Raw genomic sequence first — 144,179 nt, 5'->3', positions numbered from 1 at the left:
TGTTAATCTATTCCTAAGTTTCATTTATGTAATTAAAATTGTTTAAGAAAACTATTCAAAAATGTAAATTATATAACGGAAAGGTAAGTATCAAGAAAAAGATTTACGTGATACTTTTTGATTTAGTAATAAAAAGAAACATATAGTGCGTGTTTAGTATATATTTTATAGTATTTCGTAAGGGAGAAAAATAAAATGATTTTCAATGTATGTTATGTCTCCTTTAAATTATACCAAATTTAATGTCAACTTATCATATTATTTAAAAAATGTCTCAATTATTTATCAATATGAAGATTTGAAATACTTTTCACTTTAACTTGAAATTTTTAATGTCTTTATTCCTGTGTAAATATTTTCCAAAATGTACTCCATATCACACATACGATTTGACTCGGAGAGCTCTGATGAATTCTTTCTAACTTCAGATATAGTTATGGAATGATGATGAACGAGTTAAATAGATTTACGAAGTATATTGCTTTCATTGCTGTTATCTAATATTTGAAAATCTTAATACACGAATTGGTCCACACTGTTAAATGTTTTCCTTTACTAGCCTTTTATCAGAATATGGATTAAAAAATAACAAGATGATATATTTTATCACCTTAGTTCCTTCGTTCGAAAGATTTTTAATTGACACGACACATTAAATGAAAAATTTAAGGAAGTACAAACACAGAATGTTCTGTTTTTATTGAGTCTTAGTTCCTGTTTCTGTTTTAATATTCACTTTTGAGAATTCGATGCGTTATTTCTTCTCAGTATATGATTGAACGAACTTTCAGTTTCTGGAAATTATGAGCTTCTGAATTCCCTTTTATAAAACTAGTGATCCTGGATTCTGGGCTCTAACTTTTTTTAATAGCATTTTATAACGCCGTCAAGCTTGCCATATATGATTCTAATGTATACGATCTATTTATTTATGATATTTTTTGTTGATCAATTTTAAATGTTAATAAAAGAATTTTGGAAAGTGCCCGAGGATATTAATTTCAGTGAATCCCTTCAGAGAATACAGATATATCACCTTATCATTTTCGTCTAGAAAATCTTGTATAAAAATTTATCTAATAGTTATATCAAAGAAACGATTATATAACGGTATATATTATTGGTTTTTATAGGAAGATATCAGTTCTGATGTCTCTTTATATGACATGCTCCAACATTGTACTATTGATATCGGTAAATACTTCAATTTTCCTCATAAACTGTTGTAGTTTAATAACAAAGAATAAGAAACATTAGAATATCTGATAGCTTTCATTTTTCAGCAATGAATGTACTCGTACTATAGGCTCTGTCATCACGTTTTGATTATAAAAAGTTTTCTTGTGATAAATATTTTTATATAACATTATATGAGTTTGAATAATATAATAAGCATATCAGAAATAGATGATACAAATATAGTATCCACCTACATCAAATCAAATGTAACTCGAGCGAGGACTGTGTGAAAGACCTCTTCCACTAATTAAATAGCAACGATCCCTGAACTTACTTGACATACAAAATCAGAGCGTAAGTAATAACTTACGCTTGGTGAAAATTCATAAATGGTTGATGCGTTGATTTGCTACAAGATGTTTGTACAATTTAATTACATTAGACTCAAATTTTTCAGAAAATAAATTAATTTTCATCAAGAAATAATTAAGCACAGATGTGATTTGGTTAAGGTGCTATGTTGACTATTCATGAAAAAATATAATTTTAAACAAAAGTCTCACTTGCCGTGATAAGAAGCATCGATTACTGCTCGAAAAGTTTTATTTTATGATTTTTTTATTCGATAAGATTTTATGGAATAGGTTCTCAATTATTCTTATATAAAAATTACATTGTTCTGATACATTTTCCTATAATATTATATGAAGACCTAAATCAATTTTATTTCTAATTTATATGATGTAAAGCGCTTTATTAAACTATATCCAAATATTCGACGGTTTAATTAAAATATTCTAACAAGTCGCGAAATTTTGGATCGGTTTCCGGAAAGTTTCAGTCAAATCGTTTAGATTGTTTTTGGATATAAAATCTCTGATTTATAATTTAAAAAAAATTAGGATTTATAGACTATTTGGTGTTGATTTTTGAAGGATATACCCTTTTCACTTCCCTCAATATGGCACCCTGGGAAAATTATATAGAAATTTCCTTGAAATACGATGTAGAAAAATACTTGTTAAGAAAGGGTTACTCAAACAATGTTTAAGGTTATATATTTTTGTACAAATTTTTATGACAAAACATGTCATTTAAGTATTTCAAACATATCTTTTCAAATAACCACGTGTCAGTTATTTTAATGATTATTTGGTGGCAAAGAATTTCAAACACTATGTATTTAAATCTACGATAAACCATCTATTTTCTTCTTCTTTACATAACTTTCTTCTCTTATAAGGGTAAGAAAATTCTTTTTAATCTAATAATAATAATATGTACATTTGTTATACAAGTATACGATTACTTCATATAGCGGTATATTTTTAATACATATAATCTATATATATATATATATATATATATATATATATATATAATAAATATATAAGAATATATATATAAGAATAACATTTCAAAACTCCCCCTAATTTTCATTCAGATATAACTCTGAAAATATCTTTTGTATCTAAAATATGTTTATCGTTTTAAAATGAATCACATAAATAAACAGCGTAGATTTACACAGAACGGTCGAATTTATTATCATATTTCATTATTAAAACCTGTCAGTATAATTAATCATAAATAATACGGTAAGCAAAATTCTGTTAAATAATTAAACAGGTTGTTATCTAAATTGAAATGAAAATAATTTCATCGAACTGGAATTATAATAATATCTGATAATAACTAACAGTGAAATAGAAATTTCTACGTTATAATTAAAATTGATTTTATGATATAGATTAAAGCACTGATGTTATTTATACAACTATAGTGGTATGAAACATAGGTTATAGGTAATATCTAGAAATGAAAATAATGTTCAACCTTTAGCTTTTACAAAATTTTGATTAGCATAAGGAAGTAATACAACAATTTATCTGATATCAGAGTTCGAGACTAGTATAACATTACAATAAATTTGCATTAAAACAATGTATATAAAAAAAAATATAAATAAATTTGAATATTTTTTTTTTTGAGTATAAAAAATTTTTTATACCCAATTTTATCTAAAATTGTAACATAATAATAAAGAAGTTATTCGAATTGTACTTTAAAAACACTTTTGTATTTTAGTATGAAATTAATTTACGGAATCACTTTACTAGTTCAGATATATGAACCTAAAATGTTATAACTATGTAAATAGCACGACCAGTGTAAGATGAGCTTAGTAAATAGTTTGCTATTCTAATCTAATCTTCAAAACATAAGAATATAGAAATATTTTTTCAAAGTATTCCACTTCTACTTACTTAGCACATATTGACCGGAAAAAGTAGAAGAATATGGTAATATTCGTATGGTAATATGGTAATATTATATTGTAATATAGTAATATATATATGGTAATCAAGTGGCATTGTGAAGTTGAAGAATTATTCCACCATAAAAAGTCTAATGGCATCTTTTACCACACTATTAATATAAATGACTTAATATTTAGTGATACATAAAAATTAAAATATAGTTCTTATTCCACACAATTTTATCCGAGCTCCCCGTCTCAATCAACGTCACAACTACATTGTAGGGTAATCTGTTGTATGTCTTCAGTGTATCAAAGAGCTTACTCGTTAGTTATGACCATAATTTTAAATTTATGAAGTTTAACATCAAACCAGAAGTTTAATTCAAACTAATCGTCTCTAAATTATATGTCATTATATTAAGCACTTAAAATATATATGTATATATAAATCAAGACATCTCTATGGATATTCTGAACCTACGAAATAAACAAATAAAGGGATATCTAAGATTTTCACGTGAACTCATTTAAATGGAACAAAGGTTTTCAAATAGTATTACGCATTTTTTATGTTGACTCGACTAATAATGACTCACTCACAAACACTTTCATCTCTTCGCCCGTGATCACGGTTGCTGCAAAGGAACCGAAACTTGGGGACTCATAAAATCATAAAAATGTCTAGTTTTAGCCGAAAATTTTAGTTTAATTTATATGAATATAAAAAGCTTAAAGTATTTATCATAAGGAGGTTATCTTTAGTATTGAAGAGCGTGATGGAGTAGATACAATTTTATCAAGTTATGAATTGAGTATAGTTAATAAGTCCTATGGGCTGATCCTTTATCAAAGTTTGACTTAGACCCGTGCATAATTCTAAAATCTAGAATTAAGCAATCATAATCTAAGTGTACGTTGCAGAAACAGTTGTTCAGACACATAATTTTATATATTAATTAGTGTTTAAATCCCTAAAAAGCATGCAGTTATTATGTTTGACTAAATGATGTAACATTTAGTGCAACAGACAGGTGGTGCTTCAATTTGAAAAAAAAAAAACTGTAAAAAACATCACACAGCTACTTACTTATCTACAGTAACATATAAAGAAAATATAGAAAACGTATGTTAATGAAACTGATATAGCCTTTGTCTAGTTAAAATTGAAAAGTGATTTAATTTATTTGTAAAATGGGAAGAAAGTGTCGTAATCTTTCTTGGAAATCTTAAATAATAATTCATTGATAATAAAAAAGTATAGGTTTTTTAATGCTGTTCCATTATTATGTAACGGAGATTGAAAGTTTCATCATTTGATTGGAAATAAACAAGAAATGATTTTTTACGCCAAATAAAAGCAGTGGACAGGAAAATTAACAACGTTCCACAAAATTTATAAATAATGTACAACAAATCCCCTGTTTATTTATAGGATTTAATTGTTATTATAAATAAATATTATGTAACTTGTCAGGAGTGACCGAATAAATGATCATATAATTTTCGTATACAAATCTTCACAGCGACGGAAAGTTTAAATTAGCTGTGTCATTTCATTGTTCTTAGCTTGATGATGTATAAAAGGTATCTAAAAAAATTGGCAATGAAGATATGAAGGACATTTTTCGAATACAAAAGCATTAACTTCCAATAATTTGAACAGGAGTAGGTATAAAAGGGGGTATGTAGCTGGGTAGATAACTGATAACTAGGAAGACATACAAAAAATTATGCTATATGACATACATGAAATGAAACAACGTATTTTAAGAGTGTATTATGAAATAATAACAGACAAGTATTATATTAATCTTATTTTTTTATAATATATACATACGACAATCCATAATTTTTGTTAATTACACCTTAGACGATGATTAAAATTCAAAAATGTTCACGAACTATTTTTTATCAGGACTGAGTCATCAAGTCAGATATTGTAAGACACCCTTCAAATTTAAATGAAACTAGTATTATTCGGATTTACTACGCGGATTTTATTATTTAAAAACTACATAATCCCGACGTTTCGGTTACTTTGCAGCAACCGTGATCACGGGCAGACGAGGCACACCTCGAGGATATAGTTTTTAAATAATAAAATTCGCGTAGTAAATCCGAATAATACTAGTTTCATTTAAATGAATACTCGCGAACATCTTAGATCTCATTACCCTTCAAATTTATTAGACGTGATCTCAGAACTGTTCGTTTCTCAAGATTTGAGATTTCTACTAAAGCTTCATTTCAATATTCCTAAGATACATTGTGCTAATAATTTTAAATTTGCAATAAGTCTGATTGTCATAAAATTAATCAACACTAAATCTATTTTCTTCGTCATTAAAAATTTTGTAATATCCAGAATAGCCATCGAAATTTATTTTTTTTGAAAATAATAATACTTGATACCAATACATTCAATATTTCTTAAACCATAAGTCACGAATACGAATAAGGGTGTTTTTCTTTTATGATAATTGATATAGTAAAATGAAGAAAGTGTCTTGTGAAGACTTGACAAACGATGACAAGGTTTATTCCTCCCTTGAATTTATAACCTTAATAATGTCTCGAACCAACAAGAGGGCAAAGAATTGCTTTTATTATATAAATGCGAAAGCATTTTATGGAACTATTTATTTGTCTCATAATCAAAATAACATGATATCGGTTTTAAAACTCTCTTAATCTTGCAACGTCCTCAAATATTTTAAATTTCGCTTCACCGTTATTTTCATTTGACTTGAATATGAATTTAACTCGTCATAGTTTTGTTATTCACTGCATAATAATGATAGGAAATTAAAATAACAGTACAAAAAAAACAATAGGTAAGGTAAGGAACGCATAATAAATCTCATAAATCGACTAACATTTATAACAGCGAAACAAACAATACTGTAGATCAGTCTTAGTCGAGTGATATACAACAAGCTCTACTTAAACATTTAATATATGTACGATTAAATTGTTTTTTTGTTCACAAATATATGGTCATGATATCTTAGGTCTTCGGATACAAAAAGCCCATTTCAATAAAAACTATGTCTTTCGGATTAAACTGGCTATTTTGTTATTATGATATACTATTGCTCTTCTTTTACTTCTTTTATCTTGACCATGAAATAACACTATGAACGTGTGAGTCAGTAAGCCTTGCTTTTTATAACTTGTACCGAACAATATTTAATTTTTTTTTGGGTACTGCCCTGTCGAGGTACGAATCAGTTGAATGATGGTGAGAACATACCTTAAACCATTTGCAGCCATCTCTGCTTCCAAACTTTCAGCATCGCCATAATAGAGAACCTCTGAAATAAAAATTTTCCAACAGTAACTTTCTGGCAAAGGGATGTTCGTTAAAATCAATTAACGTTATATCCCAGAAGTATTGTAGGAAAAGTGTGGTTATGGTCGCTGTAGAGTCGTCAGCTTATTAATAAAGTGTAGTAAATGTATATTGACTTGTATTAAGTACTATATAGTTTTTCAAGTAATTCATTATTAAATATATTAATGTATTTAATATTTTTCACCCACATACTTTTTAAATTATTTTTTATTAAATCGTTTATTAGTGTAATGTACAATTATATATCAATCTAGAATCAATACTAAAGGGTTATGGACTAAAACATTGCACTAATCAAATGATCGTTAGTCATTTATGAACGAGTTCCATTGTATTAATTTCGAAGTGCCATGGGAGTAGTTCTAATCTTGATAAATTATAGTACAATAGGCAGAATTCCTTGTAATGCCGAAAGAGGAGAACAATTTTTATAAACAGAAATTATCTAAATCTAATGTTTCAGGAATTTAAGAGTCAAAGGGGAATTGTGATTAATGAATAATCGTTTCGCAAAAAGGCCAACGTAAATTAATTAATCTACGTTTACTTTAAAAGCCTTTTAACATTTGGACTGTTTTCTCAATATTTCAGTTACATATATATGTAGTGTAGTTAATTACATATATATATATATATGTAGTAAATTGTAAAATTTAATATACTTAGTCTTCTCTTTGTAACAACACTTTTCATTACGTTTGTATCAAATATGTGATTTTCATTGATATTTTGTTGAACATTAGATTAGACAATTGCTTAAAATTAAATCCATTTTTATGAAATTGTAAGAATAAATTCAGAAGTTCTGCTGTATTCAATTTGGACTCGTCAAATTTAAAACTTGTTTATTGCCTGCTGTTTACTTTTAATTAAATATTTTTTTACATATAACTTCGCTTCCTTTTTCTATACATTTATATCTATAAACATATATTTTCCTTTATTTGTAATATATTAAATATTTTGTAATAAAAATATTTCCATCCAAAACCTCATATATATATATAAAAGAATAAAATTCGATAAGATATCACTTGCATAAGATTTATGTAAAGGATTGTACGTATTTTCGTTCTTCCTTTTGAAATGTTACTTCCTTTTTTACATCGATCTCAAGTCACGTCGAGGAGAATTTCCTATTCATTTTCAGTTTGAAAAATACGAAACACAAATCTTCTAGGGATTGTGTTGAATATTAACAATATTCTGTTTATTATTCAATATTATAGAGTGAAAATAAAACACTTATATGAATAAAATTGTACCCGACTTTTCACTACAAAAGTTATTGAAGTGTTTTATTTAACAAAACGATAAGTTATAGCAAATTAATATCTTTTTTTATGCTCACTGTACAATGATGACAGTATTTTTAAGGCGTTTGTTAACACTATAATATAAGAAATATTTTTTTTTCTGTGCTTTTTAATTTTTATTCTATTAAGATTTCGTTTGACTTTTAAAACTGAGTCATATCATTTTGATCTTTTTATCGATTCCTTTGTCTACTTAAGGAGAATTATTCTCAAGTGTAAGTCGAATTTAATAAAATATCGTTTTCATTTTTAAGAAAATAATTTAAGAATATGGAGATGAAAGAACAATAAATAAATTTACCTATCCTTGTAAAACCGATGGTAAATCTAATTCAACTTAAGGTTATAATTTTACATTTCTTATTAAAAATAAGTCGTGGTGGCCTCTAGGTTAAAGGCCCGCCTCTCATACGTGAGTACGCGGGTTCGAAACCTGGCAAGTACAGATGTGATCTGTTCCGAGTCATATGTATTTTCTAAGAGTATTAAGACACCTTTGACAGACCGTGAAGGAAAACATCGTGAGGAAACCTGGTCTTATAGTTTCAAATTGTAAGACTGAAATCGCCAACCCATCTTGAGCAAGCGTTGTGATTAATGCTCTAAACTTCTCCTGTGAGAAGAGGCCTTTGCTCAGCAGTGGGTTCCTATAGGCTGATGATGATGATAATATGGTAAAAAATATTTTAATATCTTACCTCACGCAGACATGAAACATTTTATATCATCCTCATTAAATTACTTCAAAGTAAAAAATGGATATTTAGCTGCCAATTACATTATGATAAAAATGTGTCATCTCAGAATTAAAGTTCATTATTATGTTAAACGACTATTTGGACTATTTTTATTATATTTATTGTTAGCATTTACAACGATTATACAACTTTTATATATTTTTTATTGTAACTGGGTAGTGCTCGAATACAATTCCTCCTCGTGCTTGGTGAAAATGCACTATCTACTAAGGCTGCTAAATGCACTATCTCAGTAACAGTCTATTCAATCTTTCTTTGATATAAATAAATACCCATATTTTAGAAGGAAACACAGACGCAGGCACAATGTTTCAATAATTGGATGCGTCAATGAGAAAGAAAACAGAAAGTAACACTTGCATGGCACTGGTAATCATAAAATTATTAGAAAATTAATTACAAAGTAATATAAGTATAGAAACTGAATAAAAATTAAATCCAAGATAGAAAATAGAGCTAGTATCTCTAAAATAGTATGAGTCAACATATTTTATGGTAAAACATTTTGGACTTTTAAGCTACAAAAATTGTAGGTTGGCTTCATTGTATAGTAAGTCTTATGTGCATATTATTATAGTACATCCACAAAAGTTACACGTCATTTAAAAATAAATAATAAATGTCACTAAAGTATCTTCCTATAGAAGCTTCACGGTTCAAAGAAGACCCTGTAGTGCACATTGTATCAGTACAAATAAAAAAAACATTAATATTCATCAATTTAACATAAAATTACAAAAGATCTTCATAAAAGGGCTCTTTACGTAAAATACTTCTATAGGAAATTAGAATATATTGTCAGTAAATATATATTTTTTATATTCTTGAAAAAACTTTTTGAGTATTATTTTAGACAGCTATAAAAAAAAGTGCTTTTAAAAGTGTATCATCATCAAATTCCCAAACTTTTTCTGCTACCTACTTATTCTACTTTATTAAAAGTCTTTTTTATGAAATCTTATTTTAAGAAAAACAAAAATGAAATATGCTTACTGTATAAATAGAAGTTTTACACGTACATACATCCATAAGCTCATGGTATACCTCACTTAAATAATTACCTCCGAATTATCAAAGGTACTCTCCATTTTAATTTTACTTTGTTTAATAAACAACAACAAAAAAAAAAAATTGTAATTGTTAATGTCAGTTCACAACTTCTATTACACATCCCTTTTGATAGTTTAAGTTTTGAAGATAAAATGTTTTAAAAAATTACCACTTACAAATATCCAAACATAATTAATAAAAGAATAACAATATAGTGTGAACTTATTTCACTTTTAAAACATCTTTTAACATTGATTTTCAAAGGAATGTTAACGAAATTTCTTTACGTAAAATCTAACTTGCGAACTAAGTAAAGATTGAATCTTTTTTATTTGTATGTTCCTATGACTTTTAAATGTTATTTGCTTTAGCTACTACGATAAAAAAGAAATAATAATTAAATATCAGATTTAAAATAATTCAACATTATTTATTTTAGTTTGTCAGTAACTGATAAAATCACTTAAGCATTATGGTAAGTTAAAAACAAGTTAAAGAGTATGGATAAGCTAAATTAACAAATTTAGCACATTTATACATATATAGACAAAAAGTTTTAATAAACCGCTTTGGACACTTTGTTAGCATAAGACAAATAACTTACTAGATTTTTTGAAAACCTTCATTAGGTTTTAAATTGACTTGCTTTTTAAAAAATATCTGAAAACTAAATCTAGGGCTTCATTTGTTTGTTTTATGTTCGTAAAACTCAGTTGTTTACAATATAGAAAAAACGCGTGAAAAATGTTTTGAAATGTTTTTTAAATAATAGTTAAAAAACTTTGATATTAAACATTGTTTAAAAGTCGATGATTAAAAAACTTGTTTTTCAGTGTCTCGATTTTGATTTACAGCAAATTCGGCATTTAAAAAAATATTGGGAGACAATAAAGACACAAAAATGGTATATTTTTTTAAATTTCGACTTGATGCTTGACTGTCTTTTCACCGGATGGTTGAAGGAAATCAAGTCGTAGGTATCACAGTAACTTCCTTTTCAAAATTTTCTTGAAGACACCTAAATCATAATTCGAAGGAAATACATACAGTCGCAGGCAAATTATTCAACCTCTTCACTTAGCGCATTAGGCAGGAGGAAGCATACCGCTTGGCGCTGATGAGATGGAGGTCTACAACGAAATGATGGAGGCCCACTGTGCGTCTGGTTATACAATGATAGAAAAGTGATGCGCTAACTAATTCTTGTAATTCCCGTGTAGTCTCTCCAGAGTATATCATGTAAATTACCAAGAAGCTCTCTATTTTTCACCTGTGCTCTAGGCTGACGAGATTGGATTTAACCTTTTTTGCACGTTTCTCTACTAAGTCCAAGCAAGTCAAGTGACATTTGGCAGCGCCTCCCCAGGTGTGACAGAGGTTCACGGTCCCCCAGAAAGCCTGAAATCGAGGTAAATAGACCAGAGAATATGCCATATATGCTTACCAATATAGCAATCATGGCAGACCCTATTGAAAGCCTTCGACACGTCGAATTATTCTCTAGAACTCTTCTCCTGTGTGACATATACTAGAAGATTTCGTGAAACCTATTTTTTTGACCTCTGAAGAGATCTTTATCTTCCAGGTATGCCATGAGGCGTTCATTCACTATACGTTCCATAATCGGGTAAGATTATGAAAATAATTGAAATCGGATGAAAATTAGCAATTTCACAAAAATAAAAAAATATGTATATAAAAAATAGTATTGCGGTGGAATTCATAATCAAATATGGACAAAAACATTGCTAAAACTTTAAGAGTTTAGGAATCAACAATCTAGAAAAAATAATATAATACATAATTCCTTATATTAACAGCGTAATGAGAGACTCAAACCAGCACTTGTCACACCGTAGTAGCTTGAGTAGAACTGGGTGACCTTGTTCTTAAAAAAATTAAAAGAAACCAATCTTAATTCCGTAAACGCGACACTTTTTGACACCGAAAGTAACATTTGAAATCAACTTGTTGGTCTAAAAAACTATGATATCCTGAGCAGTTTCGTGTTCTTAACATTCCTGTTAAAGATATTATTACACTTATAATTTTGAACCTATCTCAAAACCATGTATTTTCGTGTGATTATTTGTCCCATTCTTAATTTGATATGTTTTTGACCTTTGATTTCACTTACCTTGATTGAATCAATAGAATAAGGTTACGACAATAACAAAAAAGTTTTCGGTAAAAGGTAATCAGTTTATTGCAATAACAAATAGAAATTGTTCATTTGTATCCTTTTATATGTTTTATTAATTTTCAAATATGTTTAAAACTGACCTAACCTAATTATAATGATATGGCCGAATTTCTCTTTTACTTTAATAACTTAGTTAGTTCACCATAAGCATTTACAATTAATATTTATTATATCACCTTATATTTTATTGAAAGTCTTGCAAATTAAACCATCTTAGACTATGCTAGCAATTTTTGAAAGGGAATGTATAAAGTAAGCATAGATTGAGATTTTAGGTGTACACAAAATATTTACATACTAGAAAAACATTGGAAAAATTTTATGTTGATACTTTGAAACTTGATGACAGTTAAGGCATCGTAATGCTTATTCCTCGTTAGGAAAAATAGTATGTATAATACTGTTGCTTTTCTCGTGATGACGGTTGCAAAAGATACAAATAAATGATAATTACTGTATTCTCGTGTAATAAAAATATTATCGTAGATTTTCTTTTATGATTGTTAAATAAACTACAGGAACGTAAACCATGGGCTTTTTTAAGATGAGGATTTAAATTACTCAAACTATAAATAAGAGAAAGTCGTGGTAGCCTGGAGGTTAAAGGCACGTCTCTCACACGTGAGGGCGCGGGTTCTAAACCTGGCAAGCACCAATGTGATCTTTCATATGTACTTTCGAGGAGTATTTAGACACCACTCACAGACGGTGAAGGAAAACATCGTGAGGAAACCTGGTCTTATAGTTTGAAATAGTAAGACTAAAATCACCAACCCAACCTTCTCCATGCGAGAAAGAAGCCTTTGCTCAGCAGTGGGCTCCGGTGGGCTGATGATGATGATGATGATGAAATAAGACATAGGTAAGGTTAAAATTACCCCTTGAAACTATAATTATCAAAAGCAACTACTATAACTTAGTATACTATAAAATGTATAAACGTGAAACCAAACAAACTTAAGATGATATGTGCTTCATTATCATCAAAAGGATAATACTAAAACAAATAATCATGAGTAGTTTATATAACTTGGTCTATGAGATTGCCTCATCAATGGGCTAGAGCCGAATTACAAAATATATCAAGAAAAACATGTTACCAAGTTGTTCAATAGAGGACCTTTTTAAAAAAATCGAATTTACATGCGAGGGAACCAGTAAAATAGCGCTCATCCAATTATTAAAATAATTGAATTTTGTTATTTTAAAGTTGTATATCTTATCTAAATTATATATTATTGGGTTCTTTTCTTGATGATACAAAGCTAACTGATTTCAGAAGCCTGAACTGAGAGAAACAAAATTTTCAGTTTTATAAACTCCCTAAACCACATTTTTTATTTTGAGTAATTGGCAAGTATCCATTTCTAAACATATATAATATGACAAAATTAAGAGATATTTCAAATGATTTATATATATATATATATATATAGAGAGAGAGAGAGAGAGAGAGAGAGAGCTGCAAGAGAATTAGTGTGGTGTAAAATTCGCAAATTATGCCACCAAATGTGAATTTTAACGATTTTTTCCATTATTCAGTAGTTAAAATAACAAGGGTATTTTAAATAGTACTCTTGTTATTTAGGACATACAAATTTACACATTTCTATTAGCTTTTATAAATTAATTTCAATTTTCATATACTTAAATAGAGTTTCATTTAAAAACCAAATTATTCGTTTTTAAAATATTTTAATATAAATATTTTTCTGTGGACGTTACATGTAATAAAGATTAACATCAAACATACGGAGAAATATACTGAATCGTCGCATGGTTTAAAGCTTTGAATTAATTAATAATAGTGGAAACAACTTCTTTTAAAATCTTTCAAGTTAAAATTAAAGCTTTGGTCCGTTTCAAATAAATTGTATTTATCTTTAAATTTTAATTTTATTTTAATATTAACTTTAAATATAACAAACAATGAATGAAAACGGAATAAGCAAAATGTTTTTGAATGATTTTTCTACACGATACTTATTCAAAACGTTTATAACTTTATTGTTAATTTGCTTTACAAAAATATCTTAATTTATAAAACTATATAAATAATAATTCCAATAAAATATGTTATTAATATACATATAATTGAAATAAATATTCCCGTTATGTTTAAATACAGTAAAACAAATACTTTATTCGTTATACATGAACAGATACTTACATTTTTTAATGAAAAAATAGTTTAGATCTTCCACTTAAATTTCAACACATTTTTGTAGAAGTAGAACATACTTTTTACTGTCGCAAATTCAAGATAGTATTTGTCGAACGTGAGAAACGTAGATGAAATATAAAAACCACGAATGAAAGTAGATCATAAGTACAAAGAAATAGCAAAGCAGGATTTATAAGAAATGAAATGCAATATTTTTAAAATAATTTTAAACCGCAAACATTGAAAAGCGGGCAGTGGTATTGATATCATGAAATATTACCTTTCCTTGCTCCTTTTCCAGTCATATAGGTCATATAGATAAAAGGTACCTAGCTATATACATGTATACTTCACCTACATAATATATAATACCTTTAAAACTTTAAAATATACTTATTTATTTTTGTATAACTCCTAGAAACTGAAGTGAATGAAATATAACTACATCGAAATATTATCGTATAAAAGCCAACAAAAACTGAATAACAACAAAGGATTATGTAGATGAGCACACTCAACGTACATTTTCGATTCCTGCGAATTTAAAATTGTATAAACTGAAACAAGAGAGATGTTTTGTTCCATTAATGAACGAACACGTTGTATCCATGTCCACCAATCATAAAAATTTGTGACTGTTTTTTCTTTCCTCTTGATAAAAGAAAACACAATCTTAGTACAAAGTATGTTATTATGAATACACGAGCATTCTTTTGTAATACAAGCGGCCTGATTTTACTTTATATGTGTCTTACCAAAAACAATGTTGATAGAAAATAAATTATAAGACACTTTTATCTTATCTCTATATTCATGACTCTAAAATATTCAACAGATATAACGATTTTAAGAACAGATTCTAATTAACAATATAATTTGTATAACATACTGATGTTCCATTTAATTTTATTAATTATCTTTTCACATCTTTATTAATGTGTCTAAGTAATGCGAGCCTTCAAAAATAATAAAATTGGTGTTTAACAAATATAAACATTAAAGGCCATATTTAATTAATAAAGAAAAATAAGGTAAAGAATTATTATTTAACATTATATCTCTCTTAAGATTTAAGTATTTAACCTTGTCCAGTGTATTATGAATCAGGTGTAATTGACTAAAAAATTAATTTTTCCTAGCTTTATCCTTGATACGTGTATAACACAGGGAAAATTGTGTGTAAAATACTTAATAAAACTAAATAGCTTATTTCTCAGCAGATATTTTTATAGTAACGTTATATTATATATCAGCTTCATCTGCGGTAACAATGATTTTAAATTTAAACATACTTGTATAAGTACATAATATATTCACATAGTAATATAAAATAATTGCTATTATGTTAACTACATAGTATCAATTAGAAACACGACTATGAAAAATGACCCTTCATCCCAGCCGATTACTACTTTGCAGCCATTAGTCTCGTTTGAGCTTGCTTTATGTCTTCTCCAACGTACTGAGAACCCTAACTTAAGTCGTTACAAGAAAAAGGTGACTAAGTTCTAGATCATTTTATTTGAGACAAAAAAAAATCAGTAGGATGTATTAGATAAGTAATTTAATGAAAAGAAATGTAATGCTATTGAAAAATACTTGGTAATATCAGTTTCTTTAGGAATGTTGATGCGTAGATCGATCCTCATATTTAAATTAAATTTAATGCTGAAATATAATATTCCCACTGGTTGAGTATTGATTTATCAGACGTATTATTTTAGCAAAGCAGTTATAAGGATTTCAAAATTATCAACAAATATTACAAGTTTTATGGTTACCAATAACGAGGAACAAGTGAAACAGATTCTGAGGGAGAACACCAAAACTACAATAAAATATTTCATATTCTAGTGGAAAATTAGACCACAACGACGCTTTGAAGTCAAATAAGTTCACCAGACAACAAAGCAAAGTTAATTAATTTCACACGGCCATTAAATTCTAAAAGATAGAAGACACCCTCACTAACAATGCTGCTATACTGAATAGTGATAAAAAAATTATATATAAAGTAAGAATATCCTATTATAAAGTAAGAATAAAGAATCAATGCCACAGAAGAAATGCTCAGGGAATTAGTGTAGCAAAAGCGCTGGTTATAAATTGTTATGATTATAATTATAATTGGTACTATCATAAAAGAATTGTGTTATGTGTTGTATTAAAGAATTGTGTTATGTGTGTTATGTGTTATGTATTGTATTGAATTAAACGAAATTTACACTTCTGCGACAATTTCAACGAATTATTGTATGACATCAAAATTATATTTATAAGGCAATTTCAATATTCAATTTTTAATCTAATTTGAATGAACATTTAAGTAAATGTTATTGTTTTATATCTTATTAAGAAAAACTGTTTTTTATCATATTGAATATTTATTTCATTATTATTGTGACTTTATTCATATTCCACAATTATTTCCATTCTTAATAAGGAAGTGAACCTCACATACTAATTTTCCTACTTATCTCTTCCTTGTATCTAAAGTAACGAAAACTATCCGATAAGAAAATTGCCGCATACTTACCGATGGAGAAAAGTTTTCCTACATCGACGGCGATAGAGCTTTACATGCAGGACTTAATAATCTTCGATCATTCCGCTCGCTTTTTCAAACACCCACTTTAGACGAGAGGTCTAAGTTACAGCACATTTCATAACTACGGTCCGACTGAGATATGAAGAAGAGGTCACAGGTTTCCTATTTTTGGCATATCTTATGACTCTACTCTAGCCCGGTAATAGTAAAAAAATTAAGCCTTTCCATCTTTGCAAGAATATTCTGGTCGAACTATTCTTCATTATATTATGAATTGACTTCAACTTTAGATTCACCTTAACCTTAACCTTAGCACCAAATTATTACCGGATATTAAAATTGTTAACTTAATTAACTTGAAACATCATAAACATTGTGTATTAAATCCAATGTTTTTGATAAGCAGTGTAAAAATTAATTTGCATGTGCAGATCTTATTAGTGAGTAAAATATAACTCTTGGTACACGAATTGATAGCATCTTGTTGTAAGAAAATTCGTAAAGAAGTTAAATAAGATAAATTTCCTAAATTGCTTTGGAGAGCCGTAATTTTAGTATAAGATAATAATATTAATTCAGTCTCGGTGGTATAATGTTAGTACCTACTTACATTCTTCCCCGGTAAGTTTAATTCAATAAGAAGAAAACCTTTAAGTTTCACGTAGTTTTGTTGTAAGTTGTGAGCAAAATCTATTTTAACTTTTTAAAAACACATAAGAAGTATTAAAACCAATACTTGGTGGTTTTATGAAAATTTATAGTATATAGTATAATTTTTTTTTAAAGGACACTATAAAATTTAATATAAACTCGTATAATATATCTTCATTATAATGTATACTATACCTTTTTTGAGGTTACATTCGACTGATATTATATTACTTCTTGTTTGTTCTTCGTAAATGATTGTAAAACAATTTATTAATGACAAACGCATCATCGTCGTCATTAATGATGGGTGGCCTGGAGGTTATGGGACCGCCTGTCATGCGTGAAGGCGCGGATTCGAAACCCGACAAATATCAATGTGGTTTTTTTTAGTCATATGTACTTTCTAACAGTATTTAGACAGCACTGACAGACGGTGAAGGAAAACATCGTGAGGAAACCTGGACTTATAATTTCGAATTATAAGTTTGAAATCGCCAACCCGTCTTGAGCAAGCGTGGTGATTAATTCTCAAACCTCCTCTGTGTGAGAAGAGGCCTTTGCTCAGCAGTGAGCTTCCTTCCGATAGGCTGATGATGATGATATTGATGATGCATCATCACAGAATATTTCATTCCATTCAAATTATCAACTTTGATGTTTTAGTAATTTAAAACGAATTATAAACAAGAGGTAATAAAATTTATAGCTGTATATGTATAAGTACAAGGTTAGATTAAGTTACTGTATTTAATTTGAACATTTTGTAACATATTTTGATTTAACTAAAATGAAAGGGTGAAAACTATCAAGGATATTTTATATCTAATGTTATCCTACACTCATACTGAGTTTCTCACGACATTTACATTATTACAGATGAAGAAATTTTAAATTTAAATAAAGCATTTGTGAACTCCAGATCCTCGTTATTTTATAAAACCTAAAACCGCATCCTCCCAACACAGGTATGAACGATGCTCCATTTTGAAGTTTACAAAATAGACATGTATTTTATAATATATATTAGATGTTAAGTTGGTAGAGCCTAGATGTGGTTCATTTACTACAGCTTGAAAATGGACTGGCTCGACTGAGGAAGTACCACCGTCTCATGGAAGATATTCAGTAGTCTTTAAAGGCTACGTATTGTCCAATAAGTGAGAAATCCGGTTGCCTTTTTCCTGTTCCCACCTTTTCCTGTCCTCTCCTCTCCTTATTCCCTCCCTCTTAACAACTATGTGGTTATTACTTTCAACAATATAAATAAAGCTCTTTGTCACTTTATTACAATTTGAAATTAAAATCAAAAATTCGTATCAACGGAATTTTATTTATAAAATCTGGCTCATTCACGACATGTTGTTTGAAAATAGTTTATTAAGAGAAAATTATTAACATCAATGACGTAATAAAGTATAACGTTTTACATAAAAAAATGTAAATTTTAATTTACTTCTATGAAATAAATTCATAATGAACGTTTATCAAAAATTTATAAAAATAAATTAAGCATTGTTACACCCTTGAAAATAAAAAACGTGACTTCACTTTAATTTATGGGATGATGTTGATATAATCACTTCAACGACGATTTATTTCACACTCACTTAAAACAACATACGCTTCTTACCATTTCTCCATTTATATATAAGCATTTTATCTAAACTTACCACATGAAACAAAATTCTTTCTGAGCAAGTGGATAAGGATAAACAACTTAACGAATGCTAAATTATTGTGTAGGTGAAGAAAATAAAATCATACTTAGACATTATAGGAACTTCGAGTAACAGATCAAGTTCCTTAGATAACTTTATTATATATGATCATTATTTTTACTAATGCAAGAGACAATATTTGATTGATGCTTAAATGTTTTACATTCTCTGCTTATGATGGAATTTTTTATGCAAAATTACGTAAGTAAGCAAGCTGTTCTTACTTTACTTAAACCTTAACCTAAAAGTAACTAGACTTACCTTTGATGGGTGTCATTAGAGACTGTGGATAATCAATCAAATGAACTGTTACACATCAATCTACGTCAAGGCAATATGGCTTTAGATGATTCTAAGACAAAAATATGCATGAAAAATAACTGAGTTCCCTTCTTATTTATTAAAATAGACTTTTTATTGAAAAACAATCTGTATTTCATGAAAGCATAAAAGGTTCAACGTGGACTACGCTAATGTATTTGTTTTTTATCAAAAAACTCCTGGCAGAAAAATAAGTGTTTAAATTTCTAGATTTTTTTAATTTAGTGACTTACAAATTCAGTGCTATAGCGGAGTTTTTTTATTTTAAACATTTATTCTTTATAATAATTGACCGATGCAAATTAAAAAATTACCTGTTAATGAAATCATAGTTTAAATATTCACACAATATATTTAAGAAATATATTAGTAAGTTTATTTCATGATGCTTAGCTTCTTATTCTAACAATCTTATTGACGTTCTGCTATATCATATTCAAATGGCGCAATAAACCGACGAACAAAGTCTCTAAAATAATTTTTGAAATTCTTCATTATATGGCAAATTAATTTATGCAATCTGTAAGGTCCAACCAAAATAGCCCGCAAAAAACAGTACAATGTATTTTAATAACCTAAAGGACAATATTAATTCTTTCACAAACAAAATTCCATAAATCAATTCCACATAATTTATTCAATAGGAGTTTTTGATTCCCACAATATAGGAAAACTATTGTATGTTATTAAATTTTGCTTTAATATTCTATTTAAAACTTAAATTGCACTCTTGGAAGACAAAAACTAATACAAAAACTCTTTTTTCTTTACTTAATGTGTTGTGTGAGTGCACAACTGATGCAATTACTAATAATAAATAATATGTAACAATATATACACGGGTAGGGTCTGTATTCACCAAAACAGTAACCACAGCTTACAGCTGCTTCCACCAATACTTTTCTTGCAAATTTCATAAAAATGTATTTTTTTTTTGGGGCTGGCTTCAAATCATTTGAGAATAACCCAAATGCCTAAGGTAAAGGCCCACAGCATCTAACCGCTGAAACTTAATAATATATAATTACTATCTGTTACCAGCGACTCCGTCTGAGTAAGAAAAATAATAAGAAACTATGACAAAACTTTAAAGCCCCGTAAGCGTCCTGCCTCCCTAACTTACTTTTTATTACATCAGCTACCTGCCACTAAGATCCGTTAAACGCGGTTCAGCCATTTTGGGTTGTATGTATTTTTTGATGCCATATTATAAAAAAAATTAAAAAATTTCGTTCAAAAATTTTAAGGGTGAACAACCCTTATCACTAAGGGGTATGAAAAATAGATGTTGGCCGTTTCTCAGACCTACTCAATATGCATACAAAATTCCATGAGAATCGGTCAAGCCGTTTCGGAGGAGTACGGGAACGAACATTGTGACATGAGAATTGTATATATAAGATTTAGCAATAATTTATAATTAGCGGCACTTTATGAAACAAGTATAGTATTTTTTTATTGCAATAGAATCAAAACAATAATATAGTCATAGATAAAAGTGATAAAAGTGTCAATAGATTGAAACAGAAGAGCAGAACGTATGTATAGAAGTACATTTTTACTGTATAATCAGTAGGAATTAAGTATTAAGTAGGTTAATATTAATGTGTCGTGAAACAAAAAGAGTTTCCTCGTAATCTGACAATTAAAATACAATAATCATCTGGTACGAATAAAATTATGAATAGTTAAAAATTATTCTACAATGACAGATTTGTTTATAGAAACAGATTTAATTTCGTATTGTAAAATACATTTATACATTATTATACATTTTCTTTACTTTTTGTTTAATATTATTACTCACGAAGATAATTAAATTTATGATTTTGAGTACCAAAGTTCACAATAATAATTTTTATTTATATATATTGTTATATAAAGAAGCCTCTGACATGTATCCGTTTGATATTGCAAAATATTTATGCCTATAAACTCTCTTCTGTCTGCCCATTTTTTTCATTAAGTATAATTAACTTAAGTAAAATCTTTTGAATGATACTTCAGAATTCAATATAAGGCGATAGAATATTCATTATCTTCACATCGGATCAATAGTAGGTTTGAATTAAAGGTCATCTTTTTCATATTAAAATATTCAATACTTATACGTAGACTTTAAACGTTCCTTACAAAGACTCCCTTTCCAAATCTTATTTGGAATACTTAAAGAAATATATCTTTATTACTTTACGTTACTTTTTGAGTTACCAAAGTTACCTTTTAAATTTTGCCAATGTCATGTTATGTGAATTTTAAATTGAGATACAGATCAATGAACAAGATTGTGACTGGATACTGAAAACTTTGTGTTGCATTAGCTTTCAAAATAGGATACCTTTTGACACAAAAAAATCCTCATCTATTCTCAAGTTTCTAGATATTTATCAGGAAAAAGGAGCTTTCCATTCCGAACGTTAAAAAATTAAAAATTTTGCTTTGAAATTACAAAGACGCCCTCAACGTTAGCTGTTAAGTAAAAAAATATTTTTATCTGTTTGATTTTTACATTACAGTACAGTAAAATTGATTTAATTTTTGTAATTACAATTGAATGTAGCTTACTTAATAAGCAGTGAAAATTTATTATTATTTTAAATGAATTTTCAGTTCGCCAGTTAATTCAAGTCAATTTTAGTCTTTATGGTTGACGTTAAGTACAATGGAAAAAATAAATTAATCTCATGGAAATATAAATATTTAATTTCTATCAAACCGTTCAACAACATCAGGAGCTTGTTGTTGATCATAGAAAATGTTATATTTACCATTGAAATTAGTTTCTTTAAAGTTTTTTTCTTTGTTTCCATCTGTGTATTTAATAGAACGAACCTTGCTATGCTTATTATTTTTTTTTGTTCTTGACTGTCATTGTATAAATACACTTTATTTTTTCATATAACTTTGATACTATACTTTCAAAGACTTACGTGGGTTCTTTAAATAGGAAACAAATCCATTAGTGTCCATTTAATTAGAAGCTCTTTTTTATTTAAAAAAAAATATTATATATAGGAAAACAAACGATAGATCTTATGTTTTAAGTCCGTCATGGGTTGATAAATATCATGAAAGCTTCATATATATACATTGACATCTAACGTAATTTTAACATCTTATTAATTAGACCTTCAAAATATATAAATATTCCTATTTACATAAAGTTATATCCAATTATCTACGTTGCTCCCATATATGCCTTATATGCCTTACATATTATAGTTTCTGAAAACAAATGATTTAAATCTAAAATATTAGAAAGTCTACTAATGTATACGTCATGACTTAATTAGAAAGTAATACAAAAGATTTTCTATTGAAATGTTATTAGGGAATGTCAATTAAAAATAAAAGTAAAATATAAGATTAAGGATTTCTGATTTTTAAGTTGGAATGTTTTCATCTTTTAACAATGAATCCTATTAATGAAACTTGTTAGATCGTTAATACTCATAAGTATTGAAAAAAATAAGAATTTTTGACTGCTTTTTTTTGCTCTCCAACAGTCCATAGTATTATAGATTTATTTTTTATTTCCTCCATAACATTATAGGTTAAGAATCATAGGCTTAGTATATTAACCCATTTTAAAATTTCAAATGACAATACAAGCTCTCAGCACTTTAACAATATGCTAAAATACTGTAATTATATACACATGTAAGTATATTTATGTCATTCTTAATCCATCTTCGTTTTAAGACAAACACCCTTTTTGATATTTCTATTCACATATATATTTTAAACAATACTCGTGTTAGCTTATTTATTTTAAATGATTTTTAAATTAATAAATAAGAAAATTTATATAATTACTTTAGCAAAGTGAACGATACAAGAAAAAAAACTAACGCAATAAATATAATTATTAAAAACGATTTAATAATAAGATATATTCCAAATATATATTTTTTTGTAAGATCTAAGTGATTAATGTGGAATAAATTACTCAAAGCTTATGAAAAATTAATTTTTCACGTTCATTTACACGTATAAACTCGCAGTGAGGATATAATCTTCTAACTTTTAAAATGCTAGATGTAAAGCTGGTAGATTTAAACTAAAGTATACTATATTCAGTTCGTTGATCCGGAAAAATAAAACATGGAATCGCAGGATTCTCATTTCTCTGACATGAACATTTAATATAAAAAAAATATAAACCGGTGATTGCAGGTAAAAATAAAATATAGTATTCTTTGAAATTCCTACTTGGGAAACATTTAATAGTAATGTTTTACAGATTTGTATAATTCTTTCTTTTTTAAGACTTCAATAAATAATTAATAAAATATTTATTTTATTTAATGCTACCATAAAAATCGATTGCGAATTCAAAAGTGATTAATGATAACAAAAGCGAATAAAAGAATATAAAAACAAAAATAAAAACAACATGCCTCACATTAATCCAATAGTGAAATAAAAGAACTGAAAAAATAAACCGGGGGAAATGAACTACAGCGACCAATGAATGGTAACGAAAAAAAACATGAAAAAGGATTACGTGAAGTACGGCATCAATATTTTTTGACTTATTTATATGAACAGATATGTATAATAGATAACTGACTGTTACGATTAATAAAAAGTATTAAATATTTCTTTTCATTTTGTTATTCCTGTAGACGAAACAGGACGAGAATTCTTGCAGCTTAACTTAAATTCAAGTAAAACATTGAATGGATTTGTCACGGAGTAAACTTAATTGAAAATTTAATGTAAAAGGTCTTAAATTTTTTGCTTCTGAGAAAGCGGTTCTTTGGAACGCGGTAATATCGCTGTTCTTCTTGCAACAAATTAAATAGATTCGTTTATTACGAGAGTAGACCGTTTTATCCTTTTTTATATTTTTTTCTTATTTCATTATATTCAACTTATCAACTTAGAATATTATTTCAAAAATTCACTATTGTCTTTCTAATAACTTAAATAGGTTTTTATCTAATCCGTTCAGCAGACATATAATATTTTAACAATGTAATGCATTTATTTTTATAAGAAATCCATTCAGTAGTGTCTATTGGGTAAGTAGCTTATTTTCTAACCCCCGACTATATAAGTCTCAAATAAGAAGAGTGAGTGCGTTTTTGTGTGAATGTGCCTGAGTCTGTATGTAGCATTGTAGGTCTAAATTGGATTACAAGTTCCAATGCGACTATTTCATTTCAAAGCCATTTTCCATGCACTGGTTCTTAGCCATATCTGGTTATTTCCCAAATTGAGGTAATCACTGGATTAAGTGCGTCATGCTTGCCATTATAATATTGTATTGACAATGAATAGGGTTCTAAAATTTAATGACAATTAGTTTTTTATTGTCTTCCAGCTTTCAGTATTCAATTGATACTAAACACGAAACATTAAAATTTATCTGTGAGTCACTTTCAGAAAAGCTTTAGGGTAAGAAAATACAGAAACAATTTTACTAACACAAAAGCGACTTAACTAAAACGATGTTGCCTAAAGTGTATTTTTATTTGAAGCCGATAATCATTTGAATAAAATATGCAGTAAAAGCTTTAGGTAAATTCTTATGACAGAAATTTGGTACACAACATTATGGTGCTGGTTTAAAAATAGTGTAGCATAATTATGGTTAGTGTAGAATATATTACAATATTTTACCCATACTCATACAAGGAATAGGAATACAATAGTTCAACAGACTTCAAAAACGGAAGACGTTATCAATTCGTCTGTACTTTTTTTTAATATTTAGATATTTCGCTGATAACATTACAGTCAGTTAAGATCCGCTAAGAAATTCATGTTATAATTTACGTCATAGTCTGCTTGCTTTTAAACTAACGTATCTGATGTCGAATATCGCACAGTATATAATTTGAGCTCAATTGATAAATGAGCAGCCTTAAATCAAGTTGTCTGCATTGAGTAGAATGTGTAATATTATATTCTCGATGATTAACACAGTGTATAAGCTGTTAAAATTTTTGAAATGACGCCTCTGCATTGTTTATTAACATAACATTTCTGTTTACAAAAAGGCTATGATATTTCTTGACTGGTTATTGTAATTGGAATTAATTCTCAAATCCTACAACAGAATATCTGTTTGTGAAATTTATTAAACAAAAACTTTTATATAAAAATGTTCGTGGTGTTTGGCGTTATTTAGTTACCCCTGAAGTTTAATATATCCTGTCTTTCTATTACTTACCACCAAAGTCAGATCAGGATCATTAATAAAATATTTTGTTAACTAAAAATACTTGAGAATGAAATTTTAGTCGGTGAAAATATGTAGGTTGTTCTTACAATAATTAATTAGAATTTAATTCAAAGTATTAAATTACTATGAATAGAGAATATATTAGTGTTCTGCTTATGTCATCATATTGTTATATGTATATAGATTTCATATTTATAAACAAGAAGATTTAGGACCTTGTTTTTGTTAAGTGTTATCATAATAAAGCAATGTTTCCTTTGACAAAAATAGTTATTTTTCTATATGTAGTTTATATCGCTGGTTTTACAATTGTAGACATATTTGGATTACAATTTTTTTAATTCAGTTTTATAGTTATAGCAGAATTTTTTCTTATATTTCCATGAAAACTGTACTTGGACATGAATAACTTTTATTCTCTATACATTTCGCCATATTTTAATTAAGATGACATCACAAATCATTCAAATAATCTTAGTTATAGTACCATCAATTAAATATTTTTGGCATTGGTGACTAACATGAAAAAAAAATTAAACTTATAAAGAAGAAATACCAGTAAGTGCTGAACCTTATATTTTGTTTTATCTTAATAGATAGGTATAGACACAAGTAATTTGGTATCCATTTTCCGATTTAATTTTCTTCAAGTTGTCGTGACAGGCCTAAAAAGAAAAGTAAGTAACTTCTTTCTTTGGTTTTAAGTTTATTTATTTCAATATCAATAAAAAATTTAAATAAAATAATTGATTTTATTTGAAATAAATTAAATAATAATTGATGTTTCATTTAAAAAGATTTTGATCTTATTACTAAAAAAAAATACTTCTAAACTAATACCAAAATGAATAAAACAGTTTTTTCAGTTTAAAGTAAAAAAGTTTCTGGTTTCGCGGAAGTCTATTAAGAAAAAAAGGTAACGTTGTAATACAATGTTGAGCTTCTTAGCGCGGTGATTCTGTAGCGATAATATATCAAATTGAAATTTATGTATCAGAAGAACTTGGAAAAAAGTATTAACGATGTTAGTATCGAGCTTTTATCAACTCATAAATATATATATCTGAAAAAATCTTTTTCTTTTTCTTATTTTGTCAAAGGCTACTGAATTAATGTATGAATTTTCTTGTACAGTACCTTGTTCTAAACATTCATTAAAGATGACAAAAGAGTTGCGTCTTTATAATAATTATCATCTCGATTTTTTAAAACGTCATAACACTTACAAGAATAACCAAACTTTCAGTTAACAGCTGCTATTTAATAAAAATCATAATGTATATATAATTTTTTAATTTTTTATTTCATTGAGAGTAAAATGATATACAAATAATCGCCTTTTTGTATATAAAAAAAACTCTAGTCCGAAATTAATCCTTTAAAATTTTCATTATGTTCATTAATATTTCCAATATTCTCATTTCATTATATTATTAAAATAATATTTTAAGCCGCTTTGTTAATTGACGGAAAAAGAAGGCTTGAGATGTGAGTATCCAAGGAGACTAAAATGAAATAAGAATATTTTGTATTATATTTCTCGTTTTCTTATAAGGCTCAAGAATTTGGTTGGCAAATTTGCTCTCAACAATACAGTTCTTGCTGTTATATCGTATAAATAAATAATTTTATGTGTGCCAATTCGTCTGACATATTTGAAGTAGAGATCCCTTGAGAAAATTCAATATTCAACTCATCATTAAACAGGGCATCAAAATATGACGACAGCCTTTTTAACCTTAGAATTATGCCAAAAGTTAATATAGCCAGAACTTTAAACATAAGTAACTTTTTCAATTTTAATCATTGTAAATAGCTTTTGATAAGTTTATAAAGATAAAAAAACGAATTAAGTATAAAAAATATGATATGATGAACATGCTATGCCCCTTTTTTACTACGTTCTTGTTATCCGTAGTCTAGTAGAGTTATCTTAAGACTTTATCAGGAATTATAATGGATTGGACTGACCTTCGATTTATGTTCCAAGGAATAAATGTTAAACGAAGTTGGTTTATCTTATATTACATACTTTACACATTAGTATGTGTTTCTTACTGAGGATTATAAATTCGCTGATTAAAGTTTTTGTACCCTTGTTTTTTTTGCATGTTCGTCTTATACTTATCAAGTTTAAACTAAGCAGAAATGCTGTGAGATTTTATATAAACGATGTTAATATTTTTTTTGGAATATTGAAGAAACGAGCTGCTATAATAATTCAATAAAACCATAAATTATCCTTATATAAATGTAAAGTTAATTTGTCGATAGAAATATAATATTACAATAAACTAAAAGGATATAAAATAAATCTTAAAAATTATATTACTCGTAACTTTATCACCGCAAATAGAACTCAAAACAATATTGTTAGAATTATCGTCGGTTTTTCAGTACGATTATGCACGCTAGTCAAGAACGGCTCATTCGATTCAGGTGTGGTTTTATATAGTGTTTTAAGTTTCGCTAAATATTTAAAGTTAGCCTGTCAATAATATTATTATGCCAATCAGCACATAAAAATAGGTACATCAATGTTAAGAAGGACGTCGAATAATTCATTAATTATTTTAATGTACTCTCGATATATCTATTATTTATCTATTCATGTAAGATTGTGACTGTAATTTATAAATAATTATAATAAAAGTTATGATAAAATATTCTAACTTTCGGAAATTTTTTATATCCCATCCAAGCTGACCTGAGATCAATATATTCATCACACAAAATAGACTCAGTTTGGGCGGGACAACTTTTGATAGTACACAAAGAGTTGTGTACAAAGCGAGGTCAGAGTCACACTGCTGCCCACTAGCTTTCAACTAGTCCAATATTGTATGTATATAGTCTATGTTAATTTGCTTTGAAGTTATTTAAGCCCGTATGAGTTGGATTTATAATTTTATTAATTTAGTAATATGTTATTAGCTTGGGTGAGTGATAAATAAAAAATGAATGGTTGTTTTCAAGTTATATTAAAAGTGTCATAAGGTAAACTTTTAATTTGTATGAAACGTGAAAAAACTGCAAACTAACGCCGATAAAAACTATTTGGTGATCGGTTTTAGCTTATACTTGATATAATGTTACCAAGTTGGATACAACACCCAGGAAGAAGAGGGGAAAATGACATGATTCTATGGGTGTCTAAAAAGATAACAGGTAATTTGTATTCTCCCGGAATTCATTACTCTAAATTCGAATCTATAAGAGATAAGGTAGTATGTCAGTGTTTCCTATTTTATTATGCTCTAAAATGAAGAAAAGAACCAAATGGAATATGCTGTTGATGTACAAAAGTGCTGGTTGAAAATTTCCATGAGACCGCTAACTTTATAAAAGCCTCATAAAAGCTTTATTGAATTTTGATTACTGTCAGTCTAAGTAATTTAACTGTTTGTTAAACGATTTGCTGTATTATATACAAAAGTGCACTCCAGATGACATCTTTTGATGCCAAACAAAATATTTAGAAATCAATCATGATAACTTTCAAAGTTTATTACCTCAATGGACCTAACTAAAGAAAAAAAGCTAAATCTTCAAACGAATTTTTTTATTAATTCACATTGGACAGGCTTATATGCGACATCATATAGAAAAGTACATCAGAAATTTCACAACCACAATAGATTCCATTACACAAGACTAAAATGACTATTATAAAGTTATAATTGAGGCTGACAGGCGTTCTGCGGAAAACGTCGTGGAAGGCACAATGCTGGCGTTGTAGATGAAATCACAGTAATATAACTAGATCACGAATGAATAGATGTGACATCGCGCTAAGCATTCATTATGATCGCTCAAAAGGTATTTGTTAAACTTACCAAGCCTATCATGCCCCGCGGTATCCTTTGATTTACTCGTATTTGGATAATGAACCTGGCTACAATTAAAAGCACAGGCTTTAAATACAAGCCTTATAGAAGCTACAATTCAAATGCATGAGCGTGCACAAAACTTTACTAAAACTGATAATTGCTTTAATTACAAAATATTTTCGGAACATTTATTTTTTAATGTGGATAGAAGAAATAGATTAAAAAATCAACATCAAACTAAGTGAAATTTCTTTATATTTGTTAACCAGCACTTCAGTCTCCCGTAATTGGAAACTAAGTTTTAATTATTATTAAAAACTATTCTTTAGTGTTTATAACTATGTAAGTGAAAAAATCAGTCACCGAACAAGTGTTATATTTTTCACACCTACCTACAAAACAATCATCTGAGAATATTCAAGTAAAAATGTTTCATATTATTAGACGAAATCCAGGACAAGGTTAATCAAATCACGAGTCGGATGTAATTACGAGCGGGGAAACTCGCTGATAAAAGGAGTTTCAAATCAAAAAGCGTTATCCAGTGCAAATTACAAACCTTTGGCATTTATCCTAGATGATTGGGACTCGTTAAATAAAGTAAAATGGAGAACTGTTATAATTTCATACTAATTCCAGAGAAGTAAATTAACAGAGAAGTTCTTTAAATGAAAAATACTACAGACGTACATACTCAAGTTAACTAATTCACTTAGAACTCTATTGAGATAATATTTATTTTAAGAGCTTTCAATACATACTGCGACTTATTAATAAAAATGTAATCATGGAAAGTCATAACTCATAAGGAAACTTTGAATTGAACCCGAGACATTTATCTCTCTCTCTTTATATAATATAATATAACTTTTTTAAATCAGTTACGATTAAATTAAATAAACAAATTATTATTATTTAACCAACTTAATAAGTAAAATTAGCTCTTTTATAGAAACTGAAACAAGACCTCATTTTTAATAAATCTATTATACTCAGTTTTCAGATTGTCAAAAGTTTTTGTTTCAAAATAACTTTTATCAAGTCACTCATAAATGTGACTCAATTAATAGATACTATTTTCATCCTTTATGCCAGAAACAGAGTTGAAATGAAAACAATGATGTGGGATATCAAAAAAAGGTTTAATATAGAAGTACATACATACATAAAAGCTGTTTGACCTAGCACGTTTTGCAATTTTTATTACTCCCTCATTGTTAAAGCTATTATCTGACAGACGAAACAGGATGATTAAAATTAGGGCTAGAATTAAAATTAAGTAACAATTTAAAACCAATACAATTACAATTAAAAAAATAATTCTAAGTGTTTAGCAAAAAAAACTTTCTGGGAGAAAAATTTTAGGCCATGATATTAGTGAAGCCAGAAATTTATGTTGGCAGAAGAATTTTTATGAACAAACAACAAGAGAGAACAAAATAAATTAAAGCGCATGTTTCTTATTATGTTATTAACACACTCATAATAAAGTTCTCTAGAGAAATTAATGTATCCGAGTAAATCGGTAATTCTATTAACAACAAAAATATGCAGTACTTAAAATAATTCCATGCCATTATTGTTAATGAATAAATAGATTATTAATTACAAAGTGTCAGTCCTGGATATTTACGTTTGTTAAAAGTTGAGAGCTCCGTAATGAAATTAATATGAACTGACATCAAAGTGAATAATCTCTTTTCAATTTATTGACAGAGAATCAAATTATCATTAATTAAATGTTTTGATTAAAAGTCCGCTGAAATTACGAGAAAGCAATAAAAGGTGCTAACAAAATTAAAAACATCAAAGCAAAAAACACGTTACAGGTAATTGTTTTTTATCTATTACATGTAGTCAAGTTGCAATTTATGTAAATGATAGGCGTTTGATAGCTTCAAACACGAATATGTATGGCCACGCCTAACACGGTAGACGCTTATTTAAATATTATATATATATATATATATATATATGTATATATATATATATATATATATATATATATATATATATATATATATATATATATATATATTATATAGTTAGTCAGTCATATATATATATATATATGACTGACTGACTTTTATTCAATCTAAGGTATCATTTTGTAATATATAGAAAATAAAGCACCTGACTCACAATACTTTAAAACACAAATAAAATTTCTTGTTGATATGAAACATATAACAGCTAAGTATCTTAATGTGACTGAGCAATAAAAAAAAAGTTGAGTCCACAATCATGACTATTATTTGACAGTAAATTAGAAAAGATATAATATTTCTTTCATCATCATCAGCCTATCGGAGCCCACTGCTGAGTAAAGGCCTCTTCTCACATGGAGAAGGTTAGAGCATTAATCACCACGCTTGCTCAAGACGGGTCGGCAATATCAATCTTATAATTTGAATTTATAAGGTTTAAATTACCAGGTTTCCTCACGATATTTTCCTTCACCGTCTGTTAGTGGTGTCTAAATACTCTTAGAGAGTACATATGACTCGGAAGAGATCTCATTGGTACTTGCCAGGTTTCGAACCCGCGTCCTCACGTGTGAGAGGCGGGCCTTTAACCTCCAGGCCACCACAACTTCCTAAACAACTTTACAAATATTTCTTTGCTGATTTATTTCTCTTGCACCCAAAAGAGAAGTACACAAAAAATTACATCCTTGATAAAATTAAGTTTGTCGCCATTCAAAAAAGAAAATCATTTAATTATTTCCATTAAGCTAAAAATGTATTTTTGCGGTTTATATAGTCCCATTTGGTTTTATTTACCCTTGATTACTTAAAAGATAAATTAAAAAAATATATAATTAAATGAATTCAAATAATATTATTTATAATGTTAGAATAATTATTTATTAAAAACTAAAAACAACGTTGCTGCTATTTGTGATATATTATTTAATGCAAAATAAATAAGCATTTTTTTCTACTTTTTCCTTCATGCTGACTTGTGTTACTCAGAGATGCTTTATAAAAACTCACTATAACTATAGACGGAAGTGAAAACTGTTAGAATAATAATGAAATATAGACAAGAATTTTGATTACATGTTTTAATTGTCTGTGAATCATATAAAGAATTATGTCAATAATATTATATTTTTTTAATGAAAATACGAAACCTATTTAAAAACAAATTTGGTACAAAAAAATATTTCGTGACAAAATATTATAAAGATGATGGAAATTCTAACCTCGTTACCTCGAGAAGTATTTACTAAAGGATCCCTTTGATGATGAAACCTTTGTAATTTTATGTTACTTTGATGAGTATTCAGATAAAATATTATTATAAAAGATATGATGTGCACTGAAGGGCCTTCTTTGAACCCTAAAGATTAAGAGAAAGATATTTTACCCACATCTTATTTGGTATAATCAAATTATGTCAACAGTCAAAAAATATATCATTGTATTTACATACATCACACAGGACATCACACAGGGACGACGCGAACAAGTTTTAAATGTTTACTACGCATTTAAACTTCAGAGATTTTTAGAAGAAAAGGAACGTTCGTGATAAATTTTTATGTACCATATAAATTAAATAATTATAACAAAACTCATTCAATTAGAGATTGGACATTTTTTTCAATGAACTAAAAGAAATATTTTTCTTTTTTTATTATTATTATACGTCTCATAATGCATGCATGCAAGTGTTAGGTGTTAGTTTCATATTATTTAGTAAAGTGAAATATTAATAATATTACTTCTTTGACCCATTCAAGGTCATAATGTGTGTTTTGAATAAATGAAGAGATATAAAGGAATATATAATCAGCTCCTTAGGGTGACATATATGTACTATGTGTATCAAAAGGTTCACAGGTACCGCCTTCAAACGTTATGTAGGTTAGTTAGGGTGATCGAGCATAGGATTAACAACGTGTGTACAACAATCTCGTTTAATAGAGAGCATTCAACCAGAACTAGCACTAAGAATAATAATAAGTTGCCAGTGAATTCAAACAGAGTGAGTAACAGATTCTAGACAAGAGTCCAAACCAAAAGGCTATCACAGGATAAAATGATCGCCTTATGTCACAGTTTTCATAATCTACCCTCTGTCGTTGATCGTAATTTTCCTGAATGTCAGCGTTTCTCTCTCATAGCTAACATAAAACTGGTCACGTATATCGTTTTTGCCTCTGTTATAATGTCCACCTAATATATAATATATAGCTGATTAAATAAATTTGTTAATAAATTTCTATGTATTTATTGCAGTTACACCTTACAACAGCAAGTTGTATGATTATAGAACGTAATAACTATTTGTATATAAAATTATAGTGTAATATTTGACTATATAAAAATTGTGACGCTATAGAAAAAAGTCAGAAAGAGACGAGACGAAACCTCTCAGCATTCTATGGATTCACCGTGCGGGTGCCGGGTCCATCACGTTGCAGGGAGAGGAGCTTCAACAGTGCCTGGGACTTGCGACCCAGGTGTAGGTTTAAGAGGTCCCTATCTAACGCGCGTTAAACGCTAACCTCCACTGTCCAAGCTCCTCTCTACCTAACCAAATATGAAACGAACCTGCTAGGGCTGCCTTCGACGCACGTTCCAAGAATGAACTGATGTTAGTTCTTGACAGACCTAAGTCTTTTAGCAGGTTGTAGAGAGATTTTGCTATTATACCTTTCGCTCCTACGTCTACCACGTACAAATTTACAACGAACATATTCTCAGTGAGTTCGTTAGTGAGCTCGAAATACTTGTTGATCTCGATGACATGGTCTTTGGGGGTGTTGGTTTCAAAAAGAAGCGTGAGCGCATGATTTCTAAAACCCTTTCGGGACGACGCGAGTATTGATTGCTATTTAGAAGTACCCTACATCCTACCAGCAAATGCTTAGCAGTTCCAACGGCCTCTCCGCAGATGTAGCAAGTTATTGCCCCATCTTATTAAATTACTTTGACCTGGGAGAGTCATCTGGAACGCATTGAGGTAAAATTTTAGATAGTATGAAAATATATATGAAATATTTTATAATTTTTGACAGAAATTATATAATTTTTATATTGATTATAAATTTGAGCTAATCTTAATATGATTGTCTCAGATAATACGATAACGTTGACATTTTGTTGTTAGAATTAAGTACATTGTAAATAATTATCATTCTTATAGGAAAGATATGTACTTGTACTTAATGTAAGGAGATATTAGGGAGAAATCGTTCTTATTTTTCTTGGTAAAAGTATTTATCAATAATTAGTTATTATACTGAAAGCATTGTTAAAATTAAAAAAATCATTTAAGTATATATTTTTATAAAATAAATTAATAAATATAATTTTTTTAATAATTTTGTATTTCTAATTTTGTGTAGGACATTTCAATGACCAACGTAAGAAACATCACGTCTTTTTATTAAATTTTCTTAATTTACATTATTGTAATAAGATAAAAGCTAAACCTCGTTATGGTAATAATTGTGGAATTAAAAAAAAATAATATAAGTAATCTTAATTCAAACTGTAAAGTAATAAATTCTAAACAAAACCAGATTTAAATTATCATATTATGAGTGTTTTAATAAACTAGTAAATAGATTGTAATTAACCTCTTAATATCCCCTGATAATAATAATTGTGTTAACGGTAAATGTAATATACTTTTTCCAATCATTTGTATTATAAGATAATAAGATCTTAACCAAAGTAGTAAAGTAGCCTTTTCCTGAAATAAATTTAAAACATATCTCACTTAAAACGTTCATGTTTAGTTAGCAGTTACATTGGATTTGCAAAAACAACAGCTGAAGCCGATATAACCTATATATGAAATAGAGATAAAAGTAGGATCCAGTACCATAAGTCACTTTATTTATTGCATTAATCATGGGTTTAAAACATATAATATCACAAACAACGTAATTTGCAAAGTAAGATTATTTAAATTGTATCTTTTATGAATGCATGTGAAAAATTTACCCTTTTTATAAAAAAAAAAAAACCTTAAGAACCAAGACTGGAAAGTTTGGAATGAACACAATCTCGTAAACGTATGGAGAAGTCTAGAGTAAAAGTTTTTCAATCTCAAATTTTGAAGTTTATAAGAAATATTCTTGTTATTCTCTACACAGCAAGGCGCACGTGATCGTATACTTTTATCTCTTTTTAATATGACGGAAACTTTATTTTGAAATATCTTTTTGTAACTTTATTAAATTACTATGAGATATTTTTAAAGCAAAAGTCTAAAGCTTAAGTTTTACTGACTCGGATGGCGTGATGCTCTAACAGTAAAAAAAAATAAGATAAGTGCTTAAGTGTTCCTAAGAAATGGAATCAATTTGATATTTTTTGTCTTTTATTTAGGTGGTAGAGCCTAGCTGTGATCAAGTTACTACAGATCGAAAATGGGTCAGCTCGACCGGGGAAGTGCCTCTCTCACAGAAGATCGGGCCCAAGTAGTCTTTAGTGGCTGCTTTTCGTCCGATGAGTGAGAGAGCGAGTTGGCCTTTCCCTGTTCCCACCCTTTACTGCCATATTTTTATTCCCACCCCTTTCTTTTCCTCAACAATCAAGGTATCCGCGTAATCAACGCATCCGCAACATCTATGTTGCGGATGTCCATGGGTGACGGTCACTACTGTCCATTAAGTAGGTCGTCTGCTCGTTTGCCACCTTTGATGTAAAAAAAATCTTATACACACAAAAAATGTGTAATACAATTTATGCTTAAGTGGTGGTAGAGCATAACTGTGGTCAAATTACTGCAGCTCGAAACTGGGCTGGCGCGACCGGAGAAGAACCACCCTCTCACAGAAGATCGGCGTGAAGTAGTCTTATACCACTGTGTTTCGTTCGATGAGTGAGAGAGGCGGTTGCCCTTTCCCTTTTCCCACCATTTCTTGCCCTTTCCCATTTCCTTTCCCTCTTCCCCAATCAAGAGTAGCAACACATCCGCAAAAACTATGTTGCGGATGTCCATGGGCTACCTCCATCAAGTAGGCCGTTTGCTCGTTTGCCCCCATTGTCATAAAAAAACAGTATTATATAAGATTAAGTAGGAAGGCCAAAGATATGGATATATAAAAGAACTTTATTCGGCAAGACGAGAATTCTAAATATAAGATCCATGCAATGAGCTTAGAAATGCAGAATCAGTAACGACACATCCCATTAGCACTAAAATGGCGCACTTCAATTCTTGATTGGTCACCAGCACTGCTAAAATTTTATCTCAATGCGTTCCAGATGACTCTCCCAGATCAGAGTAATTTAATAAGATGGGGCAAAGGTACCCAAAAAACTTGCTACATCTGCGGGGAGGAAGTTGGAACTGCTAAGTATTTGCTGGTGGGATGTAGGGTACTCGTAGATAGCAGTCAGTACTCGTGTCGTCATGATAGGGTTTTAGAAATCATACGTAAAGCGGTTATTCTTTCTGTGGCCAGAGCGCAAAAAGAAATAACCACAAACGTGTTATTAATAGGTTTTGTGAGAGAAGGCATTAGAGCTACAAAATCAAACGTCAAGCCTTACTCTATTATTAAAGCGGCTTCGAATCGGACTATCATTATGGATACGTATGAGAAGCAATATAAAATCCCAAAGGATATTTGTGCGTCGGCCTCCAGATCGGACATAGTTTTATATTCGCGAATTTTAAAGCGCGTTGTACTAATAGAGCTCACGGTTCCTTCGGAAACCAACATCCCTAAAGACCATGCCATCAAGGTCAACAAGTATTACGAGCTCACTAACGAACACACTAAGAATATGTTCGTTGTAAATTTATACTCGGTAGAAGTATGACGAAAGTATAACAGGCAAATCTCTCTATAACCTGCTAAAAGACTTAGGTCTGTCAAGAACTAACGTCAGTTCATTCTTGGAACGTGCGTCGAAGGCAGCCCTTGGTTCGTTTCAAATTTGATTAGGTAAAGAGAAGAGCTAGGTCAGTGGAGGTGAGCGTTAAACGCGCGATAGAGAGGGGTCCCTGAAACCTACATCTGGGTCGCAAGTCCCAGGCACTGTTGAAGCTCCTCTCCCTGCAACGCGATGGACCCGGCACCCACACGGTGAATCCATGGAATGCTGAGAGGTTTCGTCTCACATGTGTTGATGTATGATTCTGTAATATATGTTTAAAAAAGTAATACGAATTTCAAAGTCAAATGTTTTTTAACCCTTTCTTAAACAAATAAAGACTCGTATTAAGGAAGAGAGCTTTACAAAACAATGAATTCTTTTATTGGTTTTCTTTGGAGTAATATATTTAGAGACATTAGGGAATAAAATTCGACGAAAGAGACTTCCATAAAAACGGCAAAAGTTATTCAATTTGTCAAAGGAAATAACAGTTTTGCTATAAAATTGCTATTTGTCAGTAAATTAGTAATTTTAGACAACTCAAAACCTAAAAAGTATGAAGTTAACGCCTTAGACCAAAATATAAAATATAAGTCATAGACCATAAATATGTTATTAAGAGTACTTTTCTTATTTCATTTATATTACATTCTGTCTATCATTGCAGAGATATCACATCGATTTTCATTCATTCAGGTGAAAAGATTCAAATACTTCATCGTTGAAATTAAACTCATGATTAAAATCTGTTTTAAAAATTTGTATTTGTACATTGCCTTATCTTTCTTATATATCCTCAACGTAAATTTAACTACAAATTTGAATCAAGCAACAAATTATTTATTTACATGGGACTAGCAACTTTTTTGGGTCTATTCACACTTGTACATATAATGAAAATTACTATTTATGGTAAATATTTAATAGTATTTTCATGAGCATAACCACGAAGAGGTCCTAAGTCCGGACCTTAAGCGATGATCATTGAAAAATTTATATTTATTTAAATATAAATAAATATACATATATATATATATATTGATCACTATTTTAGTGAATTTAAAGTATTTCATAGAAATTTTATAAGCATTCTTCAATTAGAAGAAACAAGCGAGAGATAAACTTGATTAATTAACGTCTGCGAGGATTTATTAAAAGATATAACAATTCTCGTTCAAACAGAGAGAACTAGTAAATACAAATAAACATTTAAATTTTATTTTAATATCTAGTTCTTATACATTCAATTTCATTAAACGAGTTTCAAAAAAGGTTATTACCCCCATTGTAGGTATGTGGTTTCTTGGAAGCCTTTACTGAAGTTATATATTCTGATGTTTTGAGAATTTATATAAATGAAATGATTACCGTAATAAAATACTTCACATTTACACTTACACAATTATAAATCGGTATTTATAGCAATAAATACGTACGTGTATGTGATATAAGATAGAAGAAAATTACGACGTTAATTTTGTTCATCCAATATACGCGTATAATATAAATATATAAAAATCTATTTTAATTTAACTTAAATCGTTCTATAATATAAAAGATTTTTGTTATGTTCATACATACATTAAGGACGACCAAATGATTTTCATTTTGGTTTATTATACATGACATATTTACACATTATAGGTAAATACGATATATCCACACACATATATATATATATATATATATATATATGATGAAAGATTTCAAATACATAGTTCGACTGTAAACTGAATGTAATAATGGCTATCTGTTAAATTTACTTTTTTATGATATTCGTATATATTTTTAAAATTGATTACTTTCATATTATTTAACATATGTTTCTAATAATAATTTACTATTAAGAATCATTACTTTAAATTGATTTACTTATATTTATATGAATCGTGAAGAGATTGGTGTGAACTTGTCATTTAATTAAAACTAATATTTTTCGGATTTTACTACGCGAATTTTGTTACTTTAAAAACTACATAATCCCGACGTTTCGGTTACTTTTCAGCAACCGTGATCACGGGCAGGCGAAATGCGTAGTAAAATACGAAAAATATTCGTTTTATTTAAATGACTCGCGAAAGTCTTAGATCTCATTAGGTTGTCATTAGTATTTGTGGGATTATGAACGGGTTTTTTATGTTTAATATACAATAATCGTTCTGAACCTTGCACAGGATAATCATATTCGGAGCTCTCTAACGAATACTATTTCCTTTAAACATAACTCTGTAGTCGATAAAAACAAAACAAGTTAAGTAGGTTTACGAATTAAGTTATTAATTTCATGGCTCTACTATTTCTTCTTTTTGTCTTGATGAAGAGTAAATTTTAGTTAGTGAATACTATTAGTATACTATGACTTGAGCACTGAAATTTTTGAACAGGACCTACCTATAACTGCCAAGGTGATCTAGATATTTATATAAAAAAAACTATTATTAACAAATATCCTTTTCAAGAACACGTACCAAATATTATGACTGTTAAAATTTTATTGTTATATGTGAAAATTTTAAGGATTTTTTTTTTAAATTGAAACGAATATTCAACAACTAAATGTTATATTAAGAATATTAATATTAAAAACTTTTGACTTAAATATTTTTGAATCTTCTTGATATGTATTTGCGTACAAATAACTGCGTGTGGTATGATACTTCCAATGTTATATTCGGGAGAGCTTATTAAATATTTGTCTTTATGTCTATACCGTAGGTTTTTGTCGAAAATATTTTTTTTTTAATTATACACATTTTTATGACGATTACTTTGCATATTTTTACAATTTTAAAGGTATTTATTAGTTTCTTTAACTTAATTATGAAATTAATGAATAAAAAATTAATAAAAAAAAAAATATATCATATTTAAGTGCTTGTGCAGAGCTCACTATAAAATATTTAATAATTGATTAAAACAACTACCATTTCCAATTACCAACTCAGTTAATCCATAATTTATTCCAGTGTAATTGAGATCAATGAGTAGAATAAAATTATAATTGCTTCATCAATTATAAAAAGGTATTTTTTTACAAACGATCATTTTTATTTCGTCTGTTTGTTTAAAACATAAATCATATTTATAGTTTAAATTGTGTTACAACTTCGTGCATTACCTTCAAGTAATCTTCTACTAAAGGAAATTAAAGGCAACAATTCACAACTGTTAATAAACACACTTAAAATAATATAACAAGAACTCTTTAACATATTTATCTTGTATTTTTTTTTGTATTGAATATTAAGCATAAAACAAGTCTTCACAAATACAACGCTCAAAAACTTAAAATGAAATTAAAAAAATAAAACGAGTAAAATTGTAGAAATAATGTCAGGGACAAAAAAAAATATAAAAGCTGAACAAATGTGATTATATATTCAAACGGTTCAGTGTATTTACTCCCCACAACCTAGAATTGTTGAATTTCAATAAATTGCCTTTAAAAGCCACGCTTTTCTACAGCAATCATGTTGTTTAACTCTTTGTCATCTTTAGAAGATCCTGCACATCCCTTGCTTGGTCCAAACTTTTGGGGCCTCCGAAAGTTAGGGATGTGTCTATCCGATAGGAAAAGTGTTCGAGCAATTTATTCCATTGTTTTATGGTTATCCATTATGTTTGTTATAACTGAATACATTGAGCTCTATTGCATCAGATCAAACTTGACGGCAGCTCTTAAAAATTTATCTAACACCACCCTTACCCACGTCACTGTTATCAAAGTTATTACCTTTATAATATGGCAGAAAGATTGGATGAGCGTTATGAATCATGTATCGACTTTAGAATTATGTCAACTGAATGAAAAAAATGAAGACACTATAAATATTATTCGAAAATATACGAAGTATTCGAGAAACCTGTCGTATTGTTATTGGGCCTTAGTTCTTATTTCAGTGTTAATATTCGGTTTTGGGCCGCTGGCACATTATTTCTTCTTGGTATATATGAATGAATGGGATACTCCATTCCCGGAAATTGTTAGTTCCTGGGTCCCTTTTGATAAAACCAGTGATCCTGGACGCTGGGTCCTAACTGTCACACAAATTATGATGGCCTTCTATAACGGAGCCACTCTTGGGATATATGATTCTAATGTATTTGTATTGATGACATTTTTTTCTGCACAATTTGAAATTTTGCGGTTAAATTGCGAAAGAATTTTCGACAGCGGCCACGAGGGAATTACTTATAGTGAAACTGTTCAGAGAATACAAAAATGTCACTATCACCATGTCTATCTAGTAAAGTAGTGTATAATCTCAATTTTAATAAGAGAAAAATCCCACCAACCAAAAAAGGCTGCTTATTTATATTTTAACATGACCTTTTTCAGGAATTTTAAAGTTTTGAACTCTGTTATATCGCCTGTGATGTTCTTTTATGTGATAATTTGCTCCATCATGATGTGCTCCAGCTTGGTGCAATTAACTGGGGTAAATAATTGAATTATCTAAGTTCAGTGTTATAGTTTCGTTATAATTTATATAGCTATTAAAACATATGGATATATTTCGAATATATCCATTTATAATATATATTATAATGTTTGAAATTGACCGCTAAGATCTTCTTTAGGAAGGTTTTAAAAAAATATGTATTATTGGTTTTTATAAGTTATTAATATGATATATATCATTTTCACCTCTACTGTTGATGATCTGAATAGTAAGATTACTATTTTAAACTTTATCCTTTCGAAGAGCGTTCCGATAATAGATTTATTCAAGAAGTTATTAAACACTCCACAACAATTCCAAGCTCTCTGTATTACTATTTTTTTCTTATATTAAATTTTAACGTTTCCTAGTGTCTGATTTGCATCTTTCAAAGCCTTCTTTAGATATTTATAGGAACTGTATCGCGGACATAAGTTGTTGCTAATACACATTATGTTTTGCAGTCAATGCAGATATTGATTAAATTTTTTAACAATTTTTTTTAAAGGAAGGTGCGACAACTATAGATAAAATTTGGATATCAGAGTATCTTATAGCACAGGTTTTTCAACTATTTTTGTACTGTTGGCACAGTCATAACGTTTTGGTTACGGTACGTAACTTTATAAATAAAAACGCATTATATTTGTAAAAAGTCTGAATATGATAATGGGTATAATTTTTTTATAAAACCAAGTCTCAATAAAGCAGAGTCCTTTTGTTAAATAGTTGCTAATAACATATCAATAGTCACTTAAGTATTCACTGGACATATAAATATTATATACCAAATACATTCCGATTAATCACACAGTGTTTTTAGAGTGTTAAGGTGGATAACGCCGTATATTCAAGTGGTTGGTGGTCACAAGACCTGAGTATGCGCCGTAATGTTTTACTACTTGGTGGACAGTTAAATAAAAGTATCGTATTCACCGCTGGGCCATTTGCTAATCTCAGTATTGTAACATTCGTTGCTGTAAGTAATACAATTTTTTTCTTAATTATAAAGTAAAATTTTAATTAATTACTCCGAAGAGACCGATATAATTATAATAATTTGAATCAATTTATACACTTTATTTAAAAACGTAGTTCTTATTAAATTTGTTTGATTTTACAGATTATAAAAGCTGCCTACAGTTATTATACACTTTTAAACAGTTTAGATTAATTGACAATGGAAAGCAAAATGTTGAATAAGAAATATTTATATGTATGGTTGTACAACATTTTGTCAATTAAATTACATTCGTAATTGAGAGGCCCACAAAAAACTAACAATATAGAAGTGTTTTGAAGAAACAATATGAAAATCATATCCTTTATTTTTGTAAAGCAATTATTGAATAGATACTAAAGAACAAGTAACACAAAATTTATACTTCCTGATTTATTCATCTTATAGCAAAATTTTAAATCCCTTAAACTTTTTGAGAGACGTCGAAAAAGAAACAATTTTGTGGTACCTTTTATCAAATCAGAAGATAATGAGTGATCTTAATGTATAAACACGTACTTGTGAAATTTGGTATGATGCTGTAAACAAGGAAGGTGTTTTGATATTAAAGAATTAAATTTACGAAAAATAAAAATTTTGCTTGTATGAAAACAAACATTTGGTCATAATACATATATTATGGACTATTTAATATTCCACATTAAGAATATATAATAATTTCATTAAGAAAATTTTTGCTTTAATTTTACTATAAAGCTAAAATTTGATATCATCCTATTTTATTGAACCTGTTTGAATAATGTTTAATAAGATAGAAGAAATTATTTATTATCATCTCAACGTGATGACGTATTGATAATAAACAAAAAAATATTTAAAAAAAACTAAATATTATTTCAAACTCACGATATTTCTACAACCGTTTTATATGGAGGCAAAACTCGAATACATTTCTTATTTTATGACCACTCCGCTTAAAATCACTAAGACTAAACTCTATCAATTTTTTTTGCTCGTTTATTTAAATATTTACAAACAAGCTCATTAATTTTAATAAGCATTTTAGTTATTCCGGTTCAAAAATTTTAGATTGTTTTAGATTTTTATTAGAACTCATAAATTAATTATTTTAATTTACAAAAATCACTTGTTTTACCGTTATTATTTTTTTTGTAACAAGATACATAAATAACAATAAATGCATAATGATATCAAACATTTTTGTCTGTGTTCTTTTAAATAAAACTAATATTTTTCGGATGTACTATCGTCTTTTTTACTATATGAAACTACATACTCCCGACGCGACGTTTCGGTTACTTTGCAGCAACCGTGATCGCCGAGATCTCTGATGAGATGAAAAATGAAAAGGCATTTTTCATTTATCACCGATAGTACTTCCAAAAATATAATTGCATTTATTAGTCTAGTAATAAATGCAATTATATTTTCACACAAGTAAAAATTCAAATATATATTTCGGTCGACTACTTTTTGAGATTGCATATATTTTTTTTACATTTCATTTATCATTCTTTTTCTTTTTCTTTAAGAGTACTTCAGAGATATCATTTTTATATATAAATGAATGCTTAAAAATTGACAAACATTTTTAGAAACTATTGACACCCGACTTACTTCTTTAGAAAGAATTGTAAAAATATATTGAACAGTAGATATATACACCATAATAAATAACAACATTAAACAAGGCGGAATCAAATAATGTACGCAAATTAATTACCATATGTCGTATTTAATTCAGTCAGTTTAATTATTTAATAAAAATTATAATGTCATCAAAATTAAGATATGTAAGTAATTCAACGGGTTTTTTTCTTAATCAAAAATAATCTTTTCGAAATTACTCTAATTAATTAACCATACTTGGAAATTAATTGGACTGAAAAATAAATTTCAGTATAATTTAAATTAAAAATTATTTTTTTTAGATTGAGCCGAGGTCTAAATTTATAAAATTAAATATATGTATCTAAATATCTCTCCTATTTTGTTAGAAAATCAATGTACATGACGTCTATAGATAATAATTTGAAAGTTACCTTCCATAATCTATTAAGAACATTTTAAAATATTTGTGGACATGAAAAAAAACGAATGTTTAAATAAATTTTCATTTTATCGATTAAAATAAAAATAAAATGGATATTAACAATAATTAATTATTATTATTATAACCTCGTAATTTTATTCAATATTATATCAAACTCAACTCCAAATGTATTTTTCTCAGTAATTTAATCAAATCATGGATGTTACTACAACCTTTGAATTATAAGTCAAATGAAATAAATTTATGTCAGAGCAAAAATGACACGTACACATTACGCCACCTGGTCGCTTCGAAAGCAACATAGCTTATTTCTTTAGCTTTTAGGCTCAACTATCGAAAGTATACGTAGAGAGTTCTGAGCCATAATTGTCAATATGAACGAGGTAAGCTTTTTTTAGCTGTATAGTATTTCACACTCGACAACCATTTCGTATCTTTTACCAGATGGGAAAAACTTAGCGACAAGGCGAAATCCGTCGCTCACCCTGCTTGCTTGGACATATTATATGGAAATAGCCACTCTTGATGGTGGGCATTAAAGTCTCCCATAAAGACCAGCTGCACGGAAAGTCATTAAAGTTAAACTCCGTCAGCAATTCTCTGCGATTTTCAAGAAAACGAGTCGTCTCCTGGTTACCGCTGTGTGATCGGTGAGCGCCGGCATAAACTAGTCTGTCTACACCATTGTCCACTTTATTTATAAAAACTTTATTATTTTATTATGAAACATAAAACGGATGCTTATTTCTATAATATCTAATAAATAATTGCTCCACACAATCGCATCTGAGCTCCGCAGTTCAATCAACGTCACTACTAAGTTGTAGGGTAATCTTACATGCCTTAATAATGTCAAAGAGCGTCTTGTTTGTCATACGCGTAACATAGTGTATGAACTGGAAGATTAATGAACTTGTTTAATGTAATAATTTCAAAAAAAAATAAGAGGTCTCTCAATAACTAAACATTGACTGCTGCTAAGGATGGAGGCCTCAGATTTGAGATGCTCTGACTTAAAAAAAAGATCGCTGTAAAAAACAATTTCCACCTACTTCTTACTTTTTTTATTTATTATATATATTTATTAAAGAAGTCCTTATTTTTTTTTACTACAATATTGATAGCTCAAGTACACACACATATATATATATATACATTTTTTTTTAATGAAGGTAGATAGTGGTTTGTAATTAGTTTTCCATGAATTAGTATGGAAAATATAAAAATTATTTTGGAATCAAAATATTAATTACTTATATCGTTTTGGCAAAACTGATTGGGTGCGAATTATTCTGGTGCTTAAACATCAAGTGTTATTTAATTTTTGGGAAAAAATCTGACAAAATCATTATCCTAATTTTGAAAGTTGAACATTTATAATACTAAGACTTTTATAACACATAAACATTGGTAATATAGTTATGTAATATAGTTTTTTAAAAGTTTCTTACATTGAATTTACCCTGAAGTTAAATTGTCAGAGTAACGAAGGAATTGCAATCTTCTAAAGAGGATCTAAATCACAATAGAAAGTAAATTATTTTCAAAATAAACGATAAAAGAAAGTGGAAAGTTTGAAAAAGATGTGATGCGAGAGCAATTTGCTGGGAAATTAACAGCAAACGTTCGTTTCCACGAAAAATTCACCGAATCAAAAAATTTACAACATTATTATTTTAACTAATCGCTTCTTCTATAGATAATATATTAATTGTAAAATGTGATTAAATAAAAGAATATATGTATAGACTTTTTATACAGAAATATTTTATGCTGTAGAAGTAAAATGCCTTCGTTATTTTTCTCATTTCTTTCTCTAAACGGCATTAATAAAATCAAAGCAAATTTGCTATGAATGAAGCGTCGTAAAAGCAGTAAAAATATTATGAGTATAATATAAATAGTAATAAAATAAAATTAACATATATAGGTGCACTTTACAGAGAGTTAGAGGTTTCAGGAAGACAACGATGATTTTTAGATTTTTATGTAATTAAGTTATAACCTCTACTTTAACTTACTTTACAGTTACGATGTTCGGATAGCCACAATTTTTTGTTCCAATAAATGGTATCTGAAATCTTTTGATTTCCACAACCAGTTTATTATACAGCCTCAGCAATGTGACACATTATTATGATAGGTTCGTGAAAAATTGTTGTCGTGGCAATGCGTTTTTTTAATTTATATCTATATCCAATGTCTATTATATATCTCTATAATTTAGAATAACCAATAATAGTCTTTTTTTAAAAAAATATAATATCTAGTTTGAAATTAGTTGTACAGGAATTAATTGGCTACAGATGACGAATAATAAGACTTACTGACGAATTTGTAACTCTTACAATTAACATAGTCACAATTCCTTACAAAATATTTAAAAAAAACTTTAATTTAATAGCTTGACTGACTCCATTTAGGAATTTAAAGTTTCAGTAGCATTTTTCATTTCTTATTGTATATGCAATCCAAATATGCAAAATATTGTTGACGAGACGAAAACTTCTCAGCATTCCCTGGATTCACCGTGCGGATACCGGGTCCATCGTCTTGCAGGGATCTTCAATAGTGCTTCAATAGTGTAAGGGACTTGCAACCCAGGTCTAAAACGTACGTCTCTTTCTACCTAAAAGAATTTGAAACGAACCTACTAGAGCATTACTTAATATATCTTTCTGAATCTAAACATTATTGAATAAAAACAAATTTAATACTTTTATAAAGTAACTTATTACTTGTCTTTACAAGTAATAAGTTACTTTTCAACTATGTATATATAAATAATCATATGTTCTACTATAACACATGATACATCTATAGATAGTCATTAATTTAATCAAAACAATTTAATTTACTTTACAACGTAATAATGTTATTAAAATTTAGAAATAATTTTCTTGTCGATTAAGACATTACCTGTTTAACGAGCTGTCTAAAATCGCTTTCACTAATGAATTTTGATTTATTGAATTACTGATTGAATTTTATATTGAAAAGTTATGTAAAAAATTATGTCCATTTATAAGGAATAGATGCTAAGTGTACGAAGTCAAATTTGTATTTAAGAGTTTTATTTCTTAAAAATTATCAGCTCAGCAGTTTTTTGAAAGTAATACGTTAACATTTAGATTTGACTTACAAAATTATTTTATTTGTTATAATTGAAAAATTAAAAAAAAACAGATTCTTTTTTAGAATTATAATACAACAATACGAAGCACATGATCGATTTCTCGTTTGAGTCAAAATTACTTACCATATTTACATCACGGTACAACGGCTATTGAAAAACAGCTAAGCAGTCAAAAACTTCCGCACACACTGCAATTCTGGACATTTTAATTTTATCGGGGAATTAAACCTTCTAAAATTTTTAAAAAATTTATACGTAAAAAATGCTTGCTATTTCAATGACATCATTGACCACATGTATGGATCTTTTAGATTCTTGGCCCATCTTATTTACAGAAAGGTTTATTGATAATAATGTTTATTGATAATAAAATAATATAATATGATATTAAAAGAAGTACATATAATATTTCTATTATTATGTTTAATATTTTTCATTGCGTTCTATTAAAAGATAACTGTTTTAAACAATAGAAAAAATTTCAGTTGTCACTTTGAATAGTCGTTATACATTTTCTTATATGAAAACTTTGTTATAATCAGTTGAAAAGTTTAAGCTCTGAAATGTAAGAAAGACTTATAAATTTTCAATAAACTAAATAACTAAACTAAAATATGGAGCCATATACCGACGAATTTACTTATTAGTGTAAACTGTGCCATTCCCTTTTACGGAAATATTTTTTAGTCCAGTCATTTGGTAGATTTACCTGAAAAGTTTTCCGGGAGTTTTGAAAATTGGTTAATTTATAAATTTCGGTATGCTCTTTTCGAATTTCAACTTTGCCACCTCGTTCCCCCGCCTCTTGCGCCTTTTTCATAAAATCAATAATTTTTGGCGTACGAGCGCAACAAAGTACATTTCAATAGACGTTTTAAAAAAAAAACTCATTTCCACAACACCTGGAGGTAGAGTAGGCGGCGCGTTTTTTTTATTGTGGTTTCCCCTGTAGGCCTAATCCACTTGTGATAAATTTTATTTCGAAATTTAGCGCAATCTCCTTCTCTTTGTTGTTCCTGATGGACCAGGTGTAAAGACTTCGTCCTGAGCATCGATCGAAACATTTAGGACCGAGATTTCGTCCGCATCATCTGCTATGTGACTATCAGATTCATGACAAGTCTCTTCATTTTCAATTTCATCCAAAGCTTTTTCAAAAAAAGTCGGCGTTTCTTACTCTTCATCAGAATTATATGACGGAATTGGCGAATTATTACAACTACCACTACAATTTGCGCATATAATGGAGCATTTTAATCCAGCTTTTCTGCATCCACAGGCTTTCTGACATCCTTTTTTACACTTGCAGGAAATAAGTTTCAATAACGATTCTGGAGCGAGGGTTTGGAGCATCGTAACAGGAATTAGTCCATGTTTGTTTCTATTCCATCGCCATTCTTCTGCATTTTTTTCATTCCCGCACCACTGTTGAACCTGGTGATAGGCTCGGAATGAATGTTGTAGTGCTGCTGCTTCTATTGGTGGTAGTGATGCAATATTAAATTTACTTTTATATGCTGATTTTGTGAAGCATACATATCTCTATTCATTTAAAGATATTTTTTTTTACTTTTCACGTCATTGTAAAAATATAGTTGAGGGAGGAAACGTTCTCCTGCTTTAGCAGTGATCTCTGGATCAACGTTCGGATTTTTAAATACGAGTACCTTAATGACCTCGTTCAAATCAGTATTTTTTCGGAGGACGTTAATAAATTTCATCTTTCCTTGATTAAGAGTGCACATGTGGTATCACAGCCACTGAAGGCATGCAAAAATAAAATATGATCTGCAGCTGTTTTAATAGATAAAACTTATACTTTCAGTGGAATATATTTGTTTCGTGGCATCACTTCCTCTACGCAATGATGCAGCGATTAACTTCTCATTATTGTATCGTTTTCGACACACATCATGAACCACTATCGATTAGAGTCCCGCCAAAAGTTTAACTTTATTATCATTTCTTTTAACACTTGACTTACGAAAAGTCTAATCCTTTTTTTTTTCACTTCAATTGTTTCATTTTCTAAGAGTGAATTGTCACAAATAAAACAATTTTCTGTATTAGAAGCCATGGCTCTAGGAACACTGTACGACGATAAACGTATACTCATGACTCAGCCTAAACTAAATATTTTTCGTAATATGGATTCTACCGACAGATGTTTCGTTGAAGGTCGAGAGTATGGAGATTATATACACTGTGTATATGTCTGTGTGCAGGTACTGTGTGTATAGTCTCCATAGTCGAGAGAAAGGGACCCAATACAAGAGATAAAGGGACCCAATACAAAGGCGACATATTACCCTTATACCTGCTTCTTCAAAACCGGCGATAGTAGTAGAATATTTTAAAAAATACACGAAATACACGTGGTGGTGCAGCTGAATAGGTGGCGCTCGTACGCCAAAAACTATTGATTTTATGAAAAAAAATATTAGCACATAAATTGTAGGAAATTTTTTCTTGTTTAATTTTGTATGAAAATATTTTTTTCGTAAAATGCGCCGGAAAGGAGATATTCCCAAAAAAACGGTTTTAGTCGCCATTTCTTTAATATGGTGACGCGAGCGGCGGGGGTACGAGGTGGCAAAGTTGAAATTCAAAAAGAGCATGCCAAAATCTATAAATTGACCAAATTTCAAAACTCCCGGAAAACTTTCCAGGTAACCCCCTTTTTTTCACCAAAAGACTGGACTAATAGTTTGCATATTACAACATTCTGTTGAATTCATGTTCCACTATTGCTCTTAAATTAAATTAATTACTTTGCCGTTGTCTTAATAGGCCAATTCATTAATTTCTTTGACATTTGAAATGTTTTCTCAATATTTATTTTTAAAATAAAAGCAGATATAATACATCGTTTTTATTCAAATATTTTCAAAATCTACACCATTTATAACACAGTATCAAACAGAAGTATGATTTATGCCATATATCAGAATATATTACTAAACTGAATCAACCCGATATTTTTCAAACTAAAGAAGTCTTTAAAAATAGCTTCCCTACAATTTTTTCACTGATATTGTTTGGAAAAGTTGTAAATTTGTTATAAACGATTAGTTCGAACATATTTTATTTATAAGCACTTTAATTTCGTTTGTTTTAAATCTCTATATTTTTAAACTAAATTTTCATTTTTTATCTATAAGTCTTGAAAAAGATTCAATGAATAAAATTCATACAAGACCTGCATTATATGTAATATTTATTTTAAAAAATAGGATTTATTTTACAAACGAAAATACGAATATCCGTTTTGTCATTGAAATGTTTATTGCTTTTTCATATCAATTTCAAGTCACGTGCAGGGAGAAGTCCCTTTTAGTTTTGGGGTTGAAGATAGGCAACACAAATCTATTACGGATTGTATGGAATGATAACAATATTCTATTTATATTTCAACATAATTATGACATTGTAATCACCTTCTAGCCGACATTAAACTAAAAAGGTCTATAGTTTTCTTCTACTGAAAAGGAAAAAATATTTTTCTCTGTCCTCATATAATATATGTTTATATTACAACTTTTTTTTATTTCTTAAGGAGCCGCAATCTTTATTCGAGAAACATACTTACTAATTTGTAAGACAGTACTTTGGTTACTAATATTTTAAAAGTGAACAGATACATATATTTTTCTAATACTGTTATTTGTCTGTGATGGTCATATATATATATATATATATATATATATATATATATATATATATATATGTGTGTGTATGTCACAGATATAGTTAAATAAATCATAACTTTATACTATTCTTTTAAATGAAACTAATATTTTTCGGATATACTACGCGTGCTTTATTTTTGTGATGTGATTATGTAATGATTATGTGATTCACATCTCGTCTGCCCGTGATCACGGTTGCTGAAAAGTAACCGAACGCGCTGCCCAAAAGAATGTAGTATTTACTTGTAGTAAAGGATCGGCTTTTAAATCGAAGAGCGGCAGACGGAAACCGGCGTCTGCCTGTAAATACATGGGACTCATTCGGACGAAAGTAGTTTTGGTGGGCCAAAATCAAGAAGTGCACAATTCTCTAGAACCTCTAATACAGATGAGGGAAACCCTGTGAGTGTATATGTGACAGCATTTGATTTCCGGGGTTTTCGACGTGATAGATACAATCTCTAAGAAATGAAAAACCTTTTCTTTGTTTTCTTAATCTTTTGCTAATTCTTTAATTGATTTCAAACTGATTATCACATATAATTAATTGATTCTCTATAATTTTCTCTCCTTTCTCACTCGGTGTTTCAAATATTTTAGTTATAATTATCAACCAGCTACCACAAAATTAATAACTATAAATTTATTCATATAACTAAAGATGATGTGACTATTTGTAGTTCCAAAATAGGTGGGTGACGCAAATTATTTGTAGCTTAGCTTGTAAACTAGCTTGACTGACTTGTAACAACTGTGACAAATATAAAGAAGATCATCATTAAATTATTGGAACAAAGATTATATTAGCGACATAAAAGTTTAAAATAGTTTTCAAATAATGTGGAGCAAACCTTTGGGTAAAAGATAGTAAATATTAAGGAAACAGATGATAAAAGAAAACTATTGTAAACTAAAGTATGCAAACAATTGCTTTTGATACTTGTGTGTCACATAATATATTAGATGAAAATATGGTTATTACATTCAAATAATATTAGCATATAAATGGATTTCACTATACATTTAAATTTAGTCACATAATCATTTTATTTATTAGATTTCGGTAAATTATGTTCAGTAATGTTTCAGTTATGTGTATCATTTAATTAATTCTATGTTATGTAATTGTCTCAATAACTTATTTATAGAATTAATGATATTATAGAATAGAACGTAATAAGAATGTGTAAAAAAAACCGAGGCTTTAGTAGTTTTATGACAAAAAAAGGTAATTAAGGTAATGTTGCACTACTAACATATAATTACTATATACGATTAATAATAATTTGTTGAAATTTTGAAACCAGTTTAAATAAAACTCTTTTTTGCGGAGTTAATTCACATATTATATTTTTCCACTTCTTTCATTTTCTTTTCTAACAACCGTCGTAACTGAAAGAAGAGATAATAGTATGTCACATTTTTACTGTTAATATTGATTCAATTCACTGTGAGAAGCAAATAATTCTTTGCTTTTCTTGATATATTAATCGAAAGTAATCCTGATAATACTTTGGGACGTATTTTCTAAAGAATACCCATACATACAGATAGGTATCTCAATAAAAAATCATTCTGGCCTTGCGAATTAGGTGCCATTGGTAGATCTTTGTATCAAGGGATCTCATTACCTTTCGACACTGAAAATCAAGATACTAAACAACAGCATGTAAGCTATGCTCTCCGCCAAAATGTGCGTGATAGAATTTGTCATTGAAAAAATATTTTAAAGCCACAAAATTAGTCAAATCTTACCACCAATTAATAATATATCCCTTAGCAAATGTGACTCTGGCTTATCATATATTATATAAACATAAAGTTATAAGTAAATATTTCAAGGTTTAAAGAAGACATCTCAGACGTTAAAATTGACCTCCTTCGGAGTCAGTAAAGTGTAAATATGTAATGAACAAGTCCGAACATTACATCCAATTTGTCAAACTATAGATCTTCGCTATTGAAGAAAAATATACATTTAGAGTAATCCGTGACGTTATTTCAGTTTAAAAACATCCTAATTTGATGAACGAAGACAATAGTCAATTATTTCACACCTGAAAATTTCTCATTAAAAGTATAAAGTTCCAAGTCCCTGACCACAGTATAAACTTCAAGTTAAAGTTACCGCCTTTTGCATGCACTATGCAGAAATCTCTTTGCTACTGTTGACGATAGAGGTTTTAAAACAAAACTAACTTTAAAACACTTTCTCAACTTTATTTAAAGTACGCTTAATACATATTTAAACATAATTATTAGTCTAGTTTCGAAATAGATTTTATAATGCTATTGCAAGGAATATTTTATTTATTATAGTTGGGACTAAATGTTCACTAAAATGATTCAGTCTTTCATGAAAGCACAAAGCCTTCATGCCATTATATTGCGGAGCACTCTAATGTATTGAAATTAAATCAGTCGAACCCAAAGTAGGAAAGTGAAGGGAATATTTCAAAATCTCTTCCTTCTCGGTTTTCTCAATAAAGAATAAGACGCTAAGTTTAAAAATGAGCTATAAATCATTCTTAAATGTTGTATTTTGTTAGTGAAGATATCATTGAAAGCACATACTTTCGGACATATTTTCATAAAAGTGTATACATTGAATGTTTTAAATAAACTACGTATTCTTATGAAACGCTCAATATTATATTGCTTAGAACTTTATTTTAAAGTCAAAGTTTCATTAATCGAGTGAAAGAAATCAAAGCCTGTTCTTTTTGACCCCTTTAGTTTCTGTCTTTATAACTAAATACCAAAATAATCCGGTTTACATAGTTTGTATTCTTTATTCTAATAGGCATTTTTAATCACAATTGCATTATTAAATTATATGTACATGCCCTTATTCTCAGTTAACAGGAAAACATAAGGAAAAGGATTCTAGTTTTAGTGATCCATATATCAACTTAACAGTTATAATTTTCTGACGTATTAATAGGAAGTTGACAATATTATCCTCAGAAATATATACTAGGCGAATTTATATATATATTATGAATTTTCTTTACACAAATTATTATCTTGTATATCTCGTAGGTTCTGATAACATATTTGTATGTATAAACCATTTGTTAACGACTGGGTCACCTCTGAAATACAAAAACAAACTTATACTATTGTTGGTATTTAGGGGTATGATACTGTTTAAATTATAAAGAGAAAATAATATCTTGCAATATTTATAAAATACTTCACAAAACAAATATATTAATATATAAAAGTTTTGATTACATAATACGAGCGGGTTGTTGTAAAACCAAAATTTTATTCCGCAGTTATAGATAATATGAATGTTAATTAAAATTTCACTTTCTTTACAAATAAATATTGATGAAATGAAAAAGGTAAATTTTAGTAAATGAAATATAAATGATCTCATACAAATACATATAAAGATAAACTATAATCTCATCATCAGCCTATCAGAGCCCACTGCTGAGCAAAGGCCCCTTCTCACATAGAGAAGGTAAGAGCATTAATCACCACGCTTTCTCAAGGCGGGTTGGAGATTTCAATCTGATAATTTGAAATTATAAGATGAGGTTTCCTCACGATGTTTTCCTTCACCCTCTGTCAGTGGTGTCTTAATACTCTTAGAAACTAAATATGACTCAGAAAAGATCACGTTGGTACTTGCCAGGTTTCGAACCCACGCCCTCATGTATGAGGGGCGGGCCTTTATCCTCCAGGCCACCACGACGTTAAAGTTCAATCCATGTATTAATATTGCTTAGACAATTTTCGAAGAACTAAGTAATTTAGTTCAAACTAATATTGATTTATTATATGTTTATTTTTATTATATACATTGAGTTTTATTGCAAATTATAAAAGGTGGCAACCGGAGGTTCCAGGAAAACTACGAAACATACTTATATGTATATTATAATAAAAAATTACACATTAAAACTTATAACCTATTCCTAGGACTACATGATTGCCCCGATGTTAGGATAGCAATCACATTCCATAGCTTGTGTGGTATCAGGAATCTTCTGGTTCACACGGCTGGGTGTTCGTTCCGCGGAGTCAGCGGCGTCACGCGTTATATGATATTTTATCCATACAACGATGTTGCCCCGGCGATGTTCATTTATTTTATAATATGTAGCGCGTTACGTAACATGCAAGTAAATATTTAGAGATATTATCGTTAACGACAGCTATTATTTTTCAGTTATTACAACAGATAATAAAATTTGTTTAATACAATTGTGTTCATAAATTTATTATTATCGAAGAAGCTAAATCAACGTTGATGGCCTTTACACCCGTTGGCAATTTTCCCTTTACATAGAAAAGGTGTTCCAATAACCATTTTCCTGACAGAAAAATCATTAATTATTTTGGAAGAAGAGCCTACTTCACTTGAGAAACGTGAAGACCAACAAACGAGCACATTATATCTCACTGTCAAGAGCTACACTACACATTAGCATTGTCACCCTCATTATTTTACATCATATATAAAATTAATTTATTCAAAATTATGTTATGTATAATGGTATTAAACTAGATGTATGTACGTATGTGTGTATGTATGTTTGTATGTTTTTATGTATGTGTAATTTTAAAGCCTTGTTCTAAAACTTTTTTCCCTTAAAAATATGTTAAACCAAATTATCATTATAAAAAAATTTGTTAACTCATATTTCGAAAAAAAAAAAATATAACTTTGTGTAGATTTATGTTGTTCTGTCCTATGAAGACACCTATAAGCTTATATGCTTAAGTGCCCAAGTACATACATAGGTCCTTCAATGTGTATGGGTAAAGATTATTGTAAAGTATTCTTTAACAACAAAAGAACGGTTTTTGTCATCGAAAATAAACTAAAAGATATATAAATTTAATGCTGCTCGCTATATGTGGACAAATCGCAAGTACAAGTTAGATCAGTATATTAAAAAAAAACAATTTGCTATTTACTGCCTTAAACATTACCTATTAATAGAAAAAACTCACCCAACATTATAGCTCTTCAACTTTTAAAATAGGTATGATTTCATTTATTAAAACGACCTTTCCGAAGTAAAACTCGGATTTTTGTCATTCCTTTTTCATTACATTTATATATATATATATATATATATATATATATATATATAATCAGCCTACTTCAGTCCACTCCTAAGCAAAAGCCTCTTCTCACATGGAGAAGATTAGACCATAAATCACCACGCTCGCTCAAACCGGATTGGTGATTGCAAACTTATAATTTGAAATAATAAATTCAGTTTACCTCACGAAATTTTCTTTCACCGTCTATTAGTGGTATCTAATTACTCTTAGTAGATATGACTCGGAAAAATCCCATTGGTAATTGCCAGGTTTCGAATCTGCACCCTCATGAACGAGAGGCAGGCTTTTGACCTCTAGGACAGCACTATTGAGTATATAAATATAATTCCATATTTATTGACAAATTAAGAACGAGTAAGAAAAAATAAGTAGCCATGATCATTACCAAATTCATTTCTAGGTTTAATGTTATATCAAACACAGATAATGTATAAGGAAGATTGGATACACTACAGATGCATGTACAAGTAATTTAATTTTTATATAAGTTTAAATTCATGTAATGTAAAAAAATTAAAGCAATAATTTAAATAAATATTATGATAATATATACGATGTAAATGTTATTGGAGATATAAAAATAAAATATAAACAAATTTGAAATGCTGGTGGTCGTAATCTTGCGTCAGACGTTAAGTTTGTCGAGTGTGTGCCTTTGGTTCACTTAGCATCAAAATTAATCATCTATACGTCTCCTCTTTACCTTAGTTCGTTGATCTTTAAAATGTGTCGAATCAGAACTTAGAAATACAAATTTGTTGCAAGTATGTAAATATTTCGACTTTGTGTATATTTCGAATAAATAAGGTTCGGGTCTCGAATCAATATTAAAAATGCTATTTTAGTATTAATAAGTAACAAAATAGAATTTTTATGTTTACTTTATTAATTAGTGCTTTGATAATTCATTGTTTACATTTATTTTTGGCAGTAAAGTCTTTAATTATGAGCTTAAGGAGACACGCTTGTACTACTCGTACGTATTAAACGCTTGCTAACCACAGTGTAATATCAAATAAAGTAATGAAGTCCTAATAATATCAAAATAATACTAATTTATAAAAACAATTGACTATTAATTTTTACTTTATATACGAGAGGAGTTTTATGCTGACTGAACTTACATACTTATACCAGTAATATATATATGTATATATATATATATATATATATATGTTACTGGTATATAAATGTCTCTTCACATTCAAGTTCGCTAAAAACTTTTAACATGAATGGGTTTTGCATTAACTTGGGCGTTGAGCTGAATTGAAAACGAGTACTTTAAATAACAATGAATCACTTGAATTGCGTGTAGACACTTATATTTGTCCCTACAAATACGGTTTAAGTTCTGATAAAGTGAATACATTTTCTAGTAACTCAATTACAAGCTGCAAATTCAATAATGTATTTTTGGATTCATTGAAATATAGACTGCAACCAGAGGAATTCCGTCTACAACTTTTATCATCAATAAATGCTCATTACAATCTGAGGTTTTTCACGAAATTATCAATCTCATCCTCTTGGAAAGCCTTTCCAGCTAGCTTCCATAATATTAATTTAAATTAATAAAAGTATAGAGGCTCTTGACAGGTATGTTGCTATACAATTTCAAGTTCTAAAAACAACATTATGGTTCGACATATAAATTATACAGCACTATTATAAGTTCTAAAATATTAGTAAAAGTTAGGAACACATTACCGGTGTTTATATATGGCATAAAGAGCTTTGGGATAAAGGATAAAAATAAATCCAGTATCATAAAAACTGTTATCTTAGTTGCAAACTATAAGTTATTTTGAACTTAATAAATTTCATCATTTATCATATATATGGTGATATTTTATGGTGCGAAATAGCAGAAATATTTATAGATATGACTGTAGCAGCGCGATCTGATAAAAAGACGTTGCATAAATAAACATATTAAAATTGAAAAAAATGTGCTAAAAGCGCTTTTTTGTAACATGATTTTGATATATAATCTGTTTTAATCTGTTGTTATAAACATTTTGTTATTATTCCCAGTCCAGTCCATCCCATGAATAAAAATGAAACTACATATAATTTAATTTTCATTTATATTTCGTAAACATTTATTCTCGTCGACCACATTTTAACCACAATTACATTATTCTAGAGCCACGATTAAGTGTCCAAGAAAAATATGTACAGTATTTTATGTTTTTTGAAATATAATAAATACGTATCAATTGGTCGTGAGGCCTAAATAAAGATAGTGTTTTTTAAATCATTTAAAATGAAACAATAATTTAATTTAAAAAATAACAAATTAATTAATTGGTTCTGACTTTAATAGCGGTAACTTAAACGTGTTAAATATCACAAAACTAACATAATTACCTTTCTTTATATTATTATGTACAATTATATTATACATAAATGTTTTAAGTACGTGTCACATTGATAAAAATTATTTACAATTAATTTACTTAAAATATACATATATATTGAATTTCGTTATTATGGCGTCACTAATAATAAGCATCAGGAATTCATGCTAAAAGACAGGATATCACAACATTTATAACATCCTAAAGTCACATTCACATAGTTTTTTGTCATTAGGTGGCTATAAAAGTTCAACTTACTTAAAATAGTTGTCTGGCTATAATGACTTAAAATGTATTTATTTTATGCTCATACAATGGAATCATTAGGTTTATCAACTTTTGACAACAGAGGTACACTGCTGTAGTCTTTAAGTCTTTCACTAACTTTTTTAGCTCCGTTGTCAAAGGAACTTGCTGTAGGTAGCTTCGCCAGCCAGTTGTTATTGCCTATTTTGTTCGTTTTATGATTTCCAATCAAGTTAATCTGACTATCTTTCAATTTAACTTTTGGCTGCCCTGTCTGATTAAAATTATTATGAAGGGAGTTCACATTAAGTGGTATAGCATTATTAACACTTAGTTTGTCTATGTCGTCAGTATCTGCTACGCCATTAGAGATCGGTTCAGTAGGATCTGAATGCTGTTTTTGCAGGATACTTATAGTTTGTAAAATGGGTTGGACCTCTTTATCCAATTTGCTTAGATCTACTTGTTTTTGAACCAGAATACCGGAACCTCTTCTACTAGACGATCTAGATCCTTGGTCTAATCGATTTCTAAATTGTGTAAGATGAGATAGAGATCCACTTTCCGTAAGTTGATTTTGCAATTTTGGAAGTTGATTTTTTTCTTTTGTCTCCTTAGGTGCACTCATATCCACTTTTTCTCCTAATAACCAATATGTGACTAGAACTCCTTTTCCCTAAAATAAAACAATATTGTCATAGTATATAAAATCTGTTAACTTGGTGGACAATCTTAGATTTTTTTTCTCTAGAACTATTCTTTTTCAATAACCTAAATAAACTCATTTATTAAATTCTTGATAATATCTTACCTTCATTGCAACTTCTCCTCTGCACTCCAAACGGAATGTTCCGAATGTATCTAACAATGCTTTAGTAGTTGGAGACACGTGAATTTTAAGAGCCTCACCATTCGACTCCATTCTAGACGCCGTATTTACCGTATCTCCAAATAGACAGTATCGGGGCATTTTTAGACCAACCACCCCGGCAACACAGGGACCTAAGAATAAAAATTATTTCACTATTTACTTATAATTTGGCGATCATTTTTTTTATTTAATAAAATACCACCTCAAGGGCCCCTGAAATTTTTGCGGCATATAGATTATTACTTAAATTATTAACTATAGATTCCAGCAAAATGCCTAAAAATATATTTTACCCCTTGTAATAAAAACAAATGAGAAAAATATTTTAAAAAAGACGGTATAAAATCCCGTTAGAAGATCATTTATACTGAAAATGGGTATCTGAAATTTTTGCATGCAATTTAAATGCGAATGATCCACAAAGCTCCTCTGCAATAACGCCTCGCTTCAAGATATATTATTTATGAGGAGTAAACTTTTATGTTATATATTTACACCACGTGCCGTTTTCCTTGTCTAAATTTGCATATTATTAGGGGAATAATAATTATAAAACCATTGTGCATATAAAGTATCATAAAAATACTTCGACTCTGCTGATTTATTCATACATAAATAAATTTCAAACATCTTGACATATCTAGTTTTAAATTTATAGTACTTGTGAAAAATCGTATTGGACATACCAAAAGGCTTACCATATCTAGATGTTATATTTTTAATGAGTTAGATGTTAGAAAAATTATTAAGCTCTTTTAATTTAATATATATACAAAAAATCATAATATCAAAGATGTTCTTTCTAAATAATTTATCCTCTTATTTTACAAATTCTATAAAAAATATTTCTTACTACAAAATTACTTTCAGAAATAAACAAATTCTGTCAACAGGGATTAAGTAAAAAGTAACATAACTTTTGTTTTTGTCGTAATTTTGGTATCTAATTCGAAATTACTTTGATACAACCTCTTGAGATAAAATTGGTGTTTGAATAAAGTAATGCAATAGAAACAAGAAAAATAAGTTATATATAAAATTAAGCAGTCATGAAATTAATTTCAAATGATCATTCAAATTAAAAAAAAAATGTAATAAATCTACTGCGATAAAGCAAGCCTATTTTACATAACACAACACAACTACACAAAATTAAATATAGTCTCATTGCTTTACTATATGGAATTCGTTAAATAACATAGATATATCTTAATAATATCATTTGATAAACAAAATATTTAATGGTTACTAACTAGTAAAATAGAATGACTAGAAAATGGGGAATCAAATAGTCCTTCAATTTTCAATGAAATTAGAGTAAATCAGGCAAATAATCCACTAACCAGAATGCAATCCGATCCTCAGCTTGAGCTGGTCGGTTGGTCTGTGTCGTATTCGGAATCTTCTGACTGCATCAAGTAAAGCGAGCGCCATCCGTGCGACTTCACAAGCGTGGCGCGTGCCATTCCGCTCAGGCAGACCGGATACTACCATATACGCGTCACCTATTGTTTCTACCTGTCATGTACATACAAAGAGTTAACTATTTTAAACTCTAAAAATTAACTTCCGTGTTAGCCTTAAGTTCATCACAAAAAAAACTTTGTTCTCTTCTAATTCATATAAATATACTCAATATATCGAGTATTACCACATATACGCCGTTCTAGAAATCTACGTTGGAATGTTATATATTAATCGCAATTATGCTACTGGCACGTGTAAATGCAGGTACTGATTAAGAGTGTGGCTTATGTTATGTATACTTATAAAACATTTTAATGACATGATGACATAGTTCTAGATACGATCTGGTGGATTCTGTGTCCTGTGTCATGATTTACTATAGATAAGACTTCACTAACAGTACAAATCGAATGTGTAAGCAATATTATTTAACCATGTATTAATAAAAAATTAGTACACTTACTTTATAAACGTCGTAATTCTCAACGATGGAGTCGAAACACGTATACAGATCATTAAGCAGGTCCACAACCTGCATTGGTGTGGAGGAGGCAGAGAGAGCGGTGAAACCAACAATATCAGAGAAATATATAGTGACCTGTTCGAAGGTTTCCGCCACTACTGATTGTCCGTTGATGAGTTGAGAGGCTACCGACCTGATAGATAAATATTTTGTAAAGAAAAATGCATACACAACTCATCAACTCAATTATTATAGTTTCTATTTAGGAAAAATGTTTTCATTAATTCATTCTTATGATGATAATAACTTATGATGCCTGTTACTGATAATGTGATTATGGCGTTTCTGTTTGAGGAAATAATTGGATTTTAAGCGTAATTCAATACTAACTTTGGCAAAAGTTGATACAATAATTCCTCGCACTTCTTCTTTTCTTCCAAATAGTCCTGTGTACGTTCACTAACTAATGTTTCTAAGTTATTAGCGTATTGTTCCATACGTGACAGCAAATTATCTAAAATATTACTACTTTCTTGAGTTCTGTAAAGAATAAGCATATTATAATTACCTTTTTTTTAAACATACACATTCACTAGATAACAGCAATCATAATGGCAAAAGATAGGTTTTATAAAATTAGTTGTTAATATAAATATTATAAATGAAAGCATAAATAATAAAAGAAAATAGAATATTAGAAGTATTAGTGTTTATATGTACATAATCATTACTTATTAAGCCGTCGTATAGCTCCTTTCAAATGTCCAAAATCTGGTCTTTCGACAGGGTCTTCCGTCCAACAGCGCTTCATAAGTTCAGTAGCATCATCCGCCTCGCAAGACCGGTTATACGTTGTGTTCGGACGTAAGTTACTACCTTTCACTGCGTCTATTATTTCTGTCAGAGAATTTTAACCATATTTATAACCGGAGTAATATAGATAACAATTAATTTTGTGAACCTTATCGTGCTAGTCTCTAAAAATTAAATTGTATGGCTATCGTTATTTAACCGACGTAATAAATAATGACTTAAAATTTACCTTTGGGTGATAAATCTATATCTGGTCCTATCCAAAACACGCCCTGTCGATTAACTATTTCATGCATGATAATACCGTATGAATAGACATCTCCTTTCTGACTCCCCTCAGGAGGCGGATCAGCCATTCGTAGTAATTCGGGAGCCGTCCATAGCAAACCTGATTATAATAGATTTACTAATTATAACTATAAAAATGTCTTAAACAAAAAATATAAACTATCATTAACATTTACAAAAACATTTCTATCTCTATTGACATGTTTTTAAATTCTAATAAATTTAATTATATGATAAATGAATAAAATAAGAATAAAAATTTTAATTATTCAACGATTCCATTTGTTTTGTTATAGGAAAAAAACAAGAAATCTAAATTGCATAAATTAAATTTTTGAATTTTGAATTTGAGGCCATTATTTAAAATTTTTTCGTCTCTAAGATCATCTAAAGTAAAATTTGTCGCCAACGACTATTTAAATAAATTTAAATGAATAATACTACGAGTATTTTATTATTTTAGAGACTACGTACTGCCGACGTTTCGGTTACCTTGCAGCAAACAATAACATTTAGATATTATACCAACTTATATTATTATAATATCTATTACGATAATGTTTAAACAGATCAAGATTTAAACAATATTTAAATTAGAATAGGAGAATTCTTTCTGTTGTTTTTTCAAAATCTTTATCCATAATATTTTTCTAATTTTCTCACTTATTTATGTCCGGTATATAAATTATAAATAACTTACGAGTCCAATAGCTATGTGCTTTAGCATCTTTCTCAGATGTCCTTAGGGCGTTCAGTCCAAAATCAGTTATTTTGAGTACAAAACGGGAATCCACAACACAATTACTAGATTTCAAAGCCCCGTGAGATTTTATGTCACTACTGTGGAGATAGTGCATTCCCTACAAAACATGCATAGTCATAATTAATACAATAATTTTAAAAAGTTTTAAAAGTTTTATGTGAACCAAAAAAAACTGCTACGAGACAAGAAGTCAACGCACTTAAGAGACAACGTATAATTATATTTCTGAATATGTAAATTTAATAAATAAATAAACAGTGAAATAAATCATTGCAATATGTTACTTATATATTTAGATAAGATACAAAAGTTATTAATAGTCATATATTACCTTGACGATGTCATGCATCAGGCTGACCTTGAACATCCAATCCAACTTGATAGTGTCATTCTCCAAAATATCCTGTAAAGAACCTTTTGGGCAGTATTCAGTGAGAAGACAGCAATGTGGAGGGTCGACGCATGCACCATAAAACCTTGCAAGATGATCGTGTTCTAGGTCTTTCATCTTCTTAAGTTCTAATAATAACGGTCTGGTCAGATCAATTCTCTGTTTGTCAACCTTTTTTACAGCAACACGACAGCCTTTGTAAAAGCCACAAGGAGCGTACACTTGACGGTCTCCAGGAAGGGAGGTTGCTTCATCAGAATATGCGGTCTGAAAATTGTCTTTGTTAAGTTTAGTGTTTAATTGCAATAATATTAATGTTAAATAAAAGAGTTACATTTTAAGATGACTTAATAATAGGAAGTAAAATTAGTGAAAACTAAACACACTGGAAGATGCATGAAATTTAAAAGTAGTTGCCTGATTTTCAAAAAATTTCTATTTATATGAAACTATTTTTCGGATATATCACGCGATTTTATTATTATTATTTTTATATATCCCCGATATATCGATTACTTTACAGCAACCATGATCATTGGCGGACGGGAAGAAAGTGTCTGTCAGTTAGTCTTGTTGATAAACAAATTTATCTCTGTTTATTTCAACTGACATGAGATGTTCAATATCTAACCAGTATGTAATTTAATAATAACCAATAACCACGGTATTCTTATCAATTCAAAAGGAAATTACAATAGTGTTCAAATCTATATCAATAAAATTCACCCTTTGTGTTCAAGAAAATTCTTCGCATTTGAATGGGTGTAAATGTTACTATAGAAATAGAAAATATCTTTTGTAAGGAAAATATTTACTAGGGTTCCGTGACTATTGTTAAATATTACTATCATATCAATACTCACCCCCGAGCTGTATCTTCTAGCTAATGAGTGAATACTGCCACGGAAACGTCCCGGTAACAATACATCTGACCAGCTTACTCGCCACGTCATCATAGCTATCTCAGCTTCTAATTTGTAGTGTCTAAATAAGAAAATTTGTCTTTAAATTTGGTACAGTTTCATTAATATCTACTTTATTAACAAAAAAATATTGGAGGCACGGACGATCGATTTTACTCACGAGACAATAATGAAAATTGTTCAAAATAAGATAATTTTTGTCAAATCTGATTTGCACACACAATGATCCAAGACTAAAAAACGTCAAGGTCTGTACATGATAATTAATTTTCATTTGTCTTTTTTATTCTAACAATTCATTTTAAAATTATTAAACTTAAAAAACTATTCGATCATGTTTATTAACATACCTATTTTATTTTGTAAGGAACGCACAATGTAAATTCGAGTTACATAACAAAGTGTTTTAAAATAGTTATTTGTATTTATAAGTCGCAAACTGTTAAGTGTTATAGTAATTAATAAATAGAAACGTAGTAAAATTCTTAAATATCTCTCAAATAACATCAGAAAAATATATTTATGAGAATAAAATTATTTGTTACTTTATAAATCAAGTAAAGTATCTGAAATGAAGTAAAGACAAAATATTCAAAGGTAACGTTTAAACACTTAACATAATAAAATCGACATATAAATGGTTTTTACTTTAAAATGCAAAATTTATAACTAGAATAACATTATAAGACACAAATTTTATCATGCAATACGTAATTAAAAATTTATTTTCCTTCCAAGTCCTATAAAATGAAACCAATGTTTAAAATCCTAACAACATAATAGCTGCTTTTTTTTATAGTTATGGACGTCTAAAAGCTAATGCTTGGCATGCTAAGGTTATTAAAGGTCATAAAATATATTAGTTGAGTAAAAAAAAAAATTACTAACAGTTATGAATATATTATTATTCAAAATAAAAAGAGTATAAATATATATCATTTATAGTACTAAACTAATGTAGCAATTACAAAATTGATGAATCATATTTTAATCTCATATAATTTTTCGTTCAAAATCATGTTATTGGTAATAATTTCGAAAAATATAAAAATCCGAAAATATTCATCATCATCATCATCATCAGCCTATCGGAGCCCACTGCTAAGTGAAGGCCTCTTCTCACATAGAAAAGGTTCGAGCATTAATCACCATGCTTGCTTCAGGCGGTTTGGCGATTTCAACCTTATAATTTGAAATTATAAGACCAGGTTTCCTCACGATGTTTTCCTTCACTGTCTGTCAGTGGTGTCTAAACACTCTTAGAAAGTACATATGCCTCGGAAAAGATCACATTGGTACTTACAAAGTTTCGAATCCGCGCCCTCACGTATGAGAGGCGGGCCTTTAATATCCAGGCCACCACGACAATTAGTTTTATTTAAATATCATTTATTTTAAGGGACGTGAAGCTTTAAAAAAACATTTAAAAAACTGTTTAATATAATGTTAGTCGTTTATTTAGAAATCATAATATGGAGGTCTAAATAACGATAAGATATGACTAGAGTACAGCCTTATGAAAAAAACGTAATTAGAAAGTCAAATTAAGTTTTCTAAATTCACCTTAAAGGGTATTGTAAGATTATTTTTCAAATTTCAAATGTCAGCAATTGATTATTAGTTACGAAAATAATTCAAAAGTGAATTTGCAAATAAATATATTTAACAAAAGACCTCAGTAGTTATTCTGAAGGAATTGAGCACTAGACTTATACGATATTTTATCAAACCTCTCAGCCCTTACATTAGTTACAAATTTTTATTGATGGCTTCTCGTAGAAATGGTTTATTTGACATAATGAGAGCAAAAAAAAAAATTAAAAGCGTTTCTTTGTATTATGCAAATGGCAAGTATAAAAGCATTCATTTTGAAATATTTTATTTATTTGTATAAATTTTACTGTTATCAGACAATGATTAATGTTTATTAATAGTCTCACATTTGTCATACATTCTATCGAAGTTAAAAACATGCTAATGATTTTATTTGATGTGTAGGAATTTTATACGAATTTAACTTTTATATAAAAATGTTCTCATCACTTCTTTAAATGTAATTTTATTTTAAACGAAATACTTACTTCTGTAATTCGGTAAGAACATTACAGTACGTAATTATTACACAATAGAAAAAAATACAGTAGTCGTATGTGAAAATACACTTTTATAATGATTCGATGTTAATGCTTAAAAAAGCTCTTAACAAAAGGAGGATTTTTTTTTGCATTATTCTCTTTCATAGGTAATGAAGATTCTGCATTCACTTCGTTTCAAGCCTAAAATTGGTCATCAATACCGAGTCACAACAAAATCGCAAAGACATTGTGTAATTTTAAGCATGTACAATTTCAGGGACACATATACCTGTGTGATAGAGTTTTTGTTGCCCACGCAATACCTTTGTGTGTAACAGATCCTTAAGTTAGTAGAAGTTTAAGAGAAAGAAATTACTTCATTCCAGAAAAACCTACTTTTGCTATACAAAAAATAGATTGAATCCAACTTGGAATACCGTTCTTATTAGTTATCAGATGACCCATAGAGTTATGTTCTTTCACTAGTTTGCAACAACAACAGAATTTTATACTGTGGGAGACAGTCAACATTGTTTAAACCCATATGTTGTAAATATTTAAAATTTACTATCAATGCGCTATCGTAATCGTGCTCTTTTTTCCTTTTAAAGCACATCGATTCCGTTCTCATGTTCGTTTACTTGCATCTTTCCACTGCGACGTGAAGATTTCTTAACGTAATGTGTTGTTTTAGGATACGGTAAATAAAATAGTATAAAGAACAACTAACCTGTAAATAAACACAGACAGGATGGCCAGGATAACCACTACCGAGCTCAAGATAATACTCAGAATAGCATACACCGGTAAAGCTGTAACAAAAATAAAAAACGTAAGTATTTTGTCCCCATTCACTTGTATAGTTTCTTTTCAAATGATTATAATTTAAACGTATGACGATATGTTTATTATAATTTCTGTCGAGAGATTCTGCGATTCAATACCGAATAAAAAATGCATCTTATCTTAGCCTAAACATACATTTATGCATAATCCTAAAACTTAATCTACTATATATGTATATGTCAAATACATTAACATACTATCCCTAAAATATAATTACACCGATAAGTGCGTTAGTAGGGGGTAAGTTGAGGTTTAAGAACCGCAGGGAACCCGGATATCAATCTATTCTATGGAGAATGACGTTTGTGAATCACAGCACTGGGGCCTATTTTACAAATTCATAAATTAAGAAAGATATCACAAAACCTTTATTAGATATTAGATGTAATATGATTTTATATTGCAAGAGCTTTTTATTTAAAACATTAATTGAATTCTTATGTGTAATTTCAGTTTTCTTTTAGCAAAACAAACAAAGTAATCAGGAAAATTTCTTATAAGCGACTTAACTCTTGACTTGACGATAAAACGAGACAATGGTGTCGTCCGATTCACCCTGTGTGGATTAATAAATATTTATCTACAATGGTGAAAAAAAGATGTGAAAAATATTTTTATTCGTATTATCAAAGATTTTCAAGTGCACATCTAAATAGAACTATATGTTAGTATGCTATAACTATTTTATCTTATCTGCCCGTGATTATGATGCTGAAAAGTAACCGAGACATCAGGTTAATAAAAATTTAGTCAAAATGCCAGTCATGTCCTAAAATAATATATTTTTTTATTATTTATTATCTTTATGTCTGTCTTCGTCTTTATGTTTTTATTATTTAATTGGGCCAGAAATTATATACACACATATATAATATGTGTATAGCTTATTTTTTAAATGATTATCGAATTCTTTTTCATAGACCATTAGGAACAGTACAAATATCCCTTCTATCAGTATTAAATATATAATTTAATACGGATTTAAAACTAATTAATAAACAAGTATACATTAGAACGGGTGACATTACTTTGCTTGATGGACGTTGAAAAGTTATACGGTGTTCACCTACAACAATTTCCCAAATATCGACATCTTTCACATGGTAGTTGTTTGACAATAAACTAAGCTATTTACCAAAAAAAAACGTCACTTCATTTAAGCATAAAAAAAAATTTTCATCATGTCAGCACAACTCAGATATTCAATAATATGATAATACACTTTTTCCTCCATTTCATACAATGCAATCTAATTTTCTACTCCGAGAATTCTGTTCTTGATAGGTGTAGTTATGGACATAATCTGATACGTACATCCTGCTATAAATTATTGCTTTTTCAAATATAATACCTAAAAAGGACAAGTACGTAATTAAGCATAGGCAAACTACAAAGTACTCACAGGTGTCAGGGCAAAGGGAGCCGTCGAAACCGCAGCGGGGGGTGTCGGGAGGTGGAGTATCACGGCCGCCAGCCCAATGAATAGGGCGATTCTCTATAAACTGTAGGGAAGAGTTTGCCGCCACATATGTCGCCACTACCTACGAGATAAACTTAATATTACTTTACATCAGCACTTTATATGTCACTATTTTTTGCTCATAAACATAGCAGGTGCTGCAGTTAGACGAAACACAAATTAAATAATATTCAGTATTGACGGTAAAAATTTAAAAACATACAAATTTTCGAATTGTAACTATTACAATTTCAAAATGTCTTAGTTTGTGATTTTAAAATTTATGAAAATACAAGATAGTTTCATCTCTTATGCAATATCTAAAGCAAATTTATTATATTGTACCGTTTTATATATTTATAGATAGTGAAGTGAAAACTGGGCATGCAATTCAATCCTTAATTCAAATGAGCATCAGAGGCTTCGAGTGATGTATTGCAATACTCAATATGACGAAATTCAATCGACTAAATACTCTTCAAACAGTTAGAAGCAATTTCAAAATACATTCTTGTTTCGAATTTCAGTAAATTTAATCTCTTAAATGCTGTAAAGTTTCAATGGAAATAGACATAACATATTTTATTTCAATTTCTTTTCCTTAATGATATTAATGTACATAAAAAAGTTTTATACGATTATACTGTCAAGAATAAATATTTAATAGAATGTCACAGATAAATACTACGAACATTTTTTTTTAAACAAATATATATTTGCAAGTTTTCCATTTTAGATTCCTCGGAAAATAAATACTTATAATTTAATTTGCATTTTACTTAACAACATCCACATAGAAATATATGAAATGTATGCAAATAAATAAAATGTAAATAAATATAGAAAGCAAATTATCAAGCAAAGTTCTTGACATTGATTTTAACTTAAAATATTTGTAGGACAGACGGCTGATAGTCAGGACATTTCCTTAAAAGAAAGAAAAAGAAATAAAAGGATTTTTCCCCATGTACGAAAACTTAAAAAATTATAAGCATCAAAATCTTTTACGTCAATCACAATAGCAAGATATGAAAATAGAAAAAAAAAGTGATCCAAAATTCTGACATTATTTTATGTTTCTATCTTAAAATAAATAAAAGGCTATCAGCCTTATTTTAATTAAATTTTGAGATTATTCTTCATATAATAAGTCTGTCTCATTGCTTTCAATGTTTATTTAATCGACTGAGCTTTTTCTATTTTCATTTTATTTTTATTTACAGTAAAGTATGAATGAAAATATATACTACATGTACATTTAGATATTTTAAATGTATAAATTTAAATGAAATATTTTTAAGTTCTTTTTTATTGTTTAAAATTTGATATTATAATAATTTTTATCATTACACTTTTATACAAAGGCGTAATTTGATTTGAAGTCTATGAAGAAGTGTATACAGCTATATATTAAATAATGAATAGTTTGAATCAATGATTCAGAAAATAGATATGACATACAGGATGTTTTAGAAGTTTCTTGAACTGAGAAATGCTCAAAGATTGTATTATTTATTCAACAGCCCCCAAAACTTTCGAAAAATTTCACGAAAAAGCCTTGCTTAACAAAATTGAAAGAGCCTTATTGGTAGCAACCATTTTTTAAATCTCGCAATCCTGAATTTAAGCAATAAACAGTTATTCATTGCTGCTTTTATTTCTAAATTTACTAATATATTTTCCAACTATCTTATCTATAGGCTTGACATGAACTAATTTTTCATTGAGTTCGTTTTAAAAACAAACAAACAACCGATTACCATCCGTATGCGTCCCCTCATTTAAGCTGCTTCGTAGGTTTTTTATAAAAACAGTGATTTCCTGTCTTGACCACGAATATTGATCATTAAAATTCTAATGATGTTTCTATTCGTTTTATTAAAATAAAAGTGCCGTCACCTTATTATTCCGTAAGGTCTTCCGTTGTTTGATATATTATTCAACGTGTTAGAAACTCTTGAATTGTAGCATGTAGCTGACGACTCTATAAATTCTTCACATATTACAAGTGAGCGAATGCCATCCGCTAAGTGGATATATAAATTAGTTGGGATCACGGGTATCCTGTGACGTGTCTTCCATAATCTTTTATAAATCTTACCCATGTGTTCAGTAATGGATTTTATTACTATAGTTTAAAAAGCCATATCGACTATCAATAATTTTCATATCCTGTTTAAAAGTTACTTTGAGCTATAGTATCTAGGACATAAAAGAATCATGCCAAGGCTTGACAATATGAGTCATACAAAAAATTCCTCCTGCGAAGTTTCAATGCCTCCACATAACGACTTACGTACTTTATGTCAATATTGCCAAACTGTGACACTGCGAAAGTATATATCATGTGCTCATAAAAATGCGAACACGTTACACGAAATCTCACATGTGTAGCTAAGCTTCACGCTTCAACTCAGAAATGAAAGCAGGAGTGATCAAATTTCCATTCTTTCACTTTTTCACACAAGATAAGATGATAATAAATATTAAAACTTTCTATGTCATATAATTAAAGTTAAAGATATTAAAAAATAATGACTGAGTTTGTCACTGTCTCTTAATCTTGCTGTATCTGTCGCGACGTATTATTTTAAATTACAGTGAAATTAATAAAAATAATTTGAAAACCTTAAAAAATTTCGCTTTAACAAAAATAAATAAACGTTGTATTTAGAAAAGAACTGCACAATATTCCTTTTATATATTACTAGTGCGTGATACCTTAGTTCTGAAGAGACATAAGGAGAGTACGGTAACTAAATTAGACCCTCCGAAGAGCATAAATAACCCTTTTATCTCAGGGATGATCACGTGCTATCTAAATAACCCTTCATTCATTTTTGTTTTATAAATAAGTACTTTTATTTTTCAAATGTTCTATCTTCGTTTTTTATTTTATCATTTAAATAGAACCCCATTGACATTTTTAAATGAAATTTAAATTAACGTAACATTTTGCTTATATTTTATATTTATATTAGCTTAAGTGGCACATTTGCCCTTAAGTTTCCCATACAACCTTATAATCACAGTAATTTTGGAGATTGATATAAATGACAACAAATTATTGGCACAAAAAATTACTTAGCTATGAGAATTTAACATACATATTTAAAATATTGACCTCTTATTATTTTTAATAAATATATCCATCATTATCACAATATAATAATTACTGAATTTTTATAATAATTTTAAAAAGTAAACAAAATTATGTAAAAAGTAATGAAACACAAAACTCTATCTGTGTACATACATGTATGTATATTTATTTATTCTTATTATTAAAAAAAAATCAAAAAAATATATTTATATAGATATAAAATTTTATATGTCAAATAATGTTTGAAAAAAGTTATTTCGTATAGTTAAGGAATAAAAACAAAAACTTGAATTTAGAATGTATAAGCTTGACTCTACGGGTTTTGTTGAACCTAATTACTGGTTGTTGTTCCTCACCCAAAACTGTATCTGTCAACGTTTTTTAGTGAAATAATGTATTTGAAACCGACGTTAAGATAATGACACAAACTCACACTAAGTTAATTGCCGTAATAGATACAGAAACTTTAAAGTTTATTGGGTGAAAGCATCAGCACTTGGTATTATTATTTTCTGTGCTAATATCAGGAGACAGTGTCAAACAGTATTTGTGTTAAAATCTCTCAGGCCTCTTAGATTATGTGTTACCTGTATTACTTATTAGATTAGACTTGATATAATTAACGTAATAACAAAAGGAAATATATAATATATTAATGTACTGATTTGAATTTGATTGTTCAAATAAGGTATTAAATATTATTAGATTTTTAAATGCCCGTGAATGGTAAAAATGAACGTCTACATAAATTTATTTTGTTTAAAAATTTATATACACATAATTTCACACAATTTTGGAGCAAATTATAGCAGTGACTGACATAATTTATAATGAATAAGAATTAAAACACGTTCAATAATATTTTTACACGGACTATAAGACAGAGATAAAACGGTTATTGTATGTTTTAAATTGCAAATAAATTCTGTAATATAAGTCTGTTTTTTTTTTGTTGTAAATATTAACAATTTTTTTCTGTTTATTCAAGCAATGCTTACACCTACCTCAAATTTGCTTGTATTTGGGTTCATATCCAGTAGGGAGTAAGACGCCACACGGTCGCCGTTTCCATTGATAATGACCTCTCCAGTTATTCCTAAAAAGAGGTCGAGAATTACTTTGGGGAAAGTGATGAAGCTTAAATCTTAGAGCACAGTCTTGGTAAGATAACATTTATTTGAATTCTCAAACAATCTTTTCCACTTACTATCAATCATAATTCCTTTATAAAAATAGGATAAACCTAGTTTTTTTTCTTGTCCCAAACAAATGTCGATTAATTCGAACATGGCTATTCTATATCACAATAACACCACAAAACACCTGTATCGATTTTAATAAACTGTGTTACGGAGACAAATAGAGTCTCGAAAATGTATGTCATTAAAAAAAATCTCATAATTCGTCCGGAAAAAGATTTATGTTATTTCTTAAATGTCCCACTTAATATAAATATATATTTTTTTTACATTTAAATGACTTTGTTAAGGAATTTCTGTTCTGATTCACGACGACTTTATTCATATTAATATAGAATTTTATATGACTACAACTACGATATATATTCAGCACACCTTGAAAAGTCCTATTCCACATGTTCTTGATAACAGCTGCTCCATCAAGTTGTCCTCTAGGATTTGTCGCTTGTCGTAAAGTATCGTTTAGGGCCAAGGCGTAAAGAAGAACCGCATCGTAAAATGCTGCCACGAATGTAGAAACCACTTCACCTTTCCCGAATGTGTAATTATATTTTGTGGCAGCTAATTCTTTGACCTTAAACAATATTTAATACAATTGAATTTTGGAGGGTTAAAAAAAATAGGCCGATTATTCAATAAAAATACAATATTTATAACCAACATGGCCATGACTTATGTCTGCTTAAACAAAAGATCTCCATTGCTTTACTATTTAGTTATCGTATATATTATACGCTACTTATTATTTAAACTATTAAAGTCCTTCTTATTGTAATACCTGATCGGAAAATTCTAAATATTCTTTCTTTTCTGGTGCCGGACTTGTGACTGTCAGAACAGCACTATACGCTCTTCGAGCTCTCTCATTCCTTTCTTCACTATCACCTTCCACTTTCCAGGGTTCTTTAGATGAAGCGGATGCTAAACTATTTAATAAAATTCCTTTATTACTTTCATATTATGTACAAAGTCAGCTTAAATTTATCAAGTCCTTTCTACATTGTATAATATACTTGACACCAGCAATGGTGTATAAAACTGAAGGGATTACAGCGTTATATATTTTAAGATTTATTGGATAACTTCAACGAAATATTCTGCTCATTATTACTAAATTGATGTATATATTATTATAAAGATCAATTTAAAAATATGTAAAAGACAAATCCCTTGAGACAAATCGATACTAATGGCAATAATTTCATTATAAAATAATCTGTGTAATATATCATTTTATACATTTATAAATGTAATACATGGAGGCATACATATATACCTATTATTTAAAAAACATAATAATGAAAAATTTACTGCTACATTTAGAATAATATAGTTCTATTAATCATATTAAAATAATTGAGCAATAAATAATAATGAAATGGTGCAATTATATTGAATAAAGATGGATTATTACTAAAGCAAACTTGATGGAAATTAGTCCTATCTAGTTTGTGATTAATAGTTAGTCATTACAATTTTCTCATTTTAAAAATAGCTACATGACATGTAATTCATAATTTTTTTATATGCGTTTGTAACACTAAATATTTAGTATTACAAATATATGAAAAAAAAAATATAGAAATATATTGTTTCAGTGAAATCTCTGTTATAGCGATGTGATATTAAGAAAAACTTTTTTTTTAATATAAGTATAAACTAACTTGGAAAAAAGTTCGATATTGAAGAACACGTATTCACCAGATGACACCATGTTGAGATCATCTGCCGCCAACATTATCTCTCTCACTGTACTCGGGTTAGCACAAACTACGACAACTAAAAACAAAATACAATTAGTAAATTTTCCAATAGAAATTTTAAATCCTGTAAAACAAATGATCAATCACCAACAATAACAACTTAGACAAAAATCATTTAATGGAAATACTTAAATATCTCCATTGTGAGAATATAATTAAAAAGTGCATAAATAGAAAAAATAATGTGCAAACAAACAGCACTTACTCACACCCAAAATTTTACTATCAGATAACTCCAAACTGAACATTCAGTAAAATACGTCGCCAGACATTGACATACAATCAGATTTCTTTGCAGAAAGCGATTCAGATTTATTCCAAGAACGAAAACTTAATACCGAATAAAAGTTGCCAATATGTTAGAACGAACTAGAAAGGTCTCCTTCAAATGTAAAATTTAAAAATTATAATTTTGAGTATAAAATATACGAAGTAACAAAAGAAAATTTATTCACCTTAAACAATAACAGCTATTAAAACGAATTGAATCATTGGTAGACAAAAGACAGCTGACAATGATTATGTCCTTTGTCTGTGTGAAATTAAGAATGATTCTAAGTGCTTCAAGGGTAATTCCCGCAATTTTACTTATTGTGTCTAACCTATATCTTGGATATAAATTTAAAGTGGTGATTATTTTATAACGTTAAAAACTTACATCGAGATTATCTTTAACAAAAAAAATATGCAAAAGAAAGATATATAATTTTGTTCTTTAACTTTAATTGTTATGTAGTCACACTAGACTAGACTAGACTAGACTAGACTTTAACTTCAAGGTTTATTATAAAAAATCGAACTAACTATGTACTTACAACGAAGTGGTATTAAATTGAAATGTCAGTACCTATTTCTGTACTACGACAACCAACACGTGCCGCTACGTAACATGTTACCAATGTATGTATGTCAAAAACTTCAAACAAATATGTAAGAAAATCACCGTGGTATACTTAAGATATAAAGGAAAATAAAACTCAAAGAAATACGTAATCACGTCGTAGTTTTAAATAGTTCATATAATCTATTTTACATCTTGTATTGCCCCAGTCAAGATTTCTATCAAGTTTAGACATGTTTATATCTAAAATCTTAGAAAATGACAAACACACATTGAATGGACCAATATTTTTAATTACATTACCAAAAACATTTTTCAACTTCTTCAAGACGAGGATCTAAATTTTGCAAATACTCACTTCTCGTAGAAAGAGAAAGTTTCATTAGCAATTCTTTTATTTTAGTTGTGGTTGTATTTGTTTCGTCGAAGGGAATATTTGATATATTCCCAGTGCCTTTCTTCTGGAGAACTGAGAATATGGCGCTGAGTGTCATGAAGCAAGGGCTGTTGCCTTTTCCGGTAGATGGATTGTTGTTATGATAAAGCATCCCAAGCTTACGCCAATTGAACTCCTGTAACAAATCATAAAACTCCTTTGAATCCTTTAAAAAAATGTTATTGGACCTCATACATGAGATTAAAAAATGTTATTGGACCTAATACAATAAAATCTACGTTAGTCACAAGAAACAAATGGATTGGCCTTATAGGTTCACTTGTAAATGAGTAGATTGCTTAAAAACTCGTATTTGTATGTTTTAAGTAGCAATTAAGAAAAAAATTTTTTACAGTAATTAAGAGCAACTCTACTTGTTTACTCGAAATCTTTCACCAGCTTTCTTTGGTAATGCTAATATTAGAAATTACAGATGAATATGTTATTTTAACTAAAGTTACAACAACAAAATCATAATATTGTAAATAATTTTAATTTCAGTTATTCTTTATCATTTGCGAAATATTTCAATATTTTCATATTTTTCAAGATTTCTATACATGAACTACATAAATAAATATACCTAACCAAATCCTTATTAATACCTTATTTATAAATTAAATTATTTAAGTAGTTAGTCTTTAAGCATGAATAATGGAAATTAATCAACCATTCATAAAAAACACAAAAATAAGGAAACCAAAAAAAACTATCCTAAAGCCTGAAAATAAAGTAAATCTAACAAAAAGACCCAAATAAAACGAAGGAACGAACACTGTTCTACAAATAAATAACAGTGACAATAAAAAAAAACAAAATGTTAGACAAACAAATATTATAACAAAGGAATGATATCAAAAAACAGGAAAACTAAAAAATCTTTTAAAATACGATGAAAAAGTGGCGCCGATGACTTTGCTAAATATTTATTATTTGTCATGATTGCATTTCATGACTATATCTTTCTTTTCTATAATAAATAGTAGTTAGTTATTTAAAGAAGTAAAATTATGACAAAATGGAATAAATAATTTGAATATATAAAAATTACAATTTGGATATCTTCGTTATATTTATTATAACAAACAATTTCCAAAGGATTATTTCATGAAACTACGATTTATTCTTTTCAGTAAGTACCAAAATTGTCAGACACAAAAATATACGCTTTCCAGAAAAAAAAACTAGTAATTTATTTTATGCAAAATAAACATACATTCATAGTCATAATCAAAAATATCTCATATTTCACAAGACCTTTTTATAAATATGATCGTTAAAGTAAAAGAGACTTCTTTTTCTTTTAAATCTCATGAAATTTTCATCAGTAACTCAATAAGCGCATCAAATTATACATATATTATCAATATTATTCAGACTATTATTTCTATTTAATCAAACTGACAAGAATGTGATCGCAACTAGTGTCGTTATAAATAACTATAGCGCGTTTGAATTAGCATATGTAACCCTCGGAACCAAGTTCGTATGGAATTACCATATAACTTTAATAAAATTATTTAATGCATTGATACACATCTTTATAAATAATGGAAAAATACACAAAAATAAATAAAAGCTAGTTATGTAAAAAATAATAATAAACATAATATATGGATAACAAACAAAAAAATCTTAAATAATACAACACCCGATACAGCTAAATTTTTTACAACATTCAAGTAATTACAGGTAATTTGACTTCCAAATTATGGCTGAATTATAAAGTAATAACCAAAAATCCTTTATTTCGACAACAAATAATCTTCGCAAAGGATATCACAAGCTCCATAGTCCATAGTTTTTTTTAAATCAATTTTATAAATAGTTATAATGCAATATATCTTGATTTTATTGGTAATAAAACTAGTAAACCAGAAAGCAAATTAAAATCACAAATAAATATAAAACATAATATGTAATAGTACTAACACAGCACGATCACAACATCAAAACATCACATTTGGTACCAAGGTTTACCTCAAAGACTTTTCGTATCGCAACGCCCGCCTGAGTGTAGCTTCCCATCATTCTAGTTAATGTCATATAACTTGGATGCTTGTAACCGAACGCCTCAGCCTGAGCTCCAGCAGTGATAACTGGAATACCCCAGGAACCAGCATATCTCGCAACAGGAGCAATAACGTATTCACATCCAGGACCTATAAAAGCATCTGTAAAGTTTTGTTTTTATCAATTTTGTTACTTGTCAGAAATATGTTCAATAGCAATTAGATTTAAAAATATGCTTTATTTTTTAGTAACAAGTTTAGATAACTTACCCGCTGAGCCATTCACATAGAATTCAAAAGCAGCAAGTGGTCCTTCAACAGACGAACACCTCGTATCTCTATAATCGACTAATATTTTCCATCCTGGTAATGGTCCATCGGGCTTAGTCATAGCAGGTATTGCCATTTCAACGATAGGCAAAACTTTAGCCAACGAAAATACCTGAGTTGAATCCGCTGGTAATAGTACTCCCAACTTTAATATTTTCTCATTAAATTGAGGTACCTCAGGTCTGAGATTGAAATTCGTCTTTTTAATATAAAAAGGATTTGTAGCTAAGTCGTGGGGATATCCCACGGCTCGTGTATCATCGTATATATCTCTCTCAACATAAATATCATTTTCTTCTGTGTCATTATTTGTATCTTCTTTATTTTTGTAATAAGTATAATATTTACTTAATTCTTGAACTTCGGAGGAGTATTTATCTGATGTTTCGTCTTCCTTTTCCAGAACTTTCTGAGTACTTCTCACAACATTATTGTCACCATGTATAACACTAGTATTATGCTGCAAAGCTTTCATAATGTCCACATTCAAATCTTCCTTAGAATTATTGAAATTGTCTTTTACAATATTAACTTTATTAACACTACCACCGCACACACTTATCATATTAAATAAACAGATGTTAAATACGAGGAATGAAAGTAGAATATTAAATAACTTATGATCTATTCGATTTCGCTTCATTTTAATCGTCTGTGTTTCAACATGGTCCACAAATTCACTTGATTGAAGAGATCGGTTATCACACCCATTTTTTCGTCTCTCTCTGAAGTTGGTTTTACTTGCATACAAATTTTTTATTCTTTCTTTTCCACTATTCCTGAATAGGTTTGAAAGGAGAATCGTATGAACGATCTCTTTTACCATTTTATTTCTATTTATGTCATTTTGTCCGTCTATTTTTCTTCTTGCTTCAGTATTGTATACGAATCTGTAGTATTTCATAAAGCACCTCTAAGCGAAGATTGTTAAAATATTCAAAAACGAACAGATAATAGTAATCAATTAAGACTTTGAAAACAAAAAATAAAAAAAGAGATCATGTTTTAAAAAATATAATTAATAAGTTGTTTAAAGTTTGAAGAGTTTAAATCGTTATTTATTAAACTAACGTAAATATACAGCAACTCATAGTAGCTGCAGTAGTATTTGAAATCGTTAATTGTTATAGACTTATTGGGTGTCGCCGCGGCTACGATGGAATTTACATGATTTTGAAGATGAAAAGGACTTTTTACACGAAAATAAATGCCATGTTATATTAATATATTCAGAATGTTTATTGTATTTTGTTGATTTTTCATCGTATTTATGAATCATATGTATATCCTTTTGTAATTTTTTGCAAACAGTTTTATAGGTAGTTTGAAATGGTTGTAGTTTTACAAATTTTTTACAATAATTTTTAAGAAACAAAAAATCAAGGATATTACTGCCAACTATCATATTATCAGTGCATTTGTGAAATAAATATCAAACCTTCATGAACACAACTAGCATCTCACAATTATTTTTTCCTTACTAAATTGTAGTCTTCAAAATTTGCAATTCTATGAGATCGTACGTCAGCTATAAATTGGTCAGCTTTTTTTAACACCATATCATTTATCTTACATATATTTCCTATCGTACAATTAACTATTATCGAAGCATATTGAAAAGGTTCAAAATAAGGTTATAATGATTTTAATGTTCTAAATATAGCTCACAGTTCACCATTTTAAAACGTTAATATTTTATTGCTATGAAATGTAAAAAACAATTTATTTATTCTAACAAACCCAAATCGTTATCATCGAAATTAAAGTCTTAGATCTCATTACGATTGAGTTCCACGATAACTGTAATTAGCAGTTTACAACACGGCTTTTAACAATTGATTTCGATTGCTATTGCAATTACTAATTCCGTAATCAACTAGCAAATATATACATCTCATATTTTAATATGATCAATTTCCAACCACTATTATCTCAGACATTTCGAACTTCTGTCAATTTAAAATTCATAAAAGGTAAAAATGGGTAATGGTTTTAATTCGTTGTTTATTAATTACATAATAGAAAAAAAACTATACGTTTATTTCATATTAATTGTTTTAATATTTTCAAAAGTTCATACTTTATGCGTCCGTCTATAACGTTGTAATTTTTCAAGGATAGTAAGAACAAGTTTTTTTTTTTTATAACAATCTCTATAATTCTTTAGTTTTTTTTGCTGCCACTAACAAACTTGACAAAAATATTTGCATGTCTGTCATGTATTAACATTATAAAGTCACATAATGCAAACGCTTTTTGATATAAGCTAAGATCGCAGAAATATATGACTTGTTCTTTTTTAATTACTCACTTGACACTTATATTTTGACAATAATTTCATGACATTTTCGGAATTATATGATATTAAAATGTATTTTGCATATCTAATGAGAATAATTAAATTAAATTTTCATTTTTTTTTAATTACTGTATTGATTATGATTATATTTTTTTGTATGAAAAACTTGTTTACAATATCGTTGGAGGAAAATAATAGAATTTAACGTTATGGCATATTATTACTATTTAGACCACTCCAAATGTTTATTCTTTCAACGATTTTACACAAAACACTTCTTATATTTAAGTGAATACACCCACACAAGTCGTTTCAGAGCCGAGGCTTTTTTAAGTTACACAAAGAAAATGCCGTCTAAATCTCTTCTTTATATTAAGCATTAACAAAAGCGTTATGCAATAGTGGAAGACTTGTCATCTTCTCTGTCTTGGTTAAAGATAAGTTTAAATAGCCTTTACAAATCGTGCTAAGTATTGGAGTAAATAATAACTAGTTTCTGATTCAGTTATATTTCAGGTCTTTTTCTATGACGCCTTTTCTGGCATTTCTGGCCTTTGCACAAATTAATCTAAAATATAAAACTGTACAGAACCGAGCTTTTAATGTAGGGGAGAGCAATTAACTGCCACTTATCAAACACTTTACTGCCGCTATGATTCGTAGCTAAAATATCAGACGCCTCAGTGAACATTCAAATATAATCATTTTTATTTATTTTTACATACATAAATAATTGGTTACTACCCTCATGGTAACTTCACATTTTATATGGTAATTAAATTTTTGCCTAATGTCTTATATAATCAATTACATAAATAAATTCTTCTTATAAAATTATTATCTGTTTTAATACTTGATAATAATGAAAACAATCAAATTATTTTCTTTTATTACGTAAAAGGAGTCTTTTATGTCTCACGCCGTTACTTCTAACCCGTGACTGAGTAAAAATTTTGTACAAAAATATTCTATGACACTATTATATGCCAAGTTTTACATATTAAAGCCGGAACATTTGTTTTTATGGTGACTATGCAATTTTGAGATGGGGGTAAAGAATGCAATTACATAAAACGCCCTTATGCATACGTAACAAAAACTTCTCGGAGGCGATATAAGAATATTTTATCATAGAAAAACAGATTTTTTAAAAAATAAGAATACTGAATATCAGAAATGTCATATGTATGCTAATAAATTATCGTATTGTTAAAGTTTTTAAAACATACAAATAAAAGTAGACTAAAGGTAAAACATAATAGCCTAAACGGATAAGCAACTAGAATGTAATATTTCGGAAGTGCAAAGTTCGATTCCTGGTCGTTAAATTTTAGTCAATTTTATTTACTATAGTGATGCTTTGATATTAAAAACTACTGGAATATTATTTACTCTCACATTGTCACTTACTTACGAGTATATTAAAAGGTTTTGTTTAGAGATTAAACAACAAACATGAGATCCACAGCATCAGTTTGAATTTATTAAAAAATATATATTTATAGTTCCCGTAACACGTATATAAATTAAACCCTGGTTAATCAGCGTTCTTATCTTGTAGATGGAATTGAAAGATGACTGATTGTATGTAGGATTATATTGATAACAATAACCACTCCTTTTATTTTCCTTTACCGTTATTTAGTTTATATTTGCATGTGTCGAGTGAAAATAGTTAAACGAGTAATAGTTTATGTTTCTATGAGATCTGCGGTAATTGAGAAAATGCGAATTAATGATATCTAAGATTTTCGTATGTATCTGTCCATGTACAGGGCTGCTGAAAAGTAATCGAAACGTAGGGAACATGTAGAAATATAATAATAAGAAAAATTTAGTTAAATTTAAAAGTCGGATTTTTTGCATGAATCAGGGTTTGAATAAAAAACTGTGTATTGCTTTTAATATTAGATTTTTGTTATTGAAATTGAGCTGTAGGATTTCATCGGAATAATTAGATCAGATAAGATTTTATCTTACAGAATTGATTAATTGATATGATCAAAGTCGTTCTAATGTTTTAATTTAATTTTTTTTACTCCCCCACTTGCTTTTTTTGCGTACAAACTATTTCATTGACAAGCATCACTCTTTGTTATGACACTTATATATATCAAGATAAGATAATAATGTTGTATACGGATTTCGAATAAAATTTTACGCCATTTAATTCTACATTCTTTTTTTATATTGCAGAGTTTATGTGTAAGAATTCTTTCGTTAAATGTTATTTCATATTTTATAAACGATCCGTTAATAAAACCTTGAATGTATAAAAAATCAGACAGGACGAATGTTTCATAAAAATATATTATAACACCTTATTTGGTTAGTGACGTTGTGATTTATTAAAATTTATATTCAAGCATCACATAAAAAATTGAATTTCTGAATTAATTCAAATATCATACGGAACCAAACCATTAAGGGCACACGACTAATAGTTCTTTTAATAACCTGGCCAGTCGAGGTCATGGCGGCTATAAATAGTAAATGGCATTGTGTTCTAAGTATTTTTAGGAACTGGTTTTTCTATTAAACCTATCAGAATATTCGCTATTATTACTGCAGCATATATTTTAGAATATCAAATTCTATAATAGAAATTATACTATAATTTATGACTCTGATATATTTAATATATTTCTCATTGTACATTCTTTTATTATACATATATATTGTAGTTCTCATTCCACATGTTTATGATCTTAGACTAAATATTACTATTTATAACATTATTTGTTCGGATAAAATCTAGATTCAATTTGTTATAATCATTTACCTTTGTTCTCACAGCTCGCTATTTCTGACGCAATTGACTAACAATGTTCAGCACTGAGTAATATTTGTCCTCGCAACGAGAATAATAATTCCTATAACTCAAACTGTAATCGTCTCCATTACATATATATCATAAATTTCTCAGGTGATATTCACGCTAGCATACATAAAGTTATACCAGCAGTAAATCTTATTACACCAACAACATTAAAGCTTTCGACGCTGAGTACAAGAGCGTTATATTTTACGAAGGAGCCGAACTTTTTAATTTAACTTAATACGAAACGTATCGTGTTTGTTTGACTTATCAAAATGTCCATTGACATGATTTCTATATAAATAGACATTTAAAAATATATATATAATTTTTTTTTTAATCAAAAGTAATTAATATTTCGTACCGTTTACTCTTTTACTACTAAAAATCATAAATTATTTTTTAATAGAATCGTATATAAAATTATAATATAATATTTAATTCAGCAACCCTTTATCCTTTTCGTCCCATCAAAAGGCCCAGAAAAATTGAATTTGTGATATGAATATTTATGTGCCATTATCTGGTATTATACGAGTGTTAATATAAAAGTCTGTATAAAAATAAATGTTGGATAACATATATGGCTGTTTCAACTATCACATTACTGCTTAATATTTTAGTTAAGCCATAGTCCAAGGGAACTTGAATGATTGTTAATTTTGAGTCCATTTGAAAATAACAGAACGGTCTCAATTAAATTGCATATGTTATGATTAATTGTTCGCTTATATACAACACATTTAATTAGCAATTTAGCTTTATATAAGGAACATATGTCTCTAGTTTATATTCGATACAACGTAGTTCTAATAAAATTGAAAGAATATTATCTGTATTTAGGCAATTCCTTATAATAAGCAATACTTATAATTTATATTATGCTTATTACAAAAACCTCAGCCTTCCAACGCGTGTATATTTTTATAGCTTTTAAATAAATATAAAAAACAACTAGGCATTTATGTTTTAATTAACGAGCTACAAATCGTCATAAATTATGATAGACAAAAGTAGTCTTTGTTAAACAAAGGTCTGTTCATATTTTTAATAATTATCGGATTTTGATCTCTTTTTTATAGGAGAAAATTGAAAATATATAAAAATACATTAAAAATTATTCTGTTCGTCAAGAAAAACGTTGTTTTTTCTTCTTATTAATTTTTATTTATTACTAGTTATTTTAAACAAACATATCTTGCCCTAACCACTCTCTTTTAAACAACTTCTTGAAATTAACAATCCGAACAAGGAAGTTAAAAAAATAGTCCTAACAATAAAATTTTGGTTATAAAAAGTAAGTAATCTGAAATCGTATGTTATGTTATAATGTATGGAGAACGACTTCATTTATCTTATAAATTATAAAAAAATCAATGGCTCTTATGTTTATAATGATTTTTAATAAATAGCGATATTATAAGATTAGTCCTTTTTTATAATAATATTTAGAATTTGTATAGGAAGATAATATAAAATATTGAATTGCATACATTTTAGTTTGAAATTGAATTCATACATATTAAGTATACCTTATATTATGATCTCATATATTTTAAGCACTCTTTCATCTATAATTAATCCAATACAAAGTTACCAGAAGAAATTTAAGTTAAATAATTTATTTCTAGAAAGGGAAAGCTTGGTTGAGTTGTTTAAATTAACGGTACTGTCTCATGTTAGGACACACGATTAACAATCTTTTATTGCACAATGATAAGTGTCTCAATAGAATTTATAAATACACAACAAATAAAATGTCTCACATTTTAAACCTTATCATATCAGGTATGTACATTGAAATGTCTTCATAAATATATAAAACTATGTTTTATAAATAAAAAAGTAGTGTCAGAACGTAATGTTATAATTAAATTTCTAGAATTAGGTTATATAGCTTATACTAGAATCAACGAATTCATTAAATTGTTTCTGAGTTTAAATTCCTAACAAATGTTGGAAAAAAAAACATAGATGAAACAAAGGAGAATTTTTGACTAATTTAATTAAAGTGACTCATGATGAGTTAAACATTTATTCAAATTGCTGTTTAATGTGATTATAAAATTTTGTCTCGCAAAAAGGGAAGTAGGTAAATTTTTTTACTAGGTACATTTATTTATTAGGTACATATAGGAAAGTAGATACATTTTGTTTGTTCTGTTATATTTGATTTACGAGAATTCTAATCCTCTAATTCTCTACATTTTGAAATGTTATACGTAGGACGTAAGTCAAGATAATATATTGCCCTTACAGAAATATTGAAAATATTCCAACCTAGTATTGTGAACTTCATAAAATATAAACCCACATCTTTCTGCATGTGCATTATATAATAATCTCAAACGTACTTTTGACATCGAAAATCATTACACATTTCAATACACAATAAGGTGTAGAAAATAGAATTATTTTGCATCATCAAATTAACAGCTACAGATACTGTAAAAAATACCGTTTTTATTCAATTAGGAAGAAAATTATGATAATTTTCAAAGGTGCTAAAAGAAGTCATCAATATTGATTAAAATATAATTAAGGATTAAGCAAATCCTATTGTATATTATAATACTTGCTGGTCAAGTTTAGAGATTATAAATATGACAACTATTAATATAACGTACGTATTACGATTATATAAAATTAAATCAAGCTCATATAAAATTTATTCTCATACAAAGAATTTTTGAATACTGTCGTTATTTCAAAGACAAACCTACTGTCTCGGTAAAGTACCTACTCGTGGAGGATACGACTTGATAGTAATTTAAAAAACAATGTTAAAAACATAGTAATTTAAACATTTTTTTTTTCTGTTTTAATTTTATATAGGTAAGTATATATATTGTTTAAAGAAAAATAATATATAACTAGATATGTAACCTTAATGTCACTCAACATTATCAGGAATATTTTTTTAATATTATTTTACTTTCAAAACACCTTACGTTTACAATAACGAAATACCCTTATTTTAATACATAATATTAGCATAAGTAACACAGCTCGCATAACAATTATGTCTTGATTTATCTTAGACCAGCCTGTATACCTAAAATACTTTAAGACACTAATAGCTTTGAATTTTCTTGGAAAATATCAGCGTTTTCTGAATAAAAATGTCCTACTTTATATAATTCTGAAAAAGTATATAAATATAAATTCCAGCTAAGAATCGTGAAGAAAGGATTTCAAAGAAAGAAAAGTACATTCACAATTGAATTAAGGGCCATCCCTTGCGAGATTTGACAACAAAGACATTATAAAATATCATGCAAGATTATATATAATTGTAACAAGAATTCGTTTCATAATTAGATTGTATAATTATTCACTATACTTATCACTGAGCATTACGCATTTAAATCAACCTAATTTTCAACCTTGAAGTTAATTACGGTTATTTTTGTAACTGTTACGTAGCGTAACTCCAAACTGACCCCAACTTAATTTGGCAACCCGATATATTGGTTTTGTAAAAAAAATATGTAATATTTTTTTTAAACCGCGCAACTTACTTTCACTTTTGGTTTTTTATTTCCAGGTTGTAACAAATATTTCAGCTTTTTGATTTCAATCATTAATTATAATATATAACAACAGATAAGTGGAATAGCTCAATTAACATTTATAGTGGAACTTCATAAAGAAAAATTATTACGTAAATTTTGCTTAGATCTTAATCTTCTACACCTAATATACTTTTTTAACTCGCTTTTATTAGCTTCACCTGTATGTTTGTATGTTTGTAACCGACTCCTTTGAGCTCGATTTTGCCATACTTTGACCGATCAGATTTTATTTAAAACTTTGCACACCTGTCAAAGACCGATGACAATGCAATAATTCGATTAAAAAATCCGATTATCCCAATTAGATTCGCCAGGATTAATTAATTCCTATCCGCATCCTTTGCATGCGAGTAAGAGAGATAGAGCTAGTGTGCGAACTACGCATGCGTAGTTAATAACTACATATTAATGTCTGGCCCGGTTCATGTTCTTAAAAATAATAGTTTAAAAAACTAAAAAAATCACGCTTTTATGGAAAACCCAACGAAAAAATTCAACTAAAAAATGAAAAATAAATAATAGTTTAAAAAAACTAAAAAAACACGCTTTTATAAAAAATCCAACTAAAAAACAGAAAATAAAATTAAATAAATTTAGATTAAGAATAAAGTAAATAAAAAATAAATGTACATTATTGTAAAAAAGCGTGGGGTACATAGTGTCAATAGTTATAAACATTTAATTGACAGATGAGTAGAATGATCTTTACTTTGATAATATCATAAATTGTAAATAAAACTGTAAATGCACCCCACGCTTTTTTACAATAATGTACATTTATTTTTTATTTACTTTATTCTTAATCTAAATTTATTTAATTTTATTTTCTGTTTTTTAGTTGGATTTTTTATAAAAGCGTGTTTTTTTAGTTTTTTTAAACTATTATTTATTAATTTGTTAGGCAAATAATTTTCTATTAACTTCAGCTAAATCATATGTGATGTCGTTGTGGCGTTGACTGGAACTACTTCATTTTTTATAATTTTTCCAATAATAAGGAAACAAGTAACAAAAAATGGGGGAATTTTTTTTTTTATTAAAATTAATTTTAGACGTCCTAACAATAGTATAAAAGCTAGAACATTTTAGTTGCCAGGTATAGAAAATTATAATGTCTATATATTAATAGAGAAGCAACACATCACTGGTTGGACTTTAATTAAACGTTTTTTTTTACAAACAAAAGAACAAGAAAATGAAATAAATAGCAACTCGAATGATTTTACATGATCTTAATAGTTTCAAAACAACTATCCATACACTTGGAAATTATGATTATAATAAACCAATATCTCATACGTTATCAGTAATTGGGGTTATTGATCTTCCATTAATTAATATTATTGGTTCCTTATCTCTTTCACATTAGATAGATTAGCACCTACAGCGTTTTATTAAAACTATTTTCTTTCATTTACCCATCACAAAATATACTGGTATAACTCAGATTTTGATATTAATAACATGCTATTTCATATAAATATCTTTCTAATGTTATAATTTTTAATTATATGTGTTATATTTTATGTGGTATGACAAAAAATGTATTAGTAACACGTGTCTTTTTTAGCATAAAATGACTGACAGCTCAGAGTCAATTCTATTTTTAATCTCACTTGCTAGTTTTGGAAATTTACAAACAAAATTCAACCTAAACACTTAGGTAATAAAAACTACTTATGACGTAATGTATGGTGGAAGGTCAAGTCGGTAATAAACAAAGCGATTAGATGTTTTTTAACCGAAATAATAAGAGAGTTGATATCATAATGAGGAATTGAACTGAAAATTTACTGGTTTAAAAAAAAAATAACTTAGACTTATTATGTTTTTGAGTTATTGGCAAATACTCATTATTTTAACAAAAAACACAAGAGCACGTCCATGCAAAATTGATCTTGTTGTTTAAAAGGAAAAACGTTTTACTTCGAATTTTATCACAATTCACATCTTATAGAAAAGATATATATCACTAAATTATATTGTAGTCGAGAGACTTAATACCTTAACAAAAAGTCCTTAACAAAAAAATACTTAAAACTTAGCAATTGAACCTGAGCCTCAAATTTTTATATGTACTATGTTTTTCAAACAAGTCTACTGACAAAATAAAAGTCTCGAGAAAAACTACAAATTTATTAATTGTTCAGAATAAAATTATATATATACTGTAATGTAAAAGTTATAATAATATAAAAAAGAAACACCCACCTAGTCTGAGTTTATTCACGGTCATTGAATAACAAAAACCATAGAATTCATGACAAAAACCTTGCATCATCATTGCTATGAGACATAACACAATAAGGTGTAAGAACGCGTATGGCAGAGTGTGATAAAAAAATCGTTAAGGCATCTGCCTCGGAACGACTTTCCTCTTATCGTTTAACTAAACTCATATTTACAATGCTGTTGAATTGATTATATTTTCACTATTTTATATATTTTTTTAATTCGTCTATTAAAAATGGCTACTCGTTAAAACGCTGGAATCATTTATTTTCAACATTTGTCACAAATCCCGCTTTTATGACAATAATTAAAGACCGGGCTTTAAGCACGTTCTTATAACAAAAAAAAAAAAACAGACGACAGATTAATAATTTATAAATGCAAAATTTAAAACAAACGATTGGTCTCATTAACATACACGCGAAGGTTATAACGCCTGTTCCCCAGCACAAATATATTATAATAAATTTTCCTATCTCGTCTGTAAAATTTTTCAAATGAGATCTCTTGAGCCATTCAAACGCGTATCTTTTATATGAAATCGTCAGGCAAAATTAATGTTTCCCTAAGTCTTCGTTCGTAAACATATCTAATGCAAATTTTTACGGCTGTGACCAGTAAATTTCAATTATCGTATACCTTATGTAGAATAAATGGAATTATATTAAGTTAAGCAAAACAATTAATTTACAAAGATAACGTTACTGTTGAAAAATAATCACTGGGTAAAAAACGGTCAGAGGTCTGTTAAATTATACTTATTAAAGTTCTTGGACTGTATTTGTTTTCAATTAATATTGATATACCAATAAAAAATAATAATATTCAGTAATAAAATTTTATTTAGACTATTTTATTAATATATTTCAATTGAATTTATCAATCAAATTTAAATATTTAATGAACTTTATTAATATTCATTAACATGTTAAATTTCTTTAACTCAATTACTAATACACGTTTAATGTTAATTTAATAAAATCATAAAAGTTTTCTTTTCTCACAGGAATAATATATGTTACAATACTTTTTTTGATGTGTCAATCTTGATATAAATATTTCTCTAAAGAACTATCACTTTACCTAATCTATATTTTGATTCATATTTATGGGGTCTTATGTGGTGTTATGTCAGCAAAATAAAATCTATTTCGAAGACAATATATTTACATTACCATATTATTTCTTGACTTTAACATCGTCAGTAAAGAAATAATTAATTTTTTTAATATATATAAAAAAAAAGTTTTGAAATATCTGAAAAAATAAATAAATTGAGTTAACCTTTAAAAAGTTATGGATTTTCAAACCCACGTCACAAGGATTTGGGCGTCAGAACTCATGAACAGGGACCCTTGTCAAGCGTATTTACGTAAACAACTTATACTTATCTAGCTTTGTAAATAAAATTGAGATGATACATTATTATGGATAATAATATAAAACAAAAAAAAATGTATTAATAAAAAAGGTTTTGAGTTATAACGTATTGAAATGTCATTGAGGAATTTATCAAAGTTCCTTCTCCTTAATAGTCCGTATCCTTAATAGTCCTACTCCTTAATAGTCCTACTCCTTAATAGACTGTTCATTCATTATATTTGATCGTTAGAAAATTTATATTCAAAATTCACATCAAAGATCGAGTTTAACGATCCAATTTTATAATTATTATGTAAATAAAGAAACGCTAAGGAAATCATTATATTTTAAGTTAAAATTTATACGATATTTAATTTCAATATAGCTTCGAAGGTTTTCTTTTAAACTTGTTCTTGATATATTTATATAATATATTTTTTACCATTTTGTTCTTGTTGCATTCATAAAAGTATAAAAACAATCCAAAAACAAATATGAATTGTCCGTCAATGTCGTTGAATGTTACTTTACCCAAACGTACGTATGTATTTAATACAACATTTATTCCCATACAACAAGATATAATTTTTGCTGAAATCAAAATATTCTTATTTATATTTAAAAACATCACTTTCAGAAATTTAAATAACCATTCTTATCATTCATACTATTTCTAAGCCCAAAAATTATCAACTAAGGTTCATGACAAAAACCTTGTAATTCCATACATTTATCACAAATAAGTTTAAAAAAGAAGAATAATAATATATTGATATGTTACGGTCTGAAATAAATAAATTAACATAAAAGCACTTTAAGTATTAAAACCTAACAAAATAAGACATAAAAGTGTTCTAAAATACTTAAAATAAAATGCTTGTTTTAATAGTAAACAAAAAATGATTACCATGATGCTCAAGAGTGTGTTTTACTTAACGATAATACTCGGATTGGTTTGAATTTTTTATAGAAATATGAAGGTACGTTAGCCACTAACAGTAAGTCCTCTTTGGTCGAAAAATGCATCACAGGAATAAGTTCAAAAGCATATCAAATATTCACTAACAAGACATTATTAAGTAAGACATGTATGAATATAGCTCTTCTGTTTTATATGAAGTTAAATTGACATCATATATTCTTATTTCAGGAAGTTGATATCCACATTTTTTGTATACATACTATAATCCGTATATATAACGTCTACGTACAGAGGATAACAGAAAAAACGTTGCCCGTCTTATAAATCAAGCGTTGTCAAACTTGGAATTGAGGATTTATGACCAACGTTTTCCAATTTCATCAGATGAAATGGAAAATATTTGTGAAATTTTAATAAACAGGAAATGGCGTTTATAATTTGTTTAAACAAAAATGTTTTTTCGTTTTTTTTAATAATAAAATCGTTACCGTAAAACGTGAATCATTAAGAATGATCTACTTAATGACTCATTATGGACAACTTATAGCTGTGTCGGTCTCTACAAGATAAAATTCCTTTTTCTGCACCGACACTAAAATATCGTAATGGCGACGCGTCAACTTCTTTGTATTCAAATATATTCTCATATGTTTCACCTAGCACCATTCATTCTATTTTTGTCCTTGATCCGCAACGATTCTTATACTTGAGAAATAAATAAAAAAATAAAACATTAACTTTTATAATGTTACTAGTTATACAACGCCGTTTTGGCTGACAGTTTTCATCAAGATAGATTGTGTTTTTGCAAAGAGCGTAATATAAAAAATAATTTTAATATTTTTCATTACATATCACGATCAAGCCGTTTGTATCGCAAGACCTGTCTTGTATTTTAACAAGGAAGGATGCATGTCAATACATACATATATATGAATAATTAATACGCGTTGAACGTTACATATTATATATATATTAAAAGTGTTGATAATTAAAACATGTATTTGACATTTTTACTGCGCTTTAATGTCAGTATAATTTTCAATCTATAATCAGTATGCACAACTGTTTATCATAACAGATATAACTATTCAATGTATATATGTATACATACATAGGCAATAATTAAATAATTGTCAACAAATAGACTTTACTCGGTTGCATAATGTGTAGATTTCTTATCTGCTTAACGTATTCCGAACTAAATATTCATATATAATTTCATCATAATCTACTCTCTGCTTTTTATATGACGGACTAACGTAAACTCATTCGAATTTATCAGATCAATGCGATACTAAACAACTTAAAATAATCTATAGTTTATAGAAAAATTACCATCGTCGAGGAAAATATTCACGATAGTTCACTTGAAGGTATATGTAACGTAGTAGATATAGTTTATAAATATTCGCATATTGAATTACATTTAATGTCCTTCTGTATATAACGATGAAGTTTAGTCGCACTTAGCACGCATCGACTTAAATTATTCTAATTCCCTGATTTTTTTATTGAACAAACACTGATTTTTATAGTTAATTTTTAAATTAACTTGTTTTTTCTCCAAGCTTACAGAAAATATACTTTTACATAACGAACTCGTGAAGTTTGAAGGCTAAAGAGGAGATTTTTTTATAAATTATATTTATGTATAAAGAAAAATATTTAACAGTGACTGTTTAAGAATTCCAAAACAAATCATACAAATCGGACTCAAAAGATATATTGACTTGTTTATATTTTCACTGTATTTTATGCTTCTTATTGCAATCAGAATACAAGCTCATTAACATTTTTATTGTCATTGAATCTTCATGTCAAAAAGACTAGATATATCTATTTTAAAAGCAATATCAGTTTAATGAACGATACATTACACACAGCAATGTTGGCTCATACTGTACATAAAACATCCAACAGTCAAATATAGACTCATTAAAGCATTTGTCAGCCAAAGTCGTTATCTGAGTAATAGAACACTCGATCTATAACGGAATCGGTCCTTCTAGACACCGAAGTATCTTAGTGTTCGCATAAGACCAATCTATAAAAGTAATATGATTTCAATATTCGATTACATCACTAGATACATAACTGCAATTCAATAAACCAATATAAATCGAGGTCAGACGGATTCAGATCATCCATTTGCTATTAAAATTTATTTATTATAATATATAAAAACATTTATATATAAATAAATTTACATATAACGTTTCGTCATAAACATATAACCGTTAATGCTATGACAAATACATTGAAGTGCGCGTCTGTGATGATCGCGTGATACATGAACTCTTACAGAAATAGCGTAAATAGAATGTGTTGTGTAATTGTAAAAAGTATTTTTTATATTCATCAAAATGTTTCACGGTTGAAGTAAAGAATTTTAAAGTTTAAATCTTTGCCAAAATTTCTGATAGCTGCATCTAATTTGTAACATTTCTTAAACTTGAAATTATTTGATATACAAACCTTGACCCGATGATAATTTTAAATTCAAATATCCAATACATATATCTGGCTAGCTTTATTTTTGTGTTGCTTTTATTAATTGTAATATATTTCTTATATATATTTTATTATCAAAAAATTACGAGAATTGACACAAAGATCGAAAGTCAATTTGTTTGATAAAATTTCCATGTTACAAACTTCTAACATTACGTGACCTTTTTTCTCGAACGGCGATATAAAAAACTTTTATACAAATTTCCTTTCTATATGAAAACTTACTGAAATCACTTACAATCAGTAACGGAATTTTAAATATCTGGAGCCAAATTTAACCTCTATCGTTACAAATCAATAAGTACTCGACGTGATTATGATAGTTTTTTTTTTTTTCAATAATATTTTTTCTGTTTTACATTTATAAAGTAAATAATAAATTATATTGAAAATTAAAAATTATATTTTATAAAACGTGAAAGTACTCGTCTATTTAATGGTCACTTCAAAAATCGTCTGAAATTGTCTTCACCTTCTTCATTACGAAAGAAGTTAAAATTCAGAAAGCGAAGAGCTTTGTATCTCTTCAGAAGTTTTTCATACTTTCACACCGAACCTCGTGACTTACATAATGTCTAAGAAGTAATTACTATTTGAATCCTTAGTAGAAGTATTCATCGTCTACAGGAAAACTGATAGTGTTAAAGATTATTTTCACCTATTTAGGAAGGAAAATCTTTGAATTTTACATATATGTACATACACATATGCATAATGGTTTCAATTTCTTAAGTATCATTGATATACTTTGAAAAATGACGCTTTTATTCACAAAATAGCATTGAAGTTTGTAAAAAAATACTGAGAAAAACATTTTTCGTCCACCAAACGACTTTCGCACTTGAGTAAAATATAATTTTCACTATAATGTTCCTAGAAGTATTAAAGCCTTGTCAAACAGGCGTATCTGTATCGTGTATTCCTGCAATCTGATGTCTCATTAAATTTATCCATTTGGTATAAAATTTATGTAATCATATATATGTTTTTAATGTTTATAGCAAAACTATTTTCTTCATTATCTCTAAGACTACACTTCGAAACGCATAGCAAACAGTAACAAAAGCAAAATATACGGTTACATACAATTTTTTTAATAAAAAAAACTACGTTTATTACCTACAATCAAAGTTAGTAACTATTTTAATTTTTGCTTAAAATATGTTACAGCAAACAAAAAATTACGAAATGTACGAATAATAAAAAAAAAAAAACAAAAAAAACTTTTTGAATGTTTCTAAAAAATGTATCATTCAATGATTATCTTCCGATATTTTTTTTCTAAAAAGTTAATTTTATTCAAAGCAGCCTACTTCATAATTGCTGTTTCTTAGTATGTACATAGTTAATTTGAATAATATTTTAAATATCGACTTTTCAAATTGTTTTGGAATTAACTGCTATATATATATATATATATATATGTGTGTGTGTGTGTGTGTGTGTGTGTGTGTGTGTATGTGTATTCTATATATCATTGCTTTACGTGTAAGCGATGTGTTACAATAAATGAAAATTGCGAACATGATGAGGGACGAAACGGAATGTAATAAGGCCTTAGTTGCCGAATTATTACTCGATAAGGTTTCTTTCTGTATCGATAAGTACGAGATTTATATCCCTTTGTCTTTGGGAGAACGCCAAAAATGAGAACAATGTATCCATTTGTCTGGAATAGTTTCGGCTTTGTTTTATAGTTATATTACAGTTACAACAAACAAAGACCAAATAAATTGTAGGGACGAAATATATTATTTTTGAAACATCTCTCACATTTTAAAATTTTTAACAAAGACATTATTTATGAAAAAAAAATTAAAATATTTAAAATTTATATATTAATAAAAAATAATATCTGTTATTAATAAAAATAATATCTGAATAGTTATTTCTTTTAGTCCTTATATTATTAAAATTTATAAAACAAAAGTAGCTTAAATTACTCCTTGTTAAATGTACTATATAACAGAAAAAGTCCCGATAAAATCACTTTCTTAGATCACTCGTAACAAACAGATAAACAAACTTAATAAAAAATTATATTTTGGTATATACACCAAATTGGTGTGTAACCCATTGATATGAATTTAAACCTATTGATTTAAACTATAATATGAAATACTTTTTTGTATCAATTACACAAAAAACATATGCTTCGACCTAACTAGCTTGTGAAATAAACTGGTTTTCTTGATATGCTATTAATACCGAACATATTTTTAATAATGACGACATACATTTTAAAGTATACAAGATATGCCTTACCAGAAAAACTGTGGCGTAACGATCCGGAAAAAAACTCTTTCGTACTAAACTCACTATTATTTGATACTGTACAATTTTAATTTATACTCTTTAGGGACAAAACTTCTCAGGATTCCATGGATTCATTGTGTGGGTACTGGGTCCATAGCGTTGAAGAGAAAGGAGCTTCAACAGTGCCTGGCACTTGTGACCCAGGTGTAATTTTAGGGGCCCCTATCTAACGCGCGTCAACCGCTCACGCATATTAAATACTATAATTGACGTATTTTTAGCTACAATCAAAAATTTTCGTTCCTTATATATATATTTATTTCAAATTAATTTTTATTTTACAATTTCACTTACTTGAAGGTACTGTTATATTTAAAGTTTGTTAGAGTTATTGTTACATTTTTAGTAAATAAAAAATAGGGACGAAATATATGTATCAAAGACTCTTGATAAAGTTCTTGTTAGTTACACGTATATATAATGACAAAGGTTTTTCTTAATAACTTCCAAATATCAGGAATCGCTGCGTTTTTTATTATATTACATTATTTTTCATTATTGTCATAAAAAACGCCATAACACGTTGGGACAATAAAACAACAAACTCTACATTACATTGCTTTCTTCCTCTTTTACAATATACTGTTCTCCCTTTTTACAATACTATTGTTTGCTGTAATATTACTTCTCCGATTCGTAAACATATTTATAGTTATATGTGTATATATTTAAATTTATGATGCATAAAAAATTCACACATTATAACGCGGATTTCAAAGTCAGTTTGAGAACAGGAAGTGCAGTGACATTGAAAAAACTTACCTTATTACACTATTTATATTGAATAATAGAATTTGTATTTACTAATAACATTCTAGATCAATATTGTTTATATTTTGAAATATTTATTTCAATTAAACTAATATTATTCGGATATACTATTCGTGCTTTATTTTTGGTTAAAACTACCTAATCCCGACGTTTCGGTTACTTTTCAGCAACCGTGATCACGGGCAGACGAGGTAAATCTGAATAATACTAGCTTCATTTAAATGAATACTCGCGAAAATCTTAGATCTCATGTTTTGAAATACTTTAAATTATTAATTGTGTCTTACTAAAAATAACTTATACATATTCAGTGTTTATTAAAAATTGTTATCATATCCTCCAAAAATTGTTGTTAGACTTCTGGCCATTCTAATATTTCACGCGAATATATTTTTTACATACAATTTAAAGATCACTTCCCCTTTTGATGATGATTATATTAAATTAATGTTCTGTATTCAAAGGTTAAAATTGTTTATTAGTGTTATGTCATAAAATATTTTTTAAAGACAAGAGACTGAGAAGGCATTTATGAAAGTAAGCCTTTGGACTCTAAATTAGTGATTAAGATATCATGTGGTCCGTGTTCTAAAAATATCAGCCAACATTCAAAAACAATCTGACGAGAACAAATATACCAAAAAGATTTATCTGACTTGAAGCAGAATTTTAACCGATTTAAAAAATAATAATTATGCCCATATCAATAATCCTAGTTTCATTGTAATATAAATACTAACATTTACATCCTTGAGGTGACCTTGAGACTTGAATGGAAATCCAAATCCGAAAAAGTACGTTATCCTATCGAAAACAAATCACAAACTATTTTGAGGACTATTTGGAGAACACAATGATCCCAAATAACTCTCTTTACAAAACATAGATTGAGTTACGCCGGGTTTTAAAAGTTTGGTTTGAGACATAAAGAATTATTTTGTACAAGGAGGACTCAAAATATATATTTATTATATACATATGTTTGGGAAATATATATGCATCTGTGTGTGTGATACCAACTCAAACCCATATCTTATAAGTAAAGTAAGATACCCCATGTAAGCATTTTTAATACCAAAACCAGAGCTGATCTTTTTAAAATTAAATTCATATGCTGAATTCTCACAACCAGCTCGTGCGGATATTCAAGATAGGAAAACTTGGCAAACGGCGGCTCTACAACACCAAACATTCGGGAAATGTTCAGTTAAACAATTAAACCATAGCTAGTCGACTTTTTGAAATTAAAAATACTTCCTTACTTTTCCCTGTGTATTCTCAATGTAGATTCTGCAAATATTAAAATGTTTCTATGCTATTGTCTAGCTGTCATTTTCTATGGTGTCAAATTTTCATTCATCAACTAGTACAATATAAATCTTCTACTACACAAAATGTTTAAATGAAGAATTAAATATGTGTAAAATATATGTCACTATATACTTAATAAATGTGTGAAGTCAAATAGATAAAATAAACGTAGCTTTTGTTGTATTAGTGGTTTCTTAACTCATCTAACTAGATGTATAAATAAAGCTATCAAGTTGTAACTTGAACATAAAATTAATCGTAAGAAAACATGTATTTATTATTGCTGCTTTATTTAATGTATAATTTTTCTAACAATTATATATTAAATTATGATATGAGTCCGAAATATTTTCTAAGGGGACATCCTCATAATTAACCTTAGCCTATAAAACGTATGTCAAGATTTATTTGACGTGATATAAGAAGACTACTGTATTTACCAAGGCTTTGTGTAAAATTACAACAACTTTATTTGGATATATATATATATATGTATATAGACTATTAATGAACATTAAGTGTTGAACCATATCTGAGACATTTCTCATTCCTCGTTCCTATTATTAATAGGTAAGAGGCTAGACATTGTATTTTTATTTATTATTAATAAAATATCGTTTTTATGAGCATTTTTACTAATAATAAAGTTAATATGTCAAAATTCTTTATAGTATAATTTAAAAATAGCTTCTATATTGTCAATCCTACAAATACTACAAATAATATGATGGTATTATTAAATTAAATGTTTAAAATAAAATAAAAAAAATCCTCAAAAACTAATTGTTTAACTATATAAAACAGTGAACAGTGAACATTTTAAGGAATTTTGTATATTTTCATTGTCTTCTAATTTCCATACTAATTCAAATTATATATTTTTACAAAATCCATTATTGGTAGATCATATTAATTGTCACAATCGTATCGTCAACCTCGTTTAGAACCGAATCGATAAAAATATTACATAGGAATAATCTTTACATATAAAAACCTATGTAAACCGTTTTGAAAATACAAATTCTTATCGAAGATATTATCAAAAGTAAACTTTTCAAGGTAAATATTTTTTCAATATTTATAGCGTCCCTTTACAACACATGTTTGTTCAAAACGTGTAAAGCGCATATTATTATGAAATGAAATATCATTAATGTAAAATAAATTTTATTTTACTCTACCATTTAAATGCTTGTGATTTAATGCAAAAATTATGTGTATTACATCATGTTTAAAAAATGTATTCTTTGAAATCAATTCAAAAAATAAAATCGTTAAACATTCCGCCGTGTCCAAGTTCGCAAACCTATTGAAATCCAGTTATACTTTTTTCCTGGCAATGAACTTTCAAATTTTTGACAATTTTTGGCTAGAACAAAAATATGTAAAATGTAAATACATTAATAAGAAGTAATACATAAAATATTAATTAAGTTGTGCTTGTGGTCATCTATATTGATTTTTTAAACATTTCGTTGTCTTAAACTTCGGTATTCAACTATGAGAAAGCTTTGATTTTTTTTGATAGTCTGTGTGATCTTTCGTTTTTGTATAACATTGAAACCAAACACTTTTTTTCCACACTCATGATCAGTCAAAGATTCTGTTTTATTTCAATAGTAATCAAATATCTAAAGCTAATGATCCCAAAAATTTTGTAGAGACAAGTGAATTCTATGAAAAGCGAAAATCAAAATTCATATTTCAATGAAAATCTGCTTTATAGAGTAGTATAGAATAGGGTTAATTGGTCACTCAAATCAGCGATGATTTATCGTCCAAGGGATTAAAAATTACCACAATTCAAATAATCCTCAACGAGTAACCTTTTTTGTTGCATTATTTTTTGAAACGTTGCTATAGCGAATGCTAATCACAAGTCCAGTGTTCTTTAGAATTGCTATTCGGTATTAAGCTGTTAATGTCAGAAGTACGACGTAAATAATATGTAAGATTAATGTTTTAGTACTTGTTTTTTATCACACACAGTATTACATGGAAAAAAAATTATTCAATTTATTATCGATTGTTCAAGATTTTTTTTTTTTTAATAAAAGTTACTTAGCATGTGCAATTTAATAGATGCAATTTAGATTCGAGATAAAAAAATATGCAACAAGCGGTATATCTTAGAAATGTTAAGCATATTGTGAAATTAAAGTTACTCTTATGATGTTCGTTGAAATTGTCACACACGTCACAAAAGATAATTAGGAATATTAATACAGTTGGTTAATGTAAGTCTTTTGTAAAAACTACTCAAGGTAATTTGTAGGCATATTTATTTAAACAATATACATATTTAATTCATTACTTGTTAACTATATCTACTTTTGTGAAAAAAAAATATTTCTTCCATAATACTATTTCACGTTTGTCTTTAAATTAAAATTCGTTTTTAAATTAAAAACATTTTCAAGGTGCCGTTTAAAAATAGATATAAATTTAAATAAAGTGTATACGAATTTACATAATAATGTGCGATTTGAACAGCTGAATATTTACAAACCAGATATTAACAAACAACGCTTAGAGGTTTCCAGATATTTCCTACATTAATCACAGAAACTCACTAACACTGAACATAACAATTCGTAAAAAATACGACTGAATTACATTACGGCTTCTGAACGGAACCGACACGTGCCGTCCCTCCGCCGGTGTAATTGTAACTGACTGGATTTTAAGTTCAAAAACGTTCATTGAAATTTAAAAAAAAAAAAAAAAAAAACGTTTACGTATTTTGATACAACCGGTTAATGTATTTAATTTTATATGTCCGATGGAAATAATTACGTGTGACGGTTGAAATGGTAACTTATTTACTGTTGGCCAAAATAAATAATATGTATGAATCATTATACGTGACGTGATCAACACTGACATAACTATACTATTGAAATAACTAAAAGAAAATTGTTAATCAGATAAGTGTTAGCAATAAAATATTTATTGCTATAATAATGCTCTTTTTTAATCTCTTGTTTTCGTATTATTTATTGTGTACATAATAAATAAATGACATAACCCATACGATCCCACCTTATTGGATATTATATTATATATTTTTTATTTTTACCCGAATTGCAATTGCTCTTTTCTCTGTTTATGATTCTTACAAACAAAACAAAATGATATAGAAACTAAATAATTCTCACTTTATTTCAAATGACAGCACAAGATAAAACGCCTCTCACATTTGGAAGAAAATAAGACATTTCCTATACGAACACGAATGTATAAGGAAAAAAATTACGCTCGCCCCTTTTTACGATACTATTTGTTACAAGATTCTACAATGAACAAGGGCCTTGAAACGAAGCACATCTACATCCGGCTTAGGATCCACTTTTTCATATATAAATTATGTATTCGATTACAAACAGTAGATTTTTAAAACGCATGCATATTTTTGTAATCGCAGTCGCAATTCTCAATGTTTTCGAAAAGCGTACATCAAACATAATGTTTCTAGATTTTCAATATTTATATTAAGTAGCAAATACAAGATAACGATGTTTATTACGATCGCTCTGATATCAAACATACGATTGGTTAGAGAGTTTATCATGCTATACATTGAGAAACATTCTCAGAGAGCAATGAAATTATAACGTGAATTTCACCATAGTTAAGAACAATTTCAAATTTCAACTGTGCTATTAATTAAACAATTATCAAGCAACATCCCTTTCGGACAATTAATGGCTTGTTTGAATCAATTAAAACAAGCAACCCTATTTCGCTTCCGAAAAATCGGATCAGTATTGTTGACGCCATGAGAGATGAAAATTATTGGATCTGTGTCAGCTATGAAAAAGCCAACTTACACTTATTCTAGGTACATATATGCACATATAACAGACTCTTTGGACTTTTTTTATCTATTTAAATATAAGTAACTTACAAATATTTTCATAAATTCTATCAGATTTGCCGAAAAATACGATAAAATTTTATGGTATCGAAATAAAAGTATACACTAATGCTCGATTTGCAAGTATTTTTATGTTTAATGTTATTCAATATAAAATAATTAGAAACAAAACAGACTTTAGTTGTCTGAACTCGTTAATGTGATCTCGCGTCCTTTGCCCTTTGATTTTACACAGTGACTATATTAGCTAGGTGAGTTGATTAGACAATAAAATATAGCTGACTCGTTTTCATGGCCATTTTTTTTTTACTTACGGAATAAATATTATATTTATAATACGTAATAGCTTAAATCAAAATATAATTGTTGCTCTTAATAATGTATTATCATTTCTATTATAAGTAAAGTGAGAGCAGAATAAAATAATATGATTGTTTATATATATATATATTTGTTCCTAAAATAATATCATTAGCATTTATATGCAGTTATTTAAATTATTATATATATATATATTATTTTACTTTTTATCTGTTACAAGAATACCATGACATTTAAAGTTTTCTTAATCTAACATTAAAATTATGTAATAATTTAATTTGTGTTTGTTTTTTTTTTTTGCTTCTATTTTATTTAAATTGAAATAAAATAAAAGGGTTTCGGAAAAATTTTAATTAATTTCATAGATGACAAAAAATAAGATTGCTAATTAAAGATACATATGTTAATTTCCGAAAGTCAAATCAAGTAAATGTTTCGTTAAAATTTCCTTTCGTATTCCTTGAAAAAATATAGGCACATGAAAGTATAATAAATTGAAAAAAATATTCTACATAATTAATATATTTTTAATACGGTCGCGATAGCAAAATATTTTTATTAAATTGTTTTAACTATTAATTTTATTATAATATTAAATTAAAAATATAGGAAAGATGTATATAATTATTACAGGTACATCCGTATAAAAAAAATATATATTTTCGTTTCTTGATTGTTATTATTCCACGTCAGTAAATACTGTGAACACGAGGTTAAAATGTAAGTGTAATCTATGAACTGTCGGCGCTGATCAAAGGTATAAGTGTCTTCATAGGAAAATTTGAAAACAATCAGTGTCTATTGTGAACGTTGCATGATATAAAAATGTACTTATTCAAAAAGACTTTCATAAAGATATACAGAAATTCATATGTGTATTCATTATAAAACAAGAACGGTAATGTTGTCATTACGTTTCCGTTTCCTGTTTCTAAGAAAGCCTCCGATGATATCTTTTACATTGTAATAAATAAGTGTCGTATTGAATTAATAAAGTTTGCTCATTTCAATGTTCCGATACTAGCCTTATGGTGCGGGTTTGTCTGAATATTTAAAGTTACTAAGTGACTTGCAAATAATTTGCCACAGTTTAATAACAAAAAAAGTACTTAGATTCATTTTTAATTTGATTTACATTGATAATTAAACAAACAAATATGACGACATTTTTTTAAATTATATTAGATTTTATGTATTTTGAGAACCTTTTTTAAAATAAAACCAGAAAACTACAAACTACCACATACAAACATCTTTAAATAATAATCATTTAATTTGCAGCTAATATTATATATTTTTTAATCTACCCATTTAAATTATTCTCAATCCAAGTTCGCCCAAAATCAATTTTTCTTACTATACACACTAGTATTACTATATTGTAATTAGCACGGATAATTACATTAATATATTTTTTATTATTCCATATTAAATATATTTAGGTTTTAAGTAACATATGATATTGTTTTAAAATTAAAAATTTTGTACTAATTAGAGAAACCAAATAAAAACTTTTTGTCGGAAAACGATACAATTAATCAGATGATTAGTTTATCAAAACTTAAATAAAATTACTATAAGAGCATATTATAAAAGAAAAAGTACTAAAAATAGAAATACACCAATAATTAATTCCAATATTTTAATAGAAAATCAAAACGAATGTTATTTTAAAATAATTTGGCTGACAAGACAGACTTTCCGACTTCGCTGGCATTTAACGTGTAATCCTCAAAGTTAAGCTAATATTGCGATTAATTGCAAAATTTATAGACGTTACTCGCAGGAGTTATAAGGATTCGGAGACATTAGGAGAAGGAATGTTTAAAACACATCTCAGTGAGATCTCTGTCCCATCTCGTGTTTAACGATTATAGCTAGTAAACAGAATCAGCTTTACAATTTTATGGCTTTTGAGCGTTTATTAAAGAAAACATAGCATACGATATTATCTAATAATTATTATTTAGAACTTAATGAACAGACAAAAAAAACTTAATAAAAAAAATGATTTTAATATTACATACATGTCTTTTAAAAGAAATTCATTGCACCTAATATGAAGATTGTAATATTGTAACTCAAAATATAAAACATAAATCCTCTTGAGATCACTAGCATCATAGCGTACTTCCTAATTTATTATCATTAATGGAAATATATCTAACGATTACAGAACAAGTAAACTTAATTTGATCGTATATAGATCAAACGCAGTTCAACACTTGCTCCAAACATTAATTTCACAAGGTTTATGTCTGCCAACATAAAAAACTTATTTATTTTTCTGTCATATCTAGTACAGAAATGTTACAAATAAATTCAAAGTCATCGATTACTATTAAAAAATTACGTGATTAAAACTCCCGCCGGAACTAGTTAAAATAAACGAATAAAACTTTTATTATTTCATATTTAAATGAAAAAGCTTTTAAGCTACGTTTAACACAATAATTCTCTCTGCTGAATTTCATACCACACTTGATCGCTGCGAGAGCCATTCGAGACTCCAAAGCGAACACCGGCTTCAGAATATTAAATTTAAATTCAACTCTACATATTCTAGTCCCATATAAAATTTACTGTCCCTAAGCGCAAGGCAAATCATTTTATATACGTAATTGTGAAGGGTCCTCTGACATGTCAAAAGCATTTTCAAAATACGCCTCTAATAAATTAACTTTACACACTTGTAAAGTGCTCTCAGTGCTGTCAACGCCAACAGCATTTGAATGAAACCCTTGTTTCAAACGATGTTACGGAAGACATGCGACAGAGAGACTAACCTATAATTGTTTCTTAACGAGCTGAATGACGTCATTTGGCTGATATATAAATTTTGGCTTGGCAGAAACGTCAAGTTTCTTGAAATTTTTTTCCCATTTTATCTTTCTTCTCGATATTTTAAATCTATAATACTGTCTCGTAAGTGTGTTATCATAATTCCTCATCGTTCTGAAAGCTTTTAAACTATCCGACTATATCTCAACGTTAATTTTTTTGTAACTATTGTAATATTTTAATAATTTGAATCATTGCTATTGATTAAATAGAAATATTTTTATACAAATATATGTGACCAAATAACAAGATGTGTGGCTGTGTATGTAACTCAATTAGGCATTTACTGATATAAGTGACATATTACTTTGCTGAAACTTAATGATAATATGGAATATATATATATATATATATATATTCCTTAAATCTACAAAACGAAAGTACTTCGGTAAATGATGACAATATTAAATAATTTTCAAGACAATAGCCACCATTACCCTTCCCATTTTTCTATAAATGATTTCGTTATCAAACCGACACGTTTTTTCACTTTCAATTCTTCAGCGATCCATATAACAAAAAGTAAAACTAAAATTTAGTTTTTAAACATTAGCCTTTAAATTTTTATTTTGTATGATATTATTAATTTATATTTTAAAAGATCTTAAACATCAATTTACAAGGCCTTACTTATTTTAATAATTTTACAGAAATTAATAAACTTGGAAATATATGTAGTTATAAATAAAACAGTTAAATTTTTTTTTTTTTGAGGGTGCTATAAATAAAGCAGTTAAAAAACTCTTCCAAAATCAAATTGTTGATTTGGCAATAACTCAACTATTTCTGCTTTCTTATTTAAGTCTGCACATCTCTTAAGTGTTAAGACACTTGGTTGATAAGCAAATAAATTATGGTCCGGTGAAAGATTTGTTTTAGAAATTGTTCAGATTAAAAGCTTTCTAAACATAAATAAAAAGAAGCAGTCCGCAAACTGTGGAAATAGAATGTTTATTTTCGAATTAAATTTCAAAGATCTGAACTAAACACTAAATAATAAAATCTCAATTTATTATATTTTGTAAATAAAACGGTTGGTGATACTCTGTCGTGTTCCAAATATATATGTACAATTGCACAAAATTATAGAAATACAAATAATAATAATAATAAAAATTATTTTTATGTCATAATATGGCGCCATTTTATGATTTAATTGACAGAAAACGAGTTGCTGTTGTTTTATAAAAAAAAATATCAGTTTCCCATTCAAAATAAGAAATACCATTCTCTATATTTAACACAGCACTACGAAGCCAAACCGGTCGATAAGTCTGCCTATTTTAATTTCGAAAATCAAAATCAAAATCCAGTTTATAAAGACACTTTCACGTGCAAATCAGATCCAGTCCGTTTGTCCTTTCACGAGAATTTTGTTATTAATATTTTAACTACTCAGCTCTTATTAAATAACATTGAACGAATACTCGTATTATTTTAAGAGTAAAAACAGCTAATATTGCATTGTGACAACATAATTAAATGCATATTCAATAAAAATACAGTCTGCAATTCAAAAAATATAAAGACTCTTTTAATTTAGACTCGTTTAGTAACATGTTATTCACAAATATTGTGTAAAAAAATTAAAAGATTTTATAAATGACTAAAAATGTAGACAAAAAAAATATGAAACAGCATCGTATAATTTTTGATAAATCTGAAACTTTAACGAGAAATAAGGCTTCCCAGAATAATTCACACCCAATGGGATTTCCCAATACGTGGTCATACTACGAGATTTCAAAGATATATTAAGATATCTATGTGCGTAATATGTCATAGCAAAAGTTTAAGAAATAACTAAGAGCAACTTATTCGATTCTGATAGATAAATACAAAAAAAATCATTACATTGATCTGAACCAAAATAAAAAACATATATAAAACTGATAAAAGTTGCGGTTTCCTAAAAGATATGAAGATTTGCTTTCGAAGCAAATTATTTGTTAATGACAAAGAAATTTATTAGATTATAACTCGATTGTAATTTTTTTTTTTTTTTGAAATTATGATTTTAATTCTAAAATTAATTCACATCGCTCATCGTTCACTCTTACATAGAACAAGTTTTTTATGTACAAGAGAAATATTAGATAATAACTGAATGATATGGCAATCAGAAATCGTATCAAAATCAATGTAGAGAATAGAAAAGAGAAGGATTCTTTGATTTGCCCAAGTTAAACGGCTCGATTAATAGTAATATAATTTTAATCAATTTATCAGTTAAAAATCACTTTGACTTGTAGATTAACCCTTCGTCAATTCGTTATTTCGAATTTATTAAAAAAAGCTCGTGCATCAAACCAAGTGAAAAAACATCAAAAGGTGCTGTGCTCAAATCCTAAATTTAATCCCGAATCCCATTAGAAAGCCTGAATTAAATTATCCCCAAACGGACTCACTGGCGTAATTATTCCCAACATTTTGGAGTAATAGGTCCTCGTAAGTCTGCTGAGGCTGGATTTCCCGACCGAAAACATCAATTCCTTCAAATATCATGTAATCATGGATCGTACTCGCTAGAAGAAAACCTCCCCTCCAACCTACTAGAGTTGTATAACTATGTGTATCGTATAAAAGTATTGTTCGACCCCAATCATATCTGTTGAAACGAAATTATGCTTAGCCACATCTAGTACTAAATAGTAGGGATGAACCTAAGAACGACCAGTGCCATCTTTTGTAGTATTTATTGAGTAACGAAACATGAAACAGAGACATCTATCGTCACAACTACCAACTAAGAGCGACATCTCGTGGCGAAAAGATCAAACATGCAGATGAAAGTTAATAATGAATTGTTAGGTATTTGCCATTTTTAATAATATTATAAGTTATACATTTATAATAATTTAATATAAATAATAAAATAATAATCGACAACCACTTACCTTGTTCTTAACTCTATTGAACATCAAACTAAAACTTACTTGGTTTTAAAACTTACTTGAATATTTAAATCCAACGTATAACTTCAAATTTTCAGTGTAATTTAGGCCGCCATCTGACGTGGTGTCCCAGGGAATGTAAATTATATCTTCTATTTTTAAAAAATTGGCGAATGTCTTCATCATGAGGTGGCAAGTTGATTTGCCAGCGACGTCCATTTGTGCGTCAGGTTCGTTTATAAGCACCAGTTGCCGCCAAGCGTAACTAGATGGCGTAAAAATCAACAGCGTTAGTGCCAAGCCACAACGTGCAAAAAACTGTGCAAAAAAACCTCACTATACTAATGACGTTGTATATTATATCATTTATTATATATTACTAATTAATTTTTTTTTATGTGGTTAGAACACACCAAAGGTATTTTTCGTATAATTTCATATTAATCGTTAAATTTTAAACTGCAGTAACAATTACAAAATAATATATTTTTACAAACAGGCTTATGGATTGATAGCATTAATACTGAAATCTTTTAAGTGGCCAATATTATGTATATGAATTAAATTAATAAGATGAATAATATCAATTTTTATACTACACTGAAAGATTTAAAAAAAAAATACTACACCGAAAGATTGAACCTGAAGAAACTTAGTTTAGCCTCAAAAGACTTCTTAAAATAATATACCACAATAAATTAATGTAATATAACGTCTTTTACACGTATATTTAAATAACTTTACTAATTACTATAAAGTTTTGTCAGTATGTTTTATTGAGATTTATTGCGAATAGAATATTATTAGCTTTTTATTTAATGATTGTTTTATTAATAAATCTCTCAGTATTTTCATTTAGACAAATAACATAATTATTAACACAAATATATATGTTAACATTAATGAACTCTACAAATAACAATTAGTGTTGGTTGAAATAGTTGTCTATAGTGAATTTAAATTAATTAAACTTTTCAATATTTAAACACAGAGTTAATTAATTAATTTTGTAAAACTGATAAATAAAAAAATAATTTGAAACGCTGACTAAAATACAAATATTATATTATTATCATTCATTTTTATTGATGCATATATTATAAACTAAATAGCATTATTTTATCGTAAATATTTTGAATGCCAATCATTAAGCCGTCAGTCAAAACCAAAAACAAGTCATAATGAATATAAGTACAGTTACATTTATTACCAAAAGCTACAAATATCCAATTTAAATCAAAATCTTGTTATGATTGATTGTGTTATTAAAATGGCCATGAACCATGAAGCGACATCTATGTTATTATAATTAAAACTAATTGGAAAAGTCCTTAATCGTGAATTTCCTCAACCGTGATTGGCGTGCCAGTGCCCAGAAGCTGTAGTAAAACGATTCACATATACTCACTGTCTCATGATATCAATGAGGAAGTAAGCCAAGTCTTTGAAGCCCAACGGTCCAGCTCTCACCATCATATAGAACTCATCTTGGCAAGTCTGCTTCGGTTTTACAAAATCGAATGTAAATCCGCCAGTCGTTACGATTGGTGTGCCAGTGTTGCCGAGGAACTTAGCTATCCTTGCCACAGATGCTGGAACAAGTAAAAAATATTTCTGCATAAAATTTAATGTTAACCAATTCTATAATATAATTTTTTTTTACAATATTTACACTGTATGTCGCATTTTAGCAAAATGCTACATTTTAAACTATTGTTTGATAACGGCGTCGCTTTTTTTAATCATTTGTTAATTTTAAGTCACGCTATATGTCCACTTTCAAACTCTAAATATTATTTATTTTTGTAATGCAACCCGTAATATATGCCATAGAATATATCCTGTTAAAACTTGGCTGTCATTTGATGGAATTGCCGTTAAAATTAATTTTGCGACTTAAATAATTACTTTAAACACAGAGAATAAACGTAACGAGTTTGTTGTTTTGGTATATTTGTAAGAAAAATATCAAAAGATTTTAACATCTAACACATGGTTAATCTACCTAAATACTGTAATCTTTATAATAGTATCGTTGCTCCTTTCAAAATAAGGTTAAAATCCGGCTAATTAGAAACATAATACCATCGGTAGTGGAAATTTGATTGCAAAGTAAACTCAATTAAGATAGGAAGCCGTGCCCAACAAAATTACCGGATAATTTAATTATATTTTGAAAGAACAATGAAAAATTGAGAGTTTTCTTTACCCTTCCGATATACCTGTAGTAAAAGATAAAAATCCCTTTCTTAAAGTGAAAATAGGAATAAAATATTGTACAGAAATATAACAGCGGAGTTTAAGTAGCCCTATTTATTATGAGATATATAATTGTTTTTATAGCAACAAAATAACATACTTTTGTGTCTAAAACTTAAATATCCAGCACTATTGTATGTATAATAAAGTGACAGTTTTAATGAAGAAATAAGGAGAAGACATAAAGTAGCAATTTTAAATAAACTTCCATTGAAATACCTTTAAGTTTATTATAATTATATATCATATTCTTAATTCGTATTTTTCTCATTGTCGCCAAACGTCGCTAGATGGCGGGGTTGATAAACGCAAATTCTGAATCGCGGTACAGTCTTCTTTTAGGTGAATATAATTTACTCGTACATAATATAAGCAACGCTTTTGAACAATTAGAAAGATACGTTCAGATGTAATTGAAATTCTAATCATATTAGTGGATAAACGAATATGTTACGTACGGGCAACATATTAAAAAATAAATCAACATCGCCGGGGCAACATCGTTGTATGGATAAGATATAATTTTACGAGCAACGTTGCTGACTCAGCGGAATGAACGCCCAGCCGTGTGAACCACAAGATTCCTTATGGAATTATACCACAAAAGCAATCGAATGGCATTGCTATCCTAACATCGTGGCAAAATGAAGTCTTAGGTATAGGTTATAAGTTTTAATATGTAATTTTTATTATAATATACACATAAGTAATTTTATAGTTTTCCTGGAACCTCCGGTTGCCACCTTATATAATTTATATTAATGTGTTTGTTTTTTTCTTATTGCTAAAACGTTAATAGTTAGTACCAGTGCTGCCGCTTGGTGTTCAAAACTTAAACTCGTGTAAAAGAGTCAGCTCTCGCAAATGAAACTATATTTAATTGTAATTGTATACTGAATTCAAAGATTTTTTGCAAGTAAATGATTTATACGCAATGTAAAATTAAAATGGAAAGCACGGATGATAAATCGGATGTCCGTTTTTCTTATTGTTGTTGGAAAAAAATCTGTGAAAATTACTAATGCTATCGCAGGTTCCGTTGAAAAGTTGAACATAGAAAATATTTGCAAAACATTTTGATAGTTGTAGAAACTATTAGAGATTCAATTATGTTTTATATTTAAAGAATGGGATTGCTGCATCAAGTAATTTTATTTGTTTTTAAAACGTTCTGATATTTTGTTTTGTTACTAAAATAAGCTAAAATTATCACTTTGTTAGATTATCTAGGTTCCAAAGGTTCCACTAAAGCAAAATGCTATTCTTTAGAACAATTTACCCCGCACAAGCAAAACCCTTCTGAGGCGGTTTTCCTTAACCATTCCCACATAATCAACATCCTGTCCCCGCAGGGTTTGATATGTGTTGAGCACACTCCTCGGTATACAAAAAAAGGCTTGTCTTCATGGTATTAAGCATTATAACACAAAACTTGTCGTTGAACGTTGAAGAAAGAACAGCTTTCTGGTCTCTCTACAGAGCAGTCGAGACAAAGTTCTGTAAATTTTTAATATTTCCTCTTACTGAACCTGAAGGGACAATATACTCATACGTTAAAGGAGAAAGCAATAATGGTCTCTTTTATTTTCGCCAAAAATCAACCCCGTCTTGACAACATCAATTTAGTACCGCCTCGCTTACATGACTTGTAAAATTCAACACCACAAAATGAAAGCGTTTCTTTTCACAGCTAAGAGCAGTCCGTTCATCTTAGTTAAAACTTTTCATTATCTTTCCTTGAAATACTCCAACCACTATTAATTATAAAGTTTTGATTCAGGTAAACGTTGAATTTAGACGGTTCATTGGGTCCAAAGCTAAGGCAGCTGCGAGTAAACTCGGCGGCCTTGTAAAAGTGCGACTGTACTTTTTTGTTTACACAAAGCACAGGTCATTTCGGGTTTTGAATATTGCTATCACATCTGGACAGGAGCTGCCAAATGTCACCTTACTGTCTTGGACTACGTTAAGAGACATGACCAGCCCTCATAGATGACCACAATTTGGGTAAATATAATACATTCAGCCTAAAGCACAGTTAAGTTACGCTTTGGAGAGTGTGCGCAATAATTGCACTCTTAATTCTTGTATCATCGGACAACTAGACGCACGGTGGACCCCCATATTTTCGTTGTATAACTTCATCGCATCCGAAAAACGCTATACGCCTCCTCCTTCCTAAGGCGCACAGAATAGGTTTGTGATAGTTTGCCTGCGTTTGTGTTTTCTTTGAGTTGTAATTTGGATTTCTTCATGCAAATGGTAAATAAGTTGTTACTGAGATAGTACGTTCATCATGTATTTCATTTCCGCCTACCAGGTGGAATGATAGGCAAGCACTATCAAGTCGAAATTTAAAAAAAAGTGTTACACATAGAAATTCATTATTTACGTGCGTATATATATTTAGGTAATCATTACTTTTTAAGTATACACTTTACACATACAATTCCAATATTACTATTAAATAAATTATATTTGTGAAAAGAATGGACTTAATAACAAAACTTTGTTATTTTAAATCATTTTTAAGAAATGAAAAGATTAAAAGTATTCAAATTTAAGTTAAAATTAACTTTCTCGTTACTTTCCAAGTCTTGGGTAAATTGAGTATCAAATTGTTTTGCGTTGTTAATAAAATGAAAGGGCTATTTTCTGATTTGTGTATTGCTTTCTTCTTTTCCAGTTACAGTTAAATACGTTATCTCGAAAGAAAATAATCATAAGGTTTTTATAATACTTCCACAGTTCATTCATTTTCTTTTTCAAGAAGTAATAACGGTAATAACCATACCTATGTAACAAAGTTTCGAAGATGCACGAATTTTACACGTCAATAAAAATATTTATTGAAGAGTTACGATACGCATGTACAAAAAAATAATAATCTTCTATCAAACGTACGTAAAACATTATCAATAAATTAAGGGGGAAAAAATGTGAAAAAAGTAAATGAAAGTCTGCAAAAAAATTATCATCATATGTATCGTATGAAAGGGTGAGATTAATTAAACTCAGTAAACGATGACAAAATATAATGACATTTTTTAAGTTCCCTCCCTTTCATCAAAAAAAATTGTATATGGTACTCAAAGGTACAAAATAATACGGGAGGTAACTGTCAGTGTTATGACACTCCTTTTCTTATGAGCCTAGTATAATTAACCTATAAAAAGTTGTGGAGCGCCCTTCATCTTTAATTATCTTTTTTTAATGAATACTTAAAAAAATATTTTTTTACTAATTTTTAATACAGAAGTACTTTTATTGATGCTATTACTGCTAGAATTCTGAAAGAGGAGCAGCAGAAAGGTATCCGATTTCTGTATAACGGTAGTGATTTAATTTCAAAGATATTATGACTGCTTCTCGTTTGATAATCAATTTCCGTGGCCATCTCGATTCTCGCCCACTCATCCGGTGAAACTTGCAAAGCCGCAGGGCTAACACGAAAGCATAAAAAATAATAATATCATGATACCTCTAGAAAAACGCTCGTTAGGTTTGCTTGATAAAAATACCTGAATTTATAGAAGTTAAGATTAATAGTCGAAAAATATATATGATTCTAAATGATTTTACATCCCATTGAAGAAGTCGATATTTATGAAAATATTTATAAAAAGGCAACGGTTATGAGAAAATAATAAATAATATAATATCTAGAGTTTTGACTTTGTCGGAATATTATAAAAATTTACAAATTAATATTAGGTCCAAACTAGCGTTTTGTTGCACTCAAATATCCCCCCTTTGTTTAGGAATTTCTATTTCCAATTCCATTTGTATTTCTACACCCGTAATCCCTATATTTTTTCCATCTTTGTTTTTTTCGTTGCCTTCAGTCAGTTCACAAAATCGAAATTAAAAAACTTAAATTGTTAGATTTTTAATGTAACTCAGTAGTCTAATCTCGTTTGTGGATTTGATCCATTCAATTCATGAGGGGCCCACCTTTCAAGCTTTTACCTTCCCAATTTGCATGAAGTGGATTGATACAGTTTTGTCACTAACCCCGCAGCCTGCAAATAACTCGGACGTGGTTTGCGATGCATCCGATGGATTTATATAAACAACATGTAACAAATGGAAGTACTTCCTTCTCCATTGAGGCCTCATAGTTCACTCGTCACAACGTTTTATTTTAAATTTTAAAATATTGAAACTTTGGTTCACAACAAATTATGATCAATCCCAAGAACATTCGTAGAATTAAATTGGCATACACACAATTCCAACTATTTTATAGTCTTATTAGAAGTGGGGCTATCTTATACTTAATGATATCTACATGAGACTTTCGCGAGTATTCATTTTAATATAACTAATATTTTTCTGATTACTTCGCGTATTTTATAATTTCAAAAACAACATACCCCCGACGACGTTAATATGCCTCAATAATAGAAAAAAAAATTACATCTCTTACAACAATCAGTTTAGTATGCTAACTACAAGTTTGTACCCTCACACTGCATACGAAGCGTTAGCGGTTTTCCACTCATCTATCTCACATTACAGTATTTACGTACGTTATTTAAATATGAAATTAGATACCCTGCATATATAACATTAAGATGTAATACTATAGTTAACATACAAGTGTGATTCCAATATATTTAAGTGTTAGATAAGGGCCCATTAAACCTATACTTGGGTAGCAAGTCCCTGGCACTGTTAAAGCTCTTCTCCCTGCAAGGCTATGGACCCGGCACCCGCGCGATTAATACATGGAATGCTGAAAGGTTTTGTCTCATTTATAACTGTTTTAAAATCCAGTTATTTTAGTTGACTTTTCTAACCTTACATAAAGTCTATGCATAATAAAGCATTATCAATTAGTAGGCTAACTAAATTATTTTGAAATGTCTTAATGAATTCAGGAGAAAACTGATGATCCCACTTTGTAGGTCTATATTAATCTCTTACAATATCGTTGCCGTCAAAAATAGGTAAACACTAGTTTAAGGACTAGGATAAGGACTCTACATCACCACTACACCATTAGGATAAGGACTCTACATCACCACTACACCATTAGGATAAGGACTCTACATCAAAACTGACCATAGGGTCATTGTTTGTCAATTTTACAGGTTACTATATCATTATTAAAATGGTAGGAATCCCTCACAAATAATTTTGTGAGACCCCGGGGTGGTGATGATATCTTTAAAAGAAATTTGACCAGATTATAAGTTGGTGAACCAATCTGGATCGCAAAAAAAAGTCGCGTAGTAAATCCGAAATTAATAGTTCTATTTCAATTATATTACCAATGGTTCTTATAATCCAAAAATCCCTACAGCTACAATATTTACCAACGAAGCAAATCTATAAGTATTATAGCTATTTAAAAAGAAATTTACTTCATCTTGACAATAACGAAACAGTTTAAAATTTTGTTATTTTGTCAATAAACAAAGACTTAAAATATGTATAAAATAGACTAATAGCATCTTGGATATTGCTATAATTTAATTTACTGACACTAAAATATAGTTTTGTTATTAATCAATCGCTGCGAACGTCTTTAATGATTTACGATAAAGTAAACAAAATATTGAAATTGAACAGGATTCTCAGTAGCTTCGAGGATGCTTTGATCAATAATATACTTCCATAATCTTTTAAATTCGAATACACATTAATTGCAATTAATATATATATATATATATAATATAATGTGGTATTTTATCAGTGCATTGTAGCGCTCTTTCATTTTAGTTCCGATTCTCTTAAAGTTAATAGCTTTAAAATATTACTTCAGTAAAAGTACTGATTATTATTGAATAATCAATTGGTGAATCATTATAGAATGACGCAATTAACATAATTTCCCCCGTTTTTTAATGTGTATTTTTTTCAAGTTTTATATTGCCAGTCTCGGTTTACGAATTTATTTATTAAAGGAATTTTAACGGTTGTTATAATCCACTAATAATGAACACATATTAATGTTTTAAAATAGATCATGGGAATGAAAATATCGAATCAGACATTAGAAATGACAACGCCGCTGAAATAAGCAACGTAGATACATTATAAAATGAGATTTTAAAGCCTTAAACCAATCAACCGTTACAAATGCGGTGGATTAAGAATAAAAATAGGTTATCTTTTGCAATAAATAAGTTCTTTAAGTTAAATTTATGTAAATAGACTTCTCGTTACAACTGAAAAGTAACATTTCAATTCAAGTTTCCAAAGGTTTTTGCTTTCAGAGATTAAGTGATTTTATCCCGACTACAAACTTTTCATTACTCTCCAGTTTGCGTGCTAAATAGAGACACTTTCATCGCGCCCATGTCAATACGATAACTTAAATTCAATAAACGCGTTTTATGAAACGTAAAAATAAAATTCAATAAAAATTTTCTAAAGTCATAAACATTTAAATAACGTAAACTTTAAAAGCTTCGAGTTCGACGAAGTAACTCTCCTGGTATTAAAAAGGAATTATTAATAAGGTATCTGAAGTCCGTGCTATTGAAAGCATCAATATTAATTTACGTAAAAGATTTTATAGTTTTGCTCGTTGTAAATATTTTAATATATGAATAAATGTAATATTTAAGATGATTTTCTCTCTTATATTCTGATTGTTTTTTGTGTAGAAAATGAAAAATCGAATAGATCTTTTAACTAATTATCATCTAATATAAGAATTTGTGAAAATTTTAATCAAATTATTTTACGCCTCTTTCAATTCATTGTATAGTTTATTTTCTTTATGTTAAACTATCATAAAAAAAGCATAGTCAATTGCAACTCAGGGGATTTTGTAGTAAAAAAACTTTAAACGGGAATAATTAAATGGATTTTGTTAAATTTCCCAAAGGCATACGTTTAACAAGTTCTATGAAAAACTAAATCATTGTTATAAAAATATTTTCACTCTGAAATTACTTGATCGCAATCTCTTATTGCATTTTAAATTGAACATTTAAAAGTTGTATACAAAATTAAAAAAAATATATAACTAGGCTTTTAATATTTATTAAACATGGAACTATATGCTAGATTTAAAATAAAAAATCTTTGTCATTAAAACACATTGATATTGATTGGTTTATGTAAAAGATGTTTTGCCTTTCAAACTATAATTTCACTCAAGTCATAAGAGGATGCAGCCACAGCCTATGGCATTCTCATCTTTCTTCTTCTGCACTTAAAAAATATTGAAAGAATATCGTCAGCAAAGTTAAACAATAACTACATAGGTGGTCCCATAATGAATTTACCAAACTGTTAAATATTGAAGGAAATGAAACGAAACCCAATTTTTTTTTCAATACATTCACCATGAATACTATCACTTTTGAAAGTATTGTATTACATTGTTTAAAATCCACCATCCTTTTGCATTTAAAATCCCAAAAGATTGTGCACATCAGGTTTTTAGTCAATTGTTGCACCTTTGCCTTTCTAGGACCCTTTTCACCTTTATTACGACATTCCATTGACTCGCGCTTACGCTTTGGATCATAATACCAGATCATAGTTTCATCACCAGTCACTATCCCCTCGATCACAATCTTTAAATTTTCGATACAAAGATCCAAAAACTCCGCATCGCAACGCACTGTTTGCTGTCTCTTTACCGTTGGAAGCAGTTTCGGTATCCATATTGCAATCACTTTTTTCATGTGAGGTTATTCATTTATATTACCGATAAACGGTGCTTTTAGAGAGCGCAAGTCTAACTGCAATATCTTTAATTTTCAAACGACAATCTTCTCTTTCTCGTTGGCAGTTCTCCTCTTCGATGAGAGGCAGTTATCCTCTTCGACAAGAGCAATCGTTTCGGGGGTGAGCACTTCTACAAACGGCCTCCATATAAACACCATCCAACCCTTCTTTTATTATTTGGGCAGGGGATAAACCTTCTTTGAACATATCATTATGCCACTTCGATACCAAATTTCCAGCATTTTGAAAAAATACGCGACTCGTTATTTAAATGTCTTCTGCACTAAGACTAAGCATTTCATGTCGATGTTTGCTCCTTATATTAAATACACGAGTACTGTACTATTTAATGCAACATAACATGGAGCGACATGTCACCTAAAGCTATATCAGGCTATTTCCTTACGTGACTGTCTCGTAAATATGTATATATCGGATTTAATACAAATTCGTTGCTTAAAGAGAGAGAGAGAGACGCTAGAGTCACTGACGTCACTAATGTCACCTTTACCAGTATATTCCATGATATTTTAAAATGAAACTTCAATTTTTCTAAATGTTCTTGTATTTCTCGAAGATTCTTCATAGTCACATTCCTCATTGGTCCGCACTCACTGAACTCTGCTGTCGTGCGTCCAGACGTCGTATTTGTACCAGAATTCAAACATGTTTCTCATCTCCTTTTAAACAGTCTTTGATTTCGTTTTACTTTTAACAATAATATGAATACTAATAAGTTTTTATAATAATTGATGACAGCCTCAATTTATATTTTTGTTGCATCCGTCATTAATTCTGATAGCGCCGATATATATATATATACATGTATCTATAATTATTTAATTAAGTGTTCAATATCAAAATTATCTACGAAAATTTAGACTCTTTCAACAATTTTACTATAAGAATTATGTAAAACAATAAAGCACAAATTGGGCTTCTTATTTTATAATTTTGTAGCATCGTCAGTAACTTCCTTCATGAGATTTACATTTTAAATGACATCCCATTTTTATTTTGATAAACACATTGTTTTGCCATTAGATGATCAAGTTATTTGTACGAAAACTTTTTGATTTCGGCAAACAAGTATAAATTAATAGAATCAGAAAAAAATAATATAAAATAATTAATGACGTTATTTTCCATTCGCATGTAGCTTCTTGATAATATTTTTTTATGTTTACATTAAGGCAATTCAATTATTAACATTAAATTCCATAGTAACAAAGTCCCTTTTGTCAAATTGCATATTAATTTAAAGTATTCTTGTCGAATACCATTTGATTATAGCGTGATTAAATTATAACGACGAGTTTAATCAAGAAAAAAAATTAATATATGTTCTTAGGCAGTGAAGGGTTTATATACAAGAATATTATTTTTGCTTGTCAAAAAAAAATTAATTAAGTAACAAAAATGTATATAATATAACGGAAATTTCGTAAAAATGTATTTAAATTATTATCTACTTACTTTGCTTCTGTTTAATGTATTGCATTAATTAAGAACCAAGAAAAATATTTTTTTAAGAGCACACACCTCTCTAAACTTTTACAATGGGAGTCAATAAATATTTTTATTATATAGAAAAGAAAGGCGCAGGAGGGATGCTGGCATTTGTCTTTTTAAAATTTTAGATAATATAAAATGTGTGTTTGAAAATTTCAAAAGGACAATATTAATTGAATTGGTATTTTTTCAAAAAGACTATTAAATATTTTAAACAAATATATTTTTTTGTATTTTAATAAATATTGTTATGTTAGAAGTTAATAGATTATGAAATACAAAACGATAAACTTCCTCCCATTGGTTATATGAACCTACTTGCATATCAGATTAGTTGATTGCAATATCAGGCATATTAAGAGTAACGAAGCACTCAAAATCTTTGACTTTATTCTCACTTTTAAAACAAACATGAAGGTTACATTAAAACCACTTACAAGCTTTTAGCTTGTACAGAAAATTAAGTTACTTTTGACCACGTTATTTGCAACTGTTTAAGCAGATATTTTCGGAAAACATTGTTTATTTTAAAACGTGTGACTTGATTGTCTTACCATTTGCTATTTCTAAACTAAATATTATAAACCAAACAACGAAAAGTTAACATTAAAACATTGTTTACTGTTTATATATGAAAAATTAATATTTGTCTTATTCTCATTCAATTAATCTAAATTTATAATTAAAATATATTTCGCTAGATTTGAATGTGTATGGCATTGTATTGCTAGAATTGTCACAGTGATAGTTTTAGGGAACTTACAATATTAAATAGATGAATATCAGACATGAATTTGTAAATAGTTAATTTTCATGCTTTATTATATATGCCAATTACGATAATATTATTAAGTAATAATTTTTTATTTATTTTTAATATATAACATGTTTGTAGTTTTAATAAAATGTTATATAAAAAAATCTTTAACCTCCAAAACAAACTATAGACATCGAAAAGAAAGCTCGAAACGAATAAGTCTATGGTTCGTAAAAAAGGCACCACTGTTTTTGCTAATTAAATTTAAAGGACAACTCAAACGAATATAAAGCAGAATGATCAAAAGTTCGTGTACAAGGATTATATGAGAAAAATACATATAAACACTATCTGTCTGTCTGTCTGAGAATGTCAACTTTGTGAAGTCATTTGCACATTATTGACATTTGGGTATTAGCCAAGTTTGAAACATCAACTTCTTCTATACATTAAAAGAACTCCGGGGAACTGAGTTAAATTATGTATACAACCGAATAAATTCTACTAAATCTTGTCGACTCTTCAAGCTCAACGAGCCTGAAAGACGAAAACATTTACCGATCGCATCACTGATCACGGGGTACAATAAATAATAGATAAGTAAATAAATATCTGTTTCTTTGTTGTTACGATATATATATATATATATATTGTATAGTTTGTTTTATAATCATATTATAATAATAAAATTTGGTATCCTTCCATAATCTAACCTCATTCCGAAATGAGAAAGTTATGCCTACATAACATTATTTTGATATAATAATCCTTTTTTGAAATCCGATTAATTCTATTGTAATGAAATCAACAATGTCGCTAACTTATTTCATAGGGAACTTTACTTATTGTTGACGGATCAAATTTTTTTTCCTTTCAAATAATTCGCTTTCACATCTTTCTTTGATCACAAAAGATTCTTCAGAGTTTATCTTATTTCCGGTTACCTCACTTTTACCTGTGTTACAATAGTAAAACAAAGCGTTGTTTTGGAAAATCTATTTTATGTTGGAACTGTTGAAAAAAAAGGATAAACGAAAATATTTTAGAGATTTTTCGCACAATGATTTTGGTAAACGAAATATGCCAGTTTTAATCATGACAAAAATTACACGAGAGGTTCAAATTTTCATTAATGATGTTACAGCTGTTTCGTAGCATAACAGCGACGTTTATATTTTATGTGGAACCTCAGACCTGTTGAATTCAATTTCAGTTTTAATTCTACTCGAACCAAAGCTGCTTATATTTAATAAGGTTTTATGTTTTTATATTGTAAATGTATTTTATATGGTATAAATACGGTTCATTTTTGTTAAAGGTCAAGGTCATCAAGAAAATTTAAAAAAAAAACCATTAACTCGGAATTATTCGTAATTTGTAAAGTAAGTAAGTAAGTAAGTCGGAACGTAAGTAATAAATAAAGTAACAATTTGGTCATAAATAAAGTATAACTCGTAAAATATCACTTTTCTTCATGGCGAATAGAATTTACGCCTCACAGTGTTATGAGTAATAAAGCCACATTATTTTTGTACGAAGTTATGTTACGTTGAGAATTATTGTATTTTATTTTTATAGCGTTCATTCTTTAAAATTTTCTCTATTTAATTTCTTGAATTCTTTTACTGTAATAAGTGTGCCCTTTTATATTTAGTCCGTTGAAAGATATATTGTAGGAATGGTTTAGTGTTATCCTACTCTCGTTTATTTTATTATTTTATTTTATTATTTAATCTAAACATTTGTATAATATTTTGTTGTCACTGTTAGCATTAGCTATGATACGTTGTGTTAAAAGTTCTCTCCTAAAACGCAAACTAACACATCTAAATACGTTATTCAACATTCATGAGATTTTTGGAAAACATAGAGACATCATCAAAAAAATTATAGGGACCGAAAAAAAAGATAAATTCACTTATAACATGAAATTAACTTTCTATTCTCTCTTCTATTTTCTATGTTTATATCGGCGCAATTGTTATTATTTGAATAACTAATAATTGAGGGTAGTTGAAATTATCAAGTGTCACCCGCATAACCACCTGCGTAGACATCTGTGCAAGTGTAGTCAAAACAATGTTGGTATAAATAGAGGCGGGAGTACAGATTGCGAGTCTCGCTGGAGCTGTTGCAGCGTACGGACCTCTTCGAAGTAAAACCGTCGTCAAACCGTCTATACCTTCAGGGGTCTGAGATCCTGACGACATTCAAGAATAAAGTCATCAGTGACGTCAGTTATGCTGACGTCATAATTTTAAAAACGATAGTACTTCCTACTTCAACATATATGCTAGATATTTTCAATTATCTTTCACAAAGCATTAGATTCTTAGGTCATTATTTTGATATCAAATTATTCTATGTACATTTACTTATTTCTTGATCTAATAGTATTTAATGATAAAAATAAACTGATATATATATTTTCATACAAATAATACTTCGAAATCACGATGAAAAGTAACGAATGAAAAGGAAATTCAATATTAAATTGATGATAAATTTAATTGTTATGTAAGAACAACAGAAGACATTTTAACAAAGATAAAATCAGTCTCTTTGATGGCGTAATTTTTATTTAATATAATAAAATATCCAAATTATTTGGAAATTCAACACAATTACTAATTATTATCTAATAATTTTTTAATCATAAGAAACACTCATTGAACTTTCATAAAAATCATATCTGCAGAGTCATAGTGTATTCTAAAATCTAAAACATATTAGGTTGTTATTTGTAAATGAGAGATAAAAAATACTTAGATTTTTTTGTTGAATAAGCGACACACTATTTATTTTTTTTATTTTCGTACTAAAATACAATTTAAATAATTACACCTTATGAAAATGTGTAGTATCGTTTATCAATGATGATGATATATCTGATAATTTCTTTAATACTTGTTTTGTTTTATTGAAAAGCCTACTTCAAATACTTTAATTTTAATTTTTCACTGTGTGCCTGTCTGACTGTTTGTTCCGGCTAATTTCTAAAATGGCTGGACCGATTTTGAAGGAACTTTTATTGGCGGATAGCGTATGTAATAAGGAGTAACTTAGACTACATTTATTTTTCAAAAATTCTTTTATTTTAGTAATAAAGTAATGTTGTAATGTTCAAGTACTATCCAGTACAGCGAGCAGCTCACGCGCATGCCACCACTGGTCAATCAGATCATTCGCCTCCTACCTCTTCAGGAGAAGGACATCGGCTACATTTATCCCAATTCCGAACCTCAATCCAAAATAAAGCCCTATAACGCGCGAGTCGCAGGTGGATCGCATGCGACGCTTAAAAATCTTTTTCATTGTTTTTAAAGTTTTCAATTAAAAATCTTACTAACCGGAAACAATGAGACAAAATGAGATTACGTAGAAATATAATAAAAAATAAATAGTTCAAATGCTTGAACGTAATGGTCTTTTTACAGTAGACATTTAGCTATTCTTAAACGTATTACAAACATTGGAAACAGTTTTATATTTCCCGCGATCATTTATATTCTGAATAAAAAACTACAATAAAAAACGAGCTTCTAAAATTTAGGATAACATCGATTTATCTCTGTCTTCATCTTCTAAAACCATTTATTTAACTCGCATATCGTGAGGGTGCATAAAATAACTGGGCCGCTGTTTTGGGACTCCGTATTAGTTAATATATAATATGTGGTACATCTAGAGGGAAATAGGCTTTTAATATTACAAGATAATCTTATGGTACGAATTATTTTTTATATAATATACTTTAAATATAAAACATTTGTATCGCGGGTTGGTCCTTTATCAACGATAATTTTATAATCTTATAGATATATCAACAAAATTTGCTTTTATATTGTTATTACATTAAGGATGCCTAAAAATAATGAGATCTAAGACTTTCGCGAGTTCTATTCATTTAACTGCCTAAAAATATATTATTATCTGAATTAATAGCCAGGTTTTTATAAGAATTGGGTAAGATTTTAATATAAATGCAACAGAATTTGTAAAGAATAACGGTTCATTTATTAATAATATGTTTTATAGACGAACAAAGTGTACTGAAGCATTTTGTGTTAGTTTGAGTTGTCCCCTTGTTGATATTTGTTCTTCATTATGATGTAAACAACTTACTACGTAAACTAGTTGAACCTGAGTGCGGTCGTTTTTATCAGTGTAAATACAGCACTTTGAATTTCAGACAAAATATATTGCTTTAGTTTTGTTATTAAACTCTTAATAAAATGACAAATTAATATCAATTTTGTACTTAATTCCTGATTATATATCTAATAAATATATAGTTTTTATAAACGATGGAAAACACTACGATAAATTTGCTAAAGCAATATTTTTATATTTTTATAATTATAAAAATATTATTATAGCAAATCTATCCTAGTGTTATATTAAAATTAAAGTCCATTTTTCCATGAAAGTGAATTTAATATTTGAAATAATAATGCAGATTATATAAATAGTACTTCCGATAATCCAACAATACAATGAGATCTATGACTTTCGCGAGTATTAATTGAAATAAAACTAATATTATTTTTATTTCCTACGCCAAACTAATTAAGTTATATTTCAATAAAACCATATATACATAAAAATAAATTTAACAGCATACAGATTGCAATCTCAAAGAGACCAAGAAACCAAAAATATATTAGACATAATTCATAAGAAAAACGTCAATATAACAAGAATCGCTGAAATTTACATCTTAGTTTTGTAATATTAGCAAAATAGAAACAGCTCTTTAATTCATACTATACTGTTCTCTTTGCTATAAAATATGTCATGACATCTTTTGTGTCTTTAAAGATGATTATTTTAATGTCCCTTCCCAAATTTAAAAGGCTTTCTGATCGTATTGTCAAACAAAGACATTCACACGTTAAATCGGGAGATTTATTTAAAATATATGAAAAACCTAAGGCGTACATCAAATTGCAATATTTATATTCCATTAAACTTAGATACATTATTTGTTTTATATAATCTCCGTTCATTTTAGTAATTAAAACAAAATTAACTGGTAAAGTCATTTTGTCTTTTGTGTTTTTAAATATTCCTCATTGAGCGTTGGCAGTAAAATCAACATGTTATAATGTAATGAATCAATATTTTATAATGTAATGCATTTATATTATGATACGATGTTTCCAAAAAGTTTTTTGGACATAAATAATATAATATTTGTTGAAAATGCATTGTGCTATGTCTAAAAACGGTGTTAACGTATTTTAGCTGGCTTAGGCTTATAAAAAAATACTCTCCTACCTCATATGGGGTCAAAAGTATTTTTTTTTAGTATACAATAACAAAACGAAATCAATCACTAATGATTTTTTTATTAAAAATCTCAAACAAAATGCCAATTTCCATTAATACAATCGCTGTTAATTTGTAACAATAATGGTAGTAGGATCTCGTATTTTGGAGTAATAGAAAAGTACTGTTTGGACTAAGCCATTGGCAAAACCTAGTATCTAAAGGAATAGGCTAATTGTATGTCTGATGTAAGTAGGAAGCCATATTATGACGGAGACGATAAAATCTTTCCACGGTCTCATTAGATTCTTGGCAAGTTCGATATAGAGTTATACAATATTATGTTTTATCTGCATTACATCTAATAGCAGCACAAAAGTATGATTTTCTTGATAGGAATTAATAAATAGCACATATAAAACATACTTGTTAATAAATTTACTCTGTTATAACTTTTATAAATAGACGTTATATCATCCATACATATAAGATAATGTTACGGATAACTGTCCGTCCATCAAAGATATATGAGAAGAATAATGTGACTTTATGATAGCAATACACATATGAATCGGAATCTTTAATATAAGAAAATGTTCAAAGCAATCAAAAATTAAAAAAGAGAAAAAAGTTAACAACAACAATAAGAACTGTACTTAAATTTGTTACACTATACTTATTTTTTACCTGAGTCTTCATAAGTTTCTTTGTGTAAACAAATTGAAGTTCACGTCAGATAATGATACTTCATTTAGAAAGAACACCTCTTAAATAAAATATAGTCATGAAATTTCACGAAAAAGTTAAGAAAATAATGCACAGATATAAGGATTTAAAAGACATATAAAGATTCTCTTAAAAATTCAATTGATGAAAACGCAGTAGAAATGCCGTGGTTAAGTTAATTCTTATTTTTCAATTTACTCACCGAGTGCGTAATCACAAGATGGTCCGAAGAACACATGTGTGCAATCATTATAAGCATCGATTGCTGATATGACAGCGTAAGCAGCGTCACAATCTGTGACATCATAAGTCAGCCATTCGAAATCCAACCATGATGGGAATGCATCACGCACAGCTTCATGTTGCAATGCCAATTGCAGCACTGGTTCAACCTATAAATAAGTGGATGAAAATAAATAATTAATTTCCATAATAAAAACTATAAATTAAAAGCAGTAACTTTAAGCAGTAAGTGTGCCTGAACTATAATCCCTAAATTCTATCTTGCTGTGTAGCTAGCGATCAGAAAAGTAACCATTAAAAGTAAATAGGTGCAGAAAGAACGACCACGTCGAAAATTGGACAGCGACTCATAGGTTTTCCAACCAGTTCTAGCTTAAATTTTATTTTAATTTTCCATAAACTACTGCCAAAACATATCACAATTATACATTATTATATTATTAATGTATTATGAATGTATAGTACAGACGATGCTGACCAAGCAAACTTGTATCTGAAATTGAGAATTTCTCGAATCAGGTCTCCTGATAGAGTTCTTTTAACCTAATTCACTTCAACCGCAAGAAGGTACAAATTTGCGCATTTACCCCTGAAAATCACATTTTGTGTAACCCCAAAATTCTACAACATTCCCATAAGTATCAGGGAAGTAATGTAAAAAAGCATTCGGAAAGTAAAGCTTTATTATCTTCCAAAAAGCTGGCAGTACTGAGCCGAGCAGTACGTCACACCAGGACCCTTGTTGTTGCTAACGAAATCGAGAGAGTTGCAGAGCCATCGGGACATGGAGTACTTTCATCTGCTCTGATCTGCTGCTCTCCAATACCAAATAGTAGATAGTTGACAATCAAAATCTTTGAAAGAACCTTGAACCCTTACATATATGTGACGGACTAGAACGTTAGGGACGTGAGATCTTCTGCATGTTCTATATTTTGTATAATGTTTAGAAGAATTATTTGATCGTAACCTAGGTATTGGATGGTATCCACGTCTGGAAAATATTTTTACAGAAGGAATATGAATTTCTAAACGGTTCCATCTTTCCACTTAAGTGCGGAATGGAGTATGATCACTCTCCTGAAGTTTTCCGAAAAAGCTAAAACATGGAAGTGTTCAAAAATCAAGTGTACAATTTTATCTAGAAAAAAACCCCAAATCGGCGATATTCCTTATGTGAAAAATGTACGCGTCCGACGATAAACCTTTCCCTTTAGAATTAAATATTTGCTTTATTGTCACCTTATTGACATGAAAAGCATAAAAAGTTTGTAAAAAGAAATGAAAAATTATATAAAGCATACAAAAGTGAACATTATAAACAACTTTTTATAAAATACACATTTATGTTGCCAAAAAATAGTGCAAGCTTACGTGTTGGAGAACGAATGCAAAATACGCGGCACCTCACGTCAATGTTAGTGACATTTTCAGACTCGTTAAAAAAATATTCAAAAAGCAACGATTTTTCCTTTTGCGGTTCACAGTTCAGCTTACTAATGAACAACATTTTGGTATGGAGAGTCAAACTATTAGACGAAATGTTAGATTTATATTCAAGCCCAGTGCCTGATGCCTAGTCGGGAACTATACTAGTCCATTATTTTAATTTTAAAAGTCTATCCATAGTATATGATGTCATGCGATTGTCGGTTTACTTTCACTATAAAATATTTATCAAACTAAAACAATCTTTTGGATAAAAAATTACCAGGATTACATTGAAATAAACCTAATAACTTTAGTTTAAAACTTATTATTTCAATTAATTTATTAAAAAGTTTACCAAAATATGTCAATAATTGGCGAAATCTATTTTCAAGGTCTCGTCAAAGACGAGACCTTGAAATTCTCGTTTAGGTTTTCGATATAAATAATTACAAAACCTAACACAATCATTTAACAGTTTTTCTTGAGAATACAAAACAAAAACGAGTCATCTATTATAAATTATCAAATAGTTTAGTGTCTGTAGATTTTAATATGAAATTAAATGTATAGAATTCACATAAACGTATAGAATTCACATAAACGTGTAGTAGAAAATGTTTACTTAAAAAAAAGCATCCTTAAAAGAGCAAAAATTATACTTACAACTGGTAAACAAGCGTCGTAAGTCGTATTCTTTGGTAAGAGAAGGGCAGCTCGTATTTTGCAGTTCCCATATTTATCGCAAACGTTTTCACAGCCTCTTTCCCGCGGCTCCTCTCCCCGACAGTTCTGGCAGTTCACACATACCAACGGTACCACCACCACTAATACCACCCACCACCCCATTTTACTGATAACGAAAACTGTCCACTGAACTACATATTTATTTTGAATCACATCACATCACCTGAAACAAAATTAAATTGTTTTATAGTTAAATTGCAAACAATCTTTACAAGTGATAAGTAAGTTTGACGATAATAAATTCCTCTTTTTCATTGAAGAGAAGATAAAAATTAAGGGAATATGGATTAAACAAAGTATTTCCCTTATTTATCTTTACAAGCTATCTTAATATATATGTTCATATATTATAACATAAAGCACTGTTTTCACTAAATAAATAAAACGTATTTAAAAACAAAACCTTAATCTCCGCTTATGAAAAATATATATCAAATAGTAGAACAATTAGCATAGTCGATGGAGGAAATCTATTTAGGAGCTATCAGTTGGAGCCTATAAAACTGATACGAGATTAATCGTACGTGTTTCACTGTTTATATATTCAGGATAACGTCCGTTTGTTCATTTTTATTCTCAAATATCGAGGAACTTGATATGTTTATATCCAAAATAAACAACAAGATGAGATCTAACTATTCATGAACAGTTAAAAATAAATGTAAAACTCATTTCAAACGAAACAAGTTTCATTAAAATTTAACGACTAAAATAAAAAGTTAGGATTTTTTTTTAATTTACGCTGGAGTTATTTTGACATACTTAAAAAGAATTGAGTATTAGTGTTGAATAAGTTTATTTAAAAAGGAGTAACAAACAGATATAGATATGACAAAATCAATAAGATTATTACAAGGCTATATTCTGCAAAGTTACAAAGGTTAATTTAACAGCTCCGTGAACTTACAAGACGGATCGAATTATGTTGTTAAATTTTAACAACTCAGATGTCTGTAAACAACATTGCGAATATTTCAACGTGAATGAAGCCATAGCATAAATTAATTAATTAATTAATTAATTAATTAATAAACCAATAAATAAATAAATAAATAACAAATAAACGTAACCCGCGTCAAATGTTTTCAGTGTCATATTTAATTATAAGAGAATGGAATCTTTTTAAGATCACGTAAATAAAAAGGTTCGCTGAAATAAAGTAATTTGCACTAAAATTTTAATTTCCTTTTTTTCCTAATTATCAACAATTCTGAACTTTCGTTGTGGCAATCGTGAATACTAACGTTTCAATTGATTAAAATAAGTTATGTTTGTGATGTTTGCCATACAATAAATCACAATTAATAGTAATGAAAACAACATATACTACAGAAGCGTAGAAAAATTTTGCACATATGAACCTCAGGGGAATACTTAATAATAATAAAAATATATTCGGAAATAACATAGGTTAGCTTTCAAAAATATAGCCTGTGGATGTAAATATTTAAACAAGACGAAAGGGGTTCTGGGGGCGAAAGAAATATTTTTCTTCCCGGAAAGCTGCGCGTAGAACATAATATAAAAAAAATCTAATACAAGTAGAAATGAGCCGAGGACAAAAACCACTTTCATTGGCAAAACACCTTACAAAAATCGATTAATTTCTTTCTGCATCTGTAACCATTCAAAGGGTAAGATAAATAATACAAAAAGCTGATAACAATCTATAGTATCGGAATGGAAAGACTCCTTATTTCTCTCGGAATTAATTATCAAAATAAATACATTTTATTATAATGAAGGAATATTATTTACATATACGATATTGTTGAATTGAGGAAAAGGCCTAGTCAAGGACACTCACATTATACAATAAAAGACTTATCCTTTATAACGAAAAAATATAATTTGACCACTTTTAATACTTTCTTATAGATGATAATTTAAAGAAATAAGTCTAATTTCATCAATCAAATTTACAAATTCTATTTCAGTCACGTCGGCTTACAATGCTTTATATTGTAATACAGTTTCTAAGAAAATTAATGTTTTGGAATGACAAGCCTGCGGTACCTTATTATTTAAGATTACTGAGCATCGTTATTTTTTTAAGAGAAAATTTAATATATACTTATCACAATCATGGTCTTTAATAAAGTTAGAAAAATATACATCCTTTAATAATATTGAAAGAATCTCCTGCATTGTTAATTCCTGTTATTATAATTTCCAAATAAACTATGTAAAGACATGTCAGATTAAACCTTCCGTAACAAAGATTCCGTTATCACTCCTATCCATCTCTTCAATTATCTTCATCCCCATATTCGCATGGACCTTCGGGTCATCCATCATGATTATACTATCACAATGTTCTACTTTCACGTGAAAGTCAAGATAAATTGGTAATGATTTATTTTCAATATAAAATTTGGCTACAGTCAGACTTTAGAACAGTTACAAACTGTCACTATAGCAACATTTAATTATAAGTAATTCGAAAGTTGTTCAAACCATTTCTAAATACTCATTTTTTATTTCATACCTATACCGTATTTGTATACATAGATAATCTTCATCCTAATTTTATACTAGAACACTCAAAGACATAAACAATAAATCATTCCAAGTTTAAACTACTCGTTTCAATAGAGATATTTTTGGAAGCAATAATAAATAATGATTAGCCAACGACTGAGTAATACCGCTACACGTCCTACCCATTATATAAACATCCGAAAATATGCGAGCCATTTTTGAGCCAGTGGAGTGGTCCCTTCAGTATTTTATTTTTAATATTTCTTAGTTCAAAGAACTAGAAAGGATTTCATACAATGTTGCCATCACGAAACATCGTTTAACAATTTATGCATGGAGTCGTAATACCATAAAAGGTAGCAATGATCGATCAACAAAAACAGAAGTATATAATTAGTTTGTCGTAAATATTATTAAGTAATATGTGGGTCAAAAAATAATTTCTTAGGAATATTAAACCTTAAAAAAATGATGTTTCATATTTTTTTAGCTTTTAAACACTTTTTATTCAAATCTATGTAACATTGTTTGTTAATCAACTATTCACTTCTTAATAAATCTCTCCTTCGATATCGTTTTTGGCAGCGATCACAAAATATTTTTTCATTTTACATTTCTCGCTGTTACTATTATTTTTTTTTATTAATTGCCATTCATGTCTTGTTCAACCGGAGACGGTACCTAACAACGTCAAAAAACTTAGTGAAATATTACAGTGACATAATTAAATTTCACCATCTATGAAAGAAAACATTGTGCTCACTATTAAAAAAATTCAATATACGTGATTACAAAATTGTATGCCACTTTTATATATTAATAAATGTATAGATGATTTCTTCACTGAACGAAGTGACCAAGTGTTCTCACGAGTAAAATCCCTAACAGAGGAATTGATTGATTCAATGCCAAGGGTTATAAATCAAGAATATTTCGTTGGTGAGTTTTCCTTTTGATTGTTACTATTATTAATTGGCAAGACGAGGGCTTTTTCCGAGTCGTCTGAATCTTATTCCATATTTATAATACCAAAGACATTTCTACCAAATTCCACAGACAATATCTTGCTTTTCGATTTAGTGAGCTTTATATATTTTTTTATCTCGCCTTGTAAACAATCTTTGTTTGGAATAAGTAAACGAAAAAAGAAAATATGCGGGATAAATAACTAGATAAACATATTTATAATACATAAAATTTAATAAATAAAAATATTTATCTTAAAACATAAGTTGAAATTGCAGGCAACAATTTTATAACTAGACAACAAAAATTGTTATTGTATCAGTGAGTAAGAAGTCTACTTATATATAAAGACACACATATATATATATATATATCTTTATAACAAAGAAACTTAATCGCAATACTCCGGACTAATAATATTTTTTTTATTTTATTATTAGTTTAAAAAAACTCAATATTGGTTTTGTATTTAAAATATAATTACCGCAATTAACTATATATTCATATGTTCTCATATTATATTCATAAAAATGTTAATATACACAAAAACAAATACACATGTCAGGTTTTTTAAGTTAAGGGAATACTATTATTTGGTATTTTAAATTCAAACTTTTGTTTAATTTTTTGATAATTATCCTCTACTTCACTTTGTAGACGAGCGTTTATTCTCATGAATTTTTGATTGAAATTTATATTTAAAACCAATTAATTAAAGGACTTCCATTATTCACTATTACCCGAATTTCAATCGTTTTGCCAAATTTCAAACAGTCGTATTTGCGAATGCAAATGAAGCTGTCTTCCTTAGTTCAAAATGAAGCTTAGGTCTGATTAAGAATTCTGAATTTTGAGTCACAAATGGTATAAAAGACTAGATAATTCCATAGTCAATTAAGTAACGGATTTATTTATATATCACTTTTGAATATCAAAGATAAATGTTTAGACTATAGTAACGTATGCGAAATATTTATTACAATTAAATGTATATCGCCGGGACTATAACGCTGTATGGATAAAATATCAAGCTATATGTGACCCTCTCCGCAGCACGGACATCGGGTCGTGGCAACCAAAAGATTTCAGGGACCACGCAAGAAGTTTGCTGGCATTACTATCCTTATATCGCGATAATAACGTAATGTTAGGTACTTATATATTATTAGTTTAAGCTAATTATTTTCTATAATTATGTACTTTTAAGTAGGTATTCATAGTTTTTTGAAAACTCTGATCTGATCGACTACATACATATATGTTTTTTTTGTTTTCTTTAAAGATTTAATCGTAAAACTTAACACGCACAAACATCAAAAACAATTTATTGTTATTTAAAGGACTATATATATATACTATATATATATATATATATATATATATATATATATATAATTGAAATCTATACTTCGCATTGTTAATAATAAATTTCGCATTTCCCTTAAAGTATAAGCATTGATATTCTGAACGTAAAATCGGACACTATTCCTCGTGGACTTAACCTATTTTCTTACGATGAGTACTATATTTATATATAGAATAATATTTTTCTTATTGGTTAATTTTTATTTGAATAACATTAAATACTTTCACGTTTAACTTTGTTTTCATTATCGTTGTTGTTTAATCTACATTTATTCTGTGAATACATCATAAAAAAATAATAATAATAAAGCGAAGCTTACCTATATGAAAAAAACGTTATGTATTGAATATGAAACAAGAAGTTAGTTTAAAAGGGTATTAAGATTTTTTCTTACCCCGGGAAGATCTCAGAGTATTACATAACACAGGTCTTGGATAGTTCTTCCGTGGATTTTAAATTGCTGGAACGACTATCATCTCTGTATAGTGAGACCTAACTAACCAAGCAAGTTTTTTTTGCGAGCGACACAAAATGGTCCTTAGTCCAAAACTCTAAAGTTCTCTTTGACCTTTTCCTCAAATGAGGTGACAAAAGACACTTTAGCTCTTACCAGTTTCAACCTGGGTACTCAAAGCGGACAGTGTCATGCTCTTTCACCAATACCATATATGAAAGGAAACGTTATTAATAGTATTTGACTACCTTCTTTTTATCTTAAATAGTTTCGCAGAATTTCTAATACCACCAGTTATGGTAGTGTCAGTATGACTACAAGTCACCAGTTTCCTTCAAAAAAATATGACGAAGCATTCAAAAAAAAGTGTTCAAAACATTGATCAGAATATCTGTCACAAAAGCCAATAATAGGTGTGCCTTCCTACTAATGTGACGGTCAAATACATACTCGTAGATTTATCTGATCACCGATTTAAGTCGAGGTACGATAGCTTGATTGGTAAATCAACTGAACCGTCATATTCTGAACTAATCCTGCTCGTACTGATGAATTTTTTATACTTTATATTATCTGCATAAATTTTAATCTTTAGCAAAAAGAGTTTGATGTAACTCTGTCCACTCGCACAGTTCTGTAGAAATTGCATATTAAACTGAATTTCTTATAGAAAATAACCAAAGGATTGAGAACTAATGTAATATACATAATATTATATTACTTCTCAATCCTTAGTTAAATATACAAGTAACAAATAAAATATCGTAAAAATTTTATGTTATTCAGATATAAAATGATAATGTTCCTTCAAAGCAGATATTTGTTTAACAAAAAATATTTGTCAATTTTGTTTTTTTTTTAAATTTAAACACTTATCAAATTAATACTAAAGATGAATATATTTTATAATCATGAATAATTCATTCATTTTGCTATATACATTTACTCTTTAATATAGTTATATATGATTTATTGGAAATTGAATATAAAATAATTTTCACAAGGACATTTCGCGTACTAAGAGAGAAATTCTTCTTATTTTTATTGCAGTTATGCGTAACTTTAAAGGAATGTTTTGAGTGCTCTTTCATTGCAACACTATCTAACATAAAACTAGGTTAGAAATTATTGATTCTCAATAAAATGAACAATTCTCATCAATTATATATATGTTTTAAGCTAACTACATCCTTAAAATATTTGCAAGCCAAGTTTATCGTGTTAAAATAAAATACAATGGCAAATATTCCTCTGAAAAGTATTGCTTACCTATGGGATGTCTCCACTTTTCAGCACTTAATACCATGCAATATACGTATGTACGAGGATAACTGCTTTACTGTCATTTTTACTATCAACCCATGGTCTTTTATCCTGATAATTCCAACCAATAAAATTTACTATTATTATAAACTATGTCCGAACGACATTAAATTAATGAAAGTAAATATATATTTTTTAAACTTCCACTTCATAGTGATCTCTTAATAAAAATCTATAATATTAGGAAGAATACTTAAGTAGAATATATTTTTATTAGATACCAGTTCAAAATATTGATAATGGGATCTCTATAACAATGTCCAAAAAATAATCAAATAATGAAAAATTATTGACGATGATATAAAAAAAAGGTTTACGAATAAACGTTAAGTAGCCGAGGACAGTTGTTTGAAATAAGTCATACAATAAATTCCCGGTATCAAAAGAATTCTCGAAAATGTGAAATAAATAAATAACCTTTAAAGTAAGCAATGTATTCTAATCACTAATCTTGATGTGTTGTGTATCTTTAAACGCAGCACATTTTTTTTTTTTTTTTTTAAGCATTATGGTTAAATAATGAAAAAAAATTCATATATATTTTATATATTCTATATTTATAAATTAACTATATTTATATTCTATTCCATCTATAATTAATTCATCCCGTTCTAGTCTTTAATATCTCGTATTAAATTAAAATGATTACGTACATAAAGATCATACAATACCAGACAAAAACAATTAACAGATACACACAGATATATATAGACTAGATCTAAAATAAACCATAATTCAGCGGTCATTTTAATTGAAAGAAACAAAACATTAACCCAACCTTTTAAAAATTAATAAATTTGTTCGTTTCAAATAAATGATTTAATAAGATTCTCACACATCAATTTGTTATACGCATTTAATATTTAAAGTCATTGAAATTGCAATCAAACAAGCAATGTGTAGATTTAAAAGGATTTATTGATTCATGTTTCAAACAATAAATAAATTGTTCAGTTTCAGAACCACAAAGGTAAAACTATTCTGTTTACTATATCAATTGAACCATTAAATTTATAGCCTACAAACGTAAGAAAATAGCTATTTCATACTAAATTTATGTGCATAACTTTTCATTTCTTATCCATCAATCTTAAAGAATTTTGTATGGAATCAAATTATAAATAAGAATTTAATTTTTCTCTTCTTTCAATATAATATCCTTTTAATTAAATTTCTTATATATAACTAATCGGTTATATCTATATATATAATATAATATTTATATATATTATACATTTAATGATCGGAAATATTAAAACAGAATTTTAAGCTATTTAAGATAAAAAAGAAGAAAGAGTTCTGAAAGAAAATACCGCCACAACAATATTTTTCGTCATAATTTTATTATTATCCCACGGGCCTCATATCTCAATTTAAGAAGGAATTCGTAGAGTCAAAAACATTATAATTATAGGTAAACTTGTTTTCTTTTACAGAAAATTGGGTAATGTTTTATTGTACAAGAATAAACTCAGTATACTTTTAGCAAAACATTTCAATATCTACTTTAAAAGGCCATATTACATTTTGTTTTTATTTATAAAATGTGTTTTTAAATGACTTGAAAGCATTTTTTTTTTTTGTAGAATACAAAAGATAAGGTTCTTAATTTTTTCTTTCTTTATAAGTCTTGATATGAATAAAAGAGACTCATATTTTTTTCAGATAAATTCAAAGAGAAAATACGAGGCCTGAAACCTTTCAATTTCTTATTATATTATAATTGAATTTATTTTAACAACTTCAATACCAAAAACTAAGTACTCGCTCTACTAAAAATATTTTTAAAACATAATTATATCACAGAATCTATAATTTCCAAACACATATAAATTCCTTATTGGATTTTATTGCACCAAAGTTAAAAATCATGGTCAACATGTAAAAAAAAATAAAAAAAAAAAATTATAAAAGAAAAAAATTGTAGGATACGTATCTAGAATTGCTTTTAAAACATATAGTTCTCTTTCAATGCTACGTAGGAATAGAATTCAAGGGTAGAGCAAAATTTCAATAAACAACCATAATAAAATTCTATTTATACAAAGTATCTTCTATAACCATTATTCAAATTGAAGTACTTATCGTTCGGCGAAAGAACAAATGCGAATAAGATGGAATCATAATTGAAATTGAGTTACATTTATTAAAATTTATTTGATCTTTATATTAAACATAACCTTTGTGTTATATAACCAATTACTAAAAAATTTTTGCGTAAAAAATGAAGCTAGGTGGTTGCTTTGTGCCCACATGAATCAGGAGCCTCGATAATCTAATAATAACAAGTCAATCCATCAAATACGGTTTTTCATAACAATTCGTAAAGCACTCATTCATCTCTAATGTATATTCATAAGGAAAATTATTTTTAAGAAAATATGAATAGCACAAAATATAGCAGGAACTCTTGAAAGAGCAACTCGAAAATAGAAACCGGGTATATTTAAGGAGACGTTTAGAATAACGCGGTCATGTATATGTGGCTATACATAAAAGTATACACTCTAAGAGACAAACTTGCCATGCATATAACATTACCGCTTTTATTATATAGGACACTCAACTTCAAACTTATATGAGGATATTATATATTTTTTGTTTATAATCCTCTTAATAAATATACATAGACCCTCAAATTTTTATACATATCGATAAATAAAGTCGAAGTAAAATTATATATATTTACAAACATACATTGTATCTGAATGAGCCGTTAATAGCTCGCTGTGAGGATATATTTTCAATTGTGTAGTCTAACGTTATGCTAACTAAAGAATTCAGCATAGAATACCTTCTCAGTTTTACGACACTAAAATACATAATAATAAAAAAAAATAATCGAATGGTAAGGAAAGTACTTTCTATTTCCTGAAATAAAAATGGACGCAATTTACAAAACCAAAATACCTCCAAAATCATCCATTTCATATATTTAAAGCATCTAACAAAATGATTATACGATATTATTTGACAAACACACGATTTTAATTCAGATTAACTAAGATTCAGAGGCATTGTAGTAATTAAATATTTGAATAAAAGAAAAACATTTGAAAAAATTATTAATTGAGCATTGGTTTTACAAAAAAATATGATTTCACTTAATAGAAATAATATAGATGTCCTATTTTAACAACCAAATAATGTCCTATAAAAGTAGTAAACAATTAAAAGAATTATTTCATTTAATATCTTTGTTTCTATGAGAATGTATTGTGATAGTGTTGAAATTTAGTATGTTGATTACAAAAATAGCTTTATTCCAAGAGAATTTTTTTGTAAAATAGATGAGATCTTAATATGTAGTAAATCGTCTCTCGCTGGAAAATCACCTGGTATGAAGCCTACAAGCATTAGCTAACGCACAGACAACCATAAAACTTATAAAGTAAGAGACAATACAAATATAGCTTTGGCACTCCTCAAATCAAAAATTCCGGTAGGAATAACTGTTAATTAAAATATTTTTGAGTGTTTTTCAAACACGTCTACGTAAGTATTAAAATAAACCTTAAAACAATACTCAGTCATGAAAGGCAAAAACAATGAAAAAAAACTAAATAATTTCAGGTAAAACAACGATAGAAGTTTTTTCTGAGAAAGAGGGTAGTTGACACGTGAAAAATTTTATATGAACTTGGTATAAATATTCATATTGCTCGCTAGCTTTCAAGTCGCGATTTACAGTTCGCGTTCATAAATAAACAATGAAAAAAATAAATAAATATTGTAAAAGAACGTCAGAAAATTAAAGGCTTTAATTTACCGTTCAATCGAAATTATGGTACCTACTCAAAACAAAAAAAAATCTTAATGTTGATGTTATTCGATAAAATGTAGAGAATAGTAAAGATATTTAAATACAAAATTATTTTCGATTTAAACTCGCAATTATTTTTTTTTTATTTGATCAAATATATTATGCATAATCTGTCTGTCTATCTGGCGGTTCAATTTAATTAAACTTGTACTAATTATATTAATGCGTATCTATTACAGAAATATCCAATTTGATCGAATTAGATGTCAGAAAGACAAGTGTCAGATTGTTAATTGTCTCTCTCCAGAACACACAACTAACGGCGAACTCAAAATTATCCCTTCGTACTCTGTGTTATGATTCCCAAACAATTTTGAACAATGATTTTAATCATACGATTATTATAGACTAGATTTAATATCTCATAGCCACGGAGTCGAAAAACTCAAGAAATGACTTCGGATAAGCGGTGTGCGACTAATGTACGCCTGAACATGCCATAAGTCACAATTGATTGTGAATTCGGAATAAAAAAATAAAGTAAAATGTATGTATGTTGATCAATAAATTAATGAGATAGTCCCGTTTAAATATTTTGTTGAAATATATTAAAGCTATGTTTATATTACTCTAAATAAATAGTTCTAGTCTAGTCTAGTTCTAGTCTAGTTTTTGGTACATATTCTTATCAAATAAAATAGTGTTTAAATGCAATCTTGCAGAAATTGGATCTCTTTATTAAACAAACTTTAAAAAGGACCCTAAATAAACTACACAATTACACGAGTGAAATTTATTTCTTCAATATTCGGTTTTCCTTACATACTAATTTTCCTTATATACCAATTTTCCTTATATACCAATTTCCCTTATCTACCAATTTTCCTTATATACCAATTTCCCTTATATACTAATTTTCCTTATATACCAATTTCCCTTATATACCAATTTTCCTTATATACCAATTTTCCTTATATACAAATTTCCCTTATATACCAATTTTCCTTATATACCAATTTCCCTTATATACCAATTTTCCTTATATACCAATTTTCCTTATATACCAATTTCCCTTATATACCAATTTCCCTTATATACCAATTTCCCTTATATACCAATTTTCCTTATATACCAATTTCCCTTATATACCAATTTCCCTTATCTACCAATTTTCCTTATATACTAATTTCCCTTATATACCAATTTTCCTTATATACCAATTTCCCTTATATACTAATTTTCCTTATATACCAATTTCCCTTATATACCAATTTCCCTTATATACTAATTTTCCTTATATACCAATTTCCCTTATATACTAATTTTCCTTATATACTAATTTCCCTTATATACCAATTTCCCTTATATACTAATTTTCCTTATATACCAATTTTCCTTATATACCAATTTCCCTTATATACTAATTTCCCTTATATACCAATTTCCCTTATATACTAATTTTCCTTATATACTAATTTCCCTTATATACCAATTTCCCTTATATACCAATTTCCCTTATATACCAATTTCCCTTTTCCTTATATACTAAAATATCTTATATACTTATATCCTCGTAGGCTAGCAAAAGAATATTCGGTTATTATATATTCGGCGGCTTTCGCGTGGACTTCGGGTGTCTCCGCAGCCCGTTGAGATGCTCGATACTCAGCATGCTGTCGACGTCGATCCTGGGACTGTTCGGGTGTCTCAGAAGCCCGTTGAGATGCCAGATATTCAGCGTTCTGTTGACGTCGAGCTTGAGACTGTTCGGGTGTCTCTGCAGCCCGTTGAGATGCTAGATACTCAGCATGCTGTCGACGTCTATCTTGGGACTGCTCTGGTGTCTCAGCAGCTCTTTGAGCTGCCTCACGCTCTGCTTGTTTAAGCCTTCGCAGTTCGGCTTGTGGAAACGTCTCGTTAAGTCTAGCTACTTTCATAGTTCGAGCTTTATTAGAGCTTTGGGAAAGATTAGACTTACGCTTTCGCGGCATAATTCTTAAGTACGTGTTGTTTCTATACTTCCAAAAAATACAGTACGGTAGTTATTGTTATGATTGTACTTTAATGCAATCCTTGCCTATTTAATTAACCTATCTATATAGTAATTCAATTATCAATGAAGTAATTCGTTATAATTAACCTATTTATATAATTTGTTATAATTAACGGTAAATAACCTATCTATATAGTAATTGAATTATCAATGAAGTAATTCGTAAAAATGAAGTATCTTTTTGTACGTGTAACTCCTAACCAAAAAGAAATCTGGCAATAACTAACCTTAGGCCTATATTACTTAAAGTAGGCGACCATACGTTTTTATCAAATCGCTAGTGCCTTGAAAATTCGCAAAACGGACACAACCGTCAACGACGTCTGCCCTCACGCGTCTGCCCGCGTTCGGGTCGCGCACTCAGCGATGAGCCACTTCTTCCCCACCGCACCTACCCCGCTCCCCCCACGCCCCGTTCGCCTGGCGCCGCTGCCGGTATTTATCACCGAAACGGTATTTATCGCCGAAATTGCTATGACTCTGCATTTTAAATCTGTGATATCTTCGAAAATATTTATTTAATTTACATGCTGTAAAAAGCCATATTGATCTTTATTAAATGCACAATGTATTTAAGATACTTAATTGGATAAGGATTAATACTGTATTGCTTAAAATCGCTTCGTAAATAAGCCATTATTTCTCGTACAAAGTAAAGGATAAAAAATGGTTATTGTGGGTTATTCCTAAGAGATAAACATATACCATCACGGACATTTTTGTAGACCTTTTTAAGTTGTACAATACTGTAGTAAATTGTTTTGATCTATCTTGTAGGATTCAGTCAGCGTTTGCAATGTAAGCGCAAAAAATGTGTTTTTTTTACGACCTCACATTAAAAACCTCAAAAATTTTAGCCTATGTGTTATTCTGATGTATAAGCTATATTGTGGTAAAGTTTCATTCAAATCCATTCAGTAGTTTTTACGTGAAAGAGTAACAAACATCCATACATCCATACTTACAAACTTTCGCCTTTATAATAGTAGTAGGATGTTCTCCTACCCTAAGAATTACATCTTTATTTCAGTTTTTTAATTATTTTCCGTTTATAGTCTTATGCCTTCATTTTTTATTTTCAAATAAATATTGGTCATATAATTGAATCCCAATATTAATTATTAAATTGTTTTTAAAATTATTATATGTTTTTACCGATTTCATAAATCGGTTCATATTCAAACTACAAATACTTAGATATATTCATAGCAAAAATAACGCTTTAAGATTGCTTGCAACATCTTTGTTGATTTAATATAAGAGTAAATGCTTAGAATTCTGCGAGAAACCCTCCTATCTCTATTCGCTCCTTCGATATTTGCACAATATATTTCACTAACAGATATTCTGAAAGCTCCGAGAGAACCTTTATCTTTATTTTATAAAGGATCTTTTAGAGCCAATTATCTGTTTGAATTTACTGTTTCACTGATTAGGCCTTGAAAAAAGGTAAAGACAAGATAATTTTACACGTAAAGCTCTTTGTAAGATCGAAACGAAACGATTTTTACATAAATTATACGTTTAACCTTATTTTAATTATGTAGTCAATAAATATTAGACACTTAGTTTTACTTTTTGGTAACTGTATTATACTTTATTTTATTACGTGAAAATTCTTATATGTTGAACATGTTCTGTTGTCAT

General features: G+C 28.4%; 3 protein-coding genes across 7 annotated transcripts; 1 reads left to right on the top strand and 2 right to left on the bottom strand.

The window, feature by feature from the left end:
* The first annotated feature begins 40,897 nt into the window (after positions 1-40,897).
* On the top strand, positions 40,898-43,359 carry LOC116774142 (odorant receptor Or2-like). Its single transcript, XM_061523929.1, has 5 exons — positions 40,898-41,651; positions 41,739-41,838; positions 42,350-42,454; positions 42,665-42,820; positions 42,965-43,359. The coding sequence occupies exons 1-5, from the start codon at positions 40,954-40,956 to the stop codon at positions 43,013-43,015; spliced, it is 1,110 nt and encodes a 369-aa protein (XP_061379913.1). The 5' UTR covers positions 40,898-40,953; the 3' UTR covers positions 43,016-43,359.
* A 15,503-nt stretch (positions 43,360-58,862) lies between these two features.
* LOC116773910 (atrial natriuretic peptide receptor 1) lies at positions 58,863-130,264 on the bottom strand. Of its 5 annotated transcripts, none has more exons than XM_032666487.2 (20): positions 130,046-130,264; positions 127,911-128,100; positions 110,900-111,083; positions 109,551-109,756; positions 75,721-75,835; positions 74,835-74,982; positions 74,432-74,630; positions 73,862-73,953; positions 69,698-69,836; positions 68,180-68,261; positions 65,315-65,435; positions 64,392-64,718; positions 63,998-64,157; positions 63,239-63,397; positions 62,928-63,093; positions 62,587-62,736; positions 62,197-62,389; positions 61,610-61,784; positions 60,207-60,397; positions 58,863-60,071 (listed from the first exon to the last, which is right to left on the bottom strand). In XM_032666487.2, exons 1-20 carry the CDS (start codon positions 130,226-130,228, stop codon positions 59,457-59,459), a joined length of 3,795 nt encoding a protein of 1,264 aa, XP_032522378.1. In that variant the 5' UTR covers positions 130,229-130,264; the 3' UTR covers positions 58,863-59,456. The 5 variants fall into 5 exon arrangements, with proteins under 5 accessions (XP_032522378.1, XP_032522376.2, XP_032522377.2 ...); XM_032666485.2 differs by lacking the exons at positions 109,551-109,756; positions 110,900-111,083; positions 127,911-128,100; positions 130,046-130,264 and adding exons at positions 77,019-77,232; positions 79,077-79,270; positions 79,379-80,351; positions 102,068-102,233; XM_032666486.2 differs by lacking the exons at positions 109,551-109,756; positions 110,900-111,083; positions 127,911-128,100; positions 130,046-130,264 and adding exons at positions 77,019-77,232; positions 79,077-79,270; positions 79,379-80,328; positions 102,068-102,233.
* A 21-nt stretch (positions 130,265-130,285) lies between these two features.
* LOC133319455 (uncharacterized protein C05D11.13-like) lies at positions 130,286-142,416 on the bottom strand. The gene is made up of 2 exons (XM_061523928.1): positions 142,043-142,416; positions 130,286-130,289 (listed from the first exon to the last, which is right to left on the bottom strand). Exons 1-2 carry the CDS (start codon positions 142,414-142,416, stop codon positions 130,286-130,288), a joined length of 378 nt encoding a protein of 125 aa, XP_061379912.1.
* Positions 142,417-144,179: the final 1,763 nt, after the last annotated feature.

Source organism: Danaus plexippus, chromosome 20 (assembly GCF_018135715.1).
Source record: "Danaus plexippus chromosome 20, MEX_DaPlex, whole genome shotgun sequence".
Taxonomy (NCBI): Eukaryota; Metazoa; Arthropoda; class Insecta; order Lepidoptera; family Nymphalidae; genus Danaus; species Danaus plexippus.
Note: the sequence above shows the minus strand (reverse complement) of the source record. Positions and strands in the feature narration are given on the sequence as shown.

Coding starts and splice junctions, on each gene's coding strand:
- LOC133319455 (XM_061523928.1), bottom strand. CDS start 142,416: ATGAAAGTAGCTAGACTTAACGAGACGTTTCCACAAGCCGAACTGCGA.
- LOC116773910 (XM_032666485.2), bottom strand. CDS start 80,342: ATGAAATACTACAGATTCGTATACAATACTGAAGCAAGAAGAAAAATA. Junction 65,436..68,179: donor CTGTCTGTGTTTATTTACAG/GTTAGTTGTTCT, acceptor TTTCTTATTTAG/ACACTACAAATTAGAAGCTG. Junction 61,785..62,196: donor AGAATTACGACGTTTATAAA/GTAAGTGTACTA, acceptor TGTACATGACAG/GTAGAAACAATAGGTGACGC.
- LOC116774142 (XM_061523929.1), top strand. CDS start 40,954: ATGTGTCTATCCGATAGGAAAAGTGTTCGAGCAATTTATTCCATTGTT. Junction 41,652..41,738: donor CACCATGTCTATCTAGTAAA/GTAGTGTATAAT, acceptor GACCTTTTTCAG/GAATTTTAAAGTTTTGAACT. Junction 41,839..42,349: donor GCTTGGTGCAATTAACTGGG/GTAAATAATTGA, acceptor TTTTTTTTAAAG/GAAGGTGCGACAACTATAGA.